This window comes from Spermophilus citellus (assembly GCF_964194105.1).
Source record: "Spermophilus citellus genome assembly, chromosome: 14".
Classification (NCBI taxonomy): Eukaryota; Metazoa; Chordata; class Mammalia; order Rodentia; family Sciuridae; genus Spermophilus; species Spermophilus citellus.
In genome coordinates, this window is record NC_138194.1 from 89,082,789 (window position 1) to 89,226,967 (window position 144,179).

General features: G+C 44.8%; 1 protein-coding gene across 1 annotated transcript; it reads left to right on the top strand.

Moving 5' to 3' along the window:
* Positions 1-316: 316 nt before the first annotated feature.
* On the top strand, positions 317-118,185 carry FER1L6 (fer-1 like family member 6; the record flags this gene model as incomplete). The annotated part of the gene is made up of 40 exons (XM_081266407.1): positions 317-395; positions 5,485-5,605; positions 8,438-8,492; positions 8,595-8,726; positions 11,546-11,608; positions 14,921-14,999; positions 16,319-16,475; positions 17,090-17,276; positions 18,252-18,444; positions 21,202-21,554; positions 26,607-26,715; positions 28,086-28,269; positions 33,200-33,320; positions 34,930-35,030; positions 38,437-38,527; positions 45,873-45,992; positions 47,647-47,799; positions 53,959-54,136; positions 58,316-58,440; positions 62,862-62,996; positions 65,755-65,904; positions 71,840-71,950; positions 72,175-72,336; positions 73,514-73,694; positions 76,036-76,262; positions 78,004-78,126; positions 79,369-79,408; positions 80,723-80,838; positions 82,044-82,175; positions 83,063-83,188; positions 86,096-86,223; positions 91,465-91,635; positions 94,194-94,354; positions 97,014-97,156; positions 99,333-99,421; positions 99,842-99,940; positions 102,223-102,464; positions 104,035-104,198; positions 116,485-116,585; positions 117,973-118,185. The coding sequence occupies 40 exons, from the start codon at positions 317-319 to the stop codon at positions 118,160-118,162; spliced, it is 5,592 nt and encodes a 1,863-aa protein (XP_081122533.1). The 3' UTR covers positions 118,163-118,185.
* Positions 118,186-144,179: the final 25,994 nt, after the last annotated feature.

Genomic DNA, 144,179 nt, shown 5'->3' on the forward strand with positions numbered 1-144,179 from the left:
CTTGCTGTGATGAGCCAATGACTGGACTCCTTTTAAGTGCCTCGCACGGGTGAGCCAGGAGCCAGGGAGGAGAACCAGCTGTGCTGTTGGCATCCAGCATGCCTCTTCTTGGTGCACTTGTTGCTGCAAAAGCAGAGATACCTGGGGATTTGGTGGGCATCCCGACATTGTCTCTTGACCCATCCTGGGTGGAGGAGGAGGCTGGTCAGCCGGGAGCATTCGAGGGTTGGTGTATTTGCGTTCTCCCGACAGGTTGGAATGACTCAAGTTTCTATTACTATGTATTTAGTTTTTTCTTCTTCTTTTCAGAAAGGGAATGTTTGGGCTGAAGCTGAAGAAGAAGAAGAAAAATAAAGGAGAGAAGGGGTTAGTCCTAGCCAACAAGGCTGCACAAGGTGAGGCGCGGGGGGCAGAGCTGACCTGGGGCTGGGGCCTCCCAGAGGGACCCCTTGGCTGAGAGTGTGGTTCTTGTCCATGGGAGTGAGGGGAAGATGGGCGGCCTGCGGTGCTTCGGGTGCCACCTATCACAGGTATGGCCTGAGGATTATCACCCGAGGACCTTTGCTACACATCGTCTCTCTCCATTTTAGCAGTAGTAACGTTACCTCAGTTTTACAAATGAGTTTACAGAGATGCAGGGTCAACCAGTGTGGAAAGGATTGGCTGCAGGATTTGCAAGGTCCAGGGAAACATGAAAATGCAAAGCCATTGTTAAGAATGACAAGATGGGGACAACGGGGCTTATACAAAGCAATGGGGTCCTTCTGAGTGTGAGACCCTGTCTGGTTACAGAGCCACATACTGGCTCCCAGTGCGGGAGTTACCGAGCCAGGAAGCACATGGCCCTGGGATGTAAATTCAGGCTCTCAGACCTCCTGCCTTTAGAATGGGCTACTTCCTTCTCCAAAAGAGCACAATTTTGAGGTACAGCATGAACTGTGCCAGTGGATGGAATCAAATTGGATTAGTAGCATCCCAAGGGGACAGGTCTAGGGGGCTGGACCTGCTGGAGATTTCTGTTGAGTGGCTCTGATAACAGCCAGTTCAAGGACAGCTCTCTGGACCACTCCTCAGCCTGCACACAGCCCGGTTAATATTCGCCCCTCTCTTCTACTCAAGGGGAAGGGCTGCTTCACTGCCATCCACCGCAGGATTCCTGTGACCTATGCCCACTCAACTCCACTCTTTGTCCTCAGATAAAACTTACAGAGGAAAGTACTGGGGAGCCTTGGATGGGAGGAGAGGAGCACTTTATTTGCAATGGGGATAAGACTTAGGGCCCAACAGAAGTAATTTTCTATTCAATCAAATTGGTGACATGGGGGAATGGAGGAGAAAGGCTTTGGGGTCTTTCTTGTTATCCAAGAGATTGGATCCTGAAGACCCAAGGTTGAATAAGGCATAGTTCCTTCTCTCAGCAACCTCATGAAAATATTTATGGCACATTTAATAAGTCTCTCTCCACTGCCTGTTACTTGACATACATTATTCATGACCCTGAACTGTACATTCTATTGCCTGCTTCACAACAGAGGCTCGAGACAGGGTGAGGGCTTGCCTCAAGTTATACAGCTAGTTAGTGGAGAAGCCAGCTTCTGAGCCCAGGTCAGCCTGCGCTTTCCTACCCCAAGCGCTGGTCTCCAGTTAGGAGCCTTTACTGACAGGCTGGCGGAACTCAGAGCAGTCAACCTGGGCATTTCAGAGGAGCTGGCTCCTGGTCTCAATCTAATCATGGTTGGCAGCCCACAAAGCAAACAGGCCCGAGAGGACTCAGGCCCCTCCTAGAAAGCAAATGGCCTCCATCCTGCTGGGAGGGGCCCACCACGCAAGAGACTGACAAACAAATAACAGAATGCAGACTCTGGTTTTCCTTCTTGGCGTGGCCTAGAGAGTTGGGGCTTTTCTGGGTGAAATAGCTGGAGATTCTAAAAGTCTCTGGTTCTTTTGTCTGTATTTTCAGACATGTGGTTTATGCACTGTGCTCTTAGAATTCCCATTACCCTAAGCCATCCATTCACTTGTCACCCAACAAATAGATACTGGGCACCTCCCATGATCCTCCATCCAGTCACTTGTTCAACAAATGGGATGGAACATCTGCTAAGTGTCAGGTCCTGGGATGGGTTCTGAGTGTACAGGGTGACACTGAGTCATCTGTTGGGAGGACAGCCCTGTGGTGGACTCTTCTGTTTGCCCTCTAGCCCTGTTCTCCACCCTTCTCCACCCATTCTTTGTCCCAGGAGGCTGACCTCTGTGGATGCATAACCCAGGTCCCTGAGCCTCTGGATTCAGGTTGTGTCTGGCCGATGTTGGGAAGGGAGGAGAGGGATCTCAGGGCCCAGTTGATTGCATCCCTCCACTGAAAGAAGAAAGCTGCCCCTCTTAGGGAACTGACTCAACTCAAGCTTCCTCGACTTCAAGGCTTGGTAACTCTCTGTGCCTCCCTCTTCTCACTTGGGAGCCGAGGAGAGCTAACAGCTTGGCTGCTACCTCGGATAACTGCATGAGTTTGGGGGGTTTTCCAACACCCACACCTTCATGAAAAGCCCTCAAGTCATCCTATTCTGGAAGTGCCATCTGTTCACTTGGGACCCTACCTGAGGGAGCTGCATTACAAGTTGGGAAGAGTTCTAGAAAGGAAACAGACAGTAGCTGAAATGGAGTTGTTGGGGAGTTCATTGATTCCTGACTCATCAAAATAGAGATTTTAGTGAAGAGAGAGGTTCTCTGGGAAGGTAGCATTTGAAATGAAAATTTAAAGTAAGAGGGAGCCCAAGGGGACAGACAGGGAGGAGAGCAGCTCAGGCAGAGGGAGAATAACACCAAGAAAGGAGAGAGCTAGCTGTGTGGTTAGAGAGCAGCAAAGGGGTAGAGAGGGACAGGTGGCCAGGAGGAGCAGGTGGCAGCCAGATGGAGCAGGGCATTGGACCCCTGTATGGACTTCAGACCTTTTTCTAAGCACAATGAGAAGCCATTGAGAAGTTTTAAGAAGACAAGTGACATGATATGGTTAACTTTTTAGAAGATTAGTCTGCATGTCTCATGGTGAGTGGATTAGAGAGAGCATAGTAGGAATTCAATGAATGAATGAATGAAAGCGGTAGGAGCCTTAGCAGATGCTCTTCCTACTGAGGTGTCTCTTACCAGCCACAACATAAGACCCTGAAGAAAGGGTTAATTCCTGCACACCAGGCATCTCACCTACCACAGTCTCTAGCACGTATCATATGCTAAGGAAATTCGCTGGAAACTTGAGTGTATGACAGTAGATCCTCATTTCGAAAAGCCTTGTGGTCAGGTAGTTTATTTAATCTTGTGGTTTCAGGGTACTCACCTGGCACTCACAGCCCTTCTGCCTCTCTAGTGCTGGCTGTGGCTTTAGTTTTCTGGGTGAGAGCACAGTCAAAGCAGGTTCTGCTCATTCAGTGATACTCTCTGAACCATTGAGCACCTCCTGGGGCCATGCCTGCGTGCGGGAGCTCCTTGGCCATGGGCTATGTTATCTCATTTGGCTTTGATTCAGGACTGTTTGACATGATTGACTAGCTGAAACCAGAATCAAAATACATTGAAACTGGAAGGTGTCTTAGAAATTATTAACCCATGTCTTTATAGTTGAGTCCCATGGAGCCCTGGGATTCTGAGAAACGGCTTTGGAGGAATATGAGCAGGGTGGTCATGAGGGCCTGCCCCGTGTCAACCCATGATACAGGACAGTTTGGTACAAATGAACTTAAGTTATATGTATATTGAGATTCAATATAAAATTACACTGTCAAAAATATTCTGTTAGGCTGGGTGTGGAGGTGCACACCTGTACTCCAAGCAGTTTGGGAGGCTGATACAGGAGGATCATGAGCTCAAAACTATCCTCAGCAACTTAGTGAGGCCCTAAGTAACTCAGTGAGACCCTGTCTCTAAATAAAGTACAAAAAAAGTCTGGGGATGTGGCTTAGTGGTTGAGCACCCCTGGGGTCAATCTTTGGTACAAAAAAAAGTGTTCTGTTGCCTTAAACAATCTGAAGACCAATTTTGTGACCCAATTCTTTCAGAAAAGGAAAAGAAAGAGCAAGAAATTCTGTGACTTGCTCAAGTCACCCAACTTGGAATTCACAGGCTTCAGCCCTTTCTACAGACAAATCTGGCAGTCATGGTGCTGGGGCTTTATATGTTTTGTTTGATTTTCCTGATTTGCCTTATTTTACACATGAGCAAAACAGAACAGAGGAAACTTCAGTAACTTGCTCAAATCATAAAACTAGAAGGAGGGCTGATATTGGAATCCAAGCCACTGGGATGTCAACTGCACCATGTGGAGTCTCAGGGAGAAGTAGGGAGGCCCAGCCACTCTTCCACCTGCCAGGAACCTGGTTGAGAAGTGGTTCTCACGCTCTGCTGCACCTCAGAGCTACCTGGGGAATTCAAACAATCTTAACATCCGGGCAACATTCCAGATGAATTTAATCAGAATCTGGGGTTAGGAGGGAAACAGTCTAAACAATGACTGCTAGCCATTCAGTGAAATGTTCTAAGTGTTTGTATAGCCATTTCCTGGGGTTTCTCGAGAAACCTACCTAGGGCAAGTACCTTGGTAACTTAACACCATACAAATTTATTCTTTCACAGTTATGGAAGCCAGAGGCCTGACATCAGTATCACTGTGTTAAAATGAAGGGGCCCCATGCCCTCCAGAGAATCTGTTTCTTGTCCCTTCCAGCTTCCCGTGGCTGTGGCCTTCCTTGGTTTGTTGGTGGCATCCCTGCCCCCAGGGCCAGGTTGCTGCATTTTTGTTCTGTTTGAAATCTCCTTGTCAGGATGCATATGATTGTGATTAGGGCCCAGCCAGATGATCCAGGACAATCTCTTCATCTCAAAATCCTGAATAACCACATGTACAGAGACCTTTTCCAAATGAGGCAATGTTTACAGGCTCCCCGATGAGGACTCACCATCTTTTCAGAGCATGGCACTTCTGCTCAAAACTGGCCGACAGACGTAGGAAGGACCTCATCCTGGATCTTGCTCTCAGAAATGCAGAATCTGGGACCTTCCCAGACCTACTGAGTCAGAGTCTGCACTTTAAGAGCTTCCCAGCTGATCCTTATGTACTTTAAACTTTGCTGATGAGACTCAGAGAGACTCTGACTTTTCTCAGGTTCCAGTCTGCAAGATCACACCTGAAGGCACATATTTAGATTCATCACACAGTTTTCTTTCCATAAGACCATCCAAATATATCTGCTCTTTTTTTAAACAGAAGATATATATATATTATATATAATATGTATATATTATTTTTTAAGAAAAATTAAGATATGCCTGGCTTTTCTGCCAATAGGATTGTTAAGTTCCATGGTGGCAGAGACTGTCCTCTTGTTTCCTATACCTGTGGCGATGCTTCCATGGTGCTGGGCACAGAGTGAGGGCCTGATCACCATTATGTCTCAATTCAACGGGATCCTCTTCCTTTGCTTGCTCCTCTAGATGGTCAGAGTGAAGCTGAACTGCCACAGGATGGACCTTCTCACCAGGAAGGACCAGTAGGAGATTTGATTCATGACGATGCTTCCATCACTCCTGCCCCCTCAGCTCCTCTGAATAGAAGGTATAGAGTTGACGCAGATCATTGACATACTTTCTGGGTGCATCCTATGTGCCACGTACCCCTGAAGGCTCTTGCAGATCAGAAGAGAAGACCTGGTCACTGTCTACAGGGCAGGAAGATGGACTTCTGTGCTTGTTCACTTTTCTCTGAGTCCTGGCCTCTTGATGCTGGTCAGACTTCAGCAGGCCAGAATCCTGGCTCTGCCAGATTTGGGTCCTGTCTCTCCTGAGTTAAGATGCTATTCCTGGGCCTGGGGATGTAGCTCAGTGGTAGAGCATTTGCCCAGCATGTGTGAAGCCCGGGGTTCAATTCCCAGCACCACACACACACACACACACACACACACACACACACACGAGCTCACGCCCCTCATAGTTCAGGAGGGACAGCGAGGGATGAAGACAGATTCCAGGAGCTGTCCTTACCTGCTCTTTAATTCATTAAGATAGTAATTGTCTTAGCTTCGTGTTTTTCCCAGATGAAAAGGTGGTTCCTATACTACCAAGAAAAGTCCAAAACAAACTGGCTTTCTCCTGCTATATCAATGAACAATTGGTATATAAAAGATAACTCCCAAATCAGTGGCTTAATATCATAGGTATTGATTTTTGCTCTGAGCTGATAGATGGGGGTAGTTTTATGACCTCTGATAGTTTGCTGATGCATCATCATTTGCATATGTGGTCATTTGGCAGTTCTACTGCGTTTAGTTTTGGGGTTGCCTGATGGTAGGCTGGTTGGTACTGCTTCAGCTGTGACCACTGGGCTCCCAAACTCTGGCATCAGACCTTCCAGAAAGTTAGTCTGGAATCTAAAGTATGAAATATGAGATGTCAAGAGCTATGTAATGTTTTGAACAACCAATAAAAAAAAAAAAAAAAGAAAGTTAGTCTGAGTTTGTTCCAATGGCCATACTGCAGGATTCCAACAGAGTACCCAAGGTCTTTTGAGGCCTAGGCTTGGAACTGGCAAAAGTTATTTCTGCTGCACTCTGTTGGCCAATGCAAGTTACAAGGTCAGCCTGTGTTAAAGTGGAAGGAGACCACAAGGTACCCGATATAAGCTTGGGCACAGAGAAGCCAATGATGGGCTTAGCAGTGCTTTCCATCTGCCATATTTGTTCATGTTAATTTAATTGCTTACTCACAAAAATTCATCATGCTCTTTTTTTCTTTCTCCACTCAGTTGTTACTGTTACTAAAGCTAATTAGTGCTACCCTTCATGGCAGACCCTGAGCTGTTGTTTCTGAACTGTGACAGGATGGCAGTGTATGTGGGGGAGGGGCAAAAGGGTGCAGGTAGAAATGAGAATTTGATGGCTCAGAGGTGACAATTAAAATAAGACATAAACTTGTGTGTACAACCTCATGTCACTTCTCCTTCCCCCTACTCTGTACCCTATCACCCTTTCCCTTGGCCTCTGATTAGGGACTTCAACTATTTCATATCTTTCAAAGCATCTCTTGTCATCTGTTTTACCAAATAATAACTCTGAATGGAGAGAAGCAAGAGAAAGGAAAATGAGGAGTAATTGTCTCTTCTTTCTCCTTGGTCAGAGCATTCTCTAGCAATTGAAATTCTATCCACCACCAGTGTTCAATTCAAATCCAATCTCTTCGGTGAATTGCTTTCAGGAATTTTGTCTCTACATCTCTTCTATTGTACGTCCCTCCTTTGTTCTATTTTACACTTATATATAATAGTTCTTTTCTTGTGCGCCTTGTTCCTCTTCCCCCCCCCCCCCCATAGATCATTAGCTCTAGGGCCAAGATGGCGGCTTGTCTTGTTTTTCTCGTAACTGAGCCTAGCACTGGGCTTTCACATAATGAAAAATCAGGATGAACTTGCCATTTTATTGATAAATGTAATAAATGATATCTATCTTTGCTTATAGGCATTATCTCCCTTAGCCCTCAGAGTGAAAATTAGGTGGTAGGAATTATTATTTCCACTTTCAGATAAGGAATTTAAAGGTAAAGTCCCAAACTAGGAAGAACAAATATTCTAATTCCCATCAATCTGATTCCAAAGTCTTGAGATTTTCACTAGCTTACTCTATTCTCCACTAGACGCAATTATACTCCGTGAAAATTGAATGAAGTCACATGAAAGATGGTATTGTCAGGAGCCAAGAGAATGTGATTCAATAGGAACTCAAGCTCAGTTCACTTCCCACCTGATGCTGCTTCTGTGACAACAAGGATCTTTCATCTCTTTCCAATTCTCTAGTACACATCTGTTCAATGACCTGTGGTGGCCCAGATAAATGAAAGGCCTGGGATGTGAAATCTCAGGGAGATGGCATCTCGGTCATCCTTTCCAATTTTCTCCTTTACCAATCCTTTCAAAAGTAATCATAACAGAATTATTATATCTACTAGAAATGGCAAAGTAGTCCTGTATCTAGGATCAGGCAGGAGATTGGCAGATCCTTATTTTGACGCAGCTTTGCCACTGACTTTCTGAGACTCTCAGTTTCTAGTTTTATAAATTAACTAACAAAATCATATAAATAATATGGGTAATCTTATAAAAAGTGCCACTAACACTTAATCTTGCCAGGCACTGGGTTCAAGTTTTGCTTGCGTTGAATTTTAGCTTCCATTTTGTGTGGTAAGTACTATTAATAACTCCATTTTTAGGATGGGGAAACTGAGTCACAGAAGTTAAGCCATTTGTCTACTATACTTATCTCCCCAGGGATGTAGAGAGAATATGTGATACAATATAAATGAAACCCTTATAAATACTTTGGAAAATATTATCATGGCTTATGGCTCCAAAGTATGTACTTACTTGATAAAACAAGTATATTGAATTTTCTATTTACAGGTCAAAACTGCTGACTAAGATCCATGATGGAGACATCAAATCCCAAAATTATCAAGTAAGTGATTGCCTCTTCCTGCCCAGCCTTCTCCCACCCCAGTTCTCCCATGTGAACAATGGGCTGTATCCAGCATGGTGGACACTCTGCTTTGTATTGTAGATTGCCATAAACATCATTGAGGCCCGCCAGCTGGTGGGCGAGAACATTGACCCTGTTGTGACCATTGAGATTGGGGATGAGAAGAAGCAGAGCACGGTGAAGGAAGGAACCAACAGCCCGTTTTACAATGAGGTGAGTTGTGGCGATCACCAGCATTGCCAGCCCCAGTGTTGCCTCCATAACCATCCAGCAGAATTCCTCATTTAGACTGTCCCTTGTCCAAATTCATGGCAAGCTCTGAGTCACCTTACAAACACCGTATCAAGGGTTTTTAATAAAAAGTTAGTGGAAAGGAGAGGCAAGAAATTCTCCCTGAGGTTAAAGCCATCACTGTGTTTTTAATAGGCCCATTAGATTTCTTACAAGCTCCTTGCCATCCATGATAAACTCTGGATTTCACTTAATAAACATTGAAGGTTGGTGAGAGAGAAGATACACATTCTTTTCCATGGCAGAGAAATCACAAATTTAATTACTGATTTTGAAATTGGCATACCATATTGGAAAGCAAAAGAGTAGTATTTTTTAAGCTGTGTAGTGATTGTGAAGGAAAACTTCAAAGAGAGAAGCTTCTAAATATTAAACATACTAAATTCTCTTTATAAAATAAAAGTATTGTATGATAATATGATGTACAGTAAAAAATGTTGTTTCCTCTGATCTTTGGTCCCCAATCTCCTAGATCTTTTCCCTGAAGCCATCCATTCTCACCAGGCATTTGGCTGTCATTCAGAGATAGCCCAAGCATGTTCAGGAATACAAGTAAATATGGTAGCATTCCATACTGCGCCTAGGTCTTGGTCTTTTCAGGAAACCCCATACCTTGGAGATTAGTCCATCACTGAACATGCAGTTCAATCTTACTTCTCCCTCATGCCTTGATGTACCATAACTTACTCAACCAGTCAGTCTCTCATTCATGGATATTAACTTTTTCAGCATTTTGCCACTACTTATAATAATATTTATATGGTATAATTGGGGCATGGGGTATGTGTGTTTAAAATTTTGATATCACCAAATTCCCTTCCAAGAGGTAACAGTTTATTCTCTAACTAACTGACAGGAGGGAGTCTTTTCCAGTAGGTGTTTTGACACCAGGAATTATCAAAAAATGCAGCAAACTCTTAATTATTATTCTAATGGGAGTTTTAATTAAAAAGGAAGACAAGGAGAGCATGGATAATGACATTAACAAAAAATGCCCAAATCCCATTTGAGCTGTTAGTTCCTTTCCTCTTTGTATTCCTCTGACCTTTAAAATGACAGTATTTATCCCCTTCCTGCTCCATGTCTGACCCCCAAGACAACTTTTGGCAAGGATATGGTATGAGATCATGTGCATGAAAATGCTTTGAAACTTCAAAGCCTTATAGATTTGTTAATTATTATAATTCTGCATAAAAGTCCTAGATCTAAATGACATTAAATTGGACCCAAGTGTACTCAGTAGGAAATCAAGCAAAAACATAGAGGATGAACGCAGGACATTTGTCATAGCTTTTGACTCGAATTTTCAAGCCCAAAGGTCATCAGATGTTGAAGGAACTAGTTAGTAGGGGCTGGAGAGTATTTTCCAGCTAGAAAAATGTGTGTGGTCCAGGGGTCTAGGGAACCTGCCTGGGGCTATTGTTTGGAACACATGAAACTGAGCAGAAGGCAGCAAACATTGGAATTGATTTATCAGCCCAGAGGAACCCACTGCATCTCATATGTTCAGCCTTATCAGAGAATAAGGAAGTTCATAAGTGATTTTTTCATGTCAATTTTGAACACAAAAACTCTGTAAAAGTTGAAAATATTATGCATGTAAAAATTTCCTGAAATGTCACATATATTTTCATATTAAGCAGAAGACACTGAATGTCATGACACCTTTCATTGCTACCTAAGGACCACCATTTTGAAGAACTCTGGCTATAGTGCATGACACTGTATTTTGGTTTTTCTATTTTGCCCTTGGAAGGAAAACTGCTAGTGGTCAGTTTCTCCTTTTCTACTTTCTATGTCCATCCCTCATGTGTCATTTCTGGATCCTGCAGCTCAAAAGAAAGAATTCAGGGGTCAGTGGCCTCCCAGTTCTGCCTCACTGATCCCCATCAGTCCCCAGGCACAACCAAGCAGACCCTGACACTACTCAGTGTCCCACCTCCTAGAACCATAAGCCTCTGTTTGGGAGGAACATGGCTCCAATTGGCTGGTTCTTGTCTATTTTCTTGTGTGATTACTTCAGCAGAAGTAAGGTTTGTTCCAGAAAAAACTAGTGATATGAATGTAAGCCACATCCTTTATGTTCTTTACTCTTCAGTCTTATATGTATAATATGGGGACCAGTCCAGATAATTTCTAGACTCTGAATTTTAATTGCTTTATTAATATAAAAAAATCTCCCATGTTCCTAATTTTTAAAATTCTCTCTCTTCTTGGTCAATCTTGGTAATTTCATATGAAAATCCTGAAAAAAATAAGATTTAATCAAAGTTATTCCAAATTAAAAAAAAAAACAACACTCAGGTACTATTTGAACTCTCACTATAAGCAAAAAGAAAAGAAACACTAACAGTATCAAGGACTGGCAAAAGTCTGGGGAAATGGCTATTTTCATAGCTCCTTGTGGGGTAGGTCCTTTAGAAGAAAATTTTAATATTATCTATTAAAAATTTACATGCACATAATCCACGACCCAACTCTTCTACTTCTTCTATTTTAGAAGAATACGTACACATATCCCATGCAAGCATGTGGTTTGGTGCCATTCTTCTCTTTTTTGTATTAAAAACTTTTGATAGCCTAAATGACCTTCAGTAGGGGATAGCCAATCATCTGGTGATGTATTCCTGCCACGGGGGACCATGCAGCAGTTAGAGTGAGGCAGATCTAAAATCACTCCAAAACAGGGTTCTTACATGTGAGACTAGAGTCACTGCCACAATGCACTTCGTGTTTTTCAGTACTTTGTCTTCGACTTCGTTGGGCCCCAAGTGCATCTTTTTGACAAGATCATAAAAATCTCAGTGAGTATACCCTTGGTGGTGATAGTGGTGGTAGGAGGTGGGGGAGATTCTAGGCACTGGGGACTCTGACAGCTAAGCATGCACAGGGATGGGTAGATTCAGGAGGGTGAGTGTAGGTTGGTGAATTGGAAACCAACAGACTAGAACTGAAATCACAAGTATAGAGGAATTTGGGAGATTCTTAAAAGGAGCCATGTTTCTTGGAAGCAAGTTGTAAGCTACGGTAAAACTATTACTAATCAAATGTGGGCATGCTTCAAATGACATCTTAATGGAGTGCCATTTTTAGTTTTTTTTTTTTTTCTTTTTTTATCAAGCCTAGGTTGATGTTCTCTCTCAGGATGATATCTGCACTAATGATCATCAGTCACAGCACTTTCCCTTTCTAGTTGGTGATAAATAGAGAAATAGGAACAAGAATCAGGAAGGCACCATATCTATGGTGACACTGGATCAGAGAATGTGATTTGGAGCTTGTGGTAGCCATTGAGATTCTCAAAGATTGCCTCCAAGTCCTGCCCGTGGGGGACCCTTCCTCAGCCCCACCAGGGGAGTCACTGCTCCCAGAGACCAGGTCTGAGGAGTAGACACAGGGCTTCCTGGTCCAGGCAGGGGCCTTGTCCAGGTTTGCTCTCCATATGGAAGATAGGAATGGGAAGGGAAAGTGCCCGTGTTGAGGCCATCCTGTCCCAAATGAGTGAAGGGAGGCTGAGTGAGATCATGCCCAACTTCATACTATCCAGCCAAGGGACAGAGACTGTGGGTGGCAGGCAACATTGTTCTCACCAGTCTAAGAAATGGCTGCTTCTCTCACAGAGGGGGTGTGAGATTGTGTGTGCGTGGCAGTGGGTAGGGGCTGGATTCTGAAAGAACAGAACACCCACTTTGTATGTCCCTGGAAGTGTGGAGAATAGGGGTTGACATCCTCAACGGTCATTTCAAGTCAAATCAGACTGTGGGGATGACAAAACCTGTCTTGGAACTTTCCTGGCCTGTCCTCTCTCCTCGTCTGCCTTCATCCACCCCTCGCCCATCACCCACTTAACTTAATAAACACATCCATGACCGGTTCCCTTCAACCACAGCTGAATGTCAACGAAGTCCTGCGTTAAGGCCTGGGTCCTGGTGGTGCTGTGGTATTGTCCTTCTTGGGGGCATTTGAACAATGTGACTCTTGAGGAATGAAGTCACCGAGAGCCAACATTCTTAGTGTTTGAATTTCAGGCAGATGACAAGTGGCACAGAAGGTATTTTGGGACCTGGGATGCTGCCCAGAACTTTGCTCCATCGCTCCTGTTTGTGGAGTGGATTTACAGTTGCTCCTAAGGGACTCCGTAGTCTCAGATGAGCAGGTCATCACCGGCTTTAACTCAGATCATAGACAAGGGTAGTGACTGTTTGTGGGACACAAAGATTTTTCAGACAGAGGGTCAAAGTTCACATCTCTGTTCCCCTAACTTGGAAGATGAGAATGTTTTTGGCATCCCTAAACGACTCCAAAAGACAGGGGTGGGGGGATATTTTCAAGAACTCCCCTTGAGAAGGAAACATTGAATATGATTTTTCTGCAAGTTCATGAACTGAAAGTCAATGTGCTCAGGAAAAATTCAATGTGGGAGAAGAGTCAGGAGAGGGCTGTGAGCAGGTGCTATTGGAACAGCCAGGCTGCTACACACCCAAGACCATCTTTCAGTGACAGTGGCCCAAGATATGCAGGGCCCCTGCACTCTGTGTGTTAGACGTCTCCAGGGTCCTGGCACTGCATGCTCTGCCACACCAGTATTGCCCAGCACTTGACCCCTTAGCGAATGACTTGAAGTCTCCTGTGTTATCGGAAGATTTGTTTGGGGCTCATCCTGCTTGCCGCCCCTCACCCTGCAAGGAGAACCTGAGACAGGTGTCTGGTCTTCCTCAGGCCTTCAGGAAGCCACAGGTGTCTGGTCTTCACTTCGGCCGCTCCTGCAAGTGTGGTGGGTTGTAGAGTGAGCTTTCTGTGTGGCCTTAAATAGCTCCTCTACTCAAGCCAGGCTTTCCTTACTTCCCCCCAGTTCTCTAACACGGTGGGAAGATTTGGGCAAGTGAGAGAGAGTGGAAAGAGAAGCAGGAAGGGCTATCATTTCGTGAGGTCAGCTGAATTTATTGTTTCTCACTGCTTCTGCCAAAGGGGCTATTCAGAAGCCACAAAAGTCTCTCCTTCATCCATCATTCGATTATTCATTCACCAAATGTTTATTGAACATCTATCATGAGCAAGACTGTGTGGTGGATGGGAGACTGTGGGGGAAACTGACCTTGAATCAAGCAGCTCATAGGTCCATTTAGAGTTAGGAGGAAGCTCAGGGCCATGGAGCCTCAGTTCCAAGTGCTGCTGGGATCCCCCTCCACCTCCTGCCTGACACAAGTTTCTTGGGACATGATGATTATTTCCAGTGATGGTGAGGTCACTGTCTCTAAGAAATTCTACTAATGCTGAGAAGTTCTGATTTTCATGAAATTTTTTCCTCTAGGGAGCTGAAGTCTCTCATCCTGTTACTTGAGCACCACTCAGGGGATCCTGTCCCCTTTTCTGGATGGCAGCATTTCCCAGATCTGAGTCACCGGAGTTCTTTTGCCCTTTCTCTGCTCAGCCCCTCACTGCCCTGTTTTGTTTTGTTTTTTATTTTTTATTTTTGCTTCAGGATTAAACTAATCCTGATTCTTCAGCAGCTTTTTGAACAGTGAATGGGCATTTGGGGATGGGAACCCACTCTGCCACCTTCCTCAAGTTCTTCATTTCGAGATGTTATGGGGCACTCTGCGGGCTTCTGATCAGCTTGAGGATGATCACCTTCCTTCTATTGCAAATGGCTTAAGACAGTGCTTGATGAGTTCCCTGGGAAGGTGGTGAGCAAAGCAGCTTGGCAGTTTGGGGGGAAGAGTTTCAGCCAGGGGTAGGGCTGAGGCTGAGGGAGGGCTGCTTGGAGGGGGTGACAGTTGTTCTGGGTAGAGTTTCAGCAGACAGAGGTGGGCATTGACAAGCAGGCTGCACTAGGGTTCATTTTAGTTAAAGAAAACTTTCAGGTGGTGCGAGTTTCAGGTGTCCATCAGTAGAGAATCGGGGGACCACCTGCTGGAGGTAAAAGTACAGGTGAGATATTTCTGAAGGCCCTTTGTGACTCTGTGGTTTGATGACTAAATGCTGTTGTGCTCCAGATGAAGGTCAAAGCCTGGGAAGGGTCAAAGCCTAGAAGCGTCTTTGAGGTATAAAGAGCCCATTTCAAGAGTCATTCTCAAAGATAAATGTGATGGACTCACCACTCCATCTCTCCCCAGGTCCTTCACCACAAGCTGATTGGAAGCATACTGATTGGCTCTTTCAAAGTAGATCTGGGGACTGTGTACAACCAACCTGGTAAGGAAGCATCACCTCCCCATCTCTGTTTCTGACTCTGGTTTATAGCACCCAAGGACTTCATATTCATTCACTCTTCCAGTTGACCATTCATTCAATAAAAATTAGCACCAATTATGCAAAGTTACATGAGACATGGATCTTGCCATCAAATGATAAGATTATCTTCCATGTCCACTCTAAATAGTTTTGATTTATTTTTCACACAAATTCTGACTACTTTAGCACTGTGACACATAACTAGGAGTGCTAATAGACAGTAGAAGCTAAGAATCTGGCCTGAATCCAAATTTCACTCTGCTATTTCCAAGATGTGCAACTCTGAATGAAAGATTTAACTTCTCTGTGCCTCGGTTTCCTCATCTGTAGAAATGAGGATAAATTGATGCCTCCTTCATCGGTTTTTGGAGTATGAAGTTAACAAATACATATGTGCTTATAGAGAGCCTAGCACATAATGAGACTGGCATTTCACATCAGACTGCACCATAATAATAATTATTATCCCTGTTATAAGAAAGTGAAATGCAGACAAGTTAGGTAATTTGTCCAAGGTCAAGAGCTAATAAATAATGGAGCCAGCAACCAACATAGAACTTCTCATGAAAGGCCCTTTCTCTTCTCAAGTGATTTCAAGTCTTATGATCTCAGGGGGCCACAGAGTGACCATGGCTGAGAGCAGATGGGTACCACATCTTAGGGAGTGACAGAGTCTTCATGGAACGGGAGGTTCCTGAACCATGGTAGAACAGCAGCAGCTACTGGACTCCTTTAGCATTGGCCATCATATGGAAATATGAATCTAGTGTTGCCAGTATTTTTTTTTTTTGTGGTGCTGGAGATAAAACCCAGGGCTTTGTGCATTCGAGGCAAGCACTCTACCAACCAAGCTATATCCCCAGCCCCAATATTTATTTTTAAAGATAAGCCAGACGTCTAGCTTTTGTAAGTGATCTTGATGTTCTGACTCACATCGTAGGCCAACAGAAAGATCTATGAGCCACATTGATGGCCTGTGGGCAAGTGATTGACTCCTACCCTCCATTAATGTCCCCCTCGCTGGTCAAAGCTGGAATCCTGCCCAGGTCATTCCTAGGTTGAGAGTTTCCCAAATACTGTGGTGATTGGAAAGAAAGGCAGAGAAACAGGTGGGAAGCAAAAGGAGGGGGAGGGAAAGGAAGGAGGAAGGCATGAGGCTGGGGCATGGCAGGGCCTGCTGCAGGAGTCACCATGGTGGGTTGGGAAGGGTGTGGGAGGGGATGGGGTAGAGCCGGGGGGGGCCCATCGTGGGGAGCTGAGCTGTCAAGGTGCTTTTGTAGGTCATCAGTTCAGTGACAAGTGGGCGCTGCTCACAGACCCTAGTGACATCAGGACTGGTACCAAGGGATACGTGAAGTGCGACATCAGCGTGACTGGGAAAGGCGACATCTTAAAGACCAACCCCAAAATCTCTGATGCTGAGGAGCAAATAGAAAAGTGAGTCAGATTCACCATTGAAGAGGAATGATGTGCCCCAATGTTATACCTTTTTCCTTCCTCCACCCCTTTCCACCCCTTTGTTGCTGCATGAGAACTGTTAAGTACACGGACTTTGCTCCGTCAGAAGCACCATGATGTGTCCTCTCAAAGGCATGGCTTTCCCTCAGGAGGTCTGCTGTGAGGACAAGAATGGGTGTCTTCCTCTGATACCTGTTATGGATATGCTGAGCTTACCTGATTCATCCAAATATAGCTGAGTTTTCTTTGAAGGAATGATAGTTTTGACTCCTGATTTATGACCTGGGTAGACCTAAATGCTCCTCTTTTAAGGGCAGAGTGGGAGACAGTGTCTGTTCTGTGATTCCAGAACCTAGAGGAGTTTGCATGGGCTCTATTCTGACCCTTCACTGTGATTTACACTAGAAAGAAAACTCATTTTAGGGGCAAATCCTAGTCTTCTTATATACCCAAAGTCTTTTTTTCTGCTTCCAAATTGCTTCTGTCTTTTTCTATTCTTTCAAATGAGAGGGATTCCTATTTATTTATGTACTTATATATGTATGTATTTATTCATTTATTTATCTGTTTATTTATTTATTTCCCCTTCTAAGGAACCTTTTGCTACCCCAGGGGTTTCCATCAGAGAGACCCTGGGCCAGATTCTATGTAAGACTGTACAAGGCAGAAGGATTGCCCAAAATGAACTCCAGCATCACGGCAAACGTCACCAAAGCATTTGTGGGTGACAGTAAGGACCTCGTGGATCCCTTTGTGGAGGTCACCTTTGCTGGGCAGACGGTGAGGAACCATTGTCACCAGTTCTAGCAGACCTGGGCCAGGACCCTGCCCTGTATCCCGGGCATTTTAATCAAACAAAATTAAGTTAAAATAAAAATTGGGCAGTGCCTTGAAAGACAAGACTTGCCACAGAAGGCACTGGGTCAGGTAGTGGGTGGGGTTTGGGGATGTTGCCCACTTACTACTCATGAGAATAAGGGAAGGACTCAGGGTGGATTATGATTTAGGACCCAGGATGACAGGCATCCTTCCTCACCACTGGTTATGTCTCCGAGCCACCACCTAGTCCCCAAGCCCTGTAAAATCACCACCACTTTCTGATCTGTTTCACAAAGGATCCTAGAGTCCTCGTCCTACATAAGCCTGGAAACCTGTTCCCTGCCCAAGGCCACAGGAAGGACCAGGACCTGGGTACATGGTAGAGCTCCATCCTGGTTGACTGGACTTTGAAGCTTCAGCTGACACAGATGTCACTGCTACCAAAATATAAACTCACCATGACCCCTCCTTTGGAAGGGGTGAACGTGGTAGTATTTTTGCCTCAAGTTCTTGGAGGTCATACAGGAAATCATCTCCACTTTATAACCACAACAAAACGAGGTCCAGACGAGAGTAGTGCTTTGCCCCCAGTAGTGCTTTCACCCCACTTATTCGGGGTGAGCTCTGTCCAGGGCCTTCCTGGAGATGCGCAGAGCAGCTCTGTTCACAGCACAGGTGGTAGTTCCAGCCCAGCTCTGATGTGCCCATTAGCACTTCCCAAGGGCACTGCCTCGCATTTGTCCCAGGTGCCTGTCACAGCAGCCAGCACCGTGTGGGTCCTCCAACAGTGTGTTGGGTGCAGCTGATTTTCCTGAGTGCCAGGGGGAAGCAGCTTCGTTATTTTGGGCTGCTTGCTTCCCATCTCCAGCTGGCCTGAGGAGTTTTCCGCAGAGAGTCACTTCCTTTCACAGCTCACATCCTTCTGTCTGTTTTTAGGGGCGAACCACAGTGCAAAAGAACTGTGCCAACCCTGTGTGGCACGAACAGGTGGTCTTCAAGGAAATGTTCCCTCCCTTGTGTCGGAGGGTGAAGATCCAGGTGTGGGACGAAGGCAGCATGAATGACGTGGCGCTGGCAACCCACTTCATCGACCTGAAGAAGATCTCCAATGAGCAGGATGGAGATAAAGGTGAAGCCTCCCACGTCTGCCTTGGAAACAGGTCTCAAAATGACGGCATTCGGGCCCTCGCCTTTATACCAGGAGGGTCCAGGCGGCAGGTGTTAGGCCTGGCCAGGCTTCTGTCGGTCTGCAGCTTGGCTTGGTTCAGCGTGGTGGTTGGAGCTGGGCTCAGGAGGGCAGGTTTGGTCCTGGTCCCAGGTCTTCCATGAGCACCCCTCTGTGTCCTTGATAGAATCTAATTGATTAGATCTGAGGTTGCTAAACTCGGGTTTATCCACCTGATCTGACTCACTAGATTTTTAAAAAATTTGGAATGACTCCCAAGCAAAATGGTTTTTACATTTCAGATCCCCCCGCCACAATTACGTCCACAACCACTGATGGGAGCATGAAATTATGAGGTTGGTGGGGAGCTGTGGCCGGCAGAGTGATCCAGGAAGGGAATAGAGAGTCCCAGCTAACCCCCAAGTCAGTAGGAAGGGGTCAGGGAAAGAGCTCCCACTCAGTAAATACCTTTTTTTGCGGGGGGGGGGGAGTACTGGGGATTGAACTCAGGGTACACTCGACCACTGAGCCACATCCCCATCCTTTTTTATATTTTATTTAGAGACAGGGTCTCACTCAGGTGCTTAGTACCCTGCTGTTGATGAGGCTGGCTTTGAACTCATGATCCTTGTGCCTCAGCCTCCTGAGCCACTGGGATTACAGGTATATGCCGCCGCACCTGACTTTAGTGTCTGGCTTTTTGTTTGGAAAACCTAAGTTAGTGGGTGACAATTCTCCAAATAGCTCAACACACCCCTCCTCTTTAAATCCCCAGGCAACCTTTCCCTGTACTGCTAGTTTATGCTAATGGACAGTTATGGAGGCATGCACACACACAGATCACACACACGTATGCACAAACCCAAAAAAACAAATGCATACAGATAGAACATCATAAATATATCATATATGAATTTAGTATAGTTATGGTACCTTTTCCCTTTATCAGATTGAAGCCTTGCTAAGAACAGAGAACAGGAATTACATATTTTTATGTCCCTCATGCGTGACAGCATAGAAAGGCCTCAATGGATTTCCATTGTCTCTTTCTTCACATTATCGAAGCATTTACCACTTGACCAGAAAAGCACAGTCCCCCGTCTACACCATTTTCCCACTCAATGAAAGCATGTTTTATTCACAACTTTCAGAAGCACTTTGATGTGTTCAGGAAAATGGATATCAGTGCTTAACAAGTAGACATCAGGGACCATAAAATCTCTCTATTTCCTTTAATACAATTTCCCTGCTCCAAGTCTACATAAGGGAGGGCGAGAATCTACTTCATTGAAGTCAGGGCTGGGTAGAGAACATTTAGGCACAAAACGACTATTAACAGAAACATGTATGGAAACATCTAATTGTCCACCATGGGGAAATTGGTAGGCAAATTAAGATACATTTATTTATTCACAATAGTAATATTCTTAAACATTCCCCAAGGATCTGTGTGAAACGCTTCTTAGACATTATTAGTTTTTGAAAATTTTCCACATTTTTATTGGTGCATTATAGTTGTACATATTGATGGGATTTGTTGTTACACATTTGTACTCGCACACAATACAACAATATAATTGGGCCAATATCACCTCAGCAATTTCTCTTAATTTTGATAGATGAGATAGGCACTATTAACAATTCCTCTAGATGAGGAAACTGAGGCATATAGAAGTTTTTAAAAAAGAAGTGAAAAAACTTGTGCAAAGTCACGTAGTTTGAAAGTACCAGAGCTGAGATTCAAACTTCAGGACCATGAGGCGGAACTGTGAGCCAAAAAGGAATATTAATGTTGCCAAAGAGATGTTCCCAAAGATACTGTGCATTTTCTCCAACACTATATTTTAAGAAGGGAAAATACTTATGCCAGGAACAAGTTAAAATTACCAGGTCTTTTCAGCTCTATGTATAGAACATATCTAGAAGCACTCATTTCTCTTCATCTCAGCTACCTTACCCTGTTCCAAACCACTGATGTCTTCAGTTTTGATGATGAAATGGTCAGTGGGCCAGTTTGCCCACATCTGTTTTCATTCCCCTCCACAGAGCAGCACAGTGATCTTAAAAGAGATGTGACCTTACCACATCTTTGCTTAAATTCCTTTCATGTATCCCCATGGAATTTAATATAAAGACCAAAATCCTTATCAAGACCTCTAAGACACCACCTCCCACTGGCTCCTCATTCAGCTCAATCTTTAGCTCCCTGCTCCTCTCCAACTGGCATAGGCTGCTCCCCAGGCCCAGAACACACACACACACACACACACACACACACACACATGTGCACACACATGCATTCTTGCTCTCCCTCCCTCCCTTCTCTCTCTGCCCACCTAACTCCTCTCCATGCTGTATCAGCCTGCTGTTTGTAGATCTCCTTTGTGGTGTTTATAATGTAAATATTTATTTGTTCAGTGTTCGTGTCTGCTTGTCCTCTGCTGAGCTCTTTGGTTGGTCTCTGGCACGGTGGCTGTCTTGGTTAGGAGTCAATAAACATTTGATGAATGAAGGGAGGCAAAGGGAGGCTCCTCGGCCTTCCTAACAGTATTACAAATGTTACAAATGGGACACACACAGAAAAAAAGATGAAAAGAAAAATCAGTTCAATGTCTTTTCTGTGTATTGTATGTTTTTAAAAGACTGTGAATAGCTCTGATAAAGAGAATGCATGGTAAACTTGAAAACCTGCCAGATGACTAAAACTCGGGGTCCTTCTAGGCTTCCTCCCTACCTTTGGACCTGCCTGGATCAACCTGTACGGCTCCCCCAGAAACCACAGTCTGATGGACGACTACCAGGAACTGAATGAAGGCTTTGGGGAAGGGGTGTCATTCAGGGGCAGAATCTTGGTAGAAATTGCTGTGGAAATCCTCTCAGGAGGGGCACAGGAGTCCAAGTTTTCCAAGGCACTGAAGGAGCTGAAGTTGTCTTCCAAGGACAAAGACTCCAAGTCTTCCAAAGGCTCCAGTAAGGACAAGGCGGACAGAGCCGATGATGGGAAGCCCCAGCAGCCGTCCGACAGAGCTCACTCCACCGAGGTGGAGGTGGAGCCATTCGACGTCCCCCCAGAGGTAGGTCTGAGCTCTGCTCCTGAGACCCCACCTGAGGTGAGCCCAGGACACACACAGCACCTGTCCCAGGCTCCCTGAAGGTCTTTGCCTGCAGCTGTGTCATTCTTCCTGCAAAATTGTTGGCCCAGCCCTGTGTTCTGGGGTGGATCCTCTGCCTCTGCACAGCCATCTGTTAGGGCAGATTCCTTCGGAGTCCCCCCAAACACAGATTCCATGGGAACCCAGGGGAAGAGACATGGAAGTGCTCTGGGGTGCTGGTGGGAGTGGCTGGCGGGGGGGACTGGCTCAGCTGGATCCAGTGCAGGCTTCTGGGAGCTTGGGTAGGAGGAGGGTGGGAGAGGAGAGTGTGAGAACTTGAGAAACCTATTCCCTGCCTGAAGCTGGGAAGAAAGCACAGCCCCAGGGATCTCCTGCTGTTGCTCTCCATAAAGCACAGCAGCGTTTTGCCAGCCCTCTTCTGTCTTACCAGCAGGAGGTCTGGGGCTCCAGGGTGAACATCCATGTCTCTCACCACTTAGCTCTGCAATAGCAATTTGTAGTTAAGCAAGTGATTTTCACATTTTGTCAGCGGCTGAGGTGGGTAGCGTCTCAGCTTGGCTAATTCTGCCTCTGGAGAGAGTGTTTCTCAGGTCAACTGGACAGGAGGCAATGGCAGGGCTCCCAGAGCTGTCCATTCCTAGGCAGCCACAGGATTGAAGTGTGAGGGTCTCTCTGGCCTTGGCAGAGCCACTTACTTTTACCACAGGGATCTTATAAACCTGAGGAAACTGTAGGGGACAAGTGGTATCACAGGGCTGGCAGTCTTGGGGTTGGTTCTCTTGGTGGCTGGGATGCTAACACCACTGTGTCTCCGTTTACTCATCAGCAAAATGAGGTCCAACAGCTGCTCTGTCGTGGGCATCTGCTGGGGGTTAAGGAGAGAATGCGTGTAAACGGGTCAGCAGAGTTTCTGACACACGCGCAGTCAGCTTGCCATGCGTTTGTTATTGTTCTCAATGGAACTGTGGTTTGCTCCTGCCACTAGGGGGCAGCTCTCCAGAGCTTTCCACCTGTGGTTTGTGACTTGGTATTTCAGGGACTTCCCCAGCTCTGCCTCTGGACTCACATATTGGGAAACAGTCTCTGGAAATGTGTGCTGCCAGTATGTTGTGGTTAGAATCAGGGATTCGGTGTGCTTTCAGAATATATGCCAATGTTGAAAACTTAACTTTGGACTCTACAAGAAATTATGGGTCGCTTAATGGCCACCTGAGCTGATATCCCCTGTATCTGTCCTTCTGGTACTCTTTCTTACTGAAGGCTGAGGCTGGACATTCCTCTATGAGCTAGGATTGCCATCTAAAAAGAAACTAGAAGATTTTCTTAATGGAAGTCAATATCCTTAAGATTTTTTGCTGAGGGTCCCTGAAGAAATAAACTCTGTCCGGGAGCAAGGGAGTCTTGGGAACTTACTTGTCTACAAAGCCAGGGGACATCTTGGCTATTGTGTAGAAGGTGGCAGAGAGCAGGAAATTCAGGCATCATTCACACTCTTGTCCCCAGCTTCCTCCTTCACCTGGGCTTTTGTTTGTGGCCAGTTCCTTGTTGGGTTTAATGGTTACCTACTGCTGCCCAACAGCTTACCCCAAAGCTTAGCTGAAAACAACAAATGCTTATTTTCTGTGGGTGAGGAATTTGGAAATAGCTTAGCTATTCTGGCTCAGGATTTCTCATGAAGTTTCAGCCAAGGTCTTGGCAGGGACAGAAGCCTTCTGAAGGCCCCACCTCTTGGGCAGGTTGTTGATCCCTATTGGCTGTTGGTGGGAGGCCTCAGTTGCTCACTATGTGGACCCTCTCTCAGGCTGCTTGAGTGTCCTCATGACATGGCATCTGGCTCCCCAAGAGCAGGTGATCTAAACGGGAGTAAGGCAGAGACTCTTTCATGACCTAGCCATGGAAGTCACTCACTGATGTTTCTGCTGTGTTCTACTAGAAACAAATTATTAGTCCAGCCCATCTGCAAAGGGAGGAGAATTAGGCTTCATTTTTTTCAGGGGAGGATTGGCTGAGAATTTGTGGTTATATTTTTAAACCACAGCTCTGACCTTCTACCCTCCCTGTAGCCTGAGCAGTTTGGAGCTTGCCCCCAACAACCCTTCGTACCACATCTCTTTTAGCTGCCCAGGGCCCTCGAGCTCCCATGTTTCCAGTTGAAGTCATGCCCTCACTGCACATATGGGCAGTCAGTCGAGAGACCCCATAGTGCTGGCCTCCCCAACCACCCCTGTCACACCATCAAAGCTTGCCCTGCTCCCCTGTGCCAAACTCCCATGGAGTAGAGTCAACCTAAAACGTGTCCATTTTGAATGGACACTTGTTGAGTAGCTTCTTGTTTAAATATCATTTTCAGCTTGGTAAGAGTAAAAATAGAGCCTAGTTTATTGGATAGAAGGGGAAGGAAGACATGCAAACCAATGTAAGTGCATTGGGAGGTACAGATATAGGTCGGCAACACAAATGGCTTTAGGTTGTGGCAGAGTGGTGCGGGATTACTGCCTGGCCTTGCCTCCATTTGACTCTTTGGGCAGGTGACTTACCTTCCTTGCACCTACTTCCTGTGATAACCTACTTTATAGGCAGTTTCTTATCATTTCCATTTTCTCCTGGTGGGCCCTATTATGATGCTTATGTCACAGATAAGGAAAGTGACAGTCATAGAGTAAGCATGACTTGCCCAAAGCTAGGAAATAGAAGAGCTGAGATTTGAAGAAGTCTCTTCTGGCTGTTGTCCTGGCAGTCCCTCTCCCAGGCTCCTCCTCCTGGAGAATGAACTCAGCCTGGGAAGGTGAGATAAGAAATGGTTATTGCAGTGGGTAGACTGTGACTAAGATCCATGAAACACTGTCCAGCATCTCTAGCAATGAGGGAAATGCAAATCAAACTACACCAAGATTTCATCTCACTGCAGTCAGTATGGCAATGATCAAGAATACAAATACTAATAAATGTTGGCAAGGAGGTGGCAGAAAAGGTACCCTCATACATTGTTGGTGGGACTAAAAATTAGCGCAACCATCCCACTTCTTGGTATTTAAAGGATTTAAAATCAGCATACTTCAGTGATGCAGCCACATCAATGTTTATAGCAGCTAAGTTCACAATAGCTAAGCTATGGAGCCAACCTAGGTACCTTCAACAGATGAATGGGTAAAGAAAATGTGGTCCATATACACAATGGATTATTACTCAGCCATAAAGGCCCTTGAATGTTTTCTCTGATATGTGGAAGCTGATCCAAAATGGAGGGCAGGAAGAAAGAGAGAAAGGAAAAAAAATAAGGGGAAGGGAGAATTTAAAAAATAGAGGAAAAATTATAGAGTAAGGGGATTGAGGGGGAGGACAGAGGGACAGGATAGGGGAAGAACAGTGGAATGAATCTGACCAAACTTTCATACATACATACATGAATATACCACAGTGGATTCAAGCATCAAGTATAATCCACAAGACACTAATTGAAAATATATATGTATATAAATAAATTCCAGAAATACCAGTAGAGTAGAGGGAGGGGAACAAGGGAGGGAGGAGGGGAGGGGAAAGTACTGGGGATTGAATTAGCAGATTATATTCCATGCTTTTGTGATTATGTCCAAATGTATCCCAATGTGAATATATATCTGAAAATAATTTAAAAGGTCCAGCACAAGCCCCATCCTGTTCCATGCTTCTGGTCAACAGAAACATTTCCTGGGACTGCCAACACCACAGGAGGCATCCAAGTGAAGGAAGGGGTCACCTTTCACCTAATGATTGACTGTCTGAAGGATGCTTTTAACCCAATGTGACTTTAACCCCCAGGGGCTACAAATGCTTTGTTTCCTTAGATTAATCTTACTAGTTTTCTGCAGATTTCAATAAGTCCAACCAAAAACCAAACAAAAACAAACAAACCAGGAAGCAAAGATTGTATGACTTTCGCTCACCCAGAATGTAATGCCGGGTCGCTGTACTCCATTGACATCTGCTCCCTAAATCATAGCCTGTTCCATGTCAATAAGAGTCATTTGAAAATAATTGTGTATTACCTTGGGATGGCCCCTGTCTTGTGACCTGCCACAGTCCTAGGCTTCCAGAATAGAGGTTCATTTTCAAAGCAGCCTTGGTGGAGACAGCTCTCTGGTCTGGCTTTTACTTGCTTTGACTTGACCTTGGGATGCCTCCTACTCTCTGAACTTTAGTTTATTCAGGTAAAGGGCGGAAGCTGGAATAAATACTCTGGCCCTTTGTAGCATAGAAGCACATGTGCCTCAGGCTGGGTGGATCCCTCCCAGCAGCAGCCATCGGGCCTCTAGCACCCTGGATTCATAGGATTGGTTGACACTCCTGGGCACATCTAACCCTCCACCCTTTTAACTGAGTTTGCTCATTATTTCAGGAAGTAACTTTGACTTTGGGTCAGCACAGAGGATTGGAATAACACACATCAGGGGATTGGGATAACACATATCTGTGGTCACAACACATGGGAAAGCTACTCGACAACCTCAAGCTTTAGTTTTCTTGTCTGAAAAATGGAATGGTCCAGATTTTGCCCTCTCAAAGTTGTTGTTGGGGTGGGGGGGGGGACAAATAACATAATGTATTTGAGCATCCTATAGAAGCCATGAAGTGAAGCTCCAAAAGCAAGGGTTGCTGTGACTCAGGATTTCATCTTTGGTTTTGGGTTTCTGAAAGCCAGATCAGCTGAAGGTCATCCCAGGTTGGCGCTTCACCCAGAGTCTTAGAAAGACATAGATACCAAGCTGACCCTCTGATGTGAAAGGAGGTTCTCTGCATTTTAAGGTAGCCAATCGGAAGGTTGAGTCTGATCATTCTAGGTAAGTGATTGCATTTGGATTTGCAATTTATTGGCCATGATTTCTGCTTGTCTGACAGTGGGGAGATGCAGCATTTCAGGCTGAAACAGAGTCAAGTGTCTATAAATGTTGTTGAAGCAGGTCAACCTCATTGACCCGGCTTCCTGGTGAAAGAAGATAATCAGTTTGTCTAATATATTTTTTCTTTCTGTAGATCACGCCAGAAAAATATGAGGAATTTTTACTCTTTGGGGCATTTTTCGAAGCTACCATGATTGACCGGAAGATTGGCGATAAACCCATCAGCTTTGAGGTTTCTATTGGTAAGTGAAGACAAGCACAGTGCTTGACACAGACCTGTTTCTTGAATAAGTTAATTAGTGTCTTATGTGAAGTGACAGCACCCTAGTGGAGGTGGGCATCTCGGAAAGAAGGGAGCAGTCCCTAGTATCAATGTATAAGGGACAGATTTTTTTTTCATACTTTTAAAAAGTGGTTAACAGAATAGGTTTAGATTCAGAGTTTCAGGGATAAATAAGCTCATACCTTCAAAATAGCACATGCACAGTAGATGCATGACCTTGGGAAACCCCAAGTCCTAGCAATTTTCCTGGGCTATGGTGCAGCTGGGTAAGCCATTCCAAGGAATAGCATCCCATCAGAGAAGATCTTGATTCAGGCAGTTGTCTTGCAGCAGGGCAGGAGTACTGTCTCCATGAGTAGAAAGTGGTTCTTGGGAAGGTGTCCACTGTGAGCTGCTGGCCATATTGATAGCTGGTAAAGTATCTGGATGAAGCACTGACAGCATCTACTACAGAAATAGAAAGGAGTGGCAGGCAGCCCGTGTGGAGAGGAGGAGAAGAGGCCAGGGAGGGAGGCCAGCAGGGAAGAACTTAGGAAGACTTCCCAAATTAAGGGGTTCCAGAATCACAAGCTTGTGATCCCAGAGTTTTCTTCATTTAAACAAACTTGACCAGGTCTATCATATGGCCAGCTCTGGGACTCCTTCCAAAAGCGGTAAATATTCACCTTAGTCTTTTGTTAAGCATTTGAAATCAGATTGTAAAATAGAAAGATCAAGGACACCAATAATCCTGCAGGGGCTATCTATGCTATCTATTCTTACGCAGAGACATTTGTCCTACAAAAGCTGCCCTGTTTGCCCCCGTGTAATGTTTTCCCTCCCTTCTTTCCTTCTTCCTCCTTTCTCTGTCTCCTATTTCTTTTTAAAACATGGTGTTGACTTTGGGACTTAGATAAGGAATGTTCTCTTAGAGGAGAAGTAGTTTTGGAAAGGTTTTTCAGGATTTTTTTTTTTTTTTTTTTTTTTTTTAGTGAAAACAGTTAGTTTACAAAATGACACATCTTCAACGATCCTTTACCAACTTTTGGAAGGATACACACTAAGATATTAAAAATGGCTATAACTGAATTTTATAATTTCTAGTGACTCTTGTTTTTTACTTGCCTATGTTGTCCTCTTTCTAAGTTGTGTGTTTTTTATAAAAGAGCAAGTAAGGGGATGGACAGGATGGCTCATTGCCGTTGTCAGTCTTATTCTCTTCCTACCACTGTTCTTTCCACCTTCACCCTGACATCTTATTTCCATGGGAGGACGAGACCTTGGGTCCCTCATGCCAAGTCGACTGGTTCTACTTGCTGACACCCAGCCCCTCTCCCCCGGCTGCTGCAGGTAATTTTGGGAACCTGATTGATGGAGGGTTCCATCATGGCAGTAAGAAGAAGTCCTCTGAATTAACTGAAGAAGACGCCGTTCCCCTGCTGCAGGAAGGAGAAGTGGAAGCAGCCCACGATGTGGCCATCCCCATGTCTTCCACCACTCATCCGGAGAAGCCTCTGGTGACAGAGGGGAACAGGTAGGAGCACAGCAGGTGAGAGCAGCCAAGGTTTCTGATGGTGGGATTTGGCTCAGTTTCTGGGGCTCTTTCATTTAGTTCTTCCTGAAATTCAGAAACATTATTTTTTTTTATCTCAGTCATGGGGCAAGGTACAAAGAGGGGAGACATGGTAAGTAGCACTCCACACGTTATTTATTTAAGGGCAGAACAGGGATGATGATGATGATCATGTCCGAAACCCTTTTTCTCTATAACTTTGAAGCACAATAGAGTCCAAAGGTCTGAACTTAACATTTCACACTAAACCCTATTAACAGTTATTATCCACATCTGTGTCACTATGTTAACTTGATTTGGTGGGATTATTGAATACATATTTCTTATCTTATTTTTGCCACAGTTATTTGCAAACCAAAGAACTCAAATAATGTTTGTCAGCCACCAGAAAAGACCATTTCCAATGGGGCACCTACATGCACCCCCCACAGATCTCCTTTAATCCATGCAAATTTTCAACCTATAAGGAGATGTAAAATGATAGCATTCTTTTTAAAGAAAATAGTGTCAAGCACCAATCAAATGATTTATGAAAATAAAAAAAGCAAATGTAGTAAGAATGTTCTATTGTTGAGTCTTATGTTACGCGTGAAAAATCTCTGATGTCATTGGATGGCTTTCCTCATTTCACACATGAGAGATAATAATCCAGCCATGTTACATTGGCCACTATGAGGAGGTATCCAGCACCTCATTAGGGGGTTCTTCTTCCTGTAAGCCACCTAAGACATTAAAGTCTAGAATAGTTAGTGATAAACAAAAGACAAAGTCAGAAAGATATATTTTCAAAAGGTGGAGGCCCTGATAGGTCCAGTCCACACAGGAGCTGGGGCTAGACAATTAGAAAATGGCTCCTGTGGTTTATTTGAGGGATACAGGAAAGGCAGGGATAAGGTTTCAGGGGTGCAGTCTTGCTTCCTGATGTCTTGTAGTCAGCAGGTTGATGGGCATGTTGTCAGTTCATACCCATCTCAGAGGGGCTGTATGGCTGCAGCAGGTCATCCCATCTCCAATGGAAGAAAGAGCTTAATAGGTCTCACAATGTGTCTGAGCAGTCTTAGCCAGAGGAAATGTCCACTGGAAGTCCCCAGACACCAGATTCTCCTATTCATTAGGCTGCGATGCGTGTCAAGTAGTCCACACACAGCCCACAGATGGCTCCCAACAGGCCACTACAAGGCCATATTGCCATCTCTTTAATCTCTGCACTTCTTGACCTAGACATTATTTCTTGTAACTGACCCCTGGGTTCCTGACCACTGTTAGGATAACAAGGATTCCTGAATCCCCCTGACAGCTCTCTTCCCTGAACATCAGATCCAAACACCTCCACTTGGGCATCTCACAGATCATTTACCAGGCTCAATATTTTCACAGATAACTTTTCTCCTTGTCCTATCTTTCCTATTTTATGGATTCGTTCTCTGAGTCCTCCAACCCACCACTGGAAGGTTGTCAGTTGCTCTTTTTTTTTCCCCTTCATGCCCACATTCAATCAGGGATGAAGTCTGATCTTCTAGTTCTTCCTATCTAATGCTATTTCTTTAATTCTGGCCATGAGCATCTTTGGCCTGAATTAACTTAAAAATCTCCTGCCTGGCTTGGATTTTCTTCAAGATACTCACTGAACTCGCTGAACCAATATTCCCCTGATTCACATCCCCCATTGACTCCCTGTGCTTTTAGAATTAATTCCAGGGGTTGGAGCTTATGGCTTTAATCCCCATCTACTCTCCAGCATCATCTGGAGTCACCACCAACCCCCCACCCCACCCCACTCCACTTCCTCCAGCTGTGCAATCCTCAACTTGTCCTGCTGATTGCTGCTTCTGGGTCTTTGGACATGCTTCTCTGGCAGCAGGCTCCTCCTCAGCTGCCAGCTCCTTGCACCCTTCAAGAGTAAGCCCAGCCTCCTTCCCCTGGACCCCAGGCCTGGTATGGACTTCCGTACACCTTCAGCAAGCACAAATCACACTGGCTTAAGATGTCTGTACTCCCCTGTCTTCCCTCTGAGACAGTGAGCATTTTGAAGGCAGGCATTGTGCCATCACCTGTTTATCTGCTCGGCTCTGTGCCTGGCACAGAGGTGGATACATATTTTTGGATGAATCAAGGAGTTACTGGCTTGGCACAGGGTACTCTAGGATTAGAGAAGGGGTAGGTGACTAAGCCTGCTGGGGAGGAGGCAGAGTTGGGATAGGTCATAGAAAAGGTGATACTCTGAAAGATGAGAAAGGCATAGAGGTGGAAGGACTGTTGGTCAAAGTAGGTGGAGGAAGTTAAAGCAGTTAACTTAGCTGTTGTTCCTCTTATTTTTGAGCATTCTCTACATTTTCTAAACCCTCCCTCCCATGGAACACATCTCCTCTCCCTGGATCCCTTTCTTTGGAGTCTCCTTGGCTCCTTGGCATCCATACATGGTTGTTTTTTCTTTTTGGATGAAAGAATCCCAAACTTTCCTGTCCTTGAACTCCATTCTCAAAGCTGAGACATCAGTGAATCCTACAACTGGATCTGCAGCTTAGAGAGACTTCCTGAGGCTACTCAGAGGGACTCTGCCTCCAATCACCCTCCTCACCTTGCTGGACTAGCCCCTTATTGACTATTGGTGGCATTTCAGGGTGGAGTATGGGAAGGGCTTAGGAGGAGCTGAGAGGTCTCAAGACATCCTTGGATAGAGCATATCTGAGTGCTACCAGAAGACCAAAAATAAGTCATGGTGGTGGTTTTTGGTAGAGTTGGCCTTTCTTTTTACTTCTCAGTCACTGTATTGAGGCTTTCTCCATATAGTGGCAAACCAGAGAGTCAGCAGCTGGATTGGAAGAGTCTGTCTGCACTAAACTGCTATACACATGCACACACAAGTGCACACAAACACACATGCACACTCATGTATGAACACACACAACTTATTTCAATAAAATACAACAGTATACATGTTCTGGGCTTTCTAATTTTATAAAGCAAGTGCATTTACATGGTATTTATGTGCTGGGTCAGAGGTCAGGAATGAGATTGTAGCAGAAGACATCCAAAGGTGGGCCATTATTTAATTCAGGATTCCAGACCTACCCTTGCCCTAAGTCACAAGGCTGGTCCTGAGTCAGGGCAGCCATTCAAGCTGGCAGTCTTCTCTCTCCACTGGCACGAGGTGCCCTTCCATCTGCACTGCAGCTTGCCTCAGAAGCCACAGCCTCCTGATCCGTGCCATCTCAGTATGGCCAGGAGGACCTGAGATGTAGAGTCAAAGGCCCTGAACATAATAAGCACAGAATGACCCAAACCTTGGGACCATACTGGGTGGGAATGTATTTAGTTGCAGGATTCTCAACACAGTGACTTAAAAACAGAGAAAACAAGCAGAGTGGCTTCATTTCTAACCTATTTTGCTGTTGTCATCTCCTGCTGTAACAACAACCTCAATTTCTGCCAAGAACTTATCTGGCTTCTTTTCTGAATGGACACCTGCTGGTTTATTTTCTGCAGAACGGGCCAGGGGGCCTCTGTGCTAATTTTATTGTCTACTTCAGGAGAAATTCAGGTCAGAATTCAGTTTTTTAGGCAGAGATTCATTTTAGTTTCTAAGTAATAAAAACAAAGTTTGTTTCCTCCCTATTTCTCTGTTTCCCTGCCTCACCCTCTGTAGATGTGTTGCTCCAGACACTGTCCACATTACCAGGGCCACTTGCACCTCCACACCTGTTCTGGGGGCTTACTTTGGCCTGCCTTCCACAGTCCCAGGTGTCTGAGAAAATCAGTAGGGGTCTGAGGGAAACTCAGTTGAGAAAATAGCTGTCATTAGGTGGGAACTTCTAAATTTTTGCCACGACCCTCCCACCTTACCTGCCTCTGCACCTGTCCCCTTCCTCCTTGGGAACTGAGTCTGCAAATTAATTCCTTGTTTTCTGTCCTCCATTGCACTTGGCTCACTATCCAATGTCACTCTCAAACACTCCCTATGGCTCTAAACTCTTTCCCTTTTAGCAACTTTACTATCCCTCTTGTCCCTTCTTTGCCAAGCAATTCACCTGCATTATTAGCACCAATGCCTGGCAACAGTAAGTATTGATGGGTGGACAGATGGATGGATGGTGGATGGATGGATGGACAGATGGATGGATGCCAAGCCATAAAACACTGAAGTTTCATTTGGGACACACCTTCACCCTCATTAAAAATATTAGTACCTTATACTTCTCTAGCAATTTATTATTATTATTATTATTATTAAATACACAACAACAGTGGAATGCATTACAATTCTTATTACACATATAGAGCACAATTTTTTATATCTCTGTATGTAAAGTATGTTCATACCAATCTATGCCTTTATATATATACTTTGTTTTTTTTTTTGCATTCAATTCTTAATGTACATACATACCACAATTTTTCATATCTCTGTTTGTATATAAAGTATGTTAACACCCAATCCAAGTCTTTGTACATGTACTTTGTATAATGATGTCCATCACATTCCACCATCCTTAGCAATTTTTGTTTACAAAATACATTCACATCTGTTATCTCAATCAATCCTTGCGTGTGTCTAGAATATAGACAATAAAAAATGAAGTCAACTTTCCTCTCTCAATTTATGCTTCCACAAAGAAAGTCTTGTCCAATAAATCCTGCCCTCTGCTGACCATTTCTGACCCTCACCCTGGATCTACTGGTAGCTATTAATACCTTTCAATGTAGCCATTAACTCTTCACCCTTTATTGTCCCTGGGTCTCCAGTCGTGGGCCAAGGATAGTATTACCAATGTGATAGTTCTGTCCCCACTCTTACCGCATCCCACCAGCACATATAAAACATGAACATGGGGCTGGCACTGCCTGGAATACTGATTGCCAACTGATTTTCAAACCCCTTGTGCTTTCGCAGGAATTACAACTATTTGCCATTTGAGGCCAAGAAGCCTTGTGTCTCCTTTATCAGTTCTTGGGGAGATCAGACCTTTAGGCTGCACTGGTCCAACATGCTGGAGAAAATGGCAGATCTCCTGGTAAGTGACTTCGGTAGGTGTTGGATTTGTACATAAAGAAATTGGGGGCAAGAGGGATTTTTAAAAATCCTCCAGTAGAGGGTCTTAGTCTCAGTCCAGATACTGCATTTTGGGTGCATGTGGCTCCTACCATGTGAATCCAGAGAAATGAGAAGACATTTTTCAAAATCCCTATACTTCAAATCAAACTGTCTGAATTCATGTCCCTTCTCTGCTTCTTACTGTTACTGGACTGAACAATAGGTTGGTTCTTTAATCTCCAAAGGGCAGAGCTTAAAAACATTGTCACAAAATTGATAGGTTCTGGCTTCAACTAACCCTTGTCCCCACTCCTACACTTTCCCTCCCACCCCACACCTCCATGGGCAGTGCCTCCACACACCTTACCAGATGGCCCTTGTCTTATCTCTTCTTTTCCATTAAAAACTATACTAAGGAAAGAACAAACGTCTCCTTCCCATTTGCTTTATAATCTTAATTGTATATAAAAAGTGTTGGCTCTGGCCATGGGATTGTAGAGCTAGACCCAGAATGTGGTCAGAGAGGCCTGGGGTCATGCTGTGACATCATATAGATGTGCAGACTCTCTTCGGAAGGCTGGTCTTGCTTTTCCCTCAGAGAGAATAGCTTATCTCTAAGAGTCCTGACAAAACAAATCAGAAGTTTTCCAGGAAGCCATAGTAACCCTTAATACCCATTCCTAATTTTATTATTAGTGTCAGGATCCCTTCAGTCATCCCTTCCTGGCTAACAGGATTAAAGTTCACACTTTAATAGGTGGGAACTATTATTATCCTGTTTCATAGATAAGCAAACTGGGTATGAAAGGGTTGATTCACTTGTCAGCAGTAAGCCTGCCTTTGAACTCAGTAGTCTGACCCCAGAGCCCACATCCTTAACCACTCCACGAGATTACCTGTTCTTATAGTGAAGGTGGAGAGAGAAGAACACATGTCCCATGCACCAGACTTTGGCATATGACAGAGAATACAGTTTTTGTATATTCTAGCAAAGTAGTGGCAGCACATAATTGCCCTTGGGTGCCATTTATCTCCAAGCTACTGAATGGAATCCTGGAATTTAGGCCAAAAGGAAACATGCAATTACTAAGAATACAAATATACAGCCATTTCCACGTGTGTAGTCTACCCAACCCCCGGCTGAAATCTCATAACCACTTGTATGCATAGCTCTTTATTTTCAGAGATTTTTCAATAAGATTCTACAACTATTTGAGAAATTGATTGGAACATGCTTTTGGAGTTTTGGATATTGTATCTAATTCCTTCTGTGTTGTTAGCTATTTCTCATGACATGAGATTTCCCCCATAGTGGACTCTGAGGGAGTGGTACATGGTTAGGGAATGGATCTGGGGTAGAAGCAATGACTTGGAGTAATGGGAAGCCTTGCTTCCAGACCAGTTCTCTTAAGAAAAACAAGGTTCAAAGTCAGAATGCAGCAGCATTTCCAGTTCAAGCACAAGAGAAAGGAAGCATTCTTCCTCCATTTCCAAAAGGAACAAAGAAGAGCTGAATGGCATGTTTAGGTTGTTTCCATCAATCTCCCCACTACAAGTCTCACCCCTCCATCCCTGCCGTTTGTTTGCAGGAAGAGAGTATAGAGGAAGTGAGAGAGCTGATCAAGATTTCAGAGGAGGCTCCTGAAGAGAAAATGAAGATGGTGCTCAGTGATTTCATCAATCAAAGCAGGTAGCTGGCACAGGGGAGCTGAGCATGCACGGGATTGGCTTTTGATGACCTTGAAAAAAATAGTCCATTTCACATGTGTCCGATGGACACTCAGAGTATTATATCTGTCTTCATTTTGTTCAGTAATTTAGCTGGAACCTGTGGACCAAAGTATGCTTCCTGACACTTAAATAACTAAGCCATAAACCAACGGGGAGAGATAAAAAGAAAGACAGAACTGCTGCAGAGAATCTTTATGGAACAAGAAAAATGTTCACAGTGTTAAGCCCAGTGTGGTGTTTTGCCATTTGGTAGATACTCAGCAAACAATTTAGACAACTAAGTGGATAAATTATATCAAATATGGCAATTAAATATTTCATAGGGCACATTAATGTTTGCTAATTAATGACTCCTATTCCATGGTAGACAATATAATAAAAAATAAAATAGAGGGTATATCATTACCTATGACTGAGTAGCAAATTACCCCAAAATTCAGTGACTTAACACAAAATTTACGATTGCATCTATGATTGTGTGTGCCAGGAATCTAAGGGTGGCTCAAATGGGTCCTCTGGCTCAGGACCACCCCTGGGTACAAAATCAAAGCATTGTCTGGGGATGAAGTCACCTGTAGGTTCAACTAGGAAAGATCCACTTCCAAGATGACTCCCATGATGGTTGACAGATTTAGTTCTTTGTGGGCTGCCAGGTGGAGAATGTCTGTTCCCTGTTAATTTGGTTGAGACCCCTCCATTCCTTGCTGTGCTGGCCACTCTAAGCTGCCACTCTTAACATGGCAGCTTGATTTAGTCAGCAAGCAGGAAGAGTCAGACAGAACATACCAGTGAGATGGAAGTCACCGTCTACCATGACCTAACCTGGAAGTGCCATCTCATCTCTCTTGACGTATTCCATTAGAAGCAAGTCACTAGGTGCAGCCTATGTTCAGAAGGAGGGGACTGCAGAGTGGCATGAATTTTAGGAGGTGGGACTCACTGGGGGCCATGTTAGAGGCTGCTTACTACCCCATATGGAAACAACTTGGATCAACTCTTGAAATGAATTAGGTCCAGGCTTGAGTCAAAATGAGAATTGGCCGTCATGGAATTAATAGAAAAGGAGTCTGATTGATTTGATGAAAGATAAAACCAGAAAGCAGGCAGTAGCTAACCCTGATGTTCTGTTTTTTAAGTTATGTCTTTCCTAATCTCTCAATTACCCAACTGTTTTCACTTTATAAAAAAAGAAAGCAAAGAAATAAATAAGCATTTTTCCTATTTTTATTGTATCAGCAGTATATATTAGTGTCACGCAGGCTGTGAGCTAAGGGAAAGGTCCCCTTTGATCATCTTTATAAAGCGTTTGTGAACAAATTAATAGCTTAAGAACGTTTTTATCTTAGGAGATTATTTTAGGATGATAATTAATTTTTCCCCTTTCTCTTCAAATTTCCAATTAACTGAAAACATATTTGTGAGGGTTGGAGATCAAAATGTTAATTTTAAATTTATTAAGCCTGGATTTGAGAAAGTGGCTTGGACTTGAGGACAAGTTTGGCTTCCTGTCCCTCCCCACCTTTTTATGGCTGAGCAGTGGGACTTCACGGTCTCCTTGCAACAAGGCCAAGCCACTTGCCACCTAGGGGTAACAAGGCTGCCCACAGCCAGAGACAGGTTGGTCTGAAAGATGGATGGAAGCATGTGCCTTATCACTTTCCCCAATTTTTTTTGTTTGTTTTTTGGGTACCAGGGATTGAACTCAGGGGCACTCGGACACTGAGCCACATCCCCAGCCCGATTTTATATTTTATTTAGAGACAGAGTCTTACTGAGTTGCTTAGCGCCTCACCATTGCTGAGGCTGGCTTTGAATTCTCAATCCTCCTGCCTCAGCCTCCACAGCTGCTGGGATTACAAGCATGCGCCACTGTGCCTGGCTTTCCCAATTTTGATGAAGAAATACATTCTTTCTTTCCCTGTGGGGAAGGAGAACTTCAGCATCCACCATGTCTGCTTCATCTTGGAGAGTGGAATGCAAGTCTTTGAGCCTCTGGAAAAAGCAGGAAAGGGTCGACAAACTCCCGCTTCAAAATATAATCATTATTATTTTTTAAAAAATAAGAAAAAGTGCAACTTAAGTAATATACCCAAAGTGGATTTCCGGCAAGGCCTCCAACTGCCACTGGGCAGAGCTCTGGTTTGGGGCTCTTATTGGGGGGCATGGCATCCAAGACTCCCCTTATAAGTGGCTCTTGTTTTCATCGAGGAAGGACTATATGTTCATTGTTTCAAAAAATCATAAAGTAGATGTTTTCTTTTCAATTCTTACTCCAATTCCGCTCTTCAGAGAGAAGAGATTGATTTGTCCTCCTGGACTTTTTTTTCTGAATTTGCAAACACATACTCATTTTCTGCATAAACACACACTTATAAAAACACTCTATTTCTTCCCAAATGACATCACACATTGTGCTCAGCAGGTTGTGTTTTCAATCAGTGATAAATCACACACATCTTTCTACAGGAGCCTGTAAGAGGTGTTTTCAATATTCAGTGATGGATGTGTCCAAACACACTAAACGAGTTCCTAATGATATTTAACCTGTCTCCATTTATTGTGGTGCCATTGTATAAACATACTTTTGCAAGACCGTTCAGTTATTTTTAAAGGATAAGATTTCTAGTATAATTTTTGAGTCATATAATGTACATTTAAATGTTGGTAGATGCTGTTAAATAGTCTCTAAAACATTAAGGCATTTTACCACTCTTTTACAACAGCACACACTCTCCTCTCTATCCCACACTTTTACAAACCTTGAATACTATTCATTCTGAATGTTATTCAAAATTGTGTTGTTTTTAGTTTGCATTTAAGTTATCATGAAGGAGGACAAAATCTTACTTCCTAAAGTTTTTTTCTATTGTCATTTCTTCTTGAATTGTACACACAGTCTTTAGTAATATACTACTGAACACATTTTTAAATTTATTTCCAAAAAATCTTACTACTCAGTAAGGTGGCGATATGTCTCAGCATTAAGTCTGAAATATTTGTTTTGCATATAGTTCTTCAGGAATTTTTTGCTGTGTTTTAAATTTGCAAGATGAAGGAAAACTGCATTATTTTGTGAGGCTTTTTTTTTTGGCTATGAATTTTGATAACAATCACAATGGATATTTGATGAAAGAAAGTGGAAAAACATTCATTCCCACAAACCAATGTGGGGTCAGGGCATCATTTCTAATTCCCTTGGGTCTCTTAGAAAAGTTTATGAATCCCTGCTAATCCTAAATGAAAAATCTTGGTTCTGGGTCTCCATCAGCTTTCCACTGAATTGTAGAAAGCACATTTGCCTATCTCTGGAATTATAAACGGATTTTCACTAAGCGGCCTTCAAAATTGTGATTCTTCTCTTGCAGCGCCTTTATCTCTGAAGCAGAAAAAAAGCCCAAGATGTTGAACCAAACCACTTTAGATAAGAAACGACTGACGCTCTGTTGGCAGGAGCTGGTATGTGAAAAGCTATTTATACTTTTAACAGAGTTAAAACATGTGCTTTAAAAATAAACCTCATGGATGAAGCACAGGTCAAAGGCCAGATGAGGATAAGGGTTAAAGGTCGCACGTTTGTGGGGTGTAGAGGCATGAGCGAGAAGGGAGAATATGTTGCATTGGAAATGTGGGTTGAAGATTGACCAGGATGAGCGAGAGGCCCTCCACTCTACTCCTGTTCTGACCAAGTCCCCCTTCTGCATTTTCTTGACACTTGTATTTTCTTAAAGGCTATCGACTCTTTCTCGAGGCTGTCTGCCTTACAAATCAAGAGACCCCCCAAAAAAACAACCTTTTCTCCCCTTCCTTGAGTTCCTTCCTCCCGTTAGGAGTTATGTTAAAATTGTCAGCACATCTTGAGAACAGACCATCATTGCTACCCCTCCGTGCCCTGGAGACCTGCGCTCTGCTCATTGATGTTTCTAGGTGCCTCAGAGCTGCTTGACCCTTGCTGAGTGTTGACTGAGAAAAGCCAGAACAAGCCAGGCCCTGCTTATCTCACCTTCAAACCAGTTCCAGCCATGGCAGCAAGGGACATTTTGTGTGAGGCCATAACAGTTCTAAAAAAAAAAAATTATTCAGTGTTTAACTTCTTAAGGACATTTTAAAGACAAAAGTGGAGGCCAGAAATATTAAATGATGTTTTAAAGGTCATAGCTAATGGATAGTCAATTGAAGTCCAGAGACTAAAATGAATTGTCCTAATTCCTCCTTCGCCTTCTGTCCAGAACACTTCTCTTCTGTCCTCCAGCACAGCTGAGGGAGGCTGGATCTGTCCTCCTACAAGATCCTGCTGCCCTGGTTCTTCCTCCGCATCTCTGGCTGAGGGGCTGTCTCTGCAACACCCTGCCCAGCATGTGCTCTGTCGAGCTCTGTCTTCTCACCATCCCACAGTTCTTGGCCTGAACAATCCCTACTTTCAACCTCATCTGTAAAGTGGCCCTGGTGTCCCTCCTCATCTCCAGATCATTGCCTGCAGCCTCCTGGTTGAAGTCCTGGGTACTTGGCTCATGGCACCTAGGACTCAACATGTCCTACTGAGCCCAAGGCCTTGTCTGAGTGTGCTTTTCCTCCTATATGAGCACCACCAGCTACAGCTCTTGGTCTAACAAGAAGCCTAAATGTCAATTCTGACTCTTTATCTTTCACCTTAGACAGTTTGACTATTGATTTAACAGTTTGAGATAACCAGATCCTATTGATTCTGCCCCTGGGACTTACTCCACTTTCTGACCTAAGCATATTGCAGTAGTCTTCCTCCAATCCATCTTCTATACCACAACCAGAAAGATCTTTCTAAAACAAATCTGAGATCACTAGTGCTTAAAGAAATCCCTGGAGTCTCTCAATCCTTCATAGGCTGAAGTCCAAATTCCTTTTCCCTGGGACGCGGGGCTGTTTACCATAGCATCCCACTCTTATCCTCCATCATTCCTTTCCCTTACATCTGTACCCCAATACTTTAAGGCTCTTGCTGATTATTTATCTCCACATGTGGTTGTTCTCCCTCCCTGGGCTGTCCTTTGTCTTCGTAGACACCTGACGAATTCATTTCACCTTTAAAGACAGCTTAAATGTCACATCTTCCATGAAGCCTGGCTTTGCCCCTATCTAGTACTCTGATAATCATTTGCATGTTTTGCTTTCACTTCATCAAGTTGTGAACATCTCAGGGGAAGGAAGCAGCATGTCCCACCCCTGTCCCAGGCTTTGACTCCTAGCCTAGTCCTGGTTTATAGCAGGACTTCAGCCAATATGAACAGAGGATTTCTGCATGCCGGGTGCTGTGTTGGTTGCTGGGAGCACACACCCAAAATACATGGTGCTCAACCTCCAGGAATTTATAGACTGATGGTGGTTCATTCCACAACATTAACACCTGCTCATCTAGGAATATGCTGTGTGTCACTGTTATGTGACAGTGTTTCTGTCAGACAACTCAAAGTAAGGACTGGACAGAAGAGGTCCCCGTCTACACAAAATTTTCACTTTAATAAAGAAGACAGAAAGGCAGGTACACAGCCAAAGCAGAAAAATGGTCGCAGGTTATGATGATGAAAGACGCTGCTTAAAGCCACGGTGATCAGGAAAATGTGGGAGAAGGTCATACAAAGGTGACACTTAAACTGAAGCCATGTGGAGTCTGGGGAACATCTGGGCAGAGGAAGCACCAAGGACTCGGGCCTTAGGATGGAGCAGGCTGGGCCTGCTAGGGACCCCTTGCCCTAGAAGGCATCGTTAAGTGTTTGGCTTTTGTTTTTGCTTTCCTTTCCTCTAAACTCATAAATGTGGGCTGAAAAAAATGACCCTAACAGTTTCACCCAAATTTCTGAAAATTTCAGTGTAGCAATTAGGGAAATGCAAATCAAAACTACACTCAGATTTCCTGTCACTATGGTCAGAATGGCAGTGATCAGGAACACGAATAGTAACAAATGCTGGTGAGGATGTGGGGAAAAGGTACGCTCTTACATTGTTGGTGGGACTGCAAATGAGTACAATCACTCTGTAAAGCAATGTGGAGATTCCTCAGAAACTTAGGAATAGAACCACCGTATGACCCAGCCATTTCATTCCTCGGTGTTTATCCAAAAGATCTAATATCAGCAGCCTACAGCAATACAGCCAGTTCAATGTTTATAGCAGCACAATTCACAACAGTCAAAATATGGAATCAACCCAGACGCCCATCAGTAGATGAATGGATTAAGAAAATATGGTCTATATACACAATAGAGTTTTACTGAGTCACAAGGAAGAATAAAATAAGGGCATTTGCCAATAAGTGGATGGAAATGGAGAAAGTCATGCTAAGTGAAATTTTCTGAGCCAGACTCAATCAAATGTTTTCTCTCATATGTAGAAGCTAGAGCAAAATAGAGAAGGCAGTGGGGGAGGGGATCAGGTATCATAAAGATGCAGAGAAGTCAGTGGAGTAGATATAGGAGAATGAGAGGGAGGAAGGAGGGAAAGGGGAAGGTATATGTAATGAGTTTAACAAAATCATGTCATATTCATATATAAACATGTCAAAGAGAATTTCACTTCTATGTGTATGTAAAAGAAAGGAAGTTTAATACAGTAGCCGAGGAAGAATAGGGGGAGGGAGGAGGAGAGGAAAAGTGGGGTGGATGGGCCTTGAAACCAAATTCCCTGCATATGTGATTTTGTCAAAATGAACCCAGTTACTGTGTATAAATATGATGTTCTGATAAAAATTTAAAAATAAAATTTACATAAATAAACAAAGATGTTCCAGCCACTCTAAGGCGCTCTAGGTGGCATTCCTCAGGGGCTGTCCCCTTGGGCTGGGAGCCTTGTCAGACCTCCAGGACCAGGAGCTGAGCACAGTGGCTAAGGACAGGCACTTTGGCCTTGGTTGGACATCAACTCTAGCTGTATTACTCTGCTCTCTCAGTCTTTTTTTTTTTTTTTTTTGCACATATATTATTTATTTAAAACGTAAGATTAAAGCTACTTGATTGTTTAAACACTATCATTTTTTTTTCTTTTTTTTTTTTTATTGGTTGTTCACAACATTACAAAGCTCTTGACATAACCCACTTCATACATTGGACTGAAGTGGGTTATGAACCCCCAATTTTACCCCAAATGCAGCTTGCAGAGTCACATCGGTTACACCTCCACATTTTTACATAATGTCCTATTGGTAATTGTTGTATTCTGCTACCTTTCCTATCCCCTACTATCCCCCCTCCCCTCCCCTCCCAGCTTCTCTCTCTACCCCATCTACTGTAATTCATTTCTCTCCTTGTTTATTTTCCCATTCCCTCACAACCTCTTGTATGTAATTTTGTATAGCAATGAGGGTCTCCCTTCATTTCCATGCAATTTCCCTTTTCTCACCCTTTCCCTCCCATCTCATGTCTCTGTTTAATGTTAATCTTTTCTTCCTACTCTTCCTCCCTGCTCTGTTCATAGTTGCTCTCATTATATCAAAGACGACATTTGGTATTTGTTTTTTAGGGATTGGCTAGCTTCACTAAGCATAATCTGCTCTAGTGCCATCCATTTCCCTGAAAATTCTATGATTTTGTCATTTTTTATTGCTGCATAGTACTCCATTGTGTATAGATGCCACATTTTTTTTATCCATTCATCTACTGAGGGGCATCTGGGTTGGTTCCACAGTCTAGCAATTGTGAATTGTGCTGCTATGAACATCGATGTGGCAGTATCCCTGTAGCATGCTCTTTTAAGGTCTTCAGGGAATAGTCCAAGAAGGGCAATAGCAGGGTCAAATGGTGGTTCCATTCCCATCTTTCCCAGGAATCTCCAAACTGCTTTCCAAATTGGCCGCACCAATTTGCAGTCCCACCAGCAATGTACAAGTGTACCCTTTTCTCCACAGCCTCTCCAGCACTTATTGTTGTTTGACTTCATAGTGGCTGCCAATCTTACTGGAGTGAAATGGTATCTTAGGGTGGTTTTGATTTGCATTTCTCTGACTGCTAGAGATGGTGAGCATTTTTTCATGTACTTATTGATTGATTGTATATCCTCCTCTGAGAAGTGTCTGTTCAGGTCCTTGGCCCATTTGTTGATTGGGTTATTTGTTGTCTTATTGTCTAATTTTTTGAGTTCTTTGTATACTCTGGATATTAGGGCTCTGTCTGAAGTGTGAGGAGTAAAGATTTGTTCCCAGGATGTAGGCTCCCTGTTTACCTCTCTTATTGTTTCTCTTGCTGAGAAAAAACTTTTAAGTTTAATTAAGTCCCATTTGTTGATTCTTGTTGTTAACTCTTGTGCTATGGGTGTCCTATTAAGGAATTTGGAGCCCGACCCCACAATTTGTAGATCGGATCCAACTTTGTCTTCTATCAGATGCAGAGTCTCTGGTTTGATATCAAGTTCCTTGATCCATTTTGAGTTAACTTTTGTGCATGGCGAGAGAAAGGGGTTCAGTTTCATTTTGTTGCATATGGATTTCCAGTTTTCCCAACACCATTTGTTGAAGATGCTATCCTTCCTCCATTGCATGCTTTTAGCCCCTTTATCAAATATAAGATAGTTGTAACTTTGTGGATCAGTCTCTGTGTCCTCTATTCTAAACCATTGGTCCACCCGCCTGTTTTGGTACCAGTACCATGCTGTTTTTGTCACTATTGCTTTGTAATATAGTTTGAAATCTGGTATCGCTATACCGCCTGATTCACACTTCCTGTTTAGAATTGCTTTTGCTATTCTGGGTCTTTTATTTTTCCATATGAATTTCATGATTGCTTTGTCAATTTCTACAAGATATGCCGTTGGGATTTTGATTGGCATTGCATTAAACCTATAGAGAACTTTTGGTAATATCGCCATTTTGATGATGTTAGTTCTGCCTATCCATGAACAGGGTATGTTTTTCCATCTTCTAAGATCTTCATCAACTTCTCTCTTTAGGGTTCTGTAGTTTTCATTATATAAATCTTTCACCTCTTTTGTTAGGTTAATTCCCAAGTATTTTATTTTTTTTGAGGATATCTTGAATGGAGTGTTTTTCCTCATTTCCGTTTCCGAAGATTTGTCGCTGATATACAGAAATGCCTTTGATTTATGCGTGTTGATTTTATATCCTGACACTTTGCTGAATTCATTTATTAGTTCCAGTAGTTTCTTTGTAGACTCTTTTGGGTCTTCTAGGTATAGAATCATGTCATCTGCAAATAGTGATAATTTAAGTTCTTCTTTTCTAATTTTTATGCCTTTAATTTCTTTCGTCTGTCTAATTGCTCTGGCCAGTGTTTCGAGAACTATATTGAATAGAAGTGGAGATAGAGGGCATCCCTGTCTTGTTCCGGATTTTAGAGGGAATGCCTTCAACTTTTGTCCATTCAGAATGATGCTGGCCTGAGGCTTAGCATAGATAGCTTTTACAATGTCAAGGTAGGTTCCTGTTATCCCTAATTTTTCTAATGTTTTGAACATAAAGGGATGCTGTACTTTGTCAAATGCTTTCTCTGCATCTATCGAGATGATCATATGGTTCTTATCTTTAAGTCTATTGATGTGGTGAATAACATTTATTGATTTCCGTATATTGAACCATCCTTGCATCCCAGGGATGAATCCTACTTGGTCATGGTGCACAATTTTTTTGATGTGTTTTTGTATTCGATTCGCCAGAATTTTATTGAGGATTTTTGCATCTAGGTTCATTAGAGATATTGGTCTGTAGTTTTCTTTCTTTGAGGTGTCTTTGTCTGGTTTCGGAATCAGGGTGATGTTGGCCTCATAGAATGAGTTTGGAAGAGCTCCCTCTTTTTCTATTTCCTGAAATAACTTGAAAAGTATTGGTTTTAATTCTTCTTTAAAGGTTTTGTAAAACTCCGCTGTATATCCATCCGGTCCTGGGCTTTTCTTGGTTGGTAGTCTTTTGATGGCTTCTTCAATTTCATCCATTGATACTGGTCTGTTCAAATTGTGTGTATCCTCCTGACTCAGTCTGGGCAAATCATATGACTTAAGAAATTTATCGATGTCTTCACTATCTTCTATTTTGTTGGAATATAGGTTTTCAAAATAATTTCTAATTGTCTTCTGTATTTCTGTAGGATCTGTTGTAATATTGCCTTTTTCATCCCGTATGTTAGTAATTTGAGTTCTCTCTCTTCTTCTCTTCGTTAGCATGGCTAAAGGTCTGTCGATCTTATTTATTTTTTCGAAGAACCAACTTTTAGTTTTGTTAATTTTTTCAATAGTTTCTTTTGTTTCAATTTCATTGATTTCCGCTCTAATTTTAATTATTTCTAGCCTTCTGCTACATTTGCTGTTGTTTTGCTCTTCCTTTTCTAGGGCTTTGAGGTGAAGTGTGAGCTCATTTATTTGTTGGTTTTTTCTTTTTTTGAGGAATGACCACCAGGCGATGAATTTTCCTCTTAAAACTGCTCTCTCAGTCTTGAGAGGAGTAATGGAGGATCAACACGGTGGCATGAATATGGCTGGCATGGAGAAAGAACTCAGGAAAAGTACCTGCCATGATTGTAGTTATTGAGTATTTTAGAAAGCCTAGATTCAGGCCCCAGCTCCCAGAGCTATGTTCCCTTAACAGTCTTCTGTCCTTTGTGGGTCTCAGCTAAGGAAGGACCCCCTTTGTGGGTCCGTCTAAGGAAGGAGAGCTGTGTTCACTGTCTCTGTGTCCCCTTAAAGTGACTTTCAAATAATGAGCAGTGGCCGGCCCCAAGTCAGCTGGGGCTCAGTGTGGAGCTAGAAGCACACTGAGGGCTCTCCAGCATCAGAACAGCGCTCGTTGCCCAGATTTCCAGAAAGATCTACACTGACTCTTGTTCTGTTTTAGGAGGCAATGGCCACGGAGGCCAAGGGCATCCTGGAGCAGCGCAAGAAGAGGTTCTCTCTTGATGAAATGATCCACGAAGCCCAAAACTTTGTGGAAAAAATCCGCTTTCTGGTTGACGAGGTAAGCGCCTCTCCAGGCAAACCTCATCTGCAAGGCTTGAATAGATGTCTTCCTCACGAGGGCTGGGTGTTGGGAAAGGGGAAAGCCCTGTTGAGTGGACGTGCGCAGGCACTATTAGTTTAGTGATGAGAAAAGAGATTTTTAAATTAACCCAGACACGTATGCTTTATTGAGTTTTCTACAAATCCTGAGTGTTCAGCATATTAAAAGAATGCTACCAAACAGACTCAAGAAATTTCGAATCAAGCCCTTTGATGGTGGGAACTTTGATTGGTTTTCAACTGTAAGAGGATTTAAACTCAGATCTAGTAAAGATCCACAGTATCTCTTTCTCTGTCTCTCTTTTTGATGATACTGAGGATTGAATCAAGGAGAGCTTTATCACTGAGCTGCATCCCGAGCTCTTCTTATCTTTTTATTCTGAGACAGGATTTCACTAAGTTGCTTAGGGCCCTGCTAAATTGCTGAGGCTGACCTTGAACTTGAAATCCTCCTGTCTCAGCCTCCTGAGTTCCAGGGATTACAGGTGTGCATCACCATACCTGACCAGCATCCCATTTCAAAGTCAGTTGTAAATGGTATCCTGGTGATTTCTAGAATGATCTTTAAAAAGTAATCATATTTGCTTCTGTCAGATACTTCTTTCTTGAAGACTGAAAATGTATAGAAACTTTTGGAGCCAGAGTTTATGGGGGGAGGTTTCAGAGAGAGGAAAAGATTTACTGCTCCTGTTGTTCTAGAAAGCTTTAATTCTCATCCCAAACCAATTGCTCCCTGGAGGCATATGAAACAGTGAGCCAGGCAGTCAGCAGACATGGAATTTTAATGAGAACCCAGAATGTTCAAATCAGGCATTGAGCCTTAAGCTCTGTGACCAGGAAAACCATCCTGTCACTGTTCCCATATCAGAGAGAAGAGATGGATGCCCCCTTTGGATACCAATTATACCTGACTATCAAGGGTGAGCAAGACAGGACATCTGCTTCTATCCCAGGTGTCAAAGCCTACCTTATAACAGCATAGCTACTTTTTATTTGTGTAATTATGTTGGCTTAGAAATGAGCATTTCAGACACTTCCAACATAATGAGCCACTGGTGTGGAAGTCTGCAGTCCCTATCTGATTAGCTTCCCTTTAAAGCCTAATGTGCATTTTAGTCTAATTTAATTCTTCTGAATTAACCACTTATGTATTTGGCAATTATGTTTTAGCTATAAAGTTTCTTATAGATCTGATTTTGGCTTTATCTTTTCATTTGAATATTCTGTAAATGTTATCTGGCTCTGAGAAGGTCTAATACTAAGAAGCTAGGTCATTATTACTGCATTGGAAAAGAAATTCATGGGAAGTTGTAGAAAAATGGAGAAAGGCAGGTGGAGAAAGGCAGGCCACCAACACCAAATCGTGGGTCCAACTCACATGTCCTCAAAGCCCAGTGAGCAATTTGGCATCTGGGATTTATTTGTACTTCTAATTCATGTCCCAAGGCTTCCTCTTCTCAAGGAAGCTGCACTTGGCTTGGTTGCATAAGTACCCAGATGGCTTAGGTCACAGCATTAGTTTCATGGAAGAGGGCCTCTTTCTGGCTGGGAGAACTCTTGGAAGTACATTTGCTAAGCACCGACCTGAGGACCCCATTCCTTCTGTCGTGCAGCCACAGCACACCATCCCTGATGTCTTCATCTGGATGCTCAGCAATAACAAGAGAGTGGCATATGCCCGCGTTGCCGCCAAAGACCTGCTCTACTCCCCCGTTGGGGGGCAGATGGGCAAGCACTGCGGGAGGATCCAAACTCACTTCCTCAAAGTAAGTCTGCACTATTTTTGACCCAAAAAGGGGAAACTTCTGTTTTTTCTGGATGGCTCAGGGTTTCGTGTGTGTGTGTGTGTGTGTGTGTGTGTGTGTGTGTGTGTGTGTGACTCTTCCCCGGTGCTTTCAAAGGTATGAAGACAACTGGAACACCCTGTCCCTTGTGATTCAAATTAGGAGGAAAGGAGAGATGAGAAAGAGATTCCAGAGGCTAAAACCAGGCCCGCAGTAGACCCTACAGGGAAACAGTCCCTAAATGGGAGTCCACGATGTGTTCCTCACTTTTCCAGGTGTCCATAGATGCTGGGCAAACATTGATATAAATATGGCAGTGGGCAGCTGAATTATTAGCTTTGAGTGCCATCCAGCTCTGAGATGTAATGTCGCTATGCTTGTTGGACGCTGTAGATTAAGGGCCCATGTGATTGAGCATGTGACCCTGTGTGGGATCATGATTTAGAGCATGCACTTTGACATCGGGTGAATCTAGGTGGGCATTCCTGCTAGTTTGCTAGATCTAGTATAACAAAGTATCACACAGAACTACCTTAAACAACAGGAACTATCTATCACCTCTCATAAGTCTGAAGAGCAGAAGTCCCAAATCAAGATGTTGACAGGGCCATGTTCCCTGTAAAGATGTCAGGGAGAGAAGAGTTCCAGCCCCCTCTCATAGCTTCTGATTAGTTCTGTGGCTCATGCCTGAATAACACCAATATTTGAATGGCTTTCTTTTCCTGTGTGTACCTGTCTTTTCACATGGCTTTCTTTTTATAAGGACATCGGTCATATTGGATTTGGGGTCCACCCTACTCCAATACAATATCATTTTAACTTAACTACATGTGCAATGACCCTATTTCCAAATAAGTAACACCCTGAGTACTGAGGATTAGGACTTCAACATATGAATTTTGGGGGAACCTAATTCAATCTATAATAGAATTCCATGGCCAATATTTCTTGGCTATATGATCTTGGGAAAGTTGCTTAGTATTCTTTATCTGCTTAAAAATGGTTCATCCCATTTTCTACCCAGTTATGGAATGGTTGTGAGAATACAGTGAAGAAATCTGGGCAAGGAACACAGTTTTGCTCAGGCACAGTAATCATTGGATAAATGCTCAGATGATGGAACACCAGCATATCTGAGAACCTAATTATGGTGCCGTGTCCCCTTCATGACCTATCAGTTGTTTGTGGCTCCGCATGTTATTTTCTGTCACATATGTAAAATAAATTTTAAACCCACTCCCAGAAAAGTGTCAATTGAAAACAAAAATTTTCACCCAAGTCATTTACCACAAAGATCAGAGATTTTCTTTAACTTTCTCCATTCAGAGAATGTTAGGGAGACAGGAAACATTTGTCTTAAAAATAGCAAAATATTTCAAAAGGCCCCTGTGCTAAAAATACTAGAAAATGGTATAAAGTTACTCTCTCCTAAATATTTTGATGTATCCTGGCACTACTTAAAATTAGAACAAAGAACAGCTGTCAAATAAAGCCAGACAGTAGACATGACAGAGAACAGAGAACTTTTGCCTTGTGCCATTCATCCTGTGCATTTATCTTTATCAACATGTCTACAAACCTTGGCTCCTTTCTTTATCTGTATTTTCCTTTTGCCCCTGGGATTGCTTTGCGTCACAGCTTTCTAAACCTTGTAAAATTCAATTATACCTATGTGATGACACATCTTGATACGATGATTCAACAAAACTATTTTCATTCCTGTTTTGATTATCACCCTGATTTTAACTCCCTTTCACCCACTGCCTCCCTCTGTGCCCCTTTCCCTCACTGGATTAGGAAATCTGAAAAACCCAAGGGCTGCTGCAGGGAGACGGAGTCTGCCCCCACCTGCCAGTCAGTCTGGTTTCTTGTTGGGGAATTAGGAAATTAGATCCCTCAAAGTTGATTCTAGCACACTGTTTTCCTTTGAGTGGCTCCATAAAACATCCTGTGTTGAAAGACTGTTAGGAGCTGCGGTTGTGACATCGGAAACCCCTGGGGTTCTACAGTGTACCACAGTGCACCATCCACACATGGAAGCCTATAAGAAGTCCCGCAGTCGGGAAGCATCTTCAACTGTCTACCCTCATGTTTGCCAAGCTTTCTCCCCCAGAAGAGCTATCTATAAGTTTTAGGAAACTTCTGGTTCTTTGGGGCCCAGTTTGGGGACTGGGAATGAAGGAGAAACAAAGGTGTGTCATCTGGATTGGCACAGTTGAGCTCGGGTTGATCTGTAACGTATCAGGGTTTCATGGTCCCAGGCTCCATGATCTTGCCTCCCCCCTCATTTACATGTGTTCATGATGCTGCTAAAAGTGGTGGAACAGAATTTGCAGACCTCCCCCCAATCCATTATTCAAAGAAATCGGCTCTCTCTTTTTAGTCCCATTTCCACTGTGACCCTGATGACTAGAAATATGGAAGAGGAAATTCAGTGCCAAAGAAAACCCTTCTTGGGGAAGGAGCTGGATGCACTCAGAGCCCAGAGGGTGGCACTCAGTCCCCTCTTGTGCGGAGCCTCCCCCTTCTCACCCTGCCTCCAGCCTGTGCTACCTTCTGCTCCACACCTCACTTTCTTCTCTTCTTCTCTGGCCTCCAGCTTTCCCCAGGATTAAAAATAATTGTGGCTGAAAGGTCCTTTCTAGGTCTTGCCAGAGTGAAACCCCTCCATGACCAAGAACCTCTCACTCATGCATACTGATTGACCAGCTCCAGCACCATCCGCATGGCTTGCCACCTCTCTCTCCTTTCTCTGATTGTCCAAGTCTTCTGCTGTCTTCTAAGCCAGCTGGCATGCACTAGGACCCTTGCAGGAGGTGGATGGGGGAGAGAGAGGCTGAGACTTCAGCATTCCACCTAGTGCAATGTTTGTATGTCAGTGATCGGAATTGTTTATAAGCACTTTTGCATTTTTAATTATTTTTCTTTCTGTCTTTTCCTTTTTCCTCTCTTTCTGTCCTGTTCTCAAAGGGCAAGCCCTTGTAGTGATTGGTCAGGCTTCAGGGTCACTGAGGGAGGAAGGAGAGTGGGGCAGAGGCGGAAGGCAGGGACACCAGGCTAGAGGAGAACAGCAAATTAAAAATGGGATGCTGCTTCTGCAGGCACCGCCAGGAGTGCTCAGTAATGCTGCGTGGAGCCAGCTCACACGCTTAAGCCTCGGCATGGTGTCACCAGCGATGTCAATTTGCTTATTGTTTTATGTACAAGTTGCAATCTCTAAGAGTACAGCAGCAGTGGTCCTGGTGGAACACTGTGGTTCTAACTGTGAGTTCATACACAGACACTTTGTTTAGGATCAGTAGAAAGGAAAGCTGTTTTCTCTTGTGGTTCTCATTTTGCATTAAGAAGCAAAAACATTTTGGACCTGTTCCTGCATAGGGGTGGGGTAGGAGTAGCCTGGTGTGTTGTGAGCCTTACTATTCTGATATTGAGGTTGGTAGACCAGCATCAACATCAACAGGAAGAAATGCAATTGACTTCTTATCTGGATGCCCAGGCAGTTCTCATGCACTGACACCCATAGCCGTGCATGAAGATCACTAGAGCCAGGTAGGGCTGGGTTTCAGGGTTGGCTCTAATCCTGCCTTGCTCTGTGACTTTGGACAGTGTCTTAACCTCTGGATTTCTATTTATTTATCTTTAAAATATTCTTAATAGAAGTATATCTACTTCATAGAGTTATTCGGAGGCCGAATGATAAACAGTGACTTGTTAACAGTATGCAGATAACAGAACATTCTGTGTGAAGGAAGACACATTAGACCAGGGCCTAGAACAATGCAGGTGCTTGGCATGGGTCAAATATCATTAGTACTAGAAAACCAAATAAAGTATTACTCATTCAACAGATAATGACTACAGTCTTCCTGGATGCTCTTCTAGGCCCTGGGGAAGCAACAGACAAGATTCTTGAAGCAACAGACAAGATTCCTGCCTTTATGGATGGGGTCCTAATGACGTCTGCAAGTGGCAGAGTCATGGCTTTTATTAAGACAAAGAAACTTTCAGTTCTCTCTCTCTCTCTCTCTCTCTCTGCAGTGCTGGGCAAAAATCAGGGCCTTGTGCATGTGAACAATTGCTCTACCACTGAGCAAAATCCCAGTCCTCACAGTAAATATTTATTTTATTCATCTTAGCTGCTATTACTAGAGAAGTGATGAACTTAGAATTAGATCTTCTTATAATTTTAAAAACCACAGACTAGAGAGTAGTTGCCTTTATTAACTACAAAATGATCCTCTTTCTTTCTTTCTTTCTTTCTTTCTTTCTTTCTTTCTTTCTTTCTTTCTTTCTTCTTTCTTTCTTTCTTTCTTTCTTTCTTTCTTTCTTTCTTTCTTTCTTTCTTTCTTTCTTTCTTTCTTTCTTTCTTTCTTCTTTCTTCCTTTCTTTCTTTCCTGAATAAATAGCACTCTCCTTCTAAAGAATACAGCCCCAACTCCTGCACACATGGAGCAGGCTCCCCAGCCTCTCTTGTCCTCTGTCCAGCTATCAGGCTCACTGGTATGAGTTCTTTTCTGAAAACTCTTGGCACCCTACTTGGCACTGAATGAGCATAAGCTCCTGTTGCTGGGTTTTCCATCATGCCCTTTCCTCTTCCTGGGACGCCCTCTGGACTGGTCCAGCTCCAAGGTGCTCATTACAGCTCAGCTAAATGCAGTGCCCGCTCACCTCCCATCCACAGGCGATAGACCCTAAGACACTCAGTGGATGCTTGAAATAGCACAAGTACCAAACCCTGCATATCCTGTGGTTTTCCTCTTCATACATACCTGTGAGAAAGTTTAATTTATAAATTAGGCACAGAGATTAACCATAATAACTAGATAAAATAGAATAATTATAACAATATACCGTAATAAAACTCATGAATTCTTAGTTTCTGAAATTTCCCATTTAATATTTTTAGACCCCAGATAACGGAAACCATAGAAAGCAGAACCAGAACCTTGGAGAAGGGGGACGGCTGCGTTTGAATCTTAAAGAAAGGGTGGAAGTGCCCGCTGCCCCTTCTCTGCTCCTTTAGTATTTCTCTCTCCACTTGAGTAAGGAATGCAGACCAGGTCGGCCTCTTGGTCTGGATTTAACTCCTAGAGCCTCTCCAGGAGCCTTGGCAATTGTCCGAGCAAGTTCTGGCCTGTCATCATAGGATTCTGTGATTCTCCATGGTCAGGAAGTGGTGTAGAAGAAGGGAGAAGCCTCTGAGAGGAAATCCTCAGCCACACTCTAAGAGGCTCTCAGAAGAGTCAACAAAATCCCGACAAAATCCTGTCTTAAGTGCCATCTGCTGCTCTTGAGTGAGGGCCCCACCAGCTATCCTGAACACAGCCAAGTCAGGGCCTGGGACTCTCTAGATGGGGGCAGGGAGTCCCCAAGCCTGGTGACCACAACATGGGGACACTCTGTGTATATTTAGTTGTGTCCTTAGGTTCTGAGAGTACGCGCAGCCCCAAGACATACATACGCACACGCAGACACATATATTGTGTAGACACACTCCCAGTCCACACTCACAGCACACACAGTGATACAAACATAGACACAGAACATCACACACACACAAGCCTGAGCACATTCCTATCAGAGGAAGCAGTAAAACCACCCTGCAGGACGAAGGAATGAAGCACAGGTGTCCAGGCAGGCAGGCGGGCAGGCCCTGCAGGCCAGGGAGGCTCCTTGGAGCCCACGAAGACCTGGGGAAGTTCAGGAAGAAACCCCCAGCTCAGTGATGAAGAAGCAGGCTGTGGGGGTCGGAGGTGAGAGTCTAGACTTGGAGTCATCTCTTTGGCTTGAATCGTGGCTCTGCCACTTACAAACAGACCTCATACAGCTTATTTAATTTCTCTGAGCCTGAGTTTCCTCATCTATAAAACTGGAGCAATAATATATGTATCTCTTAGGTTTAAGTGATCAAGGGCTTGGAAGTGCTTAGCATACTGCATGTGTAAGCCTCAGGCCCCTTAAAACCTGGATCCTCCTCTGGGGTTGGGAATCATGGCAACCCCATTTTAATCTAAGCAGAGCCTTCGAGAATGATTCTGAACGCACCTCCAGGCATGTCTCCTGGAAGGATCTCTTTCCTCAGAGTGAGACTCATTCTTGTCTCCTGCTAATGAAGCAGTCTCCCTTGTACCCTCTCCCCAGCTTCCTGGGAAACGACCACCTGGATGGTCAGTGCAAGCAAAAGTCGATGTGATCCTGTGGCTGGGCTCCATCCAGTACTCTGGTGCCATTTTGGACAACCTACCAGCAGGCTATGAAGCAGAAATGCCTTCCAAAGTGGCTGGCACCAATCACCCTCCATGCAACCTGCTCTACCAAGGTATGGCATGCACTGGGCAAAGAGGGGCGTTACCTGTCTCTAGTGGGCTTCTGTGGAAATAGTGAAGAGGCAGTGTGAGTGAGCCATTTGCCCATTGTTCTAGAATCAACTTCTTTGCCCTCTGTAATACAGTTTCTATTCTTTCCACCTTTCAGTGTTGATTTAAAAGTATAAACTGAAGTCATTTAACACATCTGGAATAAACATCTATGCTTCTCTGTGAATGAAGGAAAAGCAGTTTGAGCTTCTTCATAGGTGGACTATATAGGTGGAGTTTGCATTTTAAGTAAAACATGTCTTTTAAAGTAGCATCAGTATGTCCTTGTGCTGATGTGACCTGTGGAATTAAAGCAGGTTTTCCTTTTCATATGGCATTAAAATTTTGACCCTTACATGTTCCAGGAGTTACCCAGGGAAGACTGGCATTGGAGTCACTCATGTTTCTCTAGCTCAGTTGCCTGGGCTGCTTCTGGAAAGTCAGCTTACTTTATGGGACCCTTTCTTCCATGTGGTTGTGTTTTATGGGTGTCATTGTGTTTATATTTTCATACTATTTTGAATTTTATTATAAATATTAATGCTTTATGGTTTCATTTTGCTTTCTCTTTCCAAATTGCTTTGCTTTGCCTGACTTTTTGTTGCTGGATTCAGGTAAAGCAGATTGCAGTTTTACTTTGCCTCCACTGAAGTTGCGTTTGGACTTGAGGCAATGTTGGGAATGCTGCAGAACTCTATGCACACCCAGATCTCCTCAGGTGCACAAGGCTTCTCTGATGTTGGTTGGTCTTGACTTCCAGGGGCATCTAAGTGGCTCAGTTGTTGAGAAATCAAGGTTCTGGAAGTGTTCAGCTTGTGGTGTCTGTGTCTAAAGCCAATACCTAAGAACATTGTGTTTTAGAAAATGTATCATACTTACTATGTGTCAAGCATTGTACCCTGTACTGGATATACAAGGTTTCTTTTATTTCTCACACCAACCCTGGGAGGTTTTCTCATTTTAAGATGGAGAGGTTTATACTCAGAGATATTTAGAAATTACCCAAGATCACACAGATAGTAAATGATGAAGTAACCCATCTCCAAACTCTGATTTCTTTCTACTGTTTTCCATCCTACCTTTAGAGAGGTTTTAATCTTTGGTCAAATAACACCTCCATGATGTTATCTTTCTATTTCTGTAGACACTATCTCTAGAGACCCAAGGACCAAGACATGTTTGCTCTTCCAGCGACTAATGATTCAGAGGGGAAGAGAGACTTTCCCCAATACTTTCTGACCCTCTGCAGCATGCTGCTTTCCTGGAGTGACCTAATAAACTTTTTATGCTGTGCACTGACATTGACAGTGTTGGCTGCCTTCCACACCTACTGGAGAATTTTATGGTCCAGAGAATATCCATTCAGCAATTAATTAGTTTGAACCCATATTTGGAAGGCATGGTGAAAAAACTGGTATCTGGAATAGATGAATGAGGTGATCGTGACCCTCGAGAGGGGGCAATCAACTTTGTCTCTAAAAGCCATAAATGGAAAGTGAACCATGGCATGGGAGATGGACCATCAGTGTGTGAGGAGGCAGCTAGACTAGTCAAAGGAGCAGAACTGGTAAGGCTCTGGGTTTCAAAACACCAAAGGCTCATTCTAAGTAAGTGGCACCCCCTGGAGTTGTGCTTGTGTGGCTGCAGTTGGGAACTTTGCTAAAATTTCAAGGCTGGTCATTTCAGGGGCAGCTGGTAGACACTGTCAGGTAACGAGACATCTCCAAGTTCATTCCCAGCTGCGAAATCTGCCAGCTCTGTAGTATCCTAAGGATCAGGCTCTCGTCAGGAAATCCTGTATTATCTCCGGAGCATTCTGTTGTTGAATGCTGGTGTCTGAAGGGACTCTTGTCATCAGGGTGCGGCCCGTACACATTTGAGCTCACTGGTGTCTGTACAGGGAGAGGCTTTTAGCACTGAGTTCAAAGGAATCACTCTGTCCTTCCCCTGAGTTGATCAGAGCTTGGAGCACCTGTACTGTGAGTACCTGGGCTTCACTGGGGACAGTGCAGAGCTCAAGGGTCCACACGTTCTGTAGGAGCAGAATGGAGATTGATAAGGTTGCTACATTCCCAGCACCATGCTGGTCCATGTAGCCAGACAGGGGCATGGAGTAGAGGGACAGATTGGGAGCACGTCTCATAACAATCATGAGGTGCCCTGCTGTCCCCTCCTTGCCCTCCAGTCAGGATCTGATGGCACCTGCTGCTGTGATGTCTCTCCCAGCCCCCTGTGTGCTATCTGCCATTCCACCTTCCCGCCTAGAGGGGGCGGTGTTGTCTCCTTCCTCTCCTCCTAACATCTCTTCTGCCCATTGCAAGTTTGACTCAGTCATCCTCCTGATGCTTTGTTCTGAGGCCCTCAGCTCCTGGGCATATTCCATCAAGTACTCCCTATAGCCTGCTAAACTCAGTTCCAGTGTCTCAGGCCTCCACGGCCCTTGTCCATATGACCGCCACTACACAGGGCTGTATACTGTGGTCACACTAGACCACATTCTTGCCCGTCCATGGCCTGGAGTTAGTTTCAGTGCTTGGCTTTCAATCACCCTGTGACAAATGCTTGAGACATCCATCTTGGCCAATCAAATGCTACCACCCTTCAGGACTCTGCTCAAAGGGCGGTGCCACCTCCCCTGGAGTCTGCCCTTTTGTATCTGACTGTGGTTTGGTGAATGCAAATGCTCTTCTGTGTGCATGCCTTCTTATTTCACATGAATAGCTTGGTTACATTTCTCATGCTGCTTTGCTTTTTTTCACTAGGTACTAGATTTTCGAGTCCATCTTTCTTGCTATGTGGACTTTAAACCTGATGCCTCTCATTGTTTAACGGTGCTTCCTGTTCACCCCCATGGTTCACCCCACAGGCTGCTTCCAGCCCACTGGTCACACTGCAGTGACCTACAGTAACAGCACACCAGCATCTTCACACCACTTTTAAAGTTCTCTCCATGTGCCAGACGTCATCCTCACCCTATAATACTCTATGGGGAACTATTATTACCCCATTTCACAGATAAGGAAATAAAGGCACAGAGGAGGTTAGTAACCACATACAAGTTCTTATATAGACCTGTTGGCTATATGCCTAGGAGTAGTGTTGGGTGTGCATGGTGAGGGTTGGGAGAATGCTCACAGGGTATTCACACCCTTCATTTAAGTAAGGAGAGCTATGTAAATTGGTGTGCATGGGTTCCTATATACTAGTCCCCATGTCAATTCAAAGGTATAGATATACACTGAGCACAATACCTTTGGGAAAGATAGGAAAGAGAGGGCATGGACTTAAAAAAAATGAGGTTCTTGGAAGAGCCAGTGGTCATGAAATCTCATGAACCAAAGAGAAGGATCAACTCGACTCTCCTCAGGGTTTCCCTGCTGAACCCTGACCTACCACCAGCCTGCATCCTTCTCTCTGCTTATCCTGTGAAACAGGTGGGCTCACTCCTGCCTTTTACCTGCCATGTTCCTTGCCAATATCGGTCACAGGACACTCAGCCCTAGCCTCCAGTCATGGTGACTTGGATGTTTGTGTTTTCTTCCGTCTTCTTCTGGGAGCTCCCCAAGGGCAAGGACTATCTTAGTTACATCAGAATCCTTAGAGACCAGGACTGTGCTTTAGAGACCAAGAGCAAGACTGTATACAGCAGATACTCAGCATAGCATTGGCTGGCAGAGTGGACACATAGGTGACTTAGACATCTGAGTTTATAGAAGGAAAAGCTACTTGTGAAGCAGCCCCTTACACACACATATGCACACACCCATGTGCACACATGCACGCACACAATTGAAAACAGGAGAATTATAGAGAATAAAATATAGTATTTTAGAAAAAGAAGTAATAGAAGTAAATAATAAGAAGTAAGATCCAGGCTCTGCAAACTTGGGAAAGTATTTTAGTCATTTTTGGACCATTTTCCTCATCTATAAAAGGGGGATAATTATATCTATTCCACAAGGTCATTGTGAAGAGGAAGGCACCCAGCATGCAGGAGCACCAAGGAGAAGGCGGTTCCCAAGTGCTCCATAAACGGCACCTCTTCCGGCTCCCCATGCCATCACAGAGGAAGGTGGTGGACACTTGCTATGTGGCTCCTAGCAAGCCCACTAATGTCCACCCTTTCCCCCGTTTGTCTACAGCTCAGCATACCTTCCAGCTGAGAGCTCACATGTACCAAGCCCGGGGCCTCATCGCAGCTGACAGCAATGGACTTTCAGACCCTTTTGCCAAAGTCACATTCCTGTCCCACTGCCAGACCACAAAGGTAACCAGGGAACCAGCAACAGAGCCCAGGAAAGAAAAATCAGGAGCAGGTTGGGCAGCACCAAGGGCGTGGGGTGTTTCTGACTCAGAAATAAATGTGGGCCAGGAAGGACGGCCGTGGAAGGGTCTGTTGTTTCCCTGCAAGCCAATGTCCTGGGGCAGAGGGAGCAAGTGGTGAGGCCAAGGGAAGGTGGGAGCAAAAGAAGAATGGGGAGGTGGAACCTGGCACCCTGAGGCGCCTGCAGGAGTGCCAGGCGCAGGGAGCCAGGTGGGGATTGAGCAAATGAGAAGGCACTGCAGACGACCCCCACGAGGCTCAGATCTGTCACGACTGGGGAAGAAAGTTCTAGTTTCGCTGTCAGGGAGTTCTAGAGTTTGCATTCACCCTCTGGGAGGCTCTGCACACTTTGAACACAATTGTGCTTCAGAAATCCCCCTGCCCCCGCTCCCCTCTGGAAAAGACTACTCAGCGGTGGGTGCTGTATTAAAGGGCTTTGAAGGGACATCTGTTCCTCTGCACTCCTGCCCTTTCTTCTATGTGCAATGCTAAGGTGTAAAAAGGGCTCCTGGTGAGAAGTCCCGTAGGATGTTTTCTCATTGGGTTGTTCTCTGATTCGCTGTTTGGAGTGGGTTAAGCTCTGTAAAGAATCGTCCATCTCAGGTGGGTAAGACACAAAGAGCCCAGAGGTTACCTTCCAGCTCATCTGCTCTATAGCTGCATGTCTTTGGGCAGATAGCACAACTCAGTTAACCTCAGGTTTGTCGCCTTAAAGTAGGGCTGCTGTGAAGAAGTCAAATGTATAAAATGACTGATGGAGGGTGGCCATTGTATTGGCTGATGTTGACCGGACTAACGTTTTTCTCCAAGCCTACGACCTGTTGGATGGATTAGGTTGCATTCTGATTTACAATGCACACACTGAGACCATGGTGTGAACTAACATCACATCCATTTACCCAGTTCCCATCGAGTGCCAGCTCTGTGTGGGTTCCAGAAGATGCCGGGCCAGACCCTGCTCCTGCCAGTGTGCTACCCAGGCACATCACAGTCCTCCAGACAGATGGGCCAACTCCACCCTGCTAAGCCCCCCAGTGCAGAGCTGCACAAAGTCCTGCAAGAGAAGGAGGAGAAGGGTTCATTCTGTCTGGGAAGGCAGTCAGGACAGCCTCAAGGAAGGTGTCTCCAACCTCATTCAGCACCTGAGAATGGAAACACACTAGGGCAGCAGACCGTTTTCTCCTTCCCGGGTTTCAAAGCCCAGGAATTGAGTGGAAACCGAGGAACCCTGCCACCCAGGTCCCCTTTGCAAGCTCTCCCACTTGTCAGCTGTGTTATGTTAAACAAACCCCCCTTCAGATTCTTCCTCTGTGAATAGGAGGACAGTAGTGTTTATTACCCACCCCCAGAGTGCAAATCACCCCCGATCGTGTCTGGCTTGTAACAGCTGCTATGTGATTACTTGTTGCCATTGAGGCTTCTGAACCAAAGCAAGGGAATTCTCAAACCGTCGACCTGGGTTCCTTCTCTACCTGCCATAGCTGTGGGACGTCAGGTGCCCAGAGGTGACCCCGGGAATGGACAGTTGAGTGAGCTCCTGGCTGCCGGACAGTCATCCTTCTGTTTTGCATCTCTGACAGCATCTTCATTTGATTTCCATCCATATCTCAAAGCAAGAGATGGATTTTGTTTATCAAATAATCATTTGAAAGGGAAACTAGGTTCTGATGAACCCTGGGTTTGCCTCCATAATTCTGAATCTAGTACTTCATTTTTGCTAGTAGTAAGAGTTATTTATCCAAAGCTCCCCATGTGCCAGGCATGAGGCTAAGCATTTTTTTGTGCATTATTTGCCATATGTCACTGCCGTCCAAATGAAGATGTTGGTGTTGTCTGGATTCTGCAGATCAGGCAGGTGAGGCTCAGGCAAGACCCCCATGTACCACAGCTGGTGTGTGGAAGGCAATGGGTCTTTAAAAAGGTTTTGGTGCTAGGGATTGAACCCAGGACATTGTGCATGCTAGACAACTACTCTAACACTTAGATACATCCCCAGCCCTAAATGTTGATTCACTTATAAATGAGTACGGACTTAGATGGAGTGGGGAGGGGTCAAAAGCATTCATTGAGCACCTGCTGTGTGCCTGGATGTTAATACTTTTTATCTCAGACAAAGGTCATAATAACTCTTCAGGTTAGGTGCTAACCCTCTATAAATGAGGAAAACTCAGGTCTGGGGGTTAAATCGCCTTCTCAAGTTGGACACAGGCTAGGTAATAAAACTAGGATTCCATTCAGAGTTACCTGATTCTAAAGCTCTATTCTTTCCAGGGTATTTGATCCTCTCTTCAAAGTGTGAGCTAAGCATTGTCATGACCCCCAAATAATGATTCAACCCAGTAAAATGCATGGCCTTTAAGGAAGCCCTTAAGAAATAAAAATAATCATGAATACCTTGGCAGAGAAGTGGGAGAATGTATTTTTATCTGGTTGAGCCTTTGAGTACCTCTTGAAGGTGACTATGTGCTCTTTTACACGCAGAAGCAACTCCAAGGACAGGTAGGTATCCACTGGATACCTCACAAATAGCTATGAAGCACCTGCCTTGCACAGGATGCTGTGTTAGTGCCTAACCCTGGCCCTGGCACACTGTAGGTCCTGAATAAATACATGATGAATGAGTGAATCAGTGAATAGTGGCCTCTGAAATCCTTCCAGCTGGCATTTACAGACTGGTGCCAGGGAAGACATCAAAATATTTCTGTAGGAAAGAAGCTTTGAAGATGATATGTTGTTTCTGTATCACACCGTCAGGTGCATGCTACAAGAGGGATCACATGTCTATTTTCAAAAGCAATATTCAAACACGTGGTTCTTTGTGCTGACAGTCCCCGGCACTGAGTAACTTCGCATTGTTACTCCATAGCTCCTGATCATCGGTTGGTTGAAGCCCTTTTTATCCTGTCAGAAAAGTTAGATCTTCTCTGCAATGTTTAAAAGCTCAATGAGTCATAAAATACTCTGTCAAAACAGCAAGAAAGGAAGGAAACTGCTGAAACACACGATATTTTTATGACTCATCTAAAGATCAATAAAAATATCCTTTCATGGCCACAGTGGAAATGATTTGATGCCGTAACTGAAGACAATTCCGTGGAAAACTCTGAGATAACAGTTTTATGTGGCCTCTGGAGTCTGAGAAGTGAGTCCTGGTCTTAGTCCCAGACCTCCTGGGGAGATCGATAGCAGTACAGGCTCAGATCAGAGGTGCTGTGGAAATTTCCTCAGCCCCAGTGGCTGCTGTGCTCCCTGCTCTTGTCAGGCCACCCATCTGACTGTGCAGCCTGGAAGAGAGAGAGGTGGCTGACTCTCCCCAGGACTGTCGTCACCTAATTTAGCAGGGCTCTCCCATCCTGCAGATACCACCAGCCTTGAGCTCTGTGAAACGGACATATTTTCCAACATCCAGCTAAATAGAGAAGAGAACTCAAGTCCAAATATGCCCTCCCTTCTGAAGGTACCTCTGAGTGGCCTGGTGGGGGGCTGAGAGCCTCTCGCAGGTGACTCACTCATGACTCTGCACCAATTGTGCAAGCTGTTGTCCTCTGACCTCTGGTTTCTCCCTCCATCATGGGTGCAGCCAGCTGCCCACTTCACAGTTTGCTCCCATAGCAAACCTCATGATAGAAGGATGCTGTGTAAAATGGGGAGGCTTCTTCTGAAGATCCCAAGCCATTCAAGTAGTCAATAAATATCCCCAACCCAGAATTCCATGGTAGGAACATTAGATTTAAACTCAACTTCAGGATATTTGATAACAACATTTTTTTTTTTGCTCATAAGTGAAGAGACACTAGATCCCTCATCTTCAGTGTCCCATCCATGACATGGAGTTAATAGGGTGTGTCTTTGGTGAGAGTGGATAAGACTGGCAGCCTGAGCTTTGGTGCCAGATGATCCTGTCCCAGTTCTAGCATCTGCTGGCTCTGGACAGTGAGCCTCAGTTTCCTCATCTTTAAAATATGTATAAATACCTGTTCCCAGAAATGCAGTGAGGTTTGAGTGAGACAGTGCTTGCACAGTGCAGTAGGAAGCACACAGTAAGTGCTCAATAAAGGTCTGCTAGTGTTATCATCGCTGCACGACTGTGAGGAATGAGTTGAGATGATTTATGCAAGTGGGGTGTTAAACATTGCTCTGCTGATGAAACTCATTAAGAATGTAGGCTCCTCCAGGACAGGGAATCTTTGCATTCCCCTGGCATTGAGTGTATAGTAGCAGCTCAGTTTACATGACACTTGAATGCTGAATGGCTGCGCTGGATGGTGGCCATGGGCTCTCTTTGCCCTCCATATGTGTCTGTTGAATGACCCTTGGAGACCCCTGCAACCCAACTGAATGACTCTTTTGGTCTCTCCCTCCAGATCATTTCCCAGACTCTCTCCCCCACCTGGAACCAGATGCTGCTGTTCAATGAGCTGGTGCTGCACGGAGAGGAGAGGGAGATAATGGCGTCCCCGCCCCTTGTGGTGGTGGAGCTCTATGACAGTGACGCGGTGGTGAGTGTCCACAGGGCCAGTGCTAGCCCACGCTGCACTACTTACTTTAAAGCAAAAGAAGTCCTGGCATTGTGAGTAGTCACGGCCCTAGATGTGCCTTGCAGCAAACTTGATTTCTGAAAACAAGGGTTTGCAGAGCCTGGACTATTGGTGACAACCAATTTACTTTTAAGTGTTTTTTCCCCCTTAGGTTTCTCTTTAAATTGCAATTAAAATTGGGCCCAGTTAGAAAACTTTAGTCAACACACACTTCTCCAGGAAAATGATACTTGTATAAAGCAACCCCAGCTTGCCCGTGTTATTGCCGTAACGGCCACACCTTTTGAAAATAGGAGGTTGTTACTGCTCTCACCCAGCAAAGATTCCCTGTCTTGGTCTCTCTTTTGCATGGCTGAAGCTTCCAGGCCCCACAATAAATGTTCATCATGACCCCTTCTCTGCTATCATGGGAAACAAACTTCTTCCTCTCCAAAGATGTTTGTGTTCTGAAATTTGGGGGTAGATTGAAAAGCTTATGGGAGAATTTTTTTTTTAACAAAAACAAATCCTATTTTTTAAATTAAGAAGTCTAAAATGAAAGGCAAAGATTTATTTCTTCTATTTGATGTCTCTGCCTCCTCAGAGGGTTGCAGAAGCTCAAATCTACAAAGTTTAGCCATTGTTCCAAGAAGCCTTTCCAAAGCTTCCTCACTCTCAGAGCAACACTGACAGCCTGGCCCTGGGCCAAGGTCAGGAGAGAACCAGGGCCTGAGAATTACAGAAGGGGAACAGAGGCCTCAGAGAGCATGGAGCCCCCTCATGGTTTTCGGAAGAGAAGACAGAAAGGTCAAATGCCCTCCTTAAGGTCACTGGAGAACAAAGCCAGGACTCGAACTTGGGTCTGCTATGCTCATTTTTTTTCTGCAGTCTCCCCCATAGGTTCTTCATGTCACTCCATCCCTCTGGGTCCCATCCGTCCTCTGAAAATTGGGGCTAGATGTGCATATTTGTGAAAGGTGACTTCTCCTGTTCAGGCTGTAGGAAGGGTCACAAAATAAAAACCCTTTCAATTTTGTTCCCAGTAACACATTTGCAGTCCTAAGTGTGCTTGTTTCCTGTTTGAAAAGCAATCAAGCATCTTTGAAAGGCCTGCTCCTCCAGCGCTGGCTGGCTGGCTGTTTTCCCATCACACTTGGTAGTTTTCCACTGCCCTTCTAGATCTGCACCCAGGCACAGTCTTTCTCAGTTTTGCCCTGAGCCAAACCCTTTCCAGACAACTCAAGCTTACATTCTAGAATCTGAAAGGAAAAAGAAACATGGAGAGAAAATATGAAAGTTCACACGTGCCCCCCTGGAAAAATATGTGTACCCATGCACAATAATGCATTCACACCTGGGGACTGCAGCTGAGTGGGACCCAAACCATGGCCATGATCAGATGATTACAACAGGACTCTGCTGGACCCATGTTTCCAGCCTAGAACTTTCTCTCACTTTCTAGTTGCATGTGCTCTCATAAGAGTCTGTTAGTTCTGTAAGAAATGAGTTTATGTTTTGCAAATTGGTTTCTTGGGTCCAGGTTTACTCTTTTTTCATTTCCAGGACGAATTTGAGTTAACCATTCCTAGAAGGATTAATAAACAAACTAGTTATTAGGTTGATCACTTGTTTATTATCCAGCTGTTCTAACTCTGCCTGTGCCCAGGATAGCTCTGAGCCCAGCAGTGGATATCAACAGGCAGCTTTGTTTAGTCAAGGCCCCATTTCCACCTGCATTGAGTGTTCTTCCACAGACCTCAGGGCAAATGCTGGTTCATGAATCCGAGGGCAACGAAGCCACGAGGCTGTCCAACCTGACCTATGCTAAGAGAGGGCACCACCCTTGGACTGGAAAGGCCATTTATCCAACAGCTTTCATTCAGGCATGGAACACCTGCCCTGGGCCAGGGGAGGCAACCGTGAATACAGCAAGCAGGTGGCCCTGCCCCAGGGAGCTTACATACTTATGGTTCCTGACAAATATAGCAAAGCAGAGCAATTGCTTCAGCCACACGCTGCTGCTGGAGGATTGTGGGCCTGGACTCCTGGGAGCAGGCCAGGGGAAGAAGCAGGAAGTGGCACCAAGGAATCATTCTGAAAGAAACAAAAGACCCATACACATGCATACAAAGAATTTTAGTTTCCTCTTTTGTTTCCAAGAAAAATGCAGCAGAACCATGCCATCACTTAATGATAATTGTTACCATCGTCTTACGACTTACTTACATGTCAATCACTATGCCAAGCACAGTCATCATTATTCTCCACTCTGTGAACAGGTATAATTTTCAACCACTTGTTAGGATGAGGTGGATTTAAGAAGGCAAACTCAAGTTTTCCTGACTCCAAAGCTTACGCCCCCGACCACAATGGTGCCCTTCCTGGGGGTCCTTTGGAATGTTTGCTGCCACCTAACTTTTCCTTCCCCCTCCAGTCTACCCTGGATCATTATTTTAACTGAGTTCAATGTACCACAAGAGAGACAGCCCCTAAGATAATTGGGCTAGGAAACCTCCATGATGATCCTCTTAAAGTGTCCCCTGGGAGCCTGAGTGGATCCCACTTCTCCTCACACCTGAGGAACTGGGCAAGAAGAACTGGCAGAAGAAGAGACTGAGACAGCAGATGTGAGGGAGACACTGATGCTGACGGCCTTGGGAAGATTGTTCGCAAAGCTGCATCCATGGGGGTCAGAACCCAGCAGGAAACAATGAAAAATTTGTTTCTTTTCCTGCCCTAGGGAAAGCCAGAGTACTTGGGTGCCACGGTGGCTGCTCCAGTTGTGAAGCTGGCTGGCCAGGACTATGAGCCCCCCAAGCTGTGCTATCACCCCATCTTTTGTGGGAGCATCTCTGGAGGGGACCTCCTTGCTGTGTTTGAACTGCTGCAGGTAAGGCATCCAGATGTGGTGTCTGCACTAGATGTCTGTCAGGTCTACCTGGCCACAGAAGTGGCTTCCCTAGAAGTGTCACTTCAGTGAAGCTGTACCTGGTTCCTCCCTGCTACCCCATGGCTGGAGCTATCTCCTTCTGGAGGTAGAACTTAAGGACTCAGGTGACCTGGGCTGTTCTTAGAACCCCTGTACTACTGTTCAGAGTCCTAGGATGAAAAGTCTTTATGGATTTGGTCATTGATGCTTGGGTAGCCCCATGTGTGAGTCCCTGAACCCCATGTGGATCATGAATGGACACAAAAGGAGAAGGCAGGGAACATTTGGGGCACTTACCACACGCCCAGGGTTGTGTTTGCCTTCATCTCACTAGATGTCCCTGAAGCCTGCCGAGATGGGTATCATGGTTCTCATTTACAGGGAGTGAACTGAGGATTCAGCAGTTGGCTGACTAGTTCATCATGACTAGTTGGAGGTTGAGCTGAGAGTTGAACTTAGACTGTAAAGCCTTTTGCTTCTTCTACTGCCTCAGTTTCCCAAGGACATAGGGCTCCTAGTCCTTCTCACTGAGACCTATGAGGATTTGGAATGTGTGGAGGAAGACTTTCAGAAAGCAGAGGCAGGAGATTGGGAAGGGAAGCTGAGCCCCTACACGTTGCTGTCCAGTAGAGAACCAGACAGGATGCAGAGGACAAATAGGTGAGCAGGAGGACTGCAGCAGAGATTTCTCTCATTGGCCTCTCACTCACTGCCACACAAGGAGGGCAGGTGGCATTTCACCTTTGGTCAGACCAATCCTGCCTTAGTCCTTTCAGGCTGCTTTAAGAGACTTTGACCATCATCTGGTTTACCCCTTTTAAGAAAAAAAAAACTCTTAGGGACAGAATAGCTGTTTTGGAGAAACAGTGTGCTGTCAGGGAAACTGAGTGCAGGAGCACTCTGGGAGGATGGAGTAAAGAGAACCCAAGCATTGGCTCCAGTTCTGTGTGGTTACATATGGGAAGGCAGGAGAATAAGACTAGAAAATTCTACAGTCTACAAATAGTAGGTTCTGGGATTCCAGGCTGATAAAACAAGTGATTCCAGTCGAACCAGATGAAGCCAGACAGACGTGTGTTGCACAGAGGTGTGGACGGTCAGAACCCAAGGCAACTTTTGAAACCAGCTGGTCCAGGGTGACTTTCCATGTAGGGCCAGGGGCACTAGTTTTTACTGAGCAACATGGTGTTTCCTTTTTAAAAACAAAGATGTGTCCAATAAAAAAAAAATGGTATCTGGATAATGGTGCAGATGGTAAAGAAGTTGGAGGAATGGCTGACTCAGGAACACTAGGTCTAGTCCAACACTCCCACCTTGCAGGAGAGAAAGCTAAGGCTCAAGGTTAGCAGACTTGGAGTCAGGCAACTGTCTCAGAAGCATGAAGCTGCCTTCGTGAGTGCTCTGGGCTTCAGTCCCCTTATCTGTCAACGAGGGGCTGGGCAAGTTGATCACCAAGGCCTTCTGAGGCTCAGCCCTCTGTCCCATGGTCCTGCCTCCCTTTCTCCCTCAGTGCTGAGCTGGGGCACTGTTGAGAGCTCCTGCTGCTTCCTGACAGCTGGCTTAACAGAGGAAGCATCCTCCGAGGTAAGAAGCTTAAGAGATACAATTCATTAGGGCTTCATTAGAAATTCTCATTTCATCGCTTGTTCAGTAAGTAATTTGATCATCAGTGCTATCTTAACATGCGGATCTCATACATGCGGAGAGGATGGGGACTGGAAATTCCTTCGTCTGTCACGAGCCATGCTCAGTTTCTTCTGTGGATGGCTTCCTTGAGCTTCTCCATCTCCACTGCTGAAGCACTTCCCTGACACAGAAGAGTTTAATAGCTTGCTTCTTCTATGTATCAGATTGAATCCATCAATTCCACATTTCTTACTGTACACACCACGTGGCCTCTTGACACCACACCTTTTGACCCCACAACACTCCTGAGTCCTGATCTCACAACACAGACTCTCACTCTTCGGATGGCCTCCCTGTTTTAAAGGTGCAGTTATTAATTAATGAATGATTTACCAATCTTGGCTTTACAGACACCACTCGTGCGCTGATCCTCATTCGTTATAAGACCTTCCAGCAGAGGCCCCACTCAGGCCCTGAAGAGGTCTCAAGCCATCAACTTGATCAGGGCCCCACGTGGCCTCTTCTGTGGCGAGCAGGTCAGCAGGATAGCAAGGGTTGCCCTAGCTCTTGCCCGGGCTGCATCACCTGCTTCTGCGTGACCTCAGTGTAGACGTGTAGGCTGTTTCTGGCTTTGCCACAAACTTGTTATTTGAACTTGGGTCGGGTAAATTTCCTCTGGAGTCTTTATTTATTTATTTTTTGCTGCCTTCCGAAGGTATCTTTCCACTTCTTGGGCTTCTCTTTTTCTGTTGAAAAGTTGGGTATTGCTCTTATTGTTGCTCCTTAAAAAGCAGGTTTTTTTTTTTCTCTTCTCTGATTGTTTTTAAGGTATTTTCCTGTATGTTTGGTTTTCAGCAGTTTTACTGTGTGGCGTTAAAGTGGAAATTTTTGTCTCCACCCTGGATTTTAGAGCTTTTGAAACTGTGGTTCGATGTTTCTAATTAGTTTTGGAAAATTATCAGTCATTATTTCTTCAAATACTGCTTCTGCTCCACCCTCCCCCCTTGCGTCCTTGCCTCTCCTCTGTCCCCTCCCTGTGGTTCCAATTACGTGGATCCTGGAACTTTTCATTTATGCTCTACGCCTCTCATTCTTTTATGTGTTATTTACCCTTTTATGTCTGAGCTTTATTGTAGCCACCATAATGATCTGTCTTCCAGTTCATTTTCTCTGCATTTGATCTTTTTTTTTTAAACCCATTCATTAATTTCTTTTTTCCAGTCAGCGTATTTTTATCATAAAATTTCCTTTTTCTTCCTTTTTACTATAGATTTTAGTCTCCTCTTGAAATTCCTGGGCTGGGGCTGTAGCTCAATGGTAGAGTGTTTGCCTAGCATGAGTGAACCTTGGGTTGTAGGCCCTGCTAGGAAAAAAACACAGGAGAAAAAAGTTCTTAACCTCCTGTTGAGTGGATTAAGCATTGTCACTTTAGAGTTCATGTGTGATTACCACATTATCTAAATCCTCTAAGGTCTGTTTCTTTGGTTGCTGTTTCTCTTGGATTTTAATCACTGTAAGAAAAATATTGTAGTTACTATACTATAAAATACTGTAGTTACTATAAAATATATATATATAATATATACTATATAATAAATATTGCACGTTAGTAGCGCCAGCAGCTATATTTTATCACATGCTAGATACTGCATATATAAATATTCAGGGAAAATTTGGGCTCTTACTGAAGTATTTTGAAACCACTAGCAATCTTAGATCATCTGTAATTAAGATGATTTGAAGCTGAGCTTCAATATTTGAAAAAATCAGTGGATTTCCAGTTTACCCTTACTCCAAGAGAACTTCTGTGTGCCAGAAAGTGTGCCAAGTACCTTGCATGCTGTCTCAGCAGTTCTTCTCAGCAACTCTGTGAGGTCGACATTACTACCTTCATATTATAAATGATAAAACTGGGAGTTAGAGATACTCAGTAACGTGTTCAAGTTCACCCAGTGAACAAGTGAGGGAGCCCAAGCCTGGTCCCTCACCACTGCCCTCAACGTGGATGAAATGGAAGGACAGATGATGGGCTGAGGGAGACAGAGAGCAGAAAGTCTTCTGAGTACCAGATTCAGATGGGCAGGGCGGGGCTGGGGCTGGGGTCAAGCCTGGCTCTGTTAGTGGGCTCCTCCTTAAATGTTGCATCTGATATCTCACCTGCCACCCCCTTGTCCACCCTGTAGCTGGACCTCCTTTGAAGTCCCCAGATTTTATCTCCATTGAGACATTGGAGCAGTCTGGTCACCCCATCCTGCTTACCCCAATTGTTAATATTTCACTCTCCTGGATGTCCTTCATTTTCCCTGGTGCTGCGTGCTGAGCAGCTGCAGAGCATGTGGCTTTGTAGGCCAGCCAGCCACAGGCCCATTTCACTGAAGCTTGATCTTAGCTGTTGGCAAATTCATTCGGTCCCCACCATGCTGTAGGTCCCTCGAGAGCTGGGCTGAAGCTTCTTTTGGGCACTGCCCACGCTGCCACGTCAGCACTCCCAGGACGAGGAAGCATGAGGTCTTTAGGAGGCACATTAGTAGCACCAGCAGAGCCTGGGAAGGGTGCAGGTGTGGAGGGAGGGACGGAGACAGGATGGTTAATGGGACAAGGATGCAGCCGGAGAGGAGGAAGAACTTCTAGTGCCCCACAGCCCAGTGCAACAACCAAGACTGACAATGGTGAGTTATTTCAAAATAGCTAGGAGACAGGATTTTGAATGTTCCCACATATTCATCTCAGGTGGTAGATGTGCCAATTACCTTGATCGGATCATTTACCTTTTGTATATACGTATCAAAATGTCACACTGTACCCCATAAATATGTGCAATTTTTATGTGTCAATTAAAATGAAAATCTAATAAAACGCTTACCCAGAGGCAGCTTCTCCCTCGTCACCATCTTGGCTATTTTGTGGTTTTTATGGTTGGAGCCAGAAGCAATTAGCTTCCCCAGTGAGGTGGTTTCTGCAGCCACGCTGCCTGCCACGCTGCCCACTCCCGTGTGCCAGGCAGTGCTGAGTAATTCATCCTCCTCGTGCCAGCTCCTTTATCTGGATCCTTCTGCAGCCTCGTCATCTTGGGCCTCTTTGGCTTTTTGCAGAATCTGCTTTTCTTTTTCTGAGCTTCCTTCTAATTAGCTTAACCACATCTGCCATTGCCAACTAGAATATGTCTGAAAAAGGAATGGGGCTGTGTTTGTGCTTCGCAGGTTTTGATGAGCAATCAGGCTCTTTCGAGCATACGGAGCTGATGTGTCAGTTGGCCAATAAACATTTATCAAGAACGTACTGTATATGGAGCACCACTTGAGGAGCTTCGAGAATGAGAAGAAGTAAACAAAGACTTCTTGGCCAAATCCTGTAGGTCGTTCAGGCAAAGCATCCCAGTGAGGTGAAACACTGGCTCCAAGGCACAATTTAATGGAACATCTGATTCCTGAGGGGGTAATGGATCATCTGAGGCTCAAAGAGAAAAAAGTAACTTGTGCAAGGTCACACAGGAGAGTCTGGTTTCCAGACTTAGTCCTCTAATTTCTACACTAGACCTATATGGAGGGTACTCTGCATTCAAAGAAAGCAAGGGCAGAAGAATGACCACAGGAGCTGGAAACAAGTCAGGAAAGGTTGAAAGATGTGTGTGGTAAGCAGGTCTTGAAGGCAGTGTGGGGTGGCCCACTCAGGAGAAAGACCCTATCCTTAGTGACATTCTCCAGTCTTTTTGTGGGAGATGTCAACAAAGTACAGTTGTCTTCGTGTGTAACCCCAAGGGCAGAAGAAGTGACACGTCTTCCTCCTGAGTTCTGCCTTCAAAAAATATCATGTTCAGCTCACTGATTAAGAAGTAGTTGCTGTTTCATAAAATCTGAATCTCTTTGTAGTGGTGCATTACCCCTTTTCTGAGGTCTTGACAATCTAGAGTGGGGGGGAATAGGCAGGACTCAAAGTTTCAGAATCGAAACGAATTTCTTTCTCCATTTCATGGCTGTAGTTCCTGTGGAATTTCATCAAGTGTGAGGGTCTTCCTGTCTGTCTTACTTTTCTCCCTCTGTGCCGTGGGGCTTCCTGAAGGCAACATCTTATCTACCTGCAACACACACTGAGTGCCACCTTGGAAGTTAATGCATTTGTCAATAAATAGATAAAGTTGGTAAACTGCATGGTCCTTGTTGCATTTCAAGTTGACAAAACTGCCATGTCTTACAGAGGCAGGACCACATGGCTCTGTCCATCTCCCTTGCTCCTCTCCAGCTCTCTCAATGGCCCCCATTTTGTGTGGCAGGTCCCCCCCACTGGGCTGCAAGGGCTTCCTCCCATCGACCCACCAGACTTCTCCCAGATCTACCCAGTTCCTGCCAACATCCGGCCAGTGCTGAGTAAATACCGTGTGGAGGTAGGACTCGGGACCGAGACTCAGCAGTGGTCCTGCCTACACTGTGAGAGGGGCCGTGTGGGTGGAAGGTTGACCCCGGGCAGCCCCCATCGGGCTTGCACCAGTCAGAGTTCAGGCCTGGAAATACGCTGTGGTTCTGGGGGTCAAGGCACACTCCCACCATCTCCAGGTATTCACGTGGGTCCCTGGGACTGTGGGTGACAGCTCTGGGGTCCTCTCCTCAGGTGCTCTTCTGGGGAGTCCGTGAAATGAAGAAGGTGCAGCTTCTGTCCGTGGACCGGCCGCAGGTCCTCATCGAGTGTGGGGGACGGGGAGTGAAGTCCTGCGTGATCCAGAGCTACAAGAACAACCCCAACTTCAGTGTCCAGGCAGATGCCTTCGAAGTGGTGAGTCCCTTCTGCTGCCCCACCCATGGCCCTGCCGACGCCACACCTCAGCCGCTGCGCCCCACCCCTTCCTCTGCTTGGCTAGGGAAGAAATCTCGCAGTTGCGGGTGTCCATTGCCTAAAAGAAGGAGCAGTCTAATTGCAAAAAGCCAGAATTTCAGAATAAGAAAGTAGATGTTTGCGATTGTTGTTTTTGACGTTTTCGGGTGTAGATCACACAGTAAATCAAAACAGGTTGAAACACTTTTGCTGAGAATAGTGGTTTCTGAAGTTTGGCCCCAGTTCATGCCCAGCAACATCACCTGGGAATGCGCAGTTCCAGCACATTCTCAGACCCTCTCCCAGTACCTGAACTGGAAGCTGGTGAGGGTGGGGCCCAGCTTCTCTGGTTAAACAAGCCCTCCGGGTGGACCCAACACACGGGACAGTCTTAGAACCACCAGTCTATCAAAACTTATTTTAATGGCTCAATTAAAAAAACAAACATTATTTGTTCTTAGAATGTCGATAGTTTGCATGTACACTTATGCTTCTAAAGTGATGTGCATAGAGACCTGCACTTTTATTTATTTCAATCTACTTTTGTGTTCTGATTTGGAACTAACTAAAAGGAGTGAGTTTGCTGTGTCCCACCCCATCAGCACCAGGGGACACGTGATGATAACTTAGGGAAGACTACAGTTGAGGAACATGCACATTGTTTGCAAACCTTTCACATGGCCTTCACTAAGCCTCACGGGCCACCAAGGGAAACAACTGTACAGGACACTGTCCCCACACCCTCATTCCTCCTTAAATGGCTTGACTCTCATCTGACATATTGGGGCTGGGTAGTCTTTCATTTGAGGTGAGACTTCCACTGGCCAATAATGGCAACATAAGAGCATTGAAAACGCTGCTCTAGAGAAAACAGAAGCGGAGGTGTTTACAGTTTAAACCTGGGATTAACTGTGAGCAAGACATGCTCATATTTTTTGGTACTTATTCCCTGGCTTTGGAAAATAGTACTCCAGTGTTTTGGCAAACTGCATGGCTATCTGAAGGACAAAAGAGCAAGGCAGGGGCAAGGGACAGGGTGGACAGCGAGCTGGCCCTGGGCCTGCCCGTAGACAGGTTAGCAATGTGAGCATCCAGGCCTGGCCAAGGCAGTGGCCTGCTACACCCACTTCTCCTGCAGGAGCTGCCTGAGAATGAACTTCTGCACCCGCCACTGAGCATCTGCGTGGTGGACTGGAGAGCCTTCGGGAGGAGCACCCTTGTGGGCACCTACACCATCAACTGCTTGAAGCAGTTTTTGTGTAAATCCAGAGAGCCTCCTGCCCTGATCTCACAGGTGGATGGAGCCCAAAGTGGGCAAGGTAGGAGGCTCCTCCTGCACTCTGGATCTGCGACTCTAGAGCCATGTGCCTGCAGGCTGGCTGCTGGGGACCTGGCTCACAGTCAGATGGCTGGGTGGATCTTTCTGACAAACTTGCTCCTGCAGTCTCCTCTGCCTCTTTCAGCTGTGAAAGTCTTACGTTAAGACTCACATCAGGGTGCCTCCTCTCAGAAGGCATCTTTGAGTATGACAAGCTCCTTCTTTCTCCTCTCTGTTGGCACTTCTTTTGGCTTTGTGCTTGACGTCATTTTGGTTTGTTCCATTTTGGATCTCAGGTGCTCCAAGTTGAGAATCTTGCCCTTCTCAACTCCATGCCCTATTGTTATCGTTGATCCCTTCAGGGCTTCTCTGTCTTTATCTTCCATGTGAGCAAGACATGCTCATATTTTTTGGTACTTATTCCCTGGCTTTGGAAGACAGTGGCCCAGTCTGAGTTTAGCAAACTGCATGGCTGGCTGAAGGCTGTCTTAATCCCTCTTCTGATTCCTATTTCTGTCTCTGTTTCCTATTCCCTCCCCACCGTATGTCCCACAATGACATTCTTATAAAATTAAAACATATTTAACCTACATAAATTATATGGTACTATAATCGTCTTTTGGTTTCCTATTCTTTTAACTCGACACTATGTTTTAGGGTCTACCAATGGTGCTGTGTGCAGTAGTTCATTACTACCACCTGTTTCCTCTATCGTAGTTTGCTCTTCCTGTCCCTTTGTGTTGGACCCTTAGCTGCCTGCCGCTCCCCACTTTCACAAACTGCATCTTGATGAATCCTTGTGTTGATGACGGAAGGTGCTATATGGGAATTTCTCTGGAGTGTATGCCCAGGAGTGAGTTGCTGGGTCACGGGGAACATACACGTGTCATTTCATTAAGTACAGACAGGGGGCGCTTTGGAGGATGGTGCTGAACTAAATAACCAGTCTTGCTTCTACCATCTCTCCCCTGCAGCCCTACTTCCCCCTCCTCAGCACACCTCCTGTGATTCACCTTTTTGAGGTTTTATTTTGATGTGGTTTGGATTTTGTTTTTGCTATACTGTGGATATAAAATAGTGTCTTCTTGTTATTTCAGCGTGGGTTTATCTGATTACTACTGTGCACCTCTAATATCCTTCCTGCTGTCTCAATCCCTCTTTTGTGATTTGTCTGCCTTTGTCCTTTGTTTGTGTCTGATGTGCTTCCTTTAATTTTCTTTTTGATTCATAGGTTCTTTGTTCTTGATGCCAGTAGCTATTGCTCATATATTTTCCTAGAAAGATAATGATTAAATGTGCCTACAGTCCTCATCTTTGAGCAGAAATCCTTAATTTTTATGTAGTTAGATCCAACCATGTTTTAAATTATATGATTTGTACTTCAGAATCTGGTTTTAAAAACTCTTGTTCTCCCCTTGGTTCCGAAGATCTTAAATTTTCTGCGGTTGGCTTTGTGGTCTTAGCACTTACATTGTCAATCTGCATTGGTACCTGATTTTAGGAGGGATGCAGCTAGTCTTTCTCCCTAGAGTGACCATCCCCACCCCAAGGCCTGCTGACCAGTCAGTCCTTTCCCCGTTGGTTTTACTTCTCTCTCATAAACCAAGTTGCCCATCTCATTCTCAGTTTTCTAGTCTGTCCTGCTGATTTCTGTCTCTGTGTCCAGCAGAATAGATACCTGTAAGATTCATTGGATTAAATTTGCTGCTGAAAATTCAGCAACTGGAGGAAGGAGACCTTCTGGAGGCCTTGACAGCCATGGAGGCTCCAACTGAGAACTGTCCCTAAGCATGGAATTCTACAGCAAAAATGCAGAGAAGGGGCTATTTAGGAACAAATGACCCCATTATGATTCCTTAATGGTATCAAGGGCCAGTGAAGAATCTCATAAGGTCCAAGGACCTACCTCTGCTCCCTGCCAAGCAAGGGCATTCAAGTGCTCAGAGTTCTGCCTGTATTGAGGAGTAAGCTGAGCTGTGGACCTTCCAAAAGCTTCCTGTGTTAATACACTGGGGAGACACGACCAACACTGAGCACATGTGCCCTAAGCCTTGATTTTTATATTCCAGTGGCCATGATTGATTGACATATCCACAAGGGATCAACAACAAATGCAACCACTTCTTGACTACCTATTATGCACCAGATGCCTTACATCAGGACATCCATTTTATCCCCCAGTGAAATGAGTATTTTTATTGTCATTTTTTAAGTAAGGAAAAGTGGTTCAGAAATGTAACACTTGTCATATTTGAGTTCAGGTCTGATTCCTAATATCAGATGTCTGACATGACCACCTCTGTTGCAGTCCTGTTCTCTGACTGAGTGTGCTTTTGCCCCAGCAATTTCAGATTCACTGGTGGTGACGGAATCTCCTGGACTCCATGAGTCCTCCCAGGACCCTCCAACAGATCACATCTATGTGGATGTTGATCCGCCTCCCACGGTGGTTCCGGACTCTGCCCAGGTTCAGCCAGCTGTCTTGGTGGACATACCTGACTCCTCCCCTATGCTGGGGCCTGAACCCACACCGGCAGCCCAGGAGGCACCAAAAGATGGAAACGTTAAGGTCAGGGAGTGCTCCTTCCTCATGTTTACGGGGCCCACTGGAATTTGCATTGGAGGATCTATGTACTAATCTTTCTGACAACTAGCAGTACAGCCTTGAGCCAGCAACCTGCTTTTTCTGAGTATTAGTTTCCCACTAATATTGATATTATACCCACCTCAGAGCATTCTTGTAGAATCAGAAAGTCAATGTATATGCAATTATGTGGCAGCAATAATTAATTGAAAACAAACTCCTCTAAATTTATTAGCTTGAAAAGACAATGGATTCTTTATCCAGGACTAGTACACAAGTATTCAGAGCCTACTTTATACATGGTCATATGGGAACAAAAAGATGGATCTTTTGATCTACAGAGGAGTAAGACTTCTCATCCTCACTTAAATGAGATTCAGGAAGGGAAGATGGAAAAGTACACAAAGAACCACAGCCAAGGACAGAGTTGATCTTTCTAAGTTATAAATTTGAGTACAAAGTCCAAGACCATTTTAAGAAAGTCCTAAGAAACGGCCTGCCCCATGAATAATAAAGGTTAAAATAAAAAGAATAGTACGACGGAATCGTGGCTCATTGCTCAGGCTGTGCCCATCTATCTCATCCATCCTCAGATACCATTTGTGACCCCTCACTGGGTTCTCTGCATCACCCTCAAATGGCACCCATTAGTTTAGGTTGGTGTGCTTGGTCCCAGTGTTTGTTGACACCATAAAACTCTAAATCCAGAAAGAGATGATTTTGTAACATCACATTTCTTTTATCCCATCCCTTGAGAGAGTGCCTGGCAAACAAATGGTGCTCAAGAGATGTTCATCCATGGAGGGTGGTAGTGGGGATGAAGAATGGAGGAACTTTGGATTGAGCAGAGGAGAGGGAGGGGAGGGGAGGGGAAGGTGTTTGTGTGAGGTGGATGGGAGAATGAGATGGACATTATAACCCCTATGCATGGGTATGATTGCATGAATGGTGTGACTCTATATCATGTACAATCAGAAAAATGAAAAGTGGTGTTACATTTGTTTAAAAACAAGACAATTATTGGGGAGAGTGCAGGCATGCCAGATGTGTGATAGTCTTGCATAGGCCGCCTCCAGTGCCATGACTCTCTTCTCCCCAAAATGCCTCTTTCTGCCATGTGTATATCACTGCACCCCCCACCCCATCACTTATGTGACAGATGTCATTTATTTACACCTGTTGAAAGAAATGAAGCTAATAGAGAATTGCCTAGGTGACATCACCTAATCCTCACAACAGTGAAGTAGGCAGGTATTGTGGTCCCTGGTCTCTGCCTATCATTGAGGAATCTGAGAATCACAGCACTGGTATTAGCTGCTTCATGAATTGCAACCCAGGTCTCTCTAAAGATAGTGCCCTTTCCTCTGTGCCATTCTGTGTCCTGTGGCCTGCTGATTTGACACTTGCCTCTCTCCTCCACTGAACTCTAAGCTTCCCAAATGTCAGACTGAGTTCAGTCCCCATATATCCCCAGTATCAAGTACAGTATCTCAACTATTCCTAATAAATGTTTGCTGAATGAATGAATGAATGAATGGATCAATAGTTTATTATTGATCCATTATTTATTATCAATAGTTTATTAGATTTTCATTTATTAGTATGATAGAGAGCTGCTACCATAAACCCAACAGGTACATCTGTTCTCTTCCTCAGTTAAGCTTTTGGCCACTAGTATGCCACAAGACAAGGCCCAACTAATGACCCGACCCTTATTCTTTGGCAGGATGCCAAGAAGCCTACCCGGAGATCCACCAAAAGGAAAAAGAGGACCATCGCAGATGAATCTGCTGAAAATGTCATTGACTGGTGGTCCAAGTACTATGCTTCCCTGAAGAAAGCACAGAAGGTATTGTCCCCCTGCCTGTGATATTCCAGGGCCTGAAGAGAACCCATGGCACCTTCTCCCACTTCAAACCCCACAGCTCTCTTCTTAAATCTCACTAGGTGTAGATCCTACTCAGGTGTGGTTTTGTTAACTGCAAAAGGTAAAAGAGAATTCTAGAAGGGCCAAGGATCTAGAATGATAAACCTCCATCCTGAGAGTGGAGATGGTGCGGGACACAGCTCTGTTGTCGTTGTTGGAAGGATGTCCAGGCCAGCCTGGCACCTGGAGGAGCTTCCTCCCAGTGAGATCAGGGGGTCCAGCAAGGAGAAGTGGAGTCTTGCTTGGTGGGCATCAGTGACAGAGGCTTCCTGTGCACCAGGGGATACCCAGGCCAGATAGCCTCAGGTCTTCAGCAGGAATCTCTGTTTATATGGGAAATTATCAGAGTAAAGGTGGGTCTGGGCCTTAGCAAAAGGCAAGAACCAGGGTACTGCCAGAGCAAGAGCAGGGCCTCGTGTACCTGGAACTGAACAAGGAACAAGCCATAAAGCTGGAGGATCACTGGGCGGGGGTCGGGGGGAGTGCCTGGAGAGTTAGGCAAAGGCTCACTGACTGAATTTAGTAAGACTTCTAGAAAAAAAAAGAAAATGAAAGGCTAGTCAGATGTCATGGCTATATTTAGTTGAATAGAGACTCTTCTGATTCTTTAAAGTCTATAGTTTCATCTAGGACAATTCACACATATTGATATGTAGTAAATTAACAAACCAAACACCAGTCTCTGCCTCTAAACCTCCCTCCTTCTCTGATGGAAGCGACCACTTCCCGTGTGTGCTCAGCCCCTTCCCTTTCCCCTGATCCCCTCCCCGTCCATGTGGGACCAAGGACCCCACATGCCAGCCAATAAAACTCTCAGCACAGACTGGTGAGATGCGCCAGGGGAATGTAAGAATAGTGGGGAGAGAGTCTACCCTGCGGCGAAGAGGAGGCTGCCCAGGAGGACAAGGAGGCATACAGCTTGGATGCATGTTTATTGGGTGTGTGGACATTCTTCTCTTGGGCAGAATATTCCACTGCATTTGGATCTCATGTCGATCTAGTGAAGCTTCACTCCAGGGACATCTGGGGGACTGTTTGAATTCTCTTTTAAAATGGCAACTCTGAGTTGCAGAAGTTGGGATAATTGGATTAGAGCTGTTAGCAGTCAGAACTGGTAAATTAGCCCCGACAGCGTCAATTGTCTTGTCTCTCTCTTTTTCTAAGGCAAAGGAGAGCAATCCCAAGGAGACAAAAGGCAACACAGGTAAGAGGTTGTTCTGGGGATTCTTGGACATCGACAAGGGTCATTGAGAGGTATATTAGAACTCAGCCTCATCCCCAAGTGAGAAAGCAATATCAGGAGGATGACGATGCTTTAAAAAGGTCTTATAGGTATTTGAACTAGTCACAGCTCCCGGGTCTCTGAATTTTGTTTGGCACCAGAATGCTCATTTCCAAAACTCACTTTATAAGGATTGCATAGATCTGGTTTGGCAGAAACCCAAGTGAAAGAAGCCTGGGATTAGAAATGACCACTAACTCAGCTGAAGCCCACCATAGGTCACAGCTTAAATGTAACAGTAACAGCAAGTAGCCAAGGCTTTTCAGGTGACACTGACAGATGAAGGAGGCCCAGGGTCACTCAGATCCTCAGACCAGTACTAATTAGCACATGTGATTCCCTGGCCAACCCTGTGTGTAGACAATAGTATCTTCATCTTGCAGATGACGAAACAGAGGTACAAAGAGATCAAGGAACTTGTCCAAGATTATACAGCTAGAAAATAGCAGATCTAGAAGTCCATCCCTTGCAGTTTTTTCCTGGGCCTGTTGCTAAAAAGTTACTGAGTAATTCCACTAACATCATATTGTGTAAGACATTTAACATATTTGAGTCCCGTTGAGCTGGATGAATCTCAAGTACCTAAAGACATTCAAGAGGAAGTTGGGCTGGGGTTGTGGCTCAGTGGTAGAGTGCTCGCCTAGCACATGTGAGGCCCTGGGTTCTATCCTCAGCACCACATAAAAATAAATAAGTAAAATAAAGGTATTGTGTATAACTACAACTAAAATATAAATATTAAAAAAGAGGAAGTATAACTAAAAGCTTTCAAATTGATCTAAATCCTGGGTCTGTTCTTTGCTCATTGGGTGAATGGACAAATAATCTGACCTCTCTGTGCCTAATTTAAAGAGTTACTACACATACTTGGACAGGTCATCACATTGCCTGGCCTCTGGGGATCCGCTGCCATGTGGTACACAGGCTGAAGGGCTGTATATAGCAATCCTGCAGCAAAACGTTGCTAAGGTTTTTTAAAATAATTTTATTTTATTTACTTATTTATTTATTTTTATGTGATGCTGAGGATCGAACCCAGGGCCTTGCATGTGCGAGGCGAGAACTCTACCGCAGAGCCACAACCCCAGCTCCCCCCACCAATGTTGCTATGTTTTTTAAAAGAAGAGTTAAAACCTATGACAGGTGCCAGAGCAAAGGGAAAGAAGGAACTTGTCTGTGTTCCTTCTCATCTCAACTTCCATGAGAAATCCAACAGTCTCTCCTGAATATCCACAGGAGCAAAACCAGATGAAGTAGTGGTTGATATAGAAGATAGCCCAAAGAAGAAGAAGGACAAGCTGCTCAAGAAGAAACCCAAAGATGACACAATCCCTAACCTGGCTGTCTTGAAGGTATGTCTTGAAGGGCACACAAGCCTCTCTACTTGGGTGGGGTGAGGTGCTCAGCAGGGGGGCTCCCTTCATGCTTTGGTAAACCCTAGTAATGCCTTTGCTTGAACTAATTTACTTGGTGTTCATTGAAATCACTGGTGCAAAGAAATAAACCTTAAGTATGTAAGCCAAGACAATGGAGCTCATTCATTTTATTTTTTTCTACTTCCCTATATATTGACAGGGGGGAATGATTTACATTATTCACCTTGGACCTGGTAAAGTAGTTTACAGTGTGTGAGCCCTTGGCTTACCTCGTGGACTTGATATCACCATGCAGATGTGTACACACTTAGAAAAGCAGGAGTTTTAACTCCAATAAAGTGAAGTCCAGCAGGCCGATCTTGACATCCTTCAGAAACTATTAGAGCCATATTTATGGATATGAAAATTCGGAGTATGAAAGTTCTGTATATAGACTACCAATTTGGGTACATAATTTTTTAGGAAATTTGAATAAATAATTTCATTACCAAACCTAAAGCTCAATTCTAGTTTGCATTTCTAAAGTACATATGTCACTTACCACTTGGAAAAGTCATGCCTATATGCATTTTAAAATATTCCATCACTCTATGTGTGTTAAGAACTAATGAACAGCATTGATTTGAATTTCCTTAGAAGTTCTAAAGTTTGTATCTAGCAACAAATGACATCAATTAACCATGGTTTGTCATATTTATACCTCTATATTTAAAAATTTTGTTTGGTTTAGCTATACTTCTTTTGGACTTAAAAGTTTACCAGAAAGGTTTTCTAAAGTTCAGAATAGTAGTTCCTGGAATGCTGAACCAAACCATGTTCGTTATCTTATTTAAGATAAGTCTTGTGTGGTGGCACACACCTTAGTCGCAGCTACTGGGGAGGCTGAGGCAGGAGGATCACAAGTCTTGGCTTGCCTGGGCAACTTAGTGAGATCCTGTCTCAAAAATTTTTTAAAAGTTGGTGGGGGATGGCTGGGGACATAGCTCAGGTAAAGTGCTTTGCTAGCACGTGTTCAATTCCTGGTACCACAAACAAACTAGCAAACAGAAAGAAAGATAATTTAACCGTGGCATCTTACATTTTCCCAAGGAGCATGCATTTCAGAGAATCTGAGCTTTTCTCATTAAGTCAATCCTGCGCCTCCTTTCTGCTTAGCCTAATCTTCTCCTTTTTCCCTGAAGATATACGAGGGTGATCTCGAGAGTGAATTCAACAATTTTGAAGACTGGGTGAAAACCTTTGAACTCTTCAGAGGCAAATCTACTGAAGATGACCATGGTCTGGATGGAGACAGAGTCATAGGGAAGTTTAAGGCAGGTTCCCCTGTTCACCCCATTATTAGGCTGACCTTGCCCATAAATGTCGTCTGTGACTCAACTCTGGTAATGGGATTGTGGTGGGTGATATGTTTAAGGCCAATCCTTAATCTCTGCTCAAGAACCTCTCTACAATGCCACAAGATTCAGCTCTAGTCTTTGGAGATATTTTGGTTTGTGGCCGATGGGGTGGAGCTTAGTCTGAGGACTTTGAGGAGATGGTCGTTACCTGATGACTGCTGGACTTCACTTGTCCTTCACCAACACACGATGTATATGATTTATACGAGCCTGCCAGCTGGACAACTAAACTCATCAAACGATACATGCCCATCTAGTAGGCTTATGATATCCGCAGTACAAAGTTGCAGCTAGCATTTGCTATACACCTACTGCATGCAGGGCCTTTGATATGCAGCGTGCTGTGCTGGGATAGCATTGGGTGTTGCACTTTGCCAGTCTCAATTTTAATCCTAGTTATAATACTAATAAGTGGTGTGGCCTGGAGCAAGGTGTGCCATGTTCCTGAGCCTCAGAGGCCCCATCTGGAAACAGGAATACTGCAACGGGACGCAATGAGATCAGGAAGAATGAGCAGGTGAAAGACACCCAGGGTCCCATTTGCTGTGTTCCTTACATAGTGGTCCTGTGATGAGGGTGTTAATGTACCAACCCCAACCCACCAGGATCCCACAAAGATGCTCAGATGCCAGAAGCTCACAGGAATGCCCTGAGGACATCCCCTGGCAAGGGCAGCACTAACCCAGGTCTTCCCAATTTCCAGGCCATGCCCATCCAGCTAGCACTAGGCTTTGTGACTTTTGGTGGTGACGCTGACCCTCTTGTTTCAATCCCTTGTGTTTCCTTGTGTTTTGTGACTCCAGGGCTCCTTCTGCATCTACAAATGCCCCGAGGATTCTGGCTCTGAGGACAATGGGCAGCTAAGAATCCAGCAAGGGATCCCACTCAACCACCCTGTCCAAGTCCTGATCAGGGTGTACATTGTCGCGGTGAGCCATGTGTTTGCTCTGGGTGTGTGGGGGGGTAGTAGTCTGCATGAGCTACCATGACAAAAACCACAGCGGGGATGGCTTTGACTATAGAAATGTGTTTCATAGTTCTGGAGGCCACAAGTCCAGGGTCAAGGTGCTCCCAGTGTTGGTTTCTGTGGGGCCTCTGTTGCTGATACGTGGGGAGAGAGAGCTCTGGAATCTCCTCCCCTTATTATAGGGCCACAGACCTTATCAGATGAGGCTTTATGACCCCATTTGACATTAATTACCTGCCAAAAGCCCTATCTCCAAACAGTCATACTGGGCCTAGGGGCTTCAATATATACCTTTAGGGGGCACAGAAGTCAGTCTCTAACAGGGTGTGAAGTTGGGTCAGTATAATGGACTTCTCCTGGCTGAAGCAGGGAGCTCATGGGCTGTACTGTGGAACTCTCCCAATAGCCTCTACTCCCAGCAGCCAGAAATTTCCTTTTGAGTATATTTCCAAGAAAAACATTGTCTCTGCTGGGTCTCGCCCTTTCTGATAGTAATAGCACAAAACTTTAATTATGAAACTTTTTGGCCTGATTGGCAGGACTTTGGGAGCCAAATAGCACACACTTGCTTTGCACCGTCAAAGTAATTGTATGGACCCTTACAGTTCATGGATTGTTCTTGTCTTCTGACCTTGAACTTGATTTTCATAATTGTATTTGATTGCAGTAGTCCTATTGTATGTCTACTTTGCTTACCTGACCTATCTCCTTTTTAAGAAACATAAATGAAGCGTAAAATAAAAATGGGCTATTCTTTAATGAGGGAGAACCAGCTGTTCTCTTATCATGCAGTTCTCAGGTTTCTGTTATTATCCAAACAACCACCATGTTCCAGAGAGTTGGAAGGAAGAGAACAAGGTCACCTCCCTTAAGAAAGTCCCAGCTACCTGGAGACATTAGAAGTACTTACCACTGACAATACCCTAGAGTCTCTGTTTAACACCCACCCACAGGAGGGTTCTAGACCAGCCTTCTCAAAATTGCATTCAGGAAGTTATTCCTGTTCTGGGAGTTAATTAATATGCATCCTTCGAGAAACAGACAGTGTGTTCAAGTAAATTTGAGCAACAGTGCATCTAAAGATTCATTTCCCTTCTCCAGTTCCTGAGATTCACAAAACTCATTGGCACTTTCTAGGCGCTGAGAGTTCCAAAAGCAAAGAGACCTACTTAACTGTTGAATCTTGAATACCATTTTCCAAACTTATTGCTCCACACATTTTTTTGTTCTTCTACAGAAAAGCCTAGAGAACTAAGGTTTTGGGGGATGCTATTTGGGGAGTCCAGATTTATGAGAGGAAAGAGAGGGAGAAATTTCAGTAGACACACAGATTGGGGAAGCATTTGCCCTCTTCTTCATTTAGTCATTCTGCAATATCTATTGCAATCTGTTTCCATGTCCAGTACCCTCGGGACCAAGGGCAGGAGTGCAGATCAGATTCTCATCCAGGAGACGGGATGAAGAAGGGCAGGCTTGGGCTGGAACTTGAGGACAGGAGGACTTCAATAAACAGAGGGTCAGAGGGTGGTGGCCCTGGGTTGCAGGGAGGGGGAAATTCACTGCAGTTAGGGTTTTCACTGACCTTTCCCGTAGTGGTGATCATGTGTGGTTTCCTCTCTTATCCTAATATGTAATTAATTAAGTAATAAATTAATTTTAAAATATTTTAATTAAATGAAACACTAAATGAAGTTTTAAAGCACGACTTTAAATTGCATAAAGAAAAAATTTTTCCTGACCTCTATTTTTGGGGGGAGGGTTGGTGAGCTCACCCAATAAGATATCTTGGATTTTTTTTTTAAGAACAGTAAATACAGGTTTTCATTCTTTATAGTAACTGCATAGTGTTTTCTTAAATGGATGTATTATCCTTTCATTCATTCATTCATTCAGTAAATATTAAAAGACCCTATTTTATGTCCTGAAAGTGAAGTAATTAATAAGGCAGAAGACAGTGCCCTTGGGTCCTGGGAAGACAGGAAAATAAACAAAGGAACAGCTAAATCAACAGGGTTAGTGTTAGAGGTGACTGTTATGTAGAGAATTAAAGTTGTGTGATGTGAGGAGAAGAAAAGAAGGGGTTGCCTTTTTGAATTGTACTTCTCCCCAGGTAATTGGCGTAAAGGTTGGTCACAATTTTCACTTGTGAAGCAGTTGCTCCAGGGGACTTTCTTCGACATAGAACTTGATGGCCTTCTGCCTGTCAGTGGGATCCAGTCCTAAGCATGGGGATCTCGCTCCTCTTGCACCGCAGCGGGGAGCTGCCCCGTCTGTTTGATGTTCTGTCTCACGGCCCCTCCCTGGGCCCCTCCCTGCACAGTATTCAATTTTGATAGTTGAAGGGCCAGCGAGTCTGGAGTCAGACTTCTCCATCAGACACAGCTCAACACCCAGCAGGCTACTGTGAACGTGGGACAGACGGGGTCACGGGTCAGAGACCCATGCTGGGAGGGTCCTTCAGGTCCACCCCATGACTTCACGCTTAGATCTCAGAAGCAACACGACTTTCCCATGATCACAGTCGGCAGAACTAGGACTGGAACTTCACTCGGGCTTCCTGCCTCCTGGTCCAGCGGGGTCCTCATTATTCTGTGCCCATAACTGCTTTCCGCTGGGGAGACATCACCAGAGAAAGCTGAACTTGGGCAAAGCCAATAAATGTCCCTTTGACAGCAAGATGGAGATGCTCAGCAGTGGTTCTTCACCCTGGCTGTGCACTAGAATCACCTAGGGAGCTCTAAAACCCCCAAAGCCCAGGTCCCATAAAATCCAAGTGTCTGGAGACAGGACTGGGAAAGCATTTATGACCCCTGAATGCAGCTAGTTCTGAAACCACTGGGGCAAAGCCACTTTCTTTTCTTCTCCCCAGGCGTTCAATCTTAGCCCAGCTGATCCGGATGGCAAATCAGACCCCTACATCGTGCTCAGACTTGGCAAAACAGAAATCAAAGAGCGCGACAAATACATCCCCAAACAGCTGAACCCGGTGTTCGGAAGGTGGGTGCCCCCCCAGCTGTCATTGTCCTTCCTGTGTCTTCTCCTGCTGTGTTTCTTGCAGGGGTGGTGTGTGTATGTGCCTGGGTCTTGGGTCAAGTAGTGGTAGAAGGTTAAATGGTGACTTCTGCTCTTGATAATGGCTAGTCAAGTCTGTTCATGGAGATGGGTAGAATTTTCCGTGGACCCCTCAGGAATTTGGTAGCATGTGGTGATTGTCATACAATGCATAGTGTTCCAATAGCCATGTCCTCAATCTTAAATTTAAGGGGCACCTTGAAGGTTTATCAGCTTCCACCTCTTGCTTCTGGACAAAGAGATTTCCTTTTTACAAACAAGGAAAAGCCCTGAAAAGTTAAGAAGTGTATTTAAGTCGTCTACACAGTTCATAATTAGAGGAGAAGGGGCCGATGTTTGATCTTTTGTCCCCAACTAGACAGGTTTTTCTCTCACATGATTTTGCTGCTAATTTAAGGTGACCCCTGAGATTAAAAAGTTGGATTGAGTCCCCCAGTTTTGTTTTGGTTTTATTCAAAGTGTTATAAACCATTACGTTTGTACATGTGTAGGTGGGCTAGTCACCTAGGAATTCTCCACCTCATGGTACTTTCACCAACCCTCATTGGTGTGTCACACATTAGTGTTCCCTGCTTGAGTCCGTACAACTGTCAGCCACTGACTTTGGAATCAAAGAACCTGTTATATACAAGCTGTGCCTCCTTTGCAGATGACTTAACCTCTCTGATCCTAATTTTCTTCATCTGTAAAGGAATAGTATAGCACCTGACTCTTCAGACTCCTTTGAAAGAATATATGAAGCATCTAGCACACAGTCAATACTCAAAATATGGCTCCCTTCCTTTTCTGCTTAGTAATTTTAACAATGGAGGTACTTGAAGTTTATTTAATTTCTCCTCTTTTTTTCCTTAGTAACTAGGAGTGTGGAATGAAATCTCCATCAGTCTCATTTAAATTCATTTATGCATTGGTGATCATTGGACCCTCTGACATTTGACCAGCGTCAGTCTCTTAGATTTCATTGCTCCTGAGACAATGAGGCAACAACCATCTTGTCTGTCCAGATTCATGGGGTGGTTGAAATGGCAGTGCCAGGGAAACTCGCCCTTGCTTCCCTGATCCAGAGATGACCTTTGTCATTGTCTGCATCGATGCCACCAGCACTTCATCCTGCCAAGTGCTTGGCAGCCTCTGTTTATTACCCGCTTTCACCACAGTGCCATGAATTCGGCTGGTTTTACTACCCTGTTATGTGGCCATGGCAAACAGAGAAGGGGATGATGGGAGATTCCTACCTGCCTCTGCAGGGCTTCTTCCAGAAGCCCTCCAGGTGTGCCTTTCTCGTGGGGCGTGTATGTAACTGTTACTCAGGGACAAGATTTGCCAGGTCTACCACACAGTGTTCCAGCCAGGAGAGCGACAGGCTCCCGTGCCTGACCTGGGGTCTTCTATGATGGAAGAGCTCCTCTAGCAGGCCCTTGGTCCACGCCACAGCCCTGTATCTAGGACAGGGCCTGGAACACAGAAAGTACTACGAGTGCCTGGAATGAAGGCGTGATTGTGTGCACACACTCAACTTCGGCACGGTCGTGGGATCGATCCCAGGCGACCTGTCACTGTGTGTCAACCTGAGGTTGCCTATTCACGGGGCAGTTCCTCATGGGTGGCCCTCAGTTTCCCATAATGCTCCCTGGGATCTCCTTTGCCTTGATCATCAGCCACAAATAAAGACAACGAGCCCCAGGAGCGGATCTGTGGGCCTTAGCTCCCCTTGCTCATTCACATGTGCAGGCCTTTGTCCTGGCTGGTCCTGGCCAAGTCACACCTTGCTTTCCTGGTCCACCAGCAGAGCTCCCCTCTTTCCCCACAGCTGTTGAGAATCTGCTGTCCGTCAGGCGCTCTAGGGCCTCCCAGCTTCCTATGAATACTGGGAGAAAAATAGGTCAACGCGTGATTCTGAGAAAGTGTGGCATGTCCCATGAAAGCCCTGGGAGGGCACCTGACCACCTTGGGGGTGTTGGGGTGAGGGATGGGTGCTCTAGAAAGCAGCCCATGGAAAGGGCACGGTGTGGCAGGAACTGGACCGGACCCTCATCCAGGTTCTACCACAGAAGAGACCACATGGCCACATGAGTGTGCATATTGGTTTCCTAAGGTTGTGCCTCACACTTCCAGGGGTGGGGGTCTGGAAGCAAGATGTCAGCAGTGGGGGCTTCTTTCTGAGTTGTAGGGGAGACTCCTGCTCCATGCCTGTCTCCCAGCTGCTGATTCTTTGCTGACCATCATTGGTGTCCCTTGGTTTGGAGAAATGTCCTTACAGTCCCAGCCTTGATCTTCCCATGGCCTCTTGCTACATCTCTTCACATTGTTCTCTGTCTCTGTATGTCTCTGTCTGTCTCTGCACCATTGCCCCTTCTTATAAGGACACTGGTCTTGGATTGGAGTCCACCCCAACAACCTCATTTCAACTTGATTACTTCTAAAAGCAGCATTTCCAAGGCACGGGCAGTTAGAACTTCAGGGTATTAGTTTAGGGGGACTCATAAGCATACACTGTATATTGTTCTTGTCATGATTAGGATATCATTGCTTTGCTCTTAAAGCCTTTTATCTGGTGGGATGAGGCCTACCCAGATTATCAAGGACTACCTTTCTTATGTGAAGTCAACTAGTTGTAGATGTAAGTCCCACTGACAAAATACCTCCACAGCTGCACCTTGATTAGTGTCTGGGTAGCCATGGTCTGGAACCATGGTCTCACCAAGTTCACACATGACACTGACCAGCCCACTGCGAGTAGTTTGCAAACATTTGTTCCCTTCAACCCAGACAGTCCCTGGGTGGCAGATGGTGTGTCAGCTGTTGGAGAAGTGCAAAGGGGCTATGACCCCATTTTCAAGGAAGCTGCACACTCCTGGAGAGGCCTGCATTAACCCCAAACTCAGACAAATATAGAGTTTCTTCTGTTAAATATAATGCAGAGGTGCAGGGGCTTCTGAGACTAGATAATGAGTGAATTTGACCTGCACGGGTCAGATGCTAAGATCAGAAATTCCTCAGCTCGGGAGCCAGGAGCATTCCCATCTATCCTCACATTTCCCCTGAAGAGACGTCTTTTTGTTTCTCTATTTCCCTCGTCCAGACAGGTTTATCTGTAACACCTTGTCTGTGTCTCCCTCTGAGCTCTGGCCATCTCAGACATCTGGGTGTCTGAAATATACCACACTAATGAATGCGTGCGTGATAAAGAATGAATGGGGGAATGAGGAGAGGAGCCTGGGGATCTTTGCTCTGTTGCTCAGGGGTCTGCATGCTCTCACTGTCTCCATAGTTGCTCATTTCGTGATGCATTATCTTTCCTCAACCCAGCATTGACTGCAGCTAATGATAGCATGTCACCAGCTCACAGCTGGCTTAAGCCTAGTATACCCTTGGGTAATTGGGAGTCCAACCACGATGGGCTGTTTGGGGGAGCTCTAAATGACAGCTCCAATTGAAATTAAGGTGAGGTTAATCTGTGAGCGCAGCCTGAGGAGATGGAGGAGAGCCATCGAGTCCTCTGTCATGGTTACCAGGGACAGTAAAGCACTTATTAAATTCTTCAGTGGCAGCCCTGGTGACCGCTGGCAGCTTCACCTTGTGACCTCCTGAATATCAATTACAGACTGGAATTCAAATCTGGGAGCCCAGGTGGGCAACGCTGTGCTTTCAGATGGAACACACAGGGATTTCTTCCCTGGGCAGCCATATTCCTGTCTTCCTGGAGCCTCACCAGAGCTGCTTTTTTTTGTCCCTGGAGAGATTTCATTGGCTTGTAGCTGTGTTGTGATTACAGTCGCTGCCAACCTGGAGAGTGAGAGTCCAGGCTAAGTGGATCTGACTAGGGGGACAACAGACCAGACAGGCCTGTGGATATACAGGAAATAAAAATCCCACCCCTCTCCATCCTCCTCTCTGTCCCTTGGTCCCATCCCAGCCCACCCTGTCCCAGAGGAACCAGAGTCTGCAACAGCTCGAGAAACACAGGTGCGCCTGTGACTTTATTTTTAGAAAGACATTTCCCTAAAACGCTGCATTGCATTCAAAGTTGAATTCTCGAGCATCTGCTCTAATGTACAAACTCAGTAGTATGGATGACCCATTGTCACAAGAAATCTGACGGCATTGCTGTTTCTTTCCATATCTCGCACTCGTGTGGTAACTAAGGACATAGAAAACTGGCACTTATCCCAGACGGGACTGATTCATGATCCTGAGCAAGTCTCTTGAGGTCTCTAGGTTTCAGGGTTTTTATCTGTAACATGAAGGTATGGGATATGGTGATTTCTGAGATCCCTTGAAGTTCAAAGAAACATTCATTAAGTATCCTTTGTGCAGGTCAAGTTTAAGCTCCGGTGGTACAGAGACCAAAAGAACAGGTCCTTATTCTCAAGGGGCTCAGAGTTTTGTAGACAGCTTGTTGGGAATTTTTTGTTTTTATGGTGATTTTCCATTCTCAATAGAGTTTTCTTTTCAAATAAACCCAGCTGGTATTCCTTGATCAAGCAACATTTCCCTAAATGCTCAACAATTCCATTAATCCTGAACAGATATTTGTTTAGCTTAATTTTGGATGGAGGGATAATCAACTTTAAATTCCTGTCCATTTCCAACAGCCAATAATTTCCCCTTTGATGGACCATTGTCTCTGAGTCATCAACTAGTGATTTTGGTCTCAAATGGGACTGATTTCCAGTCTTGGTTTGGAATCAACAATTTTCTGGTTTTATAACAGAGGGAAAGGGAATTTACTGGTCTTGAGTTGAGTGATTGGAGGTGAAGTGTGTGTTTTATACACAGCATTGCCTTTAGCCTCATGCTGTATTAAGAAGACCATCTTACCCCCATTTATGCAGAGATTGATTAACTTTCCCTGGTTGTAAAACTAGGAAGTTGTTGATTCCAAACCAAGACTGGAAATCAGTCCCATTTAAGACCAAAATCACTAGTTGACAACTCAAAGGCATGGTCCATCAAAGGGGAAATTATTGGCTGTTGGAAATGGACAGGAATTTAAAGTGGATTATACTTTCATCCGAAAATAAGCTAAACAAATATCTGCTCAGGATTAATGGAATTGTTGAGCAGTTAATGGATATGAATAGCAGGCTAGCTAAAAGCCAAGCTGGGAAAAATTCCCTCTGTTGCCAAACATTGTTAATCCTGAAGCCTCTGCTTGGACTGCAGGTCATTCGAGATCCAGGCCACATTCCCAAAGGAGTCCCTGCTCTCCGTTCTGATCTATGACCATGACATGATTGGGACAGATGACCTCATTGGCGAGACCAAGATCGACCTGGAGAACCGCTTCTACAGCAAACACCGAGCCATCTGTGGCTTGCAGAGCCAGTATGAAATGTAAGTTCCTTCTCCCATGGAGACACCGTCAGAGGCCATGACGGATCAGGGCTCTGGACTCTGTGCCCCATTGTCTATTGCTAAGAAGGTCAGACCCACAGCTTTCACATCTCAAAAGTGATTCGTATCAGCTGTGCTTGTTTGGGGACACTGTTCTGTGCCTTTGAGGGTCACCAGGCCTGGGAATGTAGCTCTTATTTAGAACCCAGGGCAGATTCTTCTAGAGTCAAGGGCTGAATCATGATACACTTGTTCCATTAGATGTACCCAGTGGTCCTTGGTGGGGAATGATTCTAGAAGAAGGATTAATATAATGCAAATGCCAATATCTTAGCTTCCATTACAAATGCTCACGAATGCTTACACCAAGCACTGTGCTAGAGCTTTACACAGAGAATCTCTTTCAGTTTTCTCAAGAGCCCATTGAGATATTAGTATCATTTTACAAATTAAGGAATACTAATCTCTTTTCAAAGATTGTGAATTATACTTTATTTAAATATGCAGACTACCAACTTAATATTTTTTAAAAAAACATGTTGCGAATGATATCTTAAAAAAAACTTTTATAGATTTCATCTGGGAAAACATAAGAACATTCATTAGTGTTCCATGGTAAAATTGTAAAAATATTTTCCTGCATATAAAGTAATACAAATTCATTGTAGAAAATTTAGGAAATATTATAAATACAAATTAATGCTATAATTATTCTACCCACAAATAATGTATATAAACATTTTTTCATACTTTCTTTTAATATTTTTCTATTTTATTTTTTCCCAAAGTTGAATTCATACTACCCAGGAAGTTTTGTAAACTGTGGTTGTACTAACCCTTATAGCCTAAGATTTTATAATGTCATCGTTATTCTTTTTTTAATATTTATTTTTTAATTATAGGTGGACACAATAACTTTTTTATTTTATTTTATGTGGTGCTGAGGATCGAACCCAGTGCCTCACGCATGCCAGGCGAGCACTCTATGTCTCTGAGCCACAGCCCCAGCCCTCATCAGTATTCTTTATAATTATTACTTCAATAGCTCTACAGTATTCCACCATATAAATTTATTCTAAAATAATGGAGCCACTTTTTCTTTCTGAACTCTAGGGCACTAATATATTCTTTATTGTATTATAAATATTGCGGGCTGTGAGCATTCTAGTATGAAATCTGGCCAAGGACCTCTCTGAATTCACTGGGTATCCAACAATGGATTATTCCATCAATGTGGATTATTCTATTAAAATGAATGCATGTTTTAAGGACTTTCAACCTACTTGTGTCCAAATGGCCTTTTAGAAGGATGGTGCCGGTTCACACTCTCACCGAGGGAGTGGAGCCCTATCTGCTCCATAGCAAGACTTCCAGCTGTCTCTTTGTCTGGTCTTCTCTTTTGGGAGGCTAGAATCCAGTTCACTGGGGGACTCTAGTGAATGCCCAAGTCTCCTGGGAATTGTCATGATTCTCCAAGTACCCTGGAGTGTTCTGCTCCGTGACTAGGTATTCTTATTCTGAAATCCGAGAGGGTGGCTGCAGACAAATGTGATGTAAACTTTGTTGGAAGAATTCCTGATGGTGGACTTGCCAGAGAGCAGTTTCTTCAGGGAAGATGCCACTTTTGTTCACTTGAACACTTTTATATAAGATGAGAGCACACATTTAGAGGGCGACCCTTGTGTGGCTTCAGGCTAGGGTGGATGAACTTCCCAGCATCTTCACATCACAGATACCATGTGGGAAACTACTGTGTGGTCCTTTTTGATTCATTCAAATTTTTAAGTGGGTTAAATGTTGTTGAACTTTGTGTCCTGAAGTGCAGAGACATCCAAGCTATCTTGGTCATAGTTCTTAGAACTTCCTTGCAAATTAATAATTTTTACCAAACAGCTACTTTTTTTTTTAAGGGAAGGAAAGGTTGGGGAGATTTAGGAACTTCAGATCACTGATTAAAGGAACACTTGCAGACTGTCTGCCTGTGACTTGAGTCCATGTATGGTTCTTGTGGAGGAAGAGAAGGGAAGAAAGGAGCAGAGAGATGGGAAGGATGAGTGAGGCTTTCCTCTTAGAATAAGCAGCAGCCACAGGGCATGAAACCAAACTGGACAAAAATTACCTGCCAGGAAACGAAAGCAGATAGGTGGCTATCACAGGTTCTGAGGAGCTAGAAGAGGAGTGACTGCTCTTTGGGATACAGGGCTTTCTTTTTGGGTGACGAAAACTTTTTGAAACTAGTTGGAGGTAGTGGTAGCACATCATTGTGAACATAGGAAATGACACCGAATCGATGAACTTTAACATGGTTAACATTGTTATGCCAAGGTCACTTCTTCCACTCACAAGTCCTGTCTTACCTGCAAGCTGGACATATGCAAAGGTGTTTGACCAGAAAGGAAATAAACAGGACAAAAACACCAGCCCCAGGTGTAGAGAATGGCAAGTGAATCTAAGGAACCTGCCCAGGTCACCCTTGGGTGGCCTGACTAGGGGGCACCTCAGTGTGTCCTCCAGGGGAAGCCAGGCCTCACCCTTCTGTAACTTGCTCCACTTTTCAGAGAAGGGTACAATGCCTGGAGGGACACATCCAAACCCACGGAGATCCTCACCAAGCTCTGCAAAGACAACAAGCTGGATGGACCCTACTTTCGCCCTGGGAAAATACAGATCGGAAGCAAGGTCTTTTCTGGAAAAACAGTCTTCACCGACGAGGACACTGGTAACCCCCCTCAGAGTCCTCCGCTGTAGCTCTTCTCCTGAGGAGCATGATTCCATGGTGTTCCAGGGCACAGTGCATCCTCTAATCAGAAAGAAATGCATGCCTGCGGCAGAAATGTGGAAAAGCAAGTAGGAGAATGGAAACCACTCAGGATCCCCAAACTCAGACAGCTAGCTGTGCTACATTCTGTGTGGGTTTGTCTGTGTATAATACGTTACATGTTTAAAGGACTGGAAACATGCCATAGTTTTGTACCCAGCTTTTTTAAAAAATTTTTTTGTAGTTGTAGATGGACAGCATTCCTTTATTTTGTTTACTCTTATGTGGTGCTAAGGATTGAACCCAGTACCTCACACTTGCTAGACGAGTGCTCTGCCACTGAGCCACATACTCTGGTTTCTCTTCAGATCACATGAATTTTTCACCTTTTACGCTGCTTTTTCTTTATTTCCAATGGATTATGATGATTCTGCTTTGTTCTTTGATAATACTCCATTATTGAACAATTATTATCAATATTTGATTTATTTTGATAATATTCCATTTCATGATTAGGCTATTTTTAGCTATATCCTGCTCATTTTTGTAGTGACCATTAATTAATTGTAGCATTAATTACAAGTTCCTTAGCCATGTTTTTGCACATTTTTTGTATTTCTAGAATATAGATCATAAGGTAGGATCAGGTCAGAATAGAGACAGTAACCTTAAAATTAATATTATGTAAATAATTGGGTACAATTGATTACCCCATAAATGCTGTACCCATAACTATCTTATTTCAATATCAACAAGTAGGTTTTCTACACAAACATCGTAGGACATGCCAGAAAGTTCCCAGAGAAACTTCCATGTATTCAGAATGAAAAAAATCCACCTTTGCTTTAATGATAGGGAACAACTTTTTACTGTCACATCTGCACATTACTGCCACTCTAGAACAGTTCAGTACTTTTGGTGCAAAGGGCTCAATTAAGGACACAATACAGGGTATGTTGGTTCTTATTGAGCCCCATAATTTTGGTACTAACGTTTCTTTTTGCTTCATATTTTAGTCTCCCCAAATCCTAGGTTCTTACATGCAAAGTTATTGATATTGAAACTGTGTATTAATAACATATGGATGGATTTCTGTTGAAAAAAAATACATTTCACAATATATTCTAAAGTCAAGTTAATTCTTGGGCAGTATTCTATATTTTATTATTAAATAATGATCTTTTTGCCCACTATAAATCTAAAATCATGGGGTTATTTTGAGGGGGGGTACTGGGGATTGAACTCAGGGGCACTTGGTGAATGAACCACATCCCCAGCCCATTTATCTAGAGAAAGGGTCTCACTGAGTTGCTTAGCATCCTGCCATTGCTGAGGCTGGCTTTGAATTTGCCATTCTCCTGTCTCGGTCTCCTGAGCTGCTGGAATTACAGATGTGCACCACTGCACCTGGCTAGATTTATGTTTTGGGGGTCAGTTCCTGACTGATTAAATTTTATGACAAAGATTTCATCCATTAATTTTGTTTGTGCCTGTCAACTTTTTATTGATTGTACTTACTGCCTGCCATTGGGAGATTTATTTTATGGCTCCTTTTAAAAAGCCAAATTCAATTTTTCTTAATCAACTGTGGTCCTTCCTAAGCTTTGTAAAGATTTTATTTTCTCTATTTTTGTCTTATATTGTGAGTATTCTTCCTGCTGCTATTTTTATCATAAGTTACCTCCTTTGGTAGAATGACAATCAGAGACCCTTTCCAGTGATGAACGTTTTAGTCAGTTTTAGTCAGGTTTTTTTTTTTTTTTTTTTGGTGATTAAAAGACCCTCTCAATTAAAATTTAGAGGAGGAAAAGTTTATTTATGGCTCAAAGGTTCAGAGGTCTCCATCCATAGTCAGCCAGCTCCATTCCTCGGGACTTGAGGTGAGGCAAAACATCATGGATGGTGAGAGTGTGGTGGAGGGAAGCAGCTCACATGATGATCAGGAAGCACAGAGAAAGACTTCACTTACCAGATACAAAATATATAGCCCATAGCCACACCCCACCTGCCTCCAGTTACCACTCAGTTAATCCCACCAGGGATTAATTCACTGATTGGATTAAGACCCTCATAACCCAATCATTCCTCTTCTAAACCTTCTTGTATTGTCTCACATGTGAGCTTTTGGGGAACACCTAATATCTAAGCCATAACAGTGTTGGTGTGAGGGCGCACCCAGCAATAATGAGAACAAGAGGCCTCTAGGAACACATATGGTCACCACTTTGCTTAGGGCTGCGCTGACCAGAGGCCCTCTCACTGTGGAGTTACCAACAGTTTCACATTCCCAAGACACATCCTCTCCTGTAGCCTGAAGCCACGCTGTGATCCATGCATTCTGGAGAAATCTGCCTTAGTGGGTGGATGGAGCCCCTATGCCAGGACCCCTGCGGCTCTCTGAGTTTCTTATCAACCCTGCCATTTCTCTCTTCTCTTTCTCCTCCCCCTCTTTTTCTCCATTTCCCCTTTCCTTTTCTCTTTGCTGTCTTTTCTCTCCCCTTTTCTCTGTATTTTTATAAATGATCCTTAAAGGAAGTGTTAAGGGGGCATCGACGTCCCTTGCTGCCTCCTTTCGGGAACACCATCTGACAAGTCTCTTTCTCTGTCTCCTTCCCTGCAGAGGAGATGGTGGAGTCCTATGAGCACTTGGCCCTCAAGGTTCTCCACTCCTGGGAGGATATCCCAGAGGTCGGGTGCAGGCTGGTTCCCGAGCACATAGAAACTCGGCCGCTCTACCACAAGGATAAGCCAGGAATGGAGCAGGTATTGGCAAGACGGGCCTGGCCCCCGTAGGAGTGCTTGTCCCCAAGGGGTGTGGTGTTGTCCCTAAAAACTAGTCTCCAGTGTCCTAGAGTAATGTGTGTAGGGGGAATCTAAAGATAGATGCCAGAAGCTCCCGCCCACCTCCAACAACCAAAAATGTTTGGCCTCTCGTGGGTGGAAGGGCAGGGATGCTGCTAAATCAAACATCCCATAATGCACAGGATGCCCCTGCCCACCCCCCACCCCCGCAAAAACAAAGAACATCTAGCCCCAAATGCCGGTTATGCAGAAGTTGGAGCCAGTGTTGGCTTTGTTAGTACTTTTCCATTTTATGATTTGAGTTCTCAAACTCTTTGGTAAATCTTGACATTAAAGGAACTTTGAAACTCATCAGACACACCTCAGACCCTGTCTAATATCTGATTTAGGTTCTCCCCTGGGCATGTGCACAGGGACACACACACACACACACACACACACACACACACACACACACAAAGTTTTCCTAGAGAAGCAACAGAGGATGGCTTATCTTGAAGAATTGGCAAGAAGAAACTGTGTGGAAAAAACCTAACCACACAGCAAGGTTAGGAGTGAGAAGAAAGAGAAGACAAACTTGGTGAAGATCCTTCCATGAGCAGGATCTTTAATACAAATCCTCTCATCTGTTCAGGGACGACCATAGAGTTGTTTATCCAAACTGGGGCCATCTTGAATGACTGAGGGCACCGTTAGTAAATAAACTGGTACAAGGGACACACATCAGGATTTCCTAAACAAACAGGGATTGGTGGTTCACCTGACTTTATACTTAATACAGCCCCATATGGGCTCCTATAAAGTGATCCCCACTTTTAAGATTAGGAGATTGAAACTGAGAGAGGCTGTAACTTGCTCCATGATTCCTGGCTGGCAAGTGTAGAGTTGGGATGTCACACAGGCCATGTGAGTCCCTCCCCTGTGCTCTGTCCACAGCCCAGGTGGCTCCTGTCCCAGCTGCAGATTCATTCTCTGTGTAACAGGCAAGGCACTGAGCTCCAGGGTAAAGGGCCAGCAGTGTCCAGGGACAGTGGGGGTGGGGGGCTGGTCCATTTGAAAGAGTAAACCATTATCAGCTGTAGAAGCTGATTGTCTTTTTGAAATTCAACTCCAGATGTTTGAGATATGTTGGTAACGGATCCTTTCTTTTTCCTGTCAGATGTGACTTTTTGATTTAGGTTGAAAGTTAATGCACCTTTACACAAGAAATTGTACCAATTTTCCTTAGGACTCCATTGAGTGTTCTTCCCAAATGCTAAACCTTTGCTTACATTGTTCATCTTCTGAAAGCTTTTTTCCTCTCCTAGCCAAATCCTCCCTCTTACCCAAATCCTTCACGTCCTTCATACACCAGTGGATTTCCATCTCCTTATAAAACCTCCCCTGGTTGTCCCCAGCCCTTGTCACACTCTCGTCCTCTTGCCTGAGCTGATGAGTGTTTATAATACACACAAGAGCTGAGCATGGAAGGCATGGAGCTTCTCCTGAGGTGCTCTGAAGTCTCTGGCCACAGGGGAGAGTTCCAGGCAATGGACAGAAGGCCCTAAACTGACCCTAGTTAGCCACAGAACTTCAGCTCGTTCCCTTGACTTCTCTAAGCCTCTGTCTGTGAAGTGGAAGCGTGCCTGGGGTGGATGTTAACAGAGATAAAGGATGTGAAGGTACACTGGAAACATGAAGCATGGTCTTTCTGGGAGATAGTATTGTTCCCTTCTTGATCTTTGGGAATGTGTGGAAAGAGCAGGGTTTCTAAGGTCACAGACAGGGCTGGATCAGGACTCCACTACTTGGCCATGAGTGAGTGTGGGCATGAAGTCTTCTCATCCGCCAAGTGGGAGTAGTGGTGCCCTCTCTGGGGTATTGCAAGAACTCACTGTATATTAGCGCATAACACTGTGTCTACTACATAGAACCTGCTCAGTAAGGATCTGCCCACCCTTCTCCTGTTAAAATATGATCTAATTCCTAATAAAAACTTCAGTTCTGTCTTTATTAACACATATGCTACACATGTACAAAGGTACCACACTAAGCCCAATACTCATTTTCTATTAAAGGGATCTGTTAAAACTGCTCCTGGTCAATTAGCTATGACCCCACCCTCTCCCAAAGTTAATGATTTTCTTTTCCTAACAAGGGCCGCCTGCAGATGTGGGTGGACATGTTTCCCAAGGATATGCCTCAGCCGGGACCCCCCGTTGACATTTCACCAAGGAAACCCAAAGGGTAAGCCAGCGGCACCCCAGCTTTAGGAGAAGAGGCCGTGGTGGCAGACTGAACAGTGGTGGCCTTTGATCTGGTGCCTGATAGGTTACCTACACCCATACCTCAATTTCCACCTGCCCCATTACAGCAGGGAGTAGGTGATGGTGGTTGAAACGATGGCTTCTGATCTTCAAGTTCATCATGTGAAAATTGCCTTTTAAGAGAAGGAGGCTCTGCTCAAAGAAATTCATGCCCTTGGCAAGTCTGAGCTCTCCAGCCAGGATACGCAGTTCTGATGGAACCAAGACCTTGAGTCTGATATTTCTGAAGTTAGCAGATGTGAAGATGCCCAGGGACCAAAGGCGGCACTAGAATCACACTGACACTAGTTGAGTCAGTTTTCAAGGTCATCTACCTAATGCTGCCTTCCGCCCACCCCAGGTATGAGTTGAGGGTGACTATCTGGAACACTGAAGATGTCATTTTGGAGGATGAAAATATCTTCACAGGCCAAAAATCAAGTGATATTTATGTTAAAGGGTAAGTGTTTCAGCAAACTCCGTTCTTCCTTCCTCCCTCTCCTCACCCCTTTAATCCCTAGCCAAGTCTCTACCTTGTGGAAGATGCTACACCCACATCTCCTGGCCGCAGCCCATCTTAATTTGTTAGATAAAGTCAATATTTGTCTTATTTTGTCACTTTTTTAGGAATTATTATCTTACAAAAATATTTTAGTAAATTTCATTACATAAACATGTTTCGATTGGATGTTGGATACTTAAACCTTTTAAGTGACGTTCAAGATCTGTGGACCTTTAAACAGAAAACAGCAGAGAGCTGAGCTGCTATCATTGAAAGATGAATCAGTCTAGCAGATTGTAAAATTAAATTAAAAAATTAAACCTAGACCTGCCCATTTGCTAGTGCTACTGATAAATGAGATACCAACCTATTGACCCAGGGAATGAAGCATCTGATGGTCTTTTTTTACATCTTTACCCTGCTTCCTTTTAGCCCTAGTCAGAGAAGGGGATGAGGTGGTAGAGAATTTTTTTTAAATAATTTAAATTTATACTTTAATAAAACTCATCTCGGAAGTAGTAAACCCATCCTAGCCTCATGCTAATCCCCTGGCCTTTCCCAAGTAGGGAACATCCCGTCTTCAGAATTCGTATTACCCAAGCATTCGGCAGTCAAAACATGATCAGTGGTTCAAAATTCTCATTTTTTCAGGATAAGGATAGAAGGGTGAGTTGAATATTAACCAAGAAGGAGCAATAGAAGTAGCATGACTCAAACAATAGTTTAAAAGGCAGAATTGGGATTCTCTGAAATTGCTTTCTGATCGCCAGTTCAGGAAAGACTCAAGTGTCCTGTAAAAAGGTATTTTATCATGGCTCACAACATGGACAGTTTTGGGGGAGTTCAGATTGAGGCTTCCAGAACCCTGGCCCACTACTGTGAACAGAAACAGATGTTTATACCTGTTCTCTTCCTTTCCTGGCCTCCCCCAGCTTCTCACCCAACGCCAGTCTGGCTTCCTCCCCAACACTCCTCCAAAGCAGCCCTCACTAAAGTGCCGGGCTCCCCACTTCTCTGACCCTAATGGTCCCGTTTGGGTTTAATGCCTTTACCTTATTGTCCTCTATGGAGCACTTGACATAACTGACCACATCTTTTTGAAACACACTGGTTTTTTTTAGCCTAACCTTTGTAGCAACACCCTCTTCTGGTCTTCCTTCTACCCTGCTGATCACTTCTCAGTGATTTAAAAGCATATTCTCCTCCCACTAGTAGCTCAGTAGTGCAAGATATTGTCCCAGACCCTCCTATCTCACACTGCTGTATCTTTCTGCCATTTTTTTCTTTCTTTAGCTAAATAATTGGATCCATAACCCAAGTGGTATCACTGCTCTATGAAAGGAAGGGTCTTGCCTCCCCTTCCCTACCCTGGGTAGGAGAGTCCTCTGCTTTCTGAAAGCAAGTGGTTTGGATTGCCATTTATCATGAGCAAAAAGTACTTACTTTTCTGAATTAACTAATTCACCACGGATAAAGTCCTAGGGAAACATTTGTTAGTCAGAGCTTATATAATGCTGGGCATGGAGGAGGAAACCAGATAATACTAAGAAAGAACAAGATAGAGAATTTGGAGTACCCCAGAGCTCATTACAGATACTAGCTCACAGCCCTGTGAACCAGATACTGTAACTGCTTCCATTTTATATATGAAACAACACAGAGAAGTTAGAAAACTTATCCATGGCTGCACAGTTAGTAGGCAGCAGAGCCAGGATTGGAACCCAGGTGGCCACAGGTAGCACCCCTATCCTCCATGCCACACTGATCCAGGGCCACTGGACTCCCAGGGCCAGAGAGGAGGGGGATAAAACAGGCCTGAGCTCAGGTCTCATCCAGCCCAATTCTAGAGGGCTCAGAGTAGTGTGCAATCTTGTTCTAACACTCTGGTACAGAGATGAGACCCTTACAGAGATGAGACCCTTACAAAGAGGGTCCCCAGGGCAATGGGTTCAGTCTATACTTTCACTTCCTATTTCCTGAATTTTCCATCTTGATCACATGGGGTTTCAGGTGTGCCCAAAAAATGGAAGACACTCCCCACCCTGCCTGAGGGTGAAGTGAGTCTTAGGTCTGTTCCAAGCCCTTTGATACCTCTTTTCCTCTTTTAAATTTCAGTGGAAACTTCCATTTGGCCTAATCACATGATAATTTTAAAGCTGTGGCCATATTGAACCTCTTGATTATACTGATGCCTGAATCATGTCTCCGAGTGTTTGAACTTTGTTTTACTCTTCATTCAGGTGGATAAAGGGTTTGGAGGATGACAAGCAGGAGACAGACGTGCACTACAACTCCCTCACAGGAGAAGGGAACTTCAACTGGCGCTTCCTGTTTCCGTTTCAGTATCTCCCAGCTGAGAAGCAAATGGTCATTACCAAGAGGGAGAATATCTTTTCCTTAGAGAAGATGGAGTGTAAGACTCCAGCTGTGTTGGTGCTGCAGGTTTGGGATTTTGAAAGGCTGTCCTCAGATGACTTCCTGGGTAAGCCAGTGGCTTCATCAAGCACATATTAATGTTCAGGGTTCTGTTCCAGCTTTTGGAGATCTGTGTCTAATTCAGTTACAAGGATAATAATTTCTGTGCTATTTATGATAGGAAGAAATTGGAAACAGCCCAAACAGCTATGATGATACAATTGGCTAAATAAATTGTGGGGCAACCGTATGATGGACCACTACACCTTCAAATAGACATAAGTTGATTTTTATTCTATCACTAAAAGGTGGTTAAACTTGGAATTCTTAGGTCCACTCTGTGCCTGTCTTCCTCCTTTACAAAATGGGAATAGAACTATTGAATATGTCAGAGGGTGGTGAAGCTGTAATGTGACAATGTAATTAAAGAACAAACCGCAGGCTGGGGGTATAGCTCAGTCGGTAGAGTGCTTGCCTTGAGTACACAAGGCCCTGGGTTCATTCCCCAGCACTTCCAAAAAATAAATAAATAAAAGAACAAACCACAGTGACTTGAATATAGTAAGCACTCGATAACATTGCAACCATTAAAAATACTGGAATATTTAATATGTTGGAAAATTGTACAGGATGCATTAAGTAACAGTGTGAAAAAAATCCGATTTCTGTAAAATATGTTCCTATATATATATATATATATATATATATATATATATATATATATATATATATATATGAAAGGGAAATTCATAGGGAGAGGGGGAGGGGGAGCTAGTAGTAATAACTGACCATACAGAAAGCTGTAGCCAATTTGGGGGGAATGGAACTATGGAAACATTTTCTGTTCTCAAATTTTTGCATGCTTTAAAATTTCCATAATTTACAAATATTACTTTCTAATAGGAAAAAAATTGTTAAAACAAGATCTAGGATTCTCTTCATTTTACTCTGAAGAAATATTATAGAGACCCCACTAAGGTCTGCTGTCTGTCCTGGGAGCAGACACAAAGGCAGAGAACTTGGCTTTGAGCTGGAGGAGGAGTGGGCTCCAAGAGGAAGGGGAGGCAGTGGGTGGGGGACCTCTCTCAGGGCATCAGTGCTGAGGAGGAGGACGCTAAGGCGTGTCGTCCAGCCCCAGGGCGCCCACTGGCAGAGCAGGGAAGGTGCCCAGTAGCCAAGACACCAACCTGAGGCTTGAAAGCCACATACTGTAGTTCTGCCTCATCTTCTGTCTGCAAGCATGTCACTGATTCCTCGATGGCACCCAACGTGGTCATATTTATTCTCCCGATACCTGGCACATATGACCTCCCACATTATACCCATCACATGACTGGTGAGTGAACTGGCGAGTGCAGATGGTGACTGAATAGTCATTCCAGATCGGCACAGTGGCACACGCCTGTAATCCCAGCTACTTGGGAGGCTGAGGCAGGAGGATCACAAGTTCAAGGCCAGCCTGAGCAATTTACAGAGACTCCATCTCAAATAAAATAAATAGGATTAGGGGTGTATTTGGTTGTAGAGTGCCCCTGGGTTCAACCCCAGAACCCAAAAAAAAAAAAACAAAACAGGAAAAGAAAAGTCCTTCCGGAACTTTTCAGTTTTCCACAACCGTCCTGGGCCTCTCTTCACAGGCTCCCTAGAAATGAACCTCAACAGTTTCCCTCGAGCTGCCAAATCGGCCAAAGCCTGCGATCTCTCCAAGTTTGAAAACGCCAAGGAGGAGAACAAGATCTCTATATTCCAGCAGAAGCGTGTGCGTGGCTGGTGGCCTTTTGCTAAAAGCAAAGAGCTCACGGTAAGTGACGACTGTAGGAGGTGGAGTGGGGGGCAGTCAGGGGACATCACGTTTTTATTGAGTCATTTGGTGAACTTCAAAAGTTAAGTGCTTTGAATTGACGTGGAGCCCCTTAAGCACAACCTCCGCTGAGAAGCAGAACTCTTAGAGCTTTCTGGCTGCATTAAGCCTTCACATTTCAGCCTGCTTGACTGGATGGCTGTCTGCGTTGGTGGTTTTCTATCATTTGGGCCTGAACTTCTGCCCTGGCATTAATTTTTGTTCAACATCTTTCGAAATTATGCATGAAGTCCTGAGTAATGTAGCATTTCAATGTAACTACCTTGTCTTTTTACCCCTCACTAGACTTGATTTAAAAATTGATCCATCCTTTTAAAACCTCCTCAGGAGGGCAAGCAGAAGGGTGTTTATCCTTTCCCTTAATTGCCAACTTGGTCCGTCCTGCAGGCACTGTAGGGGGTTCGGACCCTTCACAAATATCAGGAAGGACATCTTTCTTGCCTTTTCCCCAACCCCCTCATTGCTCCATGGAGGGATGACTTATGTGACCAGGAGGTTGGGCAAAGGTGCAAAAGCTGGCATGTGGGCTCTTGGCTCTGCTGCTAGCTGATCTCCCTGCTGCAGGGTCAGTATAGTTGGGAAACAGGGTTCTCTTTGTACCTCACTGGGTGGGTGGCAACTCCAGGTCTATGGTGTCAACGCCATGGTGTCTAGTTGTACTATGTTTTCTGGGACTTTTTCTCTTTCCTCCACTCTCAATCTAATCCCCTCTGACTGATGATATGGGTAAAGAGACTGCGACTCCAGCCAGGTGCAACCCTCCTGGCTCCTGCAGTACTCCATGAGGGTTTACTGCCCACCAGCCTCTGAGCTGGTTCTGGGCTTCAGGGCTTAGCACATGGTAGATGCGCAGTCAGTATTTGTCAGATGAATGAAGGAACTCAGAAATGAATTAGTCTCGAGCTCCATTCTCAAACAGCTCTGAGTCCCATGAGAGGGACAAATGTGTCCACAACGCAGTTGTACTCGAAATAATCTGGGTACAAAATGCCAAGAAGGAACGGAGAGGAGAGAGGGATCTGATTATCCCTGGGGGGTTGTGCAGAGTTGAGCATGATTTTTTCAAGAACAGAGGACAATGATAGGTCCTTCTAGATGAAACAGAGTGACGTGCACTTCAGGTGGAGGAACAGTGATGAGCCCAGCGTGACCAGGAGGTCACGTGTAGCCCATCTGGAAAGCTGGCCACCCATGGGCCAGGATCGGCAGAACACCGAACCAGATGGGAAAATGGGGTCACCAAGTCTGGAAATCCAAATTCTGACCTGTTGACATAATTCTGGTTTCTGTACATTAATAAGCAGCAATTATAGGTGAATGCTTATTTAACTGCCGTCATCATGACATTTCTTAACCCTTTAGAGCTCGTCTAACATATGCAGACTCTTCTGTTATTCCATCTGACTTCATCTTCCAGGCCTTTGTTTCTTTAACTCATCCAAAAATATCTACTGAGCAACTATTAAATGATAGGCCCTGGGAATAAAATACAGGAATTCAGACAAGGTCTCCTCTGTCATGAAGCTTATAGTTTAAAGCCAATGACACACACAAGCAAAGCCACCCACACCAAGGAGAAAACAGAAACAAGCTGGTCAGGACCCAAGTGCTGAATGGAAGCTTATCCAGGGTGGGACTTCATTCAATATGGCGGCAGGGGGTGGGGGGGTGGGGGGTGGACTTTGTGTGACTGTGAACTAGGCTGAGACCTAAAGAATGGAAAAGGAGCCATTGAGAAGGAATGGGGGGACGGGCAGGAGACATAAAGTTTGTTGCTTAGGAAAAACTAAACTTCAAAAAGACTAGAGTCTCCTACAACCAGAGTGCAGCAAGGACACCAGAGCCGGCCTCTCAGGCCATGTGAAGAGTGTGGACTTCATCCTAAAGGGAAGCCGTTGAGTGGTGTCCAGCAGGGAGGTGAGGGGAGAGGCTCACATGAGAACCCTGGAATGCTGTGTGGACAGTGGGCGGGAGGGGTCAAAACTGAGAAAAGAGGCAGAGGACTAAGCAGAGATGGAGGAGGAAGGGGAAGAAAATGAGCTGAGGCCAGTCTCTGAGAAGGGCAGTTGGATCACTGTGCCAAGTGCTCCTGAGTGGTTATATAAGAAGCGACAGAGATGTGCCTGTTGGATTTAGCAGTATGGAGTTTTTAAAGAACCATCGTTGTGAACATTCATAGCAGCAGCATTCACACCCACTAAAAGCACAACACCCAAATGTCCATCAGCTGATGAATGGATAAATAAATAAAGGTCTATCCATACAACAGAGTAGCATTCAGCCACCACAAAGAAGGAAATGCTGACACTTCGAAAACATTGTGCCCAGTGAAAGCAGTCACCAAGGGCTAAGTGATGTCTGATTCCATCTGTGATGTCCAGAATGGGAAATCCATAGAAAATACCTTAGTGGTTGCCAGAGTCGGGGAGAAAGGGAATGGGAGGGACTGCTCACTGGCCCCAGGGGAGTGGGCTGGCCGCAGGTTCAAGGCCAATTAGGGGCAAAGCCTGGCTCCATTGACCAGCTGTGTGGCCTCAGGCAATGGACCTCTCTGAGCCTCCTTACCTGTACAAACACAAAATGAAAGTATGCATCTCACAGAGCAGTTGTGACACTTAAATGGCAGATTCTGTGTGGCAGGAACATACTAAGTGTCCAACTTGTGTCAGAATTCGGGGTGAGCCACTGTTTGGCATTAAGTGTTCTCAGCATGCCCACCTCCCTCTGCTTCCAACATGAAGTGGCTTCGTATCTGAATGAGCATCTGACCCTTAGGGATCAAGCTTCTGGTCAATAGAAGAAAAGAGAAGGGTAAGAGTAGAAGCTCATCTGCATACTTTATACCACTGTGTAAGGACTCTCCAGGGCTGGGTGCAGCTCAGTGGGACATGACCACACAAGGCCCTGATCCCTGCCACCTAAACAAACCATAAATAAATAGTGCTCCTGAGGAACCGGCCATGACTCAGGCTCCCACAGCCCGAGTGAAAGGCTTTCCTTTAGTAAGTATGGACCTTTAATGAAATGCCCTTAGTTTTTATTCCGTGTGAAGTTCCCTCTTCTGAGTCTACGTCATCATGTTTTCTGTCAGCTGTTTACTTGCTCAGCCGTTTCGGGAGCCTCCCCTGGGCAGGGCTTTGGTAGGGGTCTCTCAGTGACAGAGGTGCAGTGGAGGCAGCCACTGCCACTAAGGAGCTTGCTGTCTCCTGGGGAAAACAGACCAGAGAAGCCAGCAGCAGCCCAGTTTGCCCAGTGGAGAGAGCACGTGGACTGTAGCAATAACAAGTGCTGCTAGGATAACTGCTGTTCCAGATGTGGTTCTGAAAGCCTGGATGTCCCTATGACAACTGGACCCCACCTCTGCAGCAGCTGACTCAGGAAGCCAAGCCACACCCTCGACAGCATTCAGCCACCCAGGGTCAGGTCTTGTTCCACGCCTCCTTCCACACCTCTGTCGTCCCTTATCCTGCTCCTGGTTCCAAACTTGCCCCCTAACTAACCACACGGTTGGCCTGCCCCCAGGGTCCCTGGCCAGCACCCTTCAGTCAGAACAGCACTGAAGGTTCCATTTTTTCTAAAACTCCCACATCTCTCATCTCTATTTTTGAGTCTCTGACAAACACAAGTAACGGTGCCCATCGCCATTGCTGCAGGAAGCTTTCAATGAAGCCTGTTTATTCTCAATTTGGTGGGCTTCCTAACTTTCACAGTTCTACACACTACATTAGCTCACTTATCTGCTAAAACCCCAGGAAATATGGATGTATTATCAATTTCCATTTTATGAACAAGAAAGAAGAGGCACAGGGAAGCTAAGTACCCTGCCTATGTCACCCAGCTAGTCAGGAGAGGATGGGATTCAACCCAAACAGTCTGATTCCATATTCCCTGGTCTTGACCACTATGTAGTACTTCCTCTTCTGGCCAAGCTCCGTGAGAACAGAAGGGACACCCAACCTGGTCCTGAGGTCATCCATGGTTTTCTCCAGGGAGGTCCAGGGTGTTATCTGCTGGGATAAGAAAACTTACAACAAAATCTTCTCCCAACCTGGAGAAGCTCTCCACAAAGGTAGTAGAGGGGGAAAAGAAAAAGTTTTATTACTAAGTAAGTAATTAACCCAGAGTATGAAGCACATCGCAAGCATCCTTCTAAGAGATTTCAGAGACAGACAGAAACTTCACCCTTGCATATAACCAAGCAGTTATAACCCACTACGCACCTGACTTCAGGATCAACCTCCTGTCCTCAAGTGAGAGGACCGGACAGCACCATTTGTCACACTTAGTGAGATTCGCCTGGCAATTGGGGTGACCGCCTGCTTAGCTGATTGTCTTTGTGCAGAAGAAAAATAAACATGCAAGTCTTTATGACAAGAGACAGTTTTACAACTTAGACCAAGGTCCCCAATGAAATTAGGTCCCTTTTCTCCCTCAGAGACTGAGAGACCACGACGCTAACTCCTAGGTCCTGTATACTGACATTTCTGGGTGTAAAAGACAAACGCCTGCCTGGTTTTCAGAAGGATTTATATACATTTCAAAGAGAAGAGAAAAGACTTGGAATTAAATTAGCTCTACTCTAAAGTAGAGCTCTAGGAAAAATGAGAGCGCTCACCAGGGAGAAGGAAGCCTTTTCTTTTCTTGCATTTGCTCTCACCCTGTCTAAAGGGAAAAGCTGACTTCATTCATCCTCTGCCCCTGGGCAGCCCCAGGCAGAGCCTTGGCCGGCCCCAGCTTGAAACCTGGTCCCAAGCCTGCTTTCCCTGCAGAGGGTGTAACCCAGCCTCTGTCCTCTTTCTCCCTGGGTCACTGGAGCCTCATCAAGGAAGCGGAACCTCTGACCTCTTTCTCCTACTGTGTAGCAGGCTGGACGGAGCCAGAGGCCAGGAGATGTCCTGGGAGACCGCCTCTCTAGGAGTGCTTCCTGTCCCCACGTCTCAGATTCCCTGTCTCTAAAACCTGGGTTGGCTGGGGTGCCTTAGGGGGTGACTTAGGGTTGCCTCCAGCACATCCTCGTGTTCTGCTGGATGTGTATCCCCAGTGTCTGGGAAGCCACCCTTCTTGTCACAGTCATGGCAGGTAAGAAGGGCTTTGTTTACTGCCACCTGCCAGATTCATCTTTAAAGCTTCTTCTCAGTATCCCCAAGCAGGGCTCCCCATGTGGAACGCTGGGTCCTCACAGTCAGGGTGGAACAGCTCCAGGACATTGCTGAGGAAAGCCGCCCGTCCTCACCAACGTGGTCCTCAGGTCTTGCATGAAACTCATCGTGACATGCGATTTACATTAGTCCTGTTACAAGTGACCTTTTAAGGAAATTATTCCTTCAGGATATCAGGATCTCTCTCCCTCTCCCTCTCCCTCTCTCTGATTCTTTTTAGTTATACATAACTGTAGGATTCATTTTGACAGAGTATAAAAGCATGGAATATCATTTGTTCTGACTCTGTCCCCAGTACTTCCCCTTCCCTCCCCTCCTTGCTCCCCCCACCCCCCCCCCCGTCCCTTCCCTCTCCCCTCCTAGTCTTTCTGCTATTTACTAATAGTTTTGAACAGGCGAATCTCACAAACCAACAGGAACATCAATAACTAAAGTGAACATCAATAACTAAAGTGAAAAGGAGATTTCTGTGCCTCTGGTTTGTGTGGGAACCAGTTGTCAGCATCTCCTGGGGCTCCAGGCGCAGATGCTGGCACCGGGGTTGGAGAGTGACTGGGGCGAATTCCTTCCTGGCATCTAGACATTCACAGCTTAGCTGAGGAGGCTGGTGACAGGCAGATGGGTAAATAATAGGAGGCAATCTCAGATTCTGCAGGGGCAGAGAGGGAGGGATTTACACGAACACCATTTTTAAGATTGTATAGTATGCATTGATAGGAAACTTTAAAAGCACAAAAAGGGAGGAAGGAAGTAATATCACTCATCTGCACACCATCTAAAGAAAACCATGGCTCATGATTAGGCTATTTCCATACTTTGAGATTTTGGTTGCATTGAGATTTTGGTTGTCTTTAGATAGGCATCATTATTCCACTTTCAAAAATTGTATCTTTGTTATTTTGTTTCATTCAGTGTTTTCATGAGCGCTCCCTGTCGTTATACCATCTATATTATTATTAACTCTTTATATTCTCAAGATAGAAATGTCTTCATTGAATCACTGGGTTTTCCCTTGAGATTTGTTTATTAAAATAATTGAACTATACAGAGAAGTTGAACGAATAGGAGGCCAATACGCAGCCATAGATCCACCACCAAGATTCAACCCTTGCTAATATGTTGATATATTTATTTTTATGTAGGTTTGAATATTTGGATGTGTTTATGTATGGGTTTTTTGGTTTTTTGTTTGTTTTGCTGAACTACGTAAGAGTAAGTTGTAGATATTACGTTACTTCACCCCTAAATACTCTCACAGGCATCTCCTAGTAGCACAGACATTCTCCAACATAGCCATCAGCCACATAGATCATGACTGATCACATCTGAGAGTTAGTGATGACTGCCTAATACAATTATATATCCATATCACGTTCACTCCTCCCTCTATAAGGAGAATATCCTGTTGCCCCCTAAATGTCTCTTATAGCTGTTTCTCTTTCCACACAAGATTCACTCCTAGTTCACATGTTGCTTCTGGTTATTATATTTCTTTGGTCTATTTTATTTTAGAATAGTCCTCTGACTTTTTTTTTTATGACATTGACTTTGTGGTGAGCTAGGCCTGGTTTATCTGGCTGTTTTCTTATGCTGTTGCTTATCTTATTCCCTATCCCTATATCTCCTGTGAATTGGAGGTTAGATACAACAGCTTTTTCAGGTTGCAGTTAAACACCTTTGGCCAGAACACATAATAGGTGATATGTTCACTTCCTGTTGAACCAGGTCAGAGTCACACACCCTCCAGTGGTCTCACTGATGTGATGCTGTGTGCTTGCTTGGTGGTGATGGTAAGCACAGATCTCTTCATTGTAAAGCATTTCCCCTTGGCATGAAGCAAGTAAATGATCGGGTAACATTTTGGCACGGTGGGGAATTTCTGTTGTGCTGTCACCTCTCACCCAGTGTTTTAGTAACCACTGGTGAGCTAAAATGATTTTCCTAAGTCTTCCTAACTTTTGTCCTTCCTTCTTTCCTTCCATTCATCTGTCCATCCATCTATATCTATCATCTAATTCTCTTATTCTTTCTCCATTAATTAGTTGGCAATCATCTATTAAGAAGAGTTTCCCTACAGTCATAAAAGATAAAATGTTTAATTATATCTCTTAATTCCCAAATTTTAGAATCAAGACATGGTGCAACTTCCACATTTGAGAGAAACATTCAATCCTTAACTTTCTGGGTCTGGCTTATTTCACTTGGCATGATGTTTTCCACTTCTATCCATTTTTACCAGCAAATGCAGTAATTTCATTCTGCTTTATGGCTGAGTAAAACTCCATTGTGTAAATACACCACAGTGAATGTTATCTTTATGTATATCTATAAAGAACTAACTTTTACAAAACTACAAATAGAAGGAAGACCAGTAGATCAAAGGAAAGGGAATGGGGAGGGAGGAGGGAAGGGAACGGGGGAGTACTAGGGACTGAATGGGAGCGAATTACATTTATATTTGTATGATTATATCAAAATGAACCTAAATATTATGTAAAACTATAATGCACTAACTAAAAAAATAGAGTTGGTATAAGAGTCACCTCCAATAATAGAAAATGGGATTTTGTCTCCTGCTTTTTTATTCTATCACTATGGATTTTTTGATTTTTTTAAAAATATATTGTCCAGCTCTGTCCACTGAAAGAACTTAGAACCAAAATCACCCAATACCAAGAAACCTCCTAGCCTGTGGATCCTGGTTTCTTTTTTTTATTTTTTATTTTATTTTTTTTAAGAGAGAGAGAGAGCGAATTTTTTAGTATTTATTTTTTAGTTTTCGGCGAACACAATATCTTTGTTGGTATGTGGTGCTGAGGATCGAACCTGGGCCACACGCACGCCAGGCAAGCGCGCTACCGCTTGAGCCACACCCCCAGCCCATGGATCCTGGATTCTAATTACTAGCTCCTACTAAAGGAAGCCTGGGATCATTGGAAAAGGGCCTGACTTCAGAACCAGGGCAGATAAATCCAAGAGGAGTCTGAGACACCTCATTTAGGGCAAATAAGACAATTTGAACGTCCCCAAGAGTGACTGTGCTTTGTACACAAAGCTTTATTCTGAGTTTTGAGTCATTTCCTTAATTCAGCTATCCAGAATGGAATTCCAAGTTCAGGGTATGACTATACAATACACACATACATACATGCATATGTGTATGTATGTATGCACATATCTATATGTGCATGGATGTGTGTATAGATGTACACACACACACACACACACACACACACACACACACGTATTCCTTTTCCTAAAGGAATTTGAACCACACACATCCCACCATTGATGCTGGAGGACACCCCATGTAATACCAGTGAGGGCTGCATTTTGATAATTGCTGCTGAGGAAAGGGTTTCCAATCAGAGAGCTCACTCTCAGCTTCCCCGGGTGTCCACTATCTAGTCACAGTGAAGTCTGAAGCTCATTGATAACAAATGTGACAAATCCATGATCTTTCAGGGACTTTGCCTTATCATTTTCGTCCATCCGTAGATGTCCTTAGGTTAATGGCTAGTATCTCAAACTGCCCACGTTTTTCTAGCCCTGGTTTTAAATTACATTTGGAGGCTATTATTAGCTTTAGATCTCTACTTGCTGCTAGGCTGAATACTGATGATTGGCACGGACACAGAATGCTCTGTGTGGAGAGATTGCAGCCAGGCGTGGTATTTATCAGAATGTGGCAGTTATACTGCCTTCCTGATGCTCAGTAAATGCTTTGCAACCACCCAGGCAGGGCAGAGAGGCTGTAACAGGGCTCTCCAGAATAATCACAGATGATTTCTGTGCCAAAGGCAAAATTAATTGAATACTGTCTGCCTTCTTTTACTTTACGTTTTCCTGTAAGAAGCAGGTCTGTGGGTCTTCTCTGGGCATTTTCTGTATGAGCAGAGATATTTTCCATTAGACATGTGTGTCTGTTGATGAAACAGTGCCCAAGGTAGCAGCTTTCATTTTTTAAAATGTTTCTATTTGCCAAGCACCAGGCTAAGCATTGTAAATGTGTTATTTCACTTATGTTTCAAACCTAATAGGGTACACACCAATAATACCCCTAGGGACAGTGAGGCTTAAAGAAGGCCGGTAGCTCACTCAGGTTTGCACAGCAAACCTGTCTTCAGTGCAGACCTGTCTAACTCCTGTGCACTTAACTGCTTGCTATGCTAGGCTGTGACATTCCCTAGGCTCTCCTGGACCAGCCCATAGTGGGGGTCAAATGCACATACTAATGTCAGAGCGATGGTAGGGATTATGGAGTTTCTCTTGAACATCTCAGGAAAGGTACACAAATCCATACTATTTAAATAGCCTAGCTCTTTTCTTCCTTAACAAGAGGTCACGTAGACAAATGAAGTAGAAGATAAATGGGATTTGGCATCAGAGGACCTGGATACAGATCCTGGTTTTAAATCCAAGTTAGCAGACCTTTCCACACCCTTGTTTCATGGACTGCAAAATGGGGCAGAAGCGTTGTCTACTTTGCCAGGTTGTCAAATGGTTTAGATGGAATGACACAGGCACACAGCACCAACTGTTATAAAGGCCTGTGACTGAGCTTATTATCATGGAGCACTAGGGCAGAGGGGCTGCTGGGATCCTTTTACTCTGATCCCAATGTATGTTCTGTTGATTTACACATATTCTCTCTTCCAAGAATTCTGGAACCTAGCAACTGGTTAGCTCCTCTTAAACTGACTATCCTTCAAATTGGAGCTACTGGATGAAGCATGTCATGTATGAAATACTGCTTGGTGGCACTTAGGTCACCTCTGAAGGACTCCTGGAGATACATCCTGTTTGCACATAGAAGTGCCTCTGCCATGATTTTTTGGGCTCATTTCTTGGATTTCTTCCAGTCACCAAGGCTTGGAAGAGCTCCTCAGGCTTCATTCTGCCTTTCGTAAACCCTAGAAGTGAAAGCCAGGTGGCTCTAAAGAGCATCTGGCCTTTGGACATAGGAGAAGATAGACCCGGGAAGACTAGTGCCTTTAGATGGTGATTAGGAAGACAATCACGGCATCGTCTCATGTAGTTAAGAAGAGCCTTGTGAGCTTCTAGTTTAATGATCTGGCAAATGGATAAAGATGTCGGGAGGTGGCTGGCTACAAGGGAAGCCATGAGCTTGGGTATCACCCAGACCTGGGCTCCGGTTCCAGTGGGTTGGCTTATTGTGTGTGTGACCTTGGAAAATTTGACTGCTGTGTCTTGATTTCTCCACCTATGAGAAGGAGCTCTGCGTTTGCCTTGCTCATTGCTGAGCCAGAGAAAAAGGCGGGGGTGGGGTGGGGTGGAGAGCGAGGGAGAGGATAGAATAAATGAACCAGAACAAAGTGAGCAATCAATAAAGTCTGGTATTTGCAGTTAGAGTTCTGTTGCAGTTACTCCATCTCAATAGCTGTGTGGAAGAGTGAATATAATCAACAGAAGCTTTCTTTTCTTTCTTTCTCACCTTTTCAAATATGTCCTGAGTGCTTCTACGTGCAAGCCATTGACTGTAAGGCCAAGATTTCTCAATAGGAATGAGACTGCAAATGTTCATGCATCTGAGGAACTTTTCTGGAATTTGGGACATTTGAGTTTGGGTTTGGTCATGTTCTAATCCAAAGGGTGGTTAAGAACATCTAGATTTGAACTCACAACTTCACCTGCAACAAAAGCCCACTGCATTTATTTTATATGCAGATACCTGGCCACTTTATCCTCTTTTGCTCCTCAACCTCACACCAGTTCTTTCTAATTTCTCCCACAATTACATTGTCATCAAGCAACCAACCCTGCTTGATGGGCAGTCCTTGTCTTTTCAGGGTGAATGGGTTAGTTAAGGCAAGACCACTGGCTCAGCTGATTCTTAGAACTTTTCACTGGGGTGAGAAGTCAACCATGCCTTGAAATTACATAATGTCTAATCCACGTGTGATCCAGAGAGAGGAGTTCAAGCAGTGGTCATATGTCCTCAAATACTTCTAGGACACTATAATCCCCTACCAGTATCTGTCTCCCTCGTATAACCTTAAATCTCAACAGACGAAGCCAAAGGAGTCAGGAGGAGAAGGAGGAGGACGAGTCTCTCTCCTCCACCCAGACCAGATGCTTCAGGAGACTAGGGATTCTAGTCTTCTTAGTCATTACATCTCCAGTGTCTACAACAGTGCCTGACATACAGAGGGTCCCCAAAGTAATGAGTGAATGCATGAACGAGAAAGAATGACTTGATTTTTGCAGGGATCCGGTCTCAAATTTTGATGATTCAAGATATGCATCACTGTCAATAACTTTGGAAAAGCACTTTTAGAAAGCACATTACTCTCAGGCTGGGATTGGGACTCAGTGGTAGAGCGCTTGCCTAGCATGCATGAGGCACTGGGTTCAATCCTCAGCACCACATAAATATAAAATAAAGATATTGTGTCCACCTTCAACTAAAAATATATATATAAATTTAAAAAGTTTTTTCAAAAAACACATTACTCTCAATATTCAAGTCAGAGGGGCTGTTTCTTATAGAGCAGGCAGGAGGAGGGAAGGGGTGCTAGGATAAGAGGGTAATTCTAAAGCAAATAGTGTAGACACAAGAGGAATGAAGGATGACAGAGGAGCCCCTGGGTGGATGTGGGGCCACACCCACCAACTTCCTCTTAAGAACTGACAGAAAGAGAGTCGCAGATGCAAAAGGACCTGCCACTCAAGTCCTCAGTCCCCTTTCTAATTGCTTTTAAGTTTCTATCATGAGCGTGATTTCTTCATCTATTAAATCCTCACCTGCAGCATAATGCACGTGACTGATTAAGTGTGTAGCTGTGTGCCCAGGTGGGACCCTCTCCTTCCACAAAAAAAAAAAAAAAAAAAAAAAAAAAAAAAAAAAAAAAAAATCATTCTGGGGCTTTTCTTATTCATAAAATGGTTTCTTTCTCCAAATACTGGAAAGAAAGCAGTATTTCTCAAAATCAGCTGAACAGTCGCAGCACTTGCTGGCCTTCTCTGACACCATAGCCCTTCCTCTAGGATTCGCATTGCCCTAGCAGGTCTTCTTGACTAGAAATGAAGCACTTGTCTTTATTCAGGGCAAGGTGGAAGCTGAGTTCCACCTGGTCACAGCAGAAGAAGCCGAGAAGAATCCTGTGGGGAAAGCCCGGAAAGAGCCGGAGCCCTTGGCCAAGCCCAAGTGAGTGGAGCTGTGGGGAAGTGGGAGTGGGGAAGGACCCCTGCAGCCCCTCTGGTCTCAGAGGATGCCTGATCCTCAGGAGCTTCCCTAAGGAGCAGGAGGCGGTCAGTCGGTGCCAGCCAACCTGTGTAGCCCTGTGTTTCCACGACTGAAAACCATCCTGACAGCATTGGAGACTTTGGAAAATGGAGAGGTTCTTGTGCTGTGGTGACACAGCATTTCTAGATTGCTTTCACATCCTCTTCCTGAATATGAATTCCACAGGTTTTTCTACTTGGCCTTGAATCAAACATACAGAATTGTCTTGATTTTTTTAAATCCTTCACTGAAAAGTTTTCCTATATTGCTGTAGTTGTCCTAAGTAGGATTTTTAATGTCTGTGAAATATATCACAGACTTAATGCCCACAATTAACCTGATGGTCGCCTCCTCATCAGATATTCAATTTTCTTCTTTTTCCTATAATTATAATATGATGAAGATATTTTCCTTTTGTAAATCAGTAAATTCCCAGAAGTAGATTTACTATGAAAAAAAAAGGGTTGCTTTATTGAATTTAATTCTTAATTACATATCAATTAAAAAGTCAATAGCTGGGGCTGAGGTTGTGGCTCAGCAGTAGAGCGCTCGCCTAGCGTGTGCAAGGCGCTAGGTTCGACCCTCAGCACCACAGAAAAATAAATAGATAAAATAAAGGTATTGTGTCCAACTATAACTAAAAAAGAAAATATTAATAAAAAATGAATAGCTATAGATATGAAATCTGCATATAAAATACAGAAATTGTATGTGTCCTATTCCAGGTGTCTCAAGGTGAGTGGCCTTGCCTTTGGGCCTACCTTCCATCTCTCACAGTGCTAGGAACGCCAGGTGCTTAGTTATTCATTAGCTCCATTATTTAGAAGCACCCAGTAAAAGAACACTTTGGAGAATTCAGAAGAGATGCAAGACATAGCTATACCTTCCAGGAGATTTCTGTTTACTTAGGGAAAAATAACAGATTCATAAAATGGCTCTCAGAGTGCAGGAGACAAATACGTCAGGCGATAGGTGAGTTAGGAATTCAGAGTGAGGGGCTCATCATGGACTGAGGTGGTCGGAGGAGGCTGCAGGCCCAAGTGGGACAAGAGCTGGTCGGGGTGGGACAGACGGAGGGCAGTGGGGCCTCTGGCTGTAACTCCAGACCAACCTTTAGGCTGCGACAGGGACCCTTGTCACCCCATGTCAGATTGTTCCTACTTCAGGCAACGTGTGGTCTCTGCCCCCATTCTCAGGGCTCAGAAATTGGGTCCCCAGAAATCTGGAGCCAGAGATATTTCCTGAGGGCCCGAGAGTCCTGAGTGTTGACCACACGACCCCCTTCCCCGATTTCTCTCTCCTCCCCCAGCCGCCCAGACACCTCCTTCTCCTGGTTCATGAGTCCCTTCAAGTGCCTGTACCACCTCATCTGGAAGAATTACAAGAAGTACATCATCATCGGCTTCATCCTCATCATCCTCATCATCTTCCTGGTTCTCTTCATCTACACCTTGCCGGGAGCCATCAGCCGGAGGATCGTCGTGGGCTCAGGCTCGTAGGGGTCACGCAGGACCGGATCCCCCTTTTTGTAAATCCTTTCCTCTCCTCATCTGCAAACATCTAAGAAAGTTCTGGGTGAGCCACTGTGCTGAGCACTGAGAGGAGAGAGGCTCAAAGGACCCAAGAACTATCCCTGTGTCTCTGGACAGATCCACTCTTCTTGAAGGAGGGGGAAAGAGACGTCCCCTCCCTTCACAGCCCTTGCCACCATCTTTCAGGCTGTATCCCTAAGTCATGCTTTTGGCATGGAATAGTGACTCCTTCACCTCTGGATAATCCACAGGGACTTCCAGTTGACGGAATGAATGTTTACTTTATATCATTAGCTGTATTCAGAGAGACTGAACTCTGGGTCTGAGATTTTCTTACAAGTACCTTATTTTAATTGAAATGTTGCAGCAAACAGACAAAGATATTTTAGCAAGTGAACAGGTATTTACCCTGTCTTGTATATCCTAACCAGTTTACAGAATGCAGTCACCGATTCAGGCTGGGAAACTGGCTTGGAGAAAACTGCCATAAATCATCCAACATACTTCATTATTGACCTTCCCATCTGGAGACGGAGATGTTGCTGGATCTTTTTCATTAAAATGACCATGTTCAATAGTAATCGTGAGTTCTGAAGAAATCCATTTTGATTTATGCTTTTTGACAATTTCCAAGAGGAATTTTACAATTTGTTGTAAGATATGTGAAATATAACTCTGTGAGAGTGTGTGTGTGTGCACGTGTGTGAGTGGGTGTCGGGGGCGCTCCACACTACAGCAGGAATTGTCATTTACCAGGTACACAGAGTACACAGCCACCAAGTACTATGTCCCCATAGACCATGATATGAACAGCCATCCCTGGCACTGTCCAGCACTTAGCCTGACCAACATATGTGCAGGCTTCATTATGAGTCTCAGGTGCAAATTAATTTCAAAACCAGTCTTAGGATAAGATCCCATGCACTTGTCAAGGTCAGTTGTTGTTGAAGGTAAACTTCTGATCTTCACAACAGTTTGTCCAAGCTGCCCTACCAAAGGCACGGAGTTGAAGCGAGGGACTGGTTTTCTCAGATAAAGAGGAAAGAACAGAATGACAATGTAATGCCTCAACACTCACAGAATTTTTAGCTTCAAATACAAACAACAAGTCAATCATTGACTTCTATTATAAAGGGCCATCTTGGGTGGCATGGAAGAAACTGGTTTGGGATTCCTCTCTTGACACCCAAAGCACCAGGGCCACCGTTTTCTTTTTTGATCGGCTTGCACAGAGGTGACTCTTGTAAAGGCAAGTGTGTTTACTTCTACATAGAAAGTCATTCTAGAATGTTCCTGGTCCATCAGAGAAAGACCAAAGCATGTTCTGTGTAATTTTGGATTCAAGCCTCATTCACTGAACTCGTCCCTGGTAACCATTGTGTCCTGTTTCTTGAAATGCCGAGAAACAGAATGTGTGCTGCCTCTGTGATGTTTTCATGTGAGGTAGTTACAGCCGTGTGGCTCATTCTTACGGTGCAATGATGCATGGCTGCCAATGACATGGTCAAAAGTACGTGGTGGCGCGTGGGACACATGCCTGGAATTCATTTGTATATAAAATAAAATATGCATCAGCAAACGGTATGTATAGCCACGTTGTAGAAATAAAAAAAATATGTGCATACATAGAAAAAATGCCTGGAGAAATATGGCAAGATGTTAATAGAGACTATCTTCAAATAGTATGATCTTTCCTTTTCCTTCTTGTTTTTCCATTTCTCCTAAAACTGCGAAGATAAACATGTATTGGTTTGAATGTACAAAGTTTAATTAATAAATAAATATAAATTGACGTGTTCCTATCAGGGTATTTATTGGGTATCTCCTATGCCCTGGGCTGTGGGGATGGAGACGAAATAAGATGTGCAGGGCCTTTAATTCTGCAGCTCCCCATGAGATTGTCTCATTTTGAGATCACGGGCCGTCCAAGAGAAGTAAGAATCGTGCCTCATGGATGAGACTTAGGAAACAGCAACACATATCTGGTGTTGTTGAAAAGAGCAGTGTTATTTTAGGATGAGTTTGGAAGTAAGGTATTGTACTTTCTGCTGGATTCGGAAAGGTAGTTAAAACCATGTCCATCATCGAAACTCACAATAAAAGCAAGCCAAGGATCGGAACCCCAAGTTAAATAGAGCTCATCAACTTCCTTTGATGCCAAAATACTAAGAACCCTTCAGGTAGAAGCATTTGAAACACTTTTAGATCAGATGCCCTCCTAAGAAACGTGTGAGGAGAAGCGGTGAGCAAGGACGGTTTTGGAATCCGCTCTGCCTGGTGTTCTATACATAGCTGTGCATATGGTCTGTCCTCATGTATAACACACTTAAAATAAGGTAATGTTCTGTGCCTGACTGTGCAGCCTGACCTTAAAGATATTACAGTAAGAAAAAAAAAAAAACAGATCCCACTTTTCAACAAGTTGTCATGAGCCCTTATTTGTGTTCTTAAATAGGATTCATTTCAATGTATTCATTTGACAACTTACGGGTTTTTCCTACAGCTTAAATTTGTTTCAGAATGGATATATGTAAATAATTTTTATAACATTTTAACTCTTTCCCCCCAAAAAAAAATAAAACAAAATTAATACTGGCAAAAATAACAATCAGCCACAGGACAGGACACCCAGCTCTGTGTCACCAGTGTTGAACCGTTTGATACCTCCCTCGCTCTTTCCCCGACAAGACACCTAAATGGTGCTTACCAGACCCACTTCACAGCTGGGGACATTTGGTGTCATTCATTCAACAGGTAATTTCTGACTTCCCTCCTCATTCCAGTATCATAATCAACACTGGGTTGGATGGAGAGAAGACATAAATCAATCACGTACACAGATAATTAATGATGGCTTGAATCAGGTCATGCACTGGAAGCAGAGGAGCATCTCACTGAGGGCTTCCATCCCAGTCTGGAACAGGGAGTCATCCTGGGGAAGCATGGCTGACGGTAGACAAAGGATGAAGAAGAGGAAAGGTGCAGAGGAAGAGTGCTTGAGATGGAAGGTAGTACATGCAAAGGCCCTGAGGCAGGAGGAAGCAAAGCACAGGAGGCTTCTGAAGGAGAGTGGGTGTAGTGGGAGGCAGAAGGACCCAAGATGGACCTGGAAAGTCCCATAGGGGTCACACTCCTAGGGATGAGGGTCTTTATCTGAAGGGTGATGAGCAGCTGTTTAAGGATTTTCAGCCATGGGGAGACACAGAATCCAGTTCTGTACAGAGAACAGACAGGAGCTACTGTCCCCAGGAGAGAGGTGGCTGTTTTTACTCAGTGCTGGCCCCAGAGGAGGGAAATGGAGGGATCAGAGATCACATCTCTCAGGCTCCAGGGAGGTTGATGGGCGAGTTGGGATCTGTTGATTACTCCTAAAAACCCGTGTGTCCTGTGCACACTACTGACCCACAGCTTCCTCGTGTCCTGGGGGGAGGTTCATCCGCATGGTGACGGCAAGTCCAGGCACCTGCTGGAGCAAAGCTAACCTGTGGGTGGATCACAGCATGAAGAGTTTGGAGGAGTGAACTCAGGACGTTACGAAGGCTCTGGCTGCCACACTGGGAACCGCAGGCTTTGTGACAACTAGAACAGGGACCCTGGAGAGTTTGAGCAGAGAAGCGTCATGGGCGGGAGAGGTTGCTGGGCTCATGTGTGTGATGGGTGGTTGGGGACCAGAGCTGGGCGGAGGACACCTTAGGAAGCAGTGGACACGGAGGACACAGGAGGGACCCAGGACCCTACACGGGCCATGGCTGTGGGAATGGGGTGGGAAAGCCAGAGTTCAGAAGGTCAGCGCCTTCTTCCCAGAGCTGCCCCCAGAGAGGGCCAGGGGCTTGGCCCTAGCTCTCATTTCTATCTGGTCACTTCATCTCTGAGTCCCAATTTCCTCCGATTAAAAGGACATAGTGCCCACATGGCAAGCATTGTAGAGATCCTGTCCAGTGTCTAGCAGGTGCCTGGCAGGAAGCCAGTCCTCAGAGGGTAGTGGCCGGTGTCACAGGTATGGATTCTATGGTAGGATCACCAGGGCGTGGAGTCTGATGGGACACAGGAAGAGAAGAGGAGGATCGGATTTCAACCGGCCATCCTCCGGAGCCTTGGTTCTCTATGGCAGTGGAGACAGATCTCAGCCACTGGGTGGATCAAGTCCACACAGGTGTATCACGCTGCAGTTCTGCAGGCCAGGGTCCAACTTGGACCTCACTGAGCCAAACCCCAGGTGTCTTAAATCTTATTAAATCTTAAATCTTATTTAAGAACACAAATAAGGGCTCATGACAATGAAGCAGGGCTGCCTTCCCTTTGGGAGGCCCCAGGGGAGAATCTGGCAGGGTGTAGAGGCTGCCTCCCGCCCCGGGCTCCAGGGTCAAAGCCAGCAGCTCTGCAGCTCCGTGCCCTTCTTCTGTAGTCACAGCTCACATCTCAGTGGAAAAGTTCTTGCTTTTAAAGCCCAGGTGATCCCATGAGGCCCACCCAGATAATCCAGCATAACCCCCGTTCCCAGGTCCTTGATTAATCACATCTGCAAAGACCCAAAGACCCTATTTTTGGGTTCTGGGGATTAGGACTTGGGTGTATTTTTTTTTTTTTTTTTTTTTTTTTTTTTTGGGGCAGCGGAGGGCATCTCTCTGTCCTGGGTGTCAACCAACCTGTTAGAAAGTCCTTCACGGAGCTATGGAAGGTAGAGGGCTGATTATGGCGTTTGAAGTGGGAGGTGCCGTGCAGACACTTTTCTCTCTGGAACAAGATGTTTCCATTTGCTGTGCAGAAACTCTCAAGTGACAATTATCTCAGTAAAAAGAGAAGGCAGCATTCCAGCCTGGCCCTGGCTGATTAGACCCAGATGCACCCCTGTGAGCCGATCCTCCCACACTGCTGCCCTAAGTTTTTAACTTTCCTTTACTGCAGCAACCATTCCTCCACCGCCAGTCAAGAAAAGCACGTCTCTGTGTTCTCCGGAGCTTGTAAAGTGCGATTTGAGAAAAGCACTCTATTTTTCTGAAGTACTGTGTAGCTTATGAATCTTTTGAACTAGGGGAAAGAAAAATGGGTTTTGGAAACAGAGAAACTAGTATTGAAACTTGGGAGTAGACACTGACTCTCTGTGTGACCTTCAGCAGGTTACTCAGCAGCTCTGAATCTTATGTTTCTGATACACGGACTGGAGACATCCCCCATCCTACAGGACCGTGTGAGTTAGGACATATGCAAAGGTAATCGTGACAGGGTAGAGGTAGAGGGATATTTGTAAAGTCGAGTGTGCGGCCTTCCCTGACCCAGGAATTCAAATTCATGACTGCTAAGAAACAACGTTTTCTGAGACCTCTTTAGATGGCAAAGCAATACATGTATCTCCTCACTAATTCTCCCAACAACCCTGCTTTGTAGTGAAGGAAGCAGCTCAGGGACTTCAGTTACCTTGGATCCCAGGGTATCCGTGGCTCTGGAAGCTTGCAGTAAGATTAGTGGGGCAGACAGAAGGGGGTGAGCCCCTGTTATGGGGGGCTACCAGCACTCTCTAGAGGGACTATCCCCAAACGTTTCCACATGAAAGCAAAACAAAGGTCAGTCTTCCTAAGGCCACAGGTATTTGGTGGGTGTTCTGTGTCACGGGATCAAATCCAAATCATACAAAGATGCTTCCCTGGACCTCACAGAAACGGAGGCACTCTCTGCCAGGACTTTATCGGAGTCACCTCATCTCAGACACTAATTCCACAATCACCAGGTTGGGGAGTGTGGAGCCATACTCCTCCCTAAGACTGAGAGCTTGCACTTGGAGGTGACCCTGGTGATGGCAGGTGGCCCCATGGCCACCCAGGTCACGTGGACACGCCTGACTTCCAGGAGCGGGAACTGCAGGCCACTCGTGATCAGATGCAGCAGAGACCCACGGGTCGGTGAGTGACCGTCTTGCTTTCCCCAAGTGAACAGCATCCTTCCCAATTTACAGATCACGACTTCAAGCCTCCACGGGTGATGACGAGGAAGCCCTGTTTGGTTTTACAAACATCTTCCCTCCTTCTTCCCAACACAGGCATTACCATATGCCAGTCTGGATGTGGCTACCCTAACAATTAACGATCTCATTTTCTTACCCATCTTTGTGATGTCTAAAATTCTCCAACGAAACCACTTCTGAGTGTAGATCCCTGATTTTTCAATAGAGTATTTAAAAAATCCGATCGTGGCGAGCCATTCTGATGGCCGTCCCCAGCTCCTGCAAGAGAGTCACCTTCTGCTATGAGAGCCCGCCTGGGGCTCTCAGGAAAGCTGCAGGTGGCTCCTTTCTCAGTGGCATCTGTTGGTGAGAATCCTGGCGCTGGGTGGCCACAGTGGCTGCCGCTACAGGACATTTGCACTAAGGCAAACTTTGAAGGTGCACAGAGAGGTATAGGTGCTGTGCTCTGGGCGGGGCTTCCTTCCTGCTCTCAAGTCCCAGGGAACCTTACTCTCATCCCTTGGTGACCCAGGCCACATGGTATCAAGCTCTAGGCTTCCCACTTGCCATCTCCCTCTCTTGACGCTGGGTCACTGCAGGTCATGGAAACTGAAGGGTGGAAATGGCGTCACAGCACCCACTGCCCCAGGTCAAGCGTGGCCCCTTATGAAGTCCTATTTCCTTGCTCGGGAAACAAAACCTCACTCTAAGATAAAACCTTAAACCAGGCCGAGGTTCCATGCCATCTTTTCACCCCAGGCCCAGCGACAGGAATGGGTATGCGGTTGGTCCCCCGGCCAGTGCTGGCTACGGACAGATATGAAGAAGTGTGCAGTCGGAGGATTTTGAAAAGTTCTGATTTACCTGATAACAAATAAGTGGCACCAGTCCTGCCCTTTGTCCCTCTCCCTGAATCCTGTCTGGGATGTAGATGTGATATGGGAGGTGCAGCAGCCATCTCTCAACATGAGAACGGACCCCGGGCCAACGACAGAGCATCAAGAAGGGTGAAGGAGCCTTCGCTTTGAGTGCTGCCCTTCAGACTCCCTGTGACATGGGAAAAACACCCCTGAACCTGTTAGTCAGGGCTCCTGTGACTGCAGCCCGCAGCAGCATGGACTGGTACAGCCTACAGAACACAGATGGCAAACTGCTTTTCAGGGGAAATATGCCTATTTAGCCAAAACGGTAGAAGAAGGGCAGGACAAGAGGCAGAACTGGCCAGGTTCAGGATCAAGGGCAGAAACTCTGGTACCCGAGTTTCAGAACACCGCCCACTCCCAGGCCTGGCAGCCCTCACACATAACCTGGCACATGTCCAGCCCAGGGCAGGGCGGGCACAGGAATAAAATTAAAACTTCATAAAACTTCTCAATAATTCAGTGACTTGGTGAGTCAGCTTTTAGTAAATTAGCTTTCAGCAAATTGATTTTCAGCATGGTCTGCGCCTTCGCCTGGAACTGCTGCAGTTTGCAGGGCTGGTACCCTCTGCTTCCTGGGGAGGCAGGGCTGACTGGTCCCAGAGTCCCAGAGGGGTTGGTGACAGCTCCTTCACACTCTGCGCTTCCCCCAGGCCCAGCCTCCCGAGGACTGAGCCTTCGACACAGCCAAGCTGTTGGCAGCCCCTCCTGCAGTTGGAGGGGAGCCCTGGCTCCCCTCAGGGTGGCACAGGTGAGATGAGGCCTGAGCCAGGGTTTGCCAGGTGCACCTTGGTCTGACTGACCCAGCGGAGGCCCAAGCGGGAGCTGCTCACCCGAGAACCCAGGGCAGCTTCTTGCATGGGGCACTTGCTGTATACATAATTATAATAGGTCACTGCCCTATGAGGAGGCCTACTTGTTAGGTACAGGGCAGGCTAAACGAATGTTAGCTGCAGGATAACCCAGGCACTCAAACCGCCCTCTGTCTGGTCCTTTACCACCTGTTTGTGTCAAGTCTGAACACTCAACCCCACTCAAGGCTGAACACTCAACCCCCACCCGTCTTGTGCAACAGAAATCCACATCTGATCCCTGCCCCATCTGCCTGAAGGCAGAAGATGACACACTTAGCAACTACTGTATGATCCAATCACTACGCCAACAAGGCAGCTTGCACACCCAGAGACCCCATTAGATTTTGGCTATAAAAACTCCCTCCTGCCAGGCCCTTCTCTCTTGCTCTCTCTCTCTCTCTCTCTCTCTCTCTCTCTCTCTCTCTCTCTCTCTCTCTCTCTCTCTCTTTCTCCCTCTCTCTTTTTCTCCCCTTTTGCACTGCTGCAATAAAGATTTCTTGGTGGCTCCGAGTGTTGTGGTCACTTTCCTTTCACCACTGGGCATCCTGCACCTGGCCAGTCCCCTCATTTCCGTATACCTCATTCTCTGAGGCTACAGTGAGGCCTCCTTCTAGAAACCAGGACAAAGAGAAATGGTATGGACCTTCAAGAATAAAACTGTGAGATCATCCTCTGGAGAAGATGGGTCAGCCCAAGAAACAGCTGCTGGGAAGGCGGAGGCAGGAGAATCACAGGTTCAAGACCAGCCTGGAAGATTTAGCAAGACTCTGTCTCAAAATAAAAAATAAAAAAGAGCCGTGATGTAGCTCAGTGGTAGAGCACCTGGGTTCAGTCTCCAGTACAGGGGGGAAAACAATCCAGGTTGGTTTCTGGGGGAACCTCTCTCTTGGCTTGTAGATCGTGTCTTCTCCTTGTGCCTTTCCACAGTTTTCTCTGTATGTGCCTGTGTCCAAATTTTCTCTTATAAGGACAGCAGGTAGCTTGGATTAGGATCCCCCCTTGTAATGCCATTTTAACTGAATTTCCTCTTTAAGTCCCTATATCCAAATGTGGCCACATTCTGAAGTTCTGGGGGTTAAGACTTCAACACAACAAATTTAGGAGGAAGACACAGTGAGATGGCAACAGTCTTCATTAGACCCTCAAAATGCTTATTAAATAAGTGCTGCAATCTCGTCCCTAAATCATCCAGTTCGCCTTCTCTGCCCTGTGCGTGCCAGAGCTCTGACTCCCCGAGTGACGGAGCGTGCTGACGGTACTGGTGACCTATTATAATCATGTATACAGCAAGTGCCCCATGCAAGACACTGTCCTGGGTTCTTGGGTGAGCAGCCCCCGCTTGGGCCTCAGCTGGGTCAGTCATTCCAAGGTGCGCCTGGCAAACCCTGGCTCAGGCCTCATCTCGACCCTGTGCCACCCTGGGAAACAATTCCAACTGCAGCAGGGGCCACCAAGAACTTGGCTGTGTCGAAGGCTTAGTCCTCAGGAGGCTGGGCCTGGGGGAAGCACAAGAGTGTGAAAGAGCTTTCGCCAACCCCTCTGGGGCTCCGGGACCAGTGCAGGCCTCCACTCCATGTGACCGGTGTGGTTTTCATCATAAACTAATAACTCAGAATTCTGGTGTCCAGCGGGCATCTTTAATCAGCATGGGACAGTCTCCAAGGCCATGTCACCCTGACACTGGCAACTGTGCACCCCTGGGCCTTCAGGACCAAGACTCTGCCTCGGCCACAGCTCAGTGCCATTGTCCTGCAGTGTATCACGGCTCCTGCCAGACACAGAGCCAGCAGAGCCCTCGAGGAGAGGCCATGGACAGCACAGAAGCCCCATCTAAATCCAGCTCCTAACAATGACCTTTTTTCTGAGATAGTAAGATGGGAATAATAGTCCCAAACTTGCAGGTCAGTCATGAGAGATAAATGTGACAATGACGTTCAATTCCTGACACACTGAGGATGCTTGGTGAAGGACCTATGGTTTGGGTCTTTTATTGCAGTTTTCTGGGTATTGACAGCTATTTTCACACGTTTAAAATTGCTGTCTCCATGACTTACTGCTTCTTCCTTCTTCTCTCCCCCTTCCCTCCCTTTTAAAGCATATGTGCACCAAGAGACAAGGGTCTGAGTTCCACCTCAGCTACCAACTGATCATGTGACCTTAGACAAGTGACTGACTTCTTAAGCATTCTTTATCTGAAAAGTAATACTAATAGCTTTTCATTTAATGGACCACCAACCCACCAAGAAGCATTGCCACATTATAAAATTTAATATTCTTAAACATCGGGAAGATATCTTTTCCTATTTAGAGATGAGGGGGTCTCGCAGCTGGCCGAGCTCACTGGCCAGAGTTTGAACCCTGAGCTGCTGGGCTTCAAATTAGAAATTCTTTTCCCTCCATCACCCTCTTTCCCAGGGCTGACATACTCTCCCCATCACAGGGCTTTGGTACGGGGAGGCGTGGAGAGGCCCAGGGTCTCACATGCTAGACGGACATCTGCACTCCCTTTGAGACCCCCAGCTCTCAACCCATGACATCCCCAGGGGAAGAAAAGAGCAGACCCACCACTCTGTTCCTGAACAGCTTCGCCCTCTGGACCCAGGGTGGTTGCCTTGGAGCCAAGCAAATTCCTTGCCCTTTGCTCTGAGTAGGGGTCAGCAGGTAAGGGAGCCAGAGAGGGGCTTCTGCTGGATTCCCTGGTGCCAGGTGCTGTTGGCCTTACTGGTTTAGAACATGTGCAGACTGGGCAGAAACAGGGAAATATAAGGTGTAAAAATAACTCTCAGATTTTGTGTAGGAACTAAAACCAAAGTCATGAAGATTTTCCAACTGGACCCTGTCTTTGGCGTTCCCAGATAGGGAAGGAAGCCAAAAAAGGGAGAAAGGCCAAAGAGTAGGTGAAGGTCGGAACCCAGAGAAATTTCTAGAAAGAGAATAATGTGCAGGTTCCTAGAGGAGGGTGGGAAGGGAGCCACCATGGCACTGAATCCACCCAGAAGGATGGGCTCAATCCTTCATTGCCTTCTGTCCTGCTGCCTGAGGGAGCGGACCTCAGAGCCATCAGTCTTGGACCTGAGGGTGCTTCAAGAGATGGTGCCTGGCATCCAGATAAAGAGTGGGGTGAAGGGCAGCTGGTGGGACTGAAGATGCAAAAAAAATGAACACACAAATAAAAATTTTAAATCAGAGGGCAAGATAAAGAGTAAGATACGGGCTCTCTGATGTCTAAGGCTGGTTCTAGTTAGTGGCCTCATCTTTGATGAGGAGAATCTACAGAAATACATGTTTGGTCCAAATGCAGCTATTTCCTGGATGTTTCTCTAAATGTGCCCAAGACTCAGGTTCTTCATCCAAAAGGTGAGGTCAGTGGCACTTTTTCTCCAAACTCCAGCATGTCATCCAGAGCAGAGTGTGGAGGTGCCCCATGCTTGGTAGGACACCGTCTGCAGATAGAACAGCACTGATCATTTAGCCTTAGGTGGCTTTAGCATCATTAACCTTGCCCAACAGAGGAAACACAGAAACCACTCAATGGGGAGGCAAGGAAACTTCATGCATGCATTTATTCATCCAGAAAGCACTTTCTTTACCACCCCCATCACAGCTGTGATGGAGACCCCCAAATCCATAAGATAATCTCCAGGTAACCTGAGTCTGACAGGTGAACAGCCATGCTGCCCAGGCAAAGCCCCAAGCTGAGACCACCTTCCGACACCCCCTCTTAGTCCAGGCACCGGACCAGGAGGAACAAGTTCGTCACTTCGAAGGTTGAGAAGCAAAGCATCCTATCTCTTCTCCCTTCGGCAGCTGATAGAAAGTCACATTCTTCCTTTCTTTGACCCAAAGGGGGAGGAAAAAACACTTTGAAATGACAAAAGTCCTTCGGGCAGGAAATTGGTCTGAGACTTAGAAAATCCAGATGGCAAACACTCAAACTAGCAGGAGAAGAGGCCTTCCCTAAAGAGCCTGGTGGAACAGCCACTGAAGAGGCCGAAAATAAATCCTTTAAAAACAGAGCAGGTGAGTCGTGTCCCTTCACATGGGTTTACTGCAAACTCCACTTCAAATTCTTCTGGGAGCAAAGAAATGATTAAACACCCACAGACAGACGTGTGCTCCAGAGAGGAGTGAGTCTCTTCTCCCAGAGGACGAAGGCTGAAGGAAGAGGAGAAGGACCAGGGGGCCAGGTCTGCTTCCTGAGTAGGCAGCTTCCCAGGTGACGTGGGTGGCTGCTGGAGAGTCACCCAGATCCCCAGGCACCACCTCTCCTCTCGGCCCCTGTCCCACTCCAGCCCACCTTGTGAGAATCTGCAACTCCACTGGAACTCCATTTCTTCTGGGTTAAGTCCTGTCACTTTTACACGACACACTCCTGGTATTGTTAGGAGTGGGCAAAACTAGGCAAGCCAAGCCCCAGGCACTTGCAGGAGCCAAGGAATGAGGCAGAGAAGCCCTCTAGAGGGTTGGCTCCCAGCACCTGGGAGCTAGTCCTGCGTCCTCTGCTGCCAGGCAGGTGGGGTTATTTCTGAGGAACTCCTGTCACAGGTCCTGCCTTTTGGAGGAATCTGCCCTTCCCCTGTGGCAGCTGGTAGGTTCTGCTCCTTGTTGACTTATATTCGGAAGCAGGGCTACATCTTGTCCAGGTTTCATTTACTTTAGTTTGTTTTGGATTCCAGGTTGTTGTTGTTGCTCAAGTCTTCCTAAAGTTCTGGGATTTTCTCAGGCAACGAATCTTCGAATCTCACCTTTCTAGCACTTAGTTTCTCTCTTTTTTCCTTCCTTTCTCTCTCCTCCTTCCCACTCCAATATTAGGTACAAGGGATTGAATCCAGGGCACTCTACCAACTAAGCCATATCCCCAGCCCTTTTTATTTTTCATTTTTGAGACAGGCTCTAATAGCCCCACGCTGGCCTTGAACTTGTGGTTCTCCTGCCTCAGACCCCAGGGTCATTAAAATGACAGGCATGCACCCCTGAACCTGGCAATTTTATTCATCCTAACTCCCATTAGAGGTGAGCTGTTTCTTCTTGTTCTTCCGTATGTCTTCACCTTCCTTTCATCTTTTCTGCCTCTTTATCTCTTCACATATAATCAGACAGCTCCCTGAATGAGTCTTCAGAATCTCCACAGCATGGTACCTGTTAAAGGCACGGTACCTGCTTGTCCTTGCTTTATAATTGCTGCTCTGATTTCATAATCAACAGATCATGTTCATTCTTTTATCTCCTAGAGATTCTTAGGTGTACTTATGCCACACACACTGCCAGTGGCACACTGTTCTTTTTTGAGCTTTTTCTGATCTAGAGAGATGCCCCTATCTTATTTCACAAGGCTGTTATATATTTAGTAATTTGTTTATTATTTCTGCGTGCTTTTGAAATGACGGCACTTATCCCAGGCTCAGTGCATCACCTCGAGTCAGAAGTCTGAGCAGAGGCTCTAGATCCTTCTTAGTTCCCACAGCTGCCTCCAGGACGCCAGCCTCAAAGCATCTCAAAAAGCCCAGAGATCAACGTGCCAAGTGCAGGCGGCTCTCCTCCAGAGAAACCCCACGGTCACCAGTTGTTGCTGCTGTGTATCCAGGAGGCTCCCTGTGCCTGTGGATGGGCCAGAGGCTCCCTTGCTCTCTGGTTCCACTTAACAGGTAAAGGAGAAGAGGGGCAAGAGCTACTTGTTCATGCTCCCTTCTGAGGTGGATAGCAGGATGTATTTCCCAGTTTGCATGTCTACTCTACCATATTTACCTCAGGAAAACCAACTCATTGCTTTCCAACTGGTCTGCATGTTCCACAGGGCATCCCTTGTGTCTAACATGCAGAGTCAAGTATGACCATAATGAACAAACCTGAGGTGTAAGAAAGATACATTTTATTAAAGCTAATTCTTGACAGGTGCTGTGGCATATGCTGGTAATCCCAGAGGCTCTGGAGGCTGAGGCAGAAGGATTGCAAGTTCAAAGCCTAATTTAGTGAGGGCCTGTCTCAAAATGAAACATAAAAAGGGATTGGAATGTGGCTCAGTGGTTAAGGGACCCGGGGTTCAATCCCTGGGATCAAAAAAAAAAAAAAGCTGTTTCTTGGTTGAGGACAGAGGGTCTGAGTCACAGCCAGGTACTGCCAGAATTAGGACCAGGACCCAGAATTTCTGATCACTAGCCCAATTCAACACATCCCATGAGAAATAGCACAATCTATGTTGATGAACTAAACATTTCTGAAAGGCTTGGACTATACTTATTCATCCGTGTGCTCATCTGCGCACATAAGAAGGTATTCAATAAAGGGTTCTTAACATCACTATAATTAAATCAATTGCTGTGATTAAATTAATTTTTCATTGTTTTCTTGATATATTCTTGCCTTTTTAGAGCATCCTAGAATTTAATGACAGCCTTAAGAACCCTTTCCCCAGAAAAGATGCTCGTATGAACACACACACACACACACACACACACACACAGAGAAACACACTCTCTCTCACACACACAAACACACACAGAAACACACACAGACTCTCTCATACACACACACACACAGAGAAACACACACACTCTCTCTCACACACACACACAGACACACACAGACAGACACACGCGCGCGCGCGCGCACACACACACACACACACACACACGGTATAAAATTCTGTATCAAGTTCAAAGGGTTCCCAAGCTCCTAAAGCTGGATTAAAATCTTAGAATTCTCTTTTGAAATCTCAACATTTTAGGTCTTAGAAGAGGCCTTAAAGATTATTGATTTCAATTTCTTCATTCGCAAGTGAGGAAGCTCAAGACGGCAGTTACTGATAGAGTGAGAGAGAGGGAGAGAGAGAGAGAGAATTTTTTTTAATATTTATTTTTTAGTTTTTGGCGGACACAACATCTTTGTTGGTATGTGGTGCTGAGGATCGAACTGGGGCTGCACACATGCCAGGCGAGCGCGCTACCGCTTGAGCCACATCCCCAGCCGTGTGAAGAAGGCAAAGGGTTCCGCTGCAGGAGGTCCCCCCCCCCCAGCGCTAGCTGGCTGGGGAAGGAGAACTCCCCCTCCCTCAGAGGCGGACCTCACTGAGACTTTTCTCCTTCCTAGTCGCCCCTCCTGAGCTTCCTACTGGCAGAAGTGACCTATCCTAGCCTCCCCGGGGAGAGGGGACTCCAGACTCCTGGCCCAGGCCCTCTGGGGCACCTTCTGTCTCCTAAAGTCTCTGGGCCTCTCCTCCGCCCTCTCAGCCAGCACCCCTCAGCCCACCCCTTCTGGGTGCTGTTTTCATTTGGCTGCTTTATTATGTTACATTCCTTCCCATTTTAAAAATCGTTAAAAAAATGAATGAAGATTTTGGTCCATAAAGTGATAAACAGACGAGATTGCATTTTCCCAAGTGCCCTCCATGCCAAACACTTCAAAAATAAATAAATAAGTCACGAGCATCACTCCTTCCAACCCTGAGGACACAACAACATAAATAAGAAGGGACCTGGTGGCAGGTGATATTTTAAATCATGTCTCAAATATGTCACCTGAGGGTTGGGAAGTCTCCATTATGGTAAACTAAATTAAAATACAAATAAATCATGTTTACAGCGAGATGGGCACAGGACAGAATTTAGTTTTGTGACTGAGGACATGCTGTGATTAAACCAAACGAGATGATACTTCTTGATAATAAAAATTGTTGACTGCTTCTGAACCTTAATTACAGAACGAGGGAGGAAGAGCTATCACAGAGAACCGAAAAGACATCAGTCAAGCAGCAATTTTTAAAAAACCCTTTTCAGGGTTAACCCCTGCAAGGTCCCCTAAAACATGTGAAGGACAAAATTTTTCCGAGTGTTTTGGAGGAGCCCAGGTCTGGGGGCAGGCAGAAACTTAGTCATACAGCTATACGTTACAGTGACTAGGTTTCCAGGGGAGAGGCCTCAACATCTGTGGATTGGTTTTTCTATAAATAATGATGACAATGGAGGGTTTTGCTTTCAGCAATTACTGCGTAGGTTGTATTGGACCAACCGTCCTGCTGAAAATCCTAAGGAAAACCAGGAAAAAAATGTAAAGAATGCTTACTTGAAAGCAACAGAAAGTTACCCAGGCAAGGAAAATCCACAGGGTAAGACCCGGCAAGGTGGGGGAGGGGAGGCCAGAGGGGGAGCTCCTTTTCTTCTCAGTTTGCTCCCTGAGTCCAAAAGCAAAAGCTGAGCTACTAAGAGACCAAGAAGAGTTCTGGGGATTCTCACAGGACTAGAAGGAAGTGAGAACAGGTTCACAACTCCCCAAAGAGGAGCATGCAAGACTACTAGTTGCAAAATACAAAGGGTTGTCACCTGGGGTAAGAGTAAATGGAACTTAGAAGAACATCCTTCCAAGGACGAAGGCTTCTAATAACTTGCATCCCTGAATTCATTAAGATTAATTTCCCTTTGCTTAATTTTAGAAAGCTCCAACAGAGCTACAAAAACATATGTGAAAAATAGAAAAGAAATATTAGGCTTAAGCTTAGCCACATAGATGATTATATTAAATAAAAATGGACCAAACACTCTAATTAAAAGGCAGAGATATCAAACTGGATAAAAACACAAGATCCAAGGACATGTTACCTATCAGAAATGCATTTTACATAACAAGTTACTGATAAATCAAATGCAAAAAGATAGGAAAAGATTCTTTATGAAAAAAAACTAAGCCTAAGAGAGCTGGAATGATTACATTAATATCAAAGTAGGCATCAAAGTACAAGTGTTACTAGAGATAGAGGAGGACACTTCTAAACACTGAAATATCAATTCTTGAAGAACATAACAATATTAATGAATATGCACAAAATAACAAAGATTCATGAAGCAAAAACTGACAAAACTAAAAGAAAAAAGGAAGAGATGGCAATCAGTTGGTTGGAGATTTTCATACTCTTAGTAGTTAATAGAAGAATCCTCAACTACTATAAACACTCTCAACTAATTTAAACAAATTGACATTTATATAAGTTAAACCCACTGACAACAGCAGAACCCAGGTTCTTTTAAAATTGCCATGAATATTCACCTAGATGGACCATATGTTTCTTCATAAAATAAGTCTTAGTGCATATTAAGCAATAAAATCCTACAGAGTATGTTCTTGGCCAAACTGAAATGGAAATGAATAAAAATAAGTCTTCCAGAAAATCCTCCAAGCGCCGAGCAAAAAGAACATGCTTCTAAACAGTCTGTGTCAGGAGTAAAATTAGAAAATATTTTTAACTGAATGATAATAAAAAAAAACAAAACATGTCAGAATATGTGGGTTACCGCTAAAACAGTCCCTAGAGGGAAATTTTCAGTTTTAAATACTTACAGTAGAAAACAACAACAACAGCTAAGTTTTAAAATCAATGATTCAAATTTCTACCTTAAAGAGTTAGAGGAAGAAAAGCAGCTAAATCCAATATACAAAGAAGAAAATTAAGGTAAGATCAGAAATCAGCAGTGGAAGACAAACAACAAAAAAGTTAAGGCCAAAAATAATAAGGAAAATACAGAGAAAATAAAATGTCAGATATCAGGAAATAAAAGAGTGGGTATAAGTACATACCCAGACATTAAAAGGAGAACCCCGGCACTATTATAAACAACTTTATACCAATGACTTTGGCAAATGGAGAAATTATTTGGAAAACACAATTGACTAAAACCAACAGGGAAGAAATGGAAGGTTCAGACTCTGCTCTTCTCTGTTCATGAAATTCACTCCATAATCGACAGTGTTCCCACGGAACATGCAGTTTCTGGCAGATTCCACCAGGCCTCCAAGGCCAGAAGGACTGCAGTCTTACAGGGTCTCTTCCTGCATGAGCCTCCTTTGTGTCCTGAGTGGGGGTTGATGACATCTAGAAAAGCAGTCTGTTTGGATAAATGGATTCAGAGAATGTACCTGAACAGATCATCAGAATCACGGTATCTCCTGGAAAGGAGTTTCTTGAAATGACGAAGCCATGTTAATACCGACAGTGAGCTCAGGTTTGGGGGTCTCAGTCCCCAGGATGAAGTTCCAGCAGGCTGGGCCCATCTCTGATGGGTGCCGGTGGGGCAAGGGTGGGGTGGCTGCTGGGAAGGCAAGGGAGTCTCTGTCTTGACCTGGCCACGGCCACACAAGTGTGTTCAGTCCATGCAACTCACAGAGCTCTCACTTACAAAGTGGGTGGCTTTCCCTGTGTAGAGGCGTCAATAAAAATTTCATTAACTTATTTTAAACATAAGCAGATTAAGAGTGATAATGGTGATGATTTCCAGAGTATTCGCAGGCATTCCAGCTTTCTGGGCTGATTTATGAGACAGAAGAAAACAAATTGAGTCATTAAAAATACAAGGATGGCCTATCACAAGCCATTAGCTCATGATTACACAGTAATAAAAAGCTTGTGATTGATATTAAATGAAGACAGTGAGATAAAAAATTGGCACGAGTCCGGCAGCTGCAACTCTGTTCTGCACGTTTCCCCCAGGTGAGGACAGTCTGAGTACTGACTGACGGGGAGGCGGGGGCAGTTCTCTTCCCTAAATCCAGTTCCTTTACTTAGTCATTGTTTCTTACTTTTCCGATTAATTTTGGATTGATGGCATAAGAACAATAACGTGCCCCAATTTTAAGCACATAGCTCAATGAATTTTTATAAACTTTATACGCCTGTGTGACTACCATTCTGGTAGGTCCAGAACATTTCCAGCATCTCAGAGACACCCCTTTGTGCACCTCCCTCCCCACAAAGACAACCACTCATCCATCCCATAGTTAAGTTTTACTGCTGTCTGAACTGAAACACACACAGCATGTTCTCTTTGGTGCCTGGTAGTTCACTCCACATTACATCTGTGAGCTTTCTTGTTACTTTTAGTAGCACTCTCAAGGTGGGTGGTTAGGCTGTCATCAAACAAGGCTCTGTGCCTGGGAAGAGCAGGGCTTTGCAAACTGAGCAGGATCTGAGTGATAGCTCTATTACTCTGGCCTGGGGATAGATTTTAAACCTTTCTGAGCCCATGACATCATCTTTGGAGTGAGAAAATGATGGGTACATGGCAGGTTGGTAGGAAGGATCATAAATAATAGCAGTAATGCTAAAGCTTTACTGAAGCTCAGCGTATATCAGGGGCCTGAACAAACTCGGCAACAGTTCACTGGCAACAGTTCGTTGTCAGCACTGCAACGTGCGTAGATCCCAACCTCTGCTCCTGTCTTCTAAATTCTAGATCCCAGAGAGACCATCCATGATCTCAACATGGGTCAGGTGGACACATCTGAAAAGAATCAAACTATGAAGTAAGGGGGGGAATATGGAGAATGAGGACCCAGGGATCCATACCTGATGTCACGAGCCATCCATGGGCTGTATGGGTGGACTGTTGCGCATAGTAGCCAAATGAGAGGATAGGCCTGTCATTGGGAACTCCCTGTAGCACCCCGTCAGGGACTGATCCCCTGATGCAGGTGAACTTCCCCCTCAAGCTCTGCCTAAGATCCCACAGATCACCTGGGATGGGTGTGATCTGCCAAGATGTCCATCAATCAGCTGACCACAAGACATCATTCCACCCTTGAAACCTTACCCCTGCCTTTGATGTACCCCCTTAAATAAACCACCAGAGCCATTTTGTCTTTGTTTAGTTCAAGAACTTATGTGGACTAGATCTATTGGGGGCTTTTTTTTTTCAGAGTGTTTGTGTTTTATTATTTGTTAATTATTTGAGATATTAAGATTTAGGGTGGCTTAATTATTTGTGATATTAATATTTAGAGTGGCCATTTAGAGTGGCTTTGATTCCTCTGGGCAGAACTGCCCCCCCACAATGAGATGCTGGCGGTCTTCCCTTGAAAACCTGAGGACAAGAGTGCTTCTGGAAAAGAGGGTAGTTCCCTACGAGCATGTACTGCAGCCCAGAAGCTCCGCTAAAGAAACATGTAACTCCCGCAACCAGACAGGCATAGTCTAAGAAAGCAATAGAACTCACACTCCCGCTGTATGAAGAGTTTTGTCATCTGGCTTGTGTAACAGCACCACCGAGTCTCCATGAGGTTTCAGGTACAGCAAAAGGGAGAATGCTGACAGAGTAACACATTGAGAAGATCAACCAGCCACCACATCCAGAGAGCACAACCCAAGACGAGAGAGTCCGTCCTTGGCTAGGTTGGCTGGAACCACCATCATGCTCTCTCAATCAGGTCCCCGAGCTCATACAATCCAAAGGCAGACCAACTGCTCAGAAAAACAAACAAAACCACCACCAACGATCCGAGATCACGAGAGCAGCCTGTTATTGTCCCCATTTTCTGGATGGCAAAGTTCACAGAAAGGAATAAAGCAAGCTGGTCTGTCTACCTGTAAATCTGCATGTCTTAAGTGACATGATTCCTACCTGCGAAGGAAGCAGAGGGTGCCACTGTTGACAGAGGACCCTGCTTTCCTCCCACCCCTCCTCCCAGCTCCCCTGCCCTGCTGTACCTGCACCCAGGTGGTTGAGACATGTTGTGTCTACCAACGAGGAGCTAAGAACAAAGATCATACAGCAGAGCTGCAACTTAGCTTGCAAAAGATGATGGAGGGACAGAAGTGCACACCTAAAGAGGCTCATTTTTGAAAAGGCTGAGTGATTGTTTCCTCTCAGAATAAAATTATGCAAATTTATTCACTGCAGGGAGGGGGAAAGGTGCCCTTTGGAGAATGAAGCTTAATTAATTTTAGCTCAATATGCATTTCTAGTACAACAACAACTTCAACTTGGAGTGTGGAGGGAGGGGAGAGGCTGACCCAATTACACTTCTTCAAGGGGGCATGGCAGAGCTGTGCTTGGCTGAGCTGATGCAGGCCTAACTGGGTAGCACCTTGTATGCTTGGGATCACGCATGGCTTGGACAGCAGGCATCCCTTCCAGCCCTCTGTGCCCCATCTCTCCTCCCCATGCCCCCTCAGTTACTGTGCAGGGGTGCTCGGTCCACCGATTCCATTGGGAAAGAATTGAAGGACAGGGCACAGAGATAGCAAGCAAGAAGTAGGTTGATTGCAAAAGGGACAGAGATACAGAGAAGCGGAGATAGACTTCTCTGAAGAGAAAGGCCAGAGCTGGGAATCTGGTGAGGGTGGTTTGGCTTATTCTTTCTGTGGCCTCTGGACTTTCTGTCTTTCCTCACCTCCTCCCCTGTCCACGTGTCCTTCACTGTTGTTGGTTGGTGCCCCATGTATCCGACGTGTCTGTTTTAGTTTTCCTGTCAGATCCCCAGCTAAGGAACACGAGTAAGGAAATGTCTGATTGTCACCTGCTTGTGTCCAGGAGTGCTTTCATCAAGCAGGAAGTTGACCTCATCAGAAGACCCTCCCCAGGCGCCTTTGTTCTGGCCCTGACCCAACCCTCCTTACTTACCATCTTACCCTGACTGCCTAACCTCTGCTACATCTCCCTCACCTCCTGGACCAGTCAACCTTGACTTAACTCCCACAAGGAACTACGAGAGGCACCATGACGCAGTGGACAGAATGACAATGGAGTCCTCACGTTGGGTGGTCACAGCCTCTGGTGCCTCCTGTTCTCATCTATGAAATGGGAACCGTCCATGGTTCCTGTAAGGCTTCCAGGTGACAGTGCCTGTGAACACCTGGCACAGGTAGACTCTCAAGTAGTCCTTATTGCCTTTAGTCTTACTTGGCCGCATTCATCCTATCATTCATTCATCTATCCATCCGCTCATTCACTCGTTCATTCATTCAACAGATGTTCATTCATACAGGCTGCTGGCCTAGCAGAAGGATGACACCTCAAAAACAAAGAGAATAGGGCACAGTTTCTCTCTCCCTCACTTTCGAGGAGGGGGAGAGGTGGAGAGCACACAATTAACTCCAGTGAACATGTGGCTGGTGAAAGCGCCCAGTGGCAGTGCAGAGGGAGTTCTGTGCAAGACACGATTGTGTGGGGTGGGGTGGGGGGAGGAAAAGGCTTCATGAGAAGGGGATTTTTAGGCCTGGAAAGACAAGGTTTCACCAGGCAAAGGTGGGGATGGGTAGACATTTCATGGTGAGGATGGCAGATACAATTAATTCATGGACAAGGAGAACAGGTCTCAGGACAGGAGCTTAGGCCAGGTCAGGTCCAGAGTTGGAGGTGTTGTGTCCCCACTGAAAATAACACAGCAGCCAATCAAGACACACCTTCTTCTGACATTAGGGAAGATGTTGGGTGACAGTGTTCTTATCCAGACAACAGAAAATAGAAAAACAAAATCACAGTTAAGTGGGAAGAGGGAGAAGACATAGCTTTACTCCTTCGATTTAACTTTGCAATGGAAGACTTTGGGCATGACTTTGACTCCAAGGTTCTGGATATTGATAGGTTCCTGGAAAGCCCTTCTAATTCCAAATTGTGTAAATTAAATCAAGCACAAAATGCACCAGGTATCCTTGCTACTTATAAATAAATAAAGAAGGAAATGCTACAGTGAATTATTTTGTAAAGCAAACACTGAGCTATTTACTTCTCTGGTTTTTAAGTGAAGGTGTTCATGCAGAATAATAGCATGGAGTGGCCTGTGCTCTATGCTGTCCCAGGGACAGTGGATATACGTTTACATGGTTTTACATGAATTAAAGCTAAACAAATAAAATGTTCTAGTTTTTTGGTGGTAAAATCACTTCTACCTTTTTTAATAGTTAACTTTGTCAATGTGGTTTACAAATATAGACATCTAAAATCAATTTTTGGAAGAAAATTTTTTTTCTTCTTACATGCCTGCTTCTTCCTTGTCTTTAGTCTTTAACATAATGTTGATCCCCTTAGGATGCCATAATGCAGATTGGAAATGCAGGGAAACCCAGATCTGACTCCCAGTCTCTTTATTTTCCCATCTGTAATGATCCCCACATGGTTGGCAGTACTGTTAGTGTAACTGCTTTCTGAATAAGCATGATGATATTTGTGCACCAAAGTGCACATCTGCACTTTGGTTCTTATTCTTATATCCTCTAAACTTCATTCCCTAGGCTTGGGGTGGAGATGAGGCAGCAGTGGAGGAAGAGAGGAGTTAATGGTTTAGGTATGAGGTGTCCCCAAAAGCTCATGTGTGAGACAATGCAAGAAGGTTCAGAGGTGAAATGATTAGATAATGAGGTTGTAACCCAATCAGTCGAATAATCCACTGATATGGATTAACTGGGTGGTTACTGTAGGTAGGATACGGCTGGAGGAGGTGGGTCACTGGGATTTATATTTTGTCTGTGGTGAACCAAGTTTAGCCGCTGTTTACTTCCTGATCACCAAGTTCTGAGCTGCTTTTATTCTCCATACTCTTCTGCCATGATGCTCTGCCTCACCTCCAGTCCAAAGCCATGGAATTGGCTGCCTATGGACTGAGACCTCTGCCTCTGTATAACCATGACCCCCAAATAAATTTTTTCTCCTCTAAAATTGTTTTTGTCAGGTCTTAGTGGCAAAAAAAAAAAAACTAACTGAAACAATGGGTGGCCACCCTGTGCCAAGCTTGGCGCCACCCAAGTGACAAGACCACAGGCCCACATCTTTTTTACTTACATATGGGCAGGTGACAGTTGCAAGGTTACAAACACAGCCCCAATTCTGCAATTGAAACAGCCAGTCTTCTTTTATTTGTTTGTTGGTGATGCTGGGCCCTACAACTGAGCTACATCCCAAACATTTTTTTTTCTTTTTTAGATACAGTTTTACTAAGTTTCCCAGGCTAGCCTTGAACTTGTGATCTTCCTGCCTCAGATGTCCAGTAGCTGGGATTACAGGTGTGTACCACCCATCCTGAAATTACCTTTTAATGACCCCAAACTCTGAACTTTTTTTTTTAAAGAGAGAGTGAGAGAGGAGAGAGAGAGAGAGAGAGAGAGAGAGAGAATTTTTAATATTTATTTTTAGTTCTCGGCGGACACAACATCTTTGTTGGTATGTGGTGCTGAGGATCGAACCCGGGCCGCACACATGCCAGGCGAGTGCACTACCACTTGAGCCACATCCCCAGCCCTGAACTATTTTTTTAATATTTATTTAAATATTTAAGTTGTAGTTGAACACAATATCTTTATTTTATTTATTTATTTTTATGTGGTGTTGAGGATCGAACCCAGGGCCTTGCAGGTGCTAGGCAAGCACTCTACCACTGAGCCACAGTCCAAGCCCTAAACTCTGAACTCTTAATGGCCATGATGTGGAAACAACCTAAATGTTCATCAGCAAATGGGTAGATAAAGAAAATGTGGTATACATACACAATGGAATGCTATTCAACCATAAAAGAAGGAAATTTTGTCATTTGCAATGAGGAAATCCTGGAGGTCATTGTGTTAAGTGAAATAACCCGGACACCGAAAGACAAAGGCTGCATGATGTCACTCACATGTGGGATCTGAAAAAGTTGAACTCACAGAAGTTGACAGTAGAATGTTGTTACTGGAGGCCGAGGAGGGGAGGGAGAGTGGGTGATAAGACATTGTTCTAAGGGTACAATGTCACAGAATGAATCAGTTCTGGTGTTCTGCTGCAGGGTTGGGTGCCTATAATTAACAATAATTATACTGTATATTTCAAAATAGCTAAAAGTGAGGATTTTGAATGGGCCCACCACAAAGAAATGATAAATGACTAAATTGGGTGGATATACTCATTATCCTGGCTTGATCATTACATAATGTCTACATGTATCGAGGCACCACATTGTACACATGGACACATATAATTATTACGTGTCATTCAAAAATAAAGAAAACCAAAACAAAACAAGAATAAAAATCTGAGTTTGACTTCGATTAAATCTTGCCCTCTCTGAGATCAGGCCTGTTCAGTGAAGGGGCAGTGGGGACCTGGGTCCTGCTTTGTACTCCCTGTTCTGCACTTTCTCCTGGTCCAGAGCTGCCGGGCGAGATCTGCCAGCCAGGTGGGAGCAGCAAGGTGAGGTGCAGTAAGGGGAGAGGACAGTTTTTGTTGAGCAGGTGACTGCTCCCTGACTCTGTCCGTGGGTAAGTCTTGCGGAAGGACATTCCAGGGACAATGGGAGTCCCTTGAAAGCCTCCTCACTAGATGTGAGGCCACAAGGTGGCACATCTGCTCTCGTTATCCAGCTTCTCTCTACCTTTCATAGTTTCCAATCAGAAAAGGGAGTCAGCAGACGGAGCAGGTTCTTCTCCATATCCATTGCCAATCATTCCTGTGGGGTTAGCTGACACGTTAATGCTTCAGGAAAGATCCAGGCTCCCAGAGCTTCCCTTTAACATGTGTCACAAGATCAGAAATAATAAGCCTCTTGGCTTCTAGTAGGTGTTCATAAATCGCCTACATGGCCTTGTTCTTATTCTCTTTTATTCCACTTGGCAGATGAGAGGGGACCTTATGGGAAGTCCCAATAGGTGCCTGTTCAAATGCACCAAAATCGTTTTCTAGAAATGCTCGGTGGTGAACACATTTAGATTTCCCAAAGCCAAATTCTTGTTAATTATTCAACAGTTTTAAATATGCTTTAAAACTCAAAACTGTTCAAAAAACATCCTGGGCTTGGCACATTCTGTTGGTGGTTCTCCAGCAGAATTCAACAAGAGGTACCATTATGGGTTTGAGGTTCGTTTTTAAAACAACAACAACAAAAAGTATCAGTTTCTCAAGAGTGATGCATCTATTCTGTAGATGTACATGAAAGTCTAAAGTACAAATTTAAAAAATGCTTTGGAAATCTCACTGAAAATCTGTTTCCATCGGTTCTTTGGAAAATGCAGAATTAGCATGCTGATTCTGTTTTTACCACCTCGGAGCTTGGCAAAGAAAGATTTGGACTATTTTCCTGACAACCGACTTAATCAAAAAGCAAGAGCCTTCCAGGAAACCGAGGACCAGGAAACCGAGGATACTAATTACCCAGACGCTGGGTTTGCATACACAGCAGCGCACACGGGGTACGTGTGAGACCCGCCCCTCGGAGACGTCGTGGGCGTTGAGGTTTCTGTGTGATGGAGCTGAGAGTTTTGTTTTTCTCCTGATAAAGTCACGGAATCATAACTGCTCTCCCCCTGTAATTTGGCTGACTCCCTCGGAGAACAGCGCCACTTCCAAAGCTGGAGGTAGCCTTTGTGCATCAGAGGATGCTGGGGAGGAAATGTGGATCCCCACCCTCTTTTGTAAATTCAATGTCAAGTCCCCACCCCCTTACTGCATCTCTGCCCCCCCCCCCCCAGGGTGCACACTGCTCCTCATCATGACAGGAGCTGGAAGCCTTTTTGCCCTCCGCTCCTGCTCCCACTTCTTGATCCAGCT